The 144,179-nt window shown below is 40.7% G+C and overlaps 1 protein-coding gene across 2 annotated transcripts; it reads left to right on the top strand.

Annotated features, from left to right (window-relative positions):
* The first annotated feature begins 68,744 nt into the window (after nt 1-68,744).
* wars2 (tryptophanyl tRNA synthetase 2, mitochondrial) lies at nt 68,745-143,590 on the top strand. Of its 2 annotated transcripts, XM_043700960.2 has the most exons (6): nt 68,745-68,915; nt 127,577-127,828; nt 134,496-134,576; nt 138,792-138,877; nt 140,457-140,575; nt 141,334-143,590. In XM_043700960.2, the coding sequence occupies exons 1-6, from the start codon at nt 68,823-68,825 to the stop codon at nt 141,780-141,782; spliced, it is 1,080 nt and encodes a 359-aa protein (XP_043556895.2). In that variant the 5' UTR covers nt 68,745-68,822; the 3' UTR covers nt 141,783-143,590. The 2 variants fall into 2 exon arrangements, 1 of the variants encoding a protein (XP_043556895.2); XR_006313208.2 differs by lacking the exons at nt 127,577-127,828; nt 134,496-134,576; nt 138,792-138,877; nt 140,457-140,575; nt 141,334-143,590 and adding an exon at nt 73,913-75,623 and having other exon boundaries at nt 68,809-68,915.
* The last annotated feature ends 589 nt before the right edge of the window (nt 143,591-144,179 follow it).

Raw genomic sequence — 144,179 nt, 5'->3', positions numbered from 1 at the left:
TCCTTGAAGTCACTACATCTTTGCAGCAGGACAGCCAATTAGGAGGGCGCTTCAGGATATGCTTAAATTAGTTGATCAAAGGAAGTCTTCCTAATCAGAAAGTGAGAGTGAGCAGGTACTCTATATACACTGCCTGTAGCACAAATGTTTTCATGTTTTACAGATGTCATCACAAATTATTTTACTTCAGTATTCAGGTAATTGGAGTAAAATATTGCCTGGAAAGTTTGCCATTAGCATGTTTACATGTATTCAGCCTTCAAACAATATAAATGAGAACTGTATCAACATGGTCTGTGGATATAAATACCAAGTGATTTGTTAATATAAAGCTCTATGGTTCAAAACATGAAGATTTACTAATTACGTCGCCTTAGCGGTTTAGTTGAAGCATGTGAACCGAGTTCTTTTCCCCTATGTTCCAGATACCACGTCTTTAAAATGTAACTGGAGAGCTTTAAGATTGAGACTGGTTAATGTGCTTCCAAATATGAAATGACAGCTTTTGGCATTGGGCACGAGCTGTGGTATGATACAACGATGAAAAGAAACGGCAGGGATTTTCTCACATCAAAAAATTGGAATCGCCCTGCAGGGAGGGCCACACTTCCGTTACAATGAGGAAGAAAGGGGAGAATCAAACACAGACAAAAACGTCAAAGTTATAATGCAGTTACAACCAGAAAACCCACAAGATAGCTGAAATGGAGATAAAATTACACTCATTTAAAAGGATTGAAAGACTATTATAATCCAATTGCTTCCAAATTCCATATCTTAATGGAAATCCAACCGTTCTGAGCTAATTTTAATTCCAACATGGATTAAATTTACAATAAGTAAGTGTTGGCTGCAGCTGGATAGAAATGGATACAGAGTTACACCATCGATAATAATTACATAAATAGATTCCTCCAGTGTTCCCATAAAATATCTGTTCTGTCCCTTTGTCACATGTCGATGTTGGATTGTATCATTAATAGTTATTACGGTTCCATGGTAATCAATGCAATTTTTTGGCTTTTTTACTATGTTGCTTTTAATCAAATTACATTGCTGAGATTTGACTGAATTAACAATAATTCTAATGTTGATTTATATATTGTTTCAGTTGGTATCTATTGTAAAGGAAAAGTGATCAGTGAGTTGCATGGGACACTCCAGCCCCCATTAGAATATAATTCAGCGAGCCAAACTCAGACTAGATTTCTTATGCCAATGCTCACATTGAGTTGGAGAATAAATTGCCTTATCATCTTACTATTAGGGTGTTATTAAAACTTTAGTTCTGAAGTGTATTAATTTAGATGCTGGGGATCATAAGATGCACAGACACAGTTCCATATGCATCTTATGATCAACCAGCAATGTACTACTACAAAATAGGTTTGTTTTCTTTGACTATGCAACTCATGTATGACTGTAGCAGAGAAATCATGTAAAGGTCTGTGGCCAATTTCCTGGCTTTAGTCATCAGGCTTTCATCTGATGACAGACCACAATTCCTTCGTGATTCTCATCCATGAAAATGGGCAGTAGACTGAGGAACACTACAGTGAGAGCCATGTCTGAATCAGACCCCCAATAGAGCACATCATTGGAGTTTTAAAACAAATGTACTACTGCCCAGACAGTTCTGGAGGCACCCCACAAAACAGGTATGGCACATGGCCCTTGAAATCCCAGAGTGAGAGGATTATGAGAGCAGCATGAAAATGGCCAGGATATGGAAGTTGGACTGGATGTCTAAGGTATGTCAAAGCTGCCAGAACACTATAGCATTAGGCAATTGATGAGAGTTTAATTGAAGAATCCCTTCCTTTTCCAAAGCATCAGCAATCTCCCCTACCATCTCAGCCAGTCCTTACACTCATGATCAGAAAGTCATCAAATAGTGCACCTCCACAAAGGTGCGACATGTATGTTACCAGAATTATATTACTGTTTCTAAATTGTCGCTGGATCAACAATTAGGAACTCCCTTCCAGACACCCCTATGGGAGTATTTACATATTGAAGCAGTTCACAAAGGTGGTTAACTATCCCCTCCTCAAGGGCAGTTAAGAATGACCAACAAGTTCTAACTATCCCATAACGGCATTAAAATATGGAAACATTGAGGTCTATAGGAAAGCAAAGTTCACAACAACAAGATACTTCATCAATATTGATCTAAAAATTCATTATATGAGCATAACGAACTAGAAATAACCCTAGTGCAAATGCCTGGAGCCTGTTTCCCATGTTTATTCAGCTGCCCTGCTGCTGCATAGAAATGGTTTTGTCAATGGTTACAGCACAAGAAATAGAAAACTGCTAATCAGCTCCAAAAGACATTTGAGTTGGCCATGCTCATGATCTTGAAGACCAGTTGGTCTAAAGGTCTTGATTTTCAATTGTATTTTCTTGGGCTCACCTGGGTTAATCTGGCCAAGTAGCTGTCTAACACCAACAAGGGCACTGGTGAGAGGCTGGCATGGAAGCAGGCATGGTGTCGTTCTGCATGTAATATGTATTTTCCACTTTCATAGAGTCCAGACCCAAACTTGAATGGATCTGCACCTCACCACCCAGTTGCACTCTGTGTAACAGATTGTAGGAGTGGTTGCACACTCAAAAGCCCTATCCAAATTTGCATTGATATATTGAAAGCTAGAGAACCTGCTGGACCTCATATCCAAGGTGGCAGCAGCCTAATCTCCCACTGATGTTTACTGAATTGTCACCAGAGGTTATATCACTATGGACACCCTGCACTCCATAGCACCATTGCACTTCTCTCTCTCTGAGGTCTCTCTGACTGACCCTGGGATGGTCATCCAATTGGCTGAATTTCAGGATCTTGATGGTTACCAATTGTCCCAGGCCTGCAATCCCAGCAGTGCTGATAGTTTATAAGTTCATAAGACATGGTAACAGAATTAGGCCAATTGGCCCATTGATCATAGCTTCGCCATTTGATCGTAGCTAATATGCTTGTCACCACCATTCTCCTCCCTTCTCTCCATATTCCTTCAACCCATTACTGATTAAAAATCTGTCTAACTCCTCCTAACTCCCTGTCCCAGCATCCACCGCACTGATGCTCTTTGTGATGGTGATAGCACTGAATACTTATCCTGAAGGCTCCGAAGGGAGGCAGGTACATGTCTGAGTGAGATTTGATCCCAGTGGAACACTCAGAAATAGTTGCAGCAGGGTTGTCACTGGCTTTATGACTGGTGCACAGGGCTGCTAACATAGCAATTAAATTCACTCCATGCTGTCAGTCTCTGAGCTGGCGCTGGCAGATTAGTATCAAGAGATAAACAGGGAAACTAAATACGAGGAATAGGACTAGACAACAGGTACTGCAGGGACTGCTCCACCATTCAGTATGATGCCAGTGCCAGTGGTATTTGAAAGTTATGAGATAGTGAGAGAAATAATATGAGAGCAGAATCAGATGAAGAGTATTGCAGTCCCAGCTGAAAGAAGTGGAGTGAAATACATTGCAGTGATTTGAGGAGAGTGAAAGGAATTGAAGGAGAGAGATATTGTAGATGCAGGAGGTACAGATGATCCAGGGATCAATGGACTGTAAAGAAAAATAGGAATTGGACATTTTGCCATTGTAACTCTTGTCAGATCATTGAGCATCTTTCCGCACTACAACTAAACTCTGGCTGCAAAGCTTCTTGCATTAATCCAATCTGTCATTGGGCTTTAGCAGATCCCTGGAGACTGGATTATTAAAGATAAGGAGTTGCCCATTTAAGACAGAGGTGAAGAGAATTATTTTTCTCACATGGGGTCACGACTCTTTGAAACTCTTCCTCAAATGGCAATGGAAACAGTCTTTGAATATTTTCTTGATTGGTTCTTGATAGGAAATGATATGAAAGGTAGGTGGGAAAGTGGAGTAATCTGATCAGTCATGATTTGACTGAATGGCAGAGCAGGCTGGTGGAGCTGAGCGGTTTACTTCTAATCCTTTGTTAAATGTTTGTATGTTGACTGGAAAGAGAACGTCCCTTTTCCACAAGATTTACCAGCACAAAGTGGAGGTACTGTCCTACCTTAACACTGACTTTTATTTTCACTGTCCAATTGCAATTCTCTCAAATTTAGCTGAAGTGCATCTCCCTTTAAGAAGTACAGGCTGCCATTAAATTGTGTTAGTGATACCCTTTTTCTTCCTCTCTCCTTTAGGCAAACTGCCAATGAATAGTGCGTGGAGAGTTGGCTGCTTACCAATTTTAATCAACTAAGGCACAAGCACCAATTTTTGTCAATTGTAAAGACAATCAGCAACAGTGACACAAACTGCAAAACCCTTTGAACAAATTTATATGCTTGTTTATTCTTCAGAATGATGTATATTGAAAAAGCTCACTTCAAATCAGAGATTTGCCATCCTGGTTGAGGGATAGAGTCTGCAAGTTCTCACAAAAGCTGGTAGTCATTATCTAGTGGGAACATCTTCTCTTCATGTTCCCAAATTATTCAACACACTCAATGTGTGCATAGAACTTATTTTATGTGACTTACTTTAAAATTCCACAAGAGTGTTCCATAAAATAGCTCACCCTGTGCTAAGCCACAATTACTCACCACATTAGCCAGATCAGTTGGTTGACAGCTGTAAGAGACACCAAGCTCAGTACCCCCCAAAAGCCATGATTCTGGACCTTATCTACATCACAATTTCAGTGGCACAGGCACTTATAGACAGAAGAAGAAAAGAGAAGGAAGATGATTGTGCCATTAACACTTTTAACTTATAAGTGAAGTTTAAAGAACTTTGGTCTTTAAACAATGGTCAAAATAGCTATTTCTCAGCTGGAGAACAATAGACTGGGGGATTGCAGAGAGTGCATTTGGAATTAGAGGTAGCAAAAGGCAGCCAGAGGAAAACAGGAGCTGCATTGCAAACCTACCTATCAGATGGAGCTCAGCCTATTCAAACAGGGATAAGTCTCATTAAAAATAAGTTTCAGGTACGAAATGACTTGATGGGAGGGTGCTATGAGAGTTCTATACCACATAAAGGTGGTTACTAATGTGCAAAAGGATTGTCTATGTCATTGCCAATGATGAATGACGGGAAATGCTGTTTCAGAAGAAATTGAATTCAAAGGATTAGAATCCGACATTTGTTCTTGAAAGAGTGCCAAAGCCCTGATTTTAACCCACAACTGGAGAAGGCATATATGACCACAAATGACAGGTCACATGACTTTTTTCCATAGCACAAGAGGCCCAGGTAGGTTTAACCCCACATTTCATATAATAAGATTAGTAAACTGTTGTCCATATTGAATTGAACTCACCCATGGCACTCACAATTTCCAGTGTGATATGACTTTTCAACTGGAAAAAAGTTGTATTCCCTGGATACATTACTCATTGTTTAATTATTAAGGATCTTCTCAAAATATTGTTGAATTATAGGACTACACTATGTTTTTCAGATGCCTCTTGAAATCAGTGAGAATGAGAAGGAGTAGCCACTGTCAACAATTTGCACTAGCAACCCAAGGATAGAGTGAGACAGGCCTCAATAGAGATGTTGGAAAGGATCAAGATGACTTTATAAGTTCTGTCAGGGTCAACACAATCTCATCCCCTTGACAACTCCTCCGAAAGCTTGTTCTTCGAAATAAAGCTGTTGGACTGTAACCTGGTGTTGTCTGATTTTTAACTTGGTCTGATTACAGCATCCAGGATTTACCAGCCATGAGTATATCAAGCGCCTTAAAATAAAGAACGACTCGAAACCTTCTACCATCTTTGCTGAGGCCCCAAAGGAACTTGTTGTACAATTAGCGAAGTTAGTAAACTGTCTTGAAAAAGGGTAAGAAATTATTACATTTATTATTTGATGAGTTATCTTTATCACTTTTGACAGTCTTCATCTGCAGTGTGGTGTAGTAGCAGTTTCTGATTTTGGGTTTTCAGGAAACCATTACTTTAGATGTTGGCTAACAGGTTTAAATATTCTTTGATGCAAGTTGAAAGGAATGATGGAAAAGGTATTAAGGACTCTGCTTCAGCATGTTTATGAAAATATTTTGAGAAAATTTTCAATGCCTTTTTGCTTCCACGACATAAGACTTCTGAAGTGAGATTCTAAACAGAATTAGAAGTATGTGGTTCAAATTTAAATCATCTGTGCTCTTTAATATTTCAGTTTGGATTTTACTTCTAGACATCAGTCCATCCAAAAAGCTTGTATTTTCAGACTTAGTTGTAATGGCCACCTCACTTCCTTATGGGTAAGATGGCAACTAATTATGTAATAATGTCCAAGTTTGTGGAATATGTACCCTCTGAGTTCAAGCAGACATTCCAAATGCCTGAAGTATGGGTCTTTTATGATAAGAACTGAGTACGTATTTTAATTAACCCTCTTTAGGTGCTTACCCACCCCTTTTTTTGTAAAGGGAAAAGATAAAATTCCCAGCTGGCTTTATAAAATTATCATTGTATTATTACAGCAAGTGTCAGCCATGGCAAAGAAGCAAACTTCAGGTAGCAAATGTGCATCATTCATGTCAATCATGTCTGTACAGCTAACTTTCTCCACAATTCACCTTTTCTAATCCCGTTCTCCTGTTGATTCACCACAATCTTTAGTAATCTACATTTTAAGAAAAACTGGATAATTCCATTTCAGAAGAAGTTTCAGATCCAGATTTTCTCTTGATCGATTATGCGCCACTAAAATGAATGAAATAAAATAGTTTGGTTGACTGTCACAATTTTTCTCTGAAGAATGGCTACTTAATATTTTCTCTGAATACCAAACCAAGGCAAATGCTTCTTTAGCACCCTCCACAGTTGCTACAATATACATGACTACAAATAGCCTCGAGATGGATTATCCTGAGGCCTTGATCTTCATAGCCAATGACTTCAACCTGACCAGCCTCAAACATGTGATACCAAGATACCATAAATATATCTCCTGTCCCACCAAATGCTCAAACACCTTTGACCATTGTGACACAACCATCAAAGCCTGAACAAAGGAGTAGCTATGGGTACCCGCATGGGTCCCAGTAATGTCTGCCTCTTCATGGGGTATATGGAATGATCCTGGTTCCAGTCTTACACTGGCCCCCTCCATAACTCTTCTCTTGCCTTCAGTGCTACTTCATGCTCCCACCAGAGCCTTGAAAACTTCATTCATTTTGCCTCCAATTTCCATCCCTCTACAACTTTCGCATCATCCATTTCTGACACTTCCTTTTCTTTCCTTGACTTCTCCGTCTCCATTTTGGGGAATAAACTGTCCACTGCCATCCACTGCAAAGCCTCTCACTCCTACTGCTATCTTGACTACAGCTTGACACATCCCATGTCTGGCATGGACTGCATCCCATTCTCCCTGTTCCTTCTCCTACATCGCATCTGTTCAGATGATGTCACCATCCATGACAACACTGCTGACGTGGCTTACTTCTTCCATGACCATGGTTTCCCACCTACTGTGGTTGACAGAACCCTCAATCGCATCCGACCTTTCACCTGTGCTTCCATCCTTGCCCCTTCCCAACAGCATGTTTGGGTTCCCCTTGTGCTCACTTTTCATCCATTCAGCCTTCGCATTTAAAGGATCATTCTTCACCATTTCAGACAACTCCAGCAGAACGCCACCATTAAACACATCTTCTCACTCCCCCTGTCTGCATTTCACAGGGACCATTCTCTCTGGGACACCCTTCCACAACCATCAACATCACCTCCCATGCCCCATCCATGGTATCTTCCCATGTAACTACAGAAGGTACAACTCCTGCCCTATCACCTCCTCCTTGCTCACCATTGAAAAGCATAAACAGTCTTTCCAGGTGAAGCAGCATTTCACCTGTACCTCCTCAAATCTTGTGTATTGTATTCACTGCACCCAATATGGCCTACCTACATTGGAGAAATCAAACGCAGACGGGGTGACCACTTTGCAGAACACCACTGGTCTGTGCGCAAGCGTGACCCCAGCCTTCCCATAAACGGTCATTTTAACACAGCATCCTACTCGCCCACGTGTCTGTCCTTGGCATGCTGTGGTGTTCCAGCAAATCACAGCACAAACTGGAAGAACAACATCTCATTTTCAGACTAGGCACTTTACATCCTTCTGGACTTAATATTGAGGTCAACACTTTCAAATTGTCAACTTAGTTCCATTTCTTCCCTTTCTTTTAGCTTAATATCATGTCCTTCCCTCTCCCCATTACACTTCCTGTCCTTTCCAGTCTGGCGGGAGACACACTGTTGTTCTGCAATTCTCACATTCTGATCACTTAAACTGAACTATCAACATCTTGTTCAGCACCCTACATCCACAAGCCCCACCCTCACTCCTCCCAAACTATAGCTTAAAGGCTGTCTCCTCCACACTTCACTTCAGCTCTGATGAACAGTCATCTAGACTCAAAACATTAGCTTGCTCACTCTCTGTGGATGCTATCTAACCCACTGTGATCGCCAGCATTTGTTGTACTCATCAAAGATGCCTATTGTTCCATTCCCCCCCCATATTTTGGAAAATCAAGAGCTCAAGGCAATGCTCCTTCTCCTAGTTTACAAGCATAAACTGAAGCAGGAAGTCATACCGCGCTGGCCTGAAGTAATGGATGAGCTTCTACGCAACTGCTTGGAGTTGGGGGGTGGTTTGGTCCATATTTAAGAACTCAGCGGCCAACCTAAATAAGTTTGTTATCACCATCACAGACTTCATCAGTAAGTGTGTGAAGGATTGCGTGCCAAAGAAAGTAATCCGAGTGTTCCAAAAATCAAGTCCACTTCTGAGGCACTCAAGTTAGATGGCCCTGAGAAATCCAGGTATGATCTTTGCAAAGCCATTAGGGATGCCTAGAGACAGTAACAAACTAAGTTTGAGTCCCAGACTAACCACATGAACAGACTGTGACAAGGCTTACACAGTATAACAGGCTGCAATGCAAAGTTGAGTAGAATTGCTGACAGCATCCTTCTCTGATGCGCTCAATGCATTCTGTGCTCATTTGAAACAGAAGGTCAGTGAAATAATGTTACCTGCCCAACAGCCTCGGGTGCACCTGTACCCTCAGTCACCACCACAGATGTCAGAATGGCCATCTTGAGGGTGAATCCACAGAAAGTGACTGGTCCGGATGGAGACCCCCCTCTGTGCACTCAGATCCTGTGCAGACCAGCTAGTGGGAGTATTCACTGATATCTTTAAACTCTCCTTACTCCAATGTGAGGTTCCCATCTGCTTCAAGAAGACCACTGTTATCCCAGTGCCAAAGAAATATTGGGCAACATGCTTTAATGACTACCGCCCAGTGGTTCTAGCACCCATTATTATGAAGTGCTTCACAAGGTTAGTAATGGCACACATCAACTCCAGCCTCCCAGATTGCCTTGATCCACTGCAATTTGTCTACCATTGCAAAAGATCCATAGCTGATGCCATCTCCCTTGTCCTACACATCACACCATAATTCCAGCCAGCTCCTCTCCAAACCTCAAGGCATAGGATTCTGCTGCCCACTTTGCAGTTGGATTCACGACTTCCTGACCCGCAGACTGTAATTAGTAAGGGTGGATGACAACATTTCGTCCATGATAATCCTCAACACCAGTGCACCGCAAGGCTACGTACTCAGCCCCTTACTATACTCCCAATACACTCACATCTGTGTGGCCAAATTCAGCTCTCGAGCCATTTACAAGTTTGCTGACGACAACACCATAGTCAGTCAGATCTTAAACGATGATGAGACAGAGTACAGGTAGGAGCAAGAGAGCTTAGTGATATGGTGTAAAGACAACAATCTCTCCCTAGTGTCAGCAAAAAGGAACCAGTCATCGACTTCAGGAATTGGAATAGAGGACACATACCTGTCTGTATCTGTGATGCTGAGGTGGAGATGGTCAAGAGCTTCAAGTTCCTAGGAATAAATATCGCCAACAATCTGTCCTGATCTGTCCACATTGAAGGTAGGGTTAAGAAAGCACACCAATGCCTCTACTTCCTCAGGAGGCTAAGGAAATTTAGCATGTACAAAATGACTCTTACCAATAGTTATAGGTGCACCTTAGAAATCATCCTATCTGGATGCATCACAGCTTGATATGGCAGTTGATGTGCGTAAGACTGTAAGAAATAACAGTGTTGTGAACACATCCCAGTCCATCGTGCAGACCAGCCTTCCATCCATTGACTACATCTATACTTCATGTTGCCTCGGGAAAGCAGCCAACATAATCAAAGATCCCTCCCAACCCAGTTAAACTCTCTTCCAGCAGGCAGAAGACACAAATGTTTGAAAACATGTACCAACAGATTCAAGAGCAATTTCTTCCCAGCTCTAACTGGACTTATGAATGGACGCCTCTTATTTTATAGTTGAATTTTGTCTGCACCATCTCTGTAGCTGTAACACCATATTCTGCATTCAGTTCAATTACCCTTTTGTACTTACATAGGTATCATTTGCCTGTAGAACACACAAAACAATGCTTTTCACTGTATCTCGGTACATGTGACAATAATGAATCAAATCAAATCAAATCCAACACCTGTCAACACCACCACCACCACACCACTCAAAGAGGATTTTAATCCCCTTAATTTATGTTTGTTTAAAATCCAGTTCATAAGTTTTCTCTTAATGCCTTTTAAAAATTCATGTGTAACCTCACACTCTGAACATGTAGCATTGGTGGTATCCTTGAACACTACTCTGGAACATCTGCCTGGTGTCCAACCCCATACAGGTCTTCCTGCACTCTTCTCTAAGATACACACAGTATTAATTTGTGAGTTGGTCACTGCAGCTATTAAACCAAGTGATGGTGTACTCCAACATCATTTCTATTTGATTTTAGTCCACTTTTGGGCCAGATTGCAGTCAGATATCCAACAACAACATTGTGCTGAGTAGTGAATTGAAAGCTTTAGTTGCTTTGCAATCTGCAGCCTGTACATAAGAGATTGGCAGACTGTGTCAGTTGTGAGACCATACCAAGATTATGGAAGGCTACGACAACGGATGAATGGGCACCGCACAACAATCAACAGACAGGAGGGTTCCCTCCCAGTTGGGGAACACTTCAGTGGTCCAGGACATTCAGCCTCGGACCTTCGGGTGACCATCCTCCAAGGTGGACTTTGGGACAGGCAGCAGAGGAAAGTGGCCGAGCAGAGGCTGATAGCTAAGTTCGGTACCCATAGGGAGGGCCTCAACCGGGACCTTGGGTTCATGTCACATTACAGGTGGTCACCATTGCACTACACACACACACAGATATCCCTACACACACACACTCTCACATACACACGGACACAGGTACACACAGACGCGCACACAGACACTCACACAAACCCTTATAGACACACACTCCCACACTCACACATGCGCCCCCTCACAGACTTAAGACACTCTGCACTCACTGCACACACACACACTTTCTCACACTCACAACCCCTACCCCAGACAGACACACACACACACTTTCTCACACTCACAACCCCTACCCCAGACAGACACACGCACACAGACAGACAAAAACCCACATGCACACACATATTTTGTGGGATGAATTTGTACTTGCAGGGTTACGTTGTACTTTGCTCAAAAACTGCATACATCCATGGAGAACTCTGAGCTCAAAAACTGCATGAATTTATGTAAAACTCTGTTATCTCACTTTTTAGATTAGAATCAATCTAAACATCAGGTCATAGACAGAGAACACAGGGGGCCAACACGTTCAACACTCCGGACCACCTTTAAACCAGCAGAGTTTGGACCCGAACAGGAAAAACAGTACAGACTACAGATTCAAAAACACCAGCAACAGTTCTCCTTCAAGATCCTCCGCTCCACGCTTGCAGCAATGTGCTGGCACCTAACCTCTCTACAGTCTGCCCTGCCTCAGCTGAGGGCCACACTCTCTCAGAATTGCAAAGGACCACTCTGTACTACATCCTCAGGAGAATCCATACTCTCAACAAACAGTATTTCAATCCCATCTCAAACATCAAACACTGTAAGTACAACAAACCTTTATCCACCCACCTCCATAACCAGCGATCCTCAAACATTCCAGAAGATTCCGCTGGCCTCGGAACCTATTCCGCCATTAGCCATGCGGCTGACGCAGCTGCCACCCCCACGCTGATTGATGATGTCACTTCTGCCCCCATCATGGCCACTCCCACATCCACTTCCACCCCTCACAATTCCTCATGCATCACACGTGACATCACTTCCGCCCCTCACATCATCGCTGATGCCACATACTCAGTGACTTCCGCCACCCCTACTGCCGTGGTCACCACCACTTCCGCCCCCACCAGCGCCATTCACCTGCATTCTGCTGACATGCCCCTCACAGACCCCACTGTCACTATCCCCACCCCCCAGAATCCCGAGGGGAACACTATCCCTGCTCATGACTCCACCCCCATTCCCCACACCATCACACCCACTCCAGTTACAGGTTCCACCCCCACTCCCAGCTCTACACCCACACCAGATCCAGGCTCCCAGCCCTGCCGAGTTTTCACCATCCCCCCAGACCTCCCCCTCACTGAGGACAAATGATCAGTCCTCAGCAAAGGACTCACCTTCATCCCCCTCCGTCCACGCATCAATGAATTTAATACACGCTGTGACGTCGAACAATTCTTCCGTTGCCTCCGCCTCCGAGCTTACTTTCACAATCAGGACTCCCGCCCACCTTCCGAGGACCCTTTCGCCCACCTCCAACACACTGCATCCACCTGGACACCCCTCGCTGGCCTATTACCTGCCCTCGACCTCTTCATTTCCAACTGCCGCCGGGACATTAACCGCCTCAACCTGTCTACCTCCCTCCCCCACTCCAACCTCTCACCCTCACAACGGGCAGCCCTCCAATCCCTCTGCTCCAATCCCAACCTCACCATCAAGCCAGCAGATAAAGGGGCGCAGTGGTAGTCTGGCGCACTGACCTCTACACCGCTGAAGCCAAACATCAACTCCAGGACACCTCTTCCTACTGCCCCCTCGACCATGACCCCACCCCCCATCACCAAACCATCATCTCCCAGACCATACAGAACCTCATCACCTCAGGAGATCTCCCACCCACAGCTTCCAACCTCATAGTCCGGGAACCTCGCACTGCCCGGTTCTACCTCCTTCCCAAGATCCACAAGCCTGACGACCCTGGCTGACCCATTGTCTCAGCATGCTCCTGCCCCACTGAACTCATCTCTACCTACCTTGACACTGTCCTATCCCCCCTAGTCCAGGAACTCCCCACATACGTTCGAGACACCACCCACGCCCTCCACCTCCTCCAAGACTTCCGTTTCCCCGGCCGCCAACGCCTCATCTGCACCATGGATATCCAATCCCACTACACCTCCATCCGCCATGACCAGGGCCTCCAAATCCTTCATTTTTTCCTCTCCAGACGTCCCCAACAGTACCCTTCCATCGACACTCTCATTCGTTTGGCCGAACTGGTCCTCACCCTTAACAATTTCTCCTTTGAATCCTCCCACTTCCCCCAGACCAAAGGGGTAGCCATGGGCACACGTATGGGCTCCAACTATGCCTGTCTCTTTGTTGGCTACGTTGAACAGTCGATCTTCCGTAATTACACCGGCACCACTCCCCACCTCTTCCTCCGCTACACTGATGACTGCATTGGTGCCACCTCGTGCTCCCGCGAGGAGGTTGAGCAATCCATCAACTTCACCAACACATTCCACCCTGACCTTAAATTTACCTGGACCATCTCTGACACCTCCCTCCCCTTCCTGGACCTCTCCATCTCCATTAATGACGACCGACTTGACACTGACATTTTTTACAAACCCACCGACTCCCACAGCTACCTGGATTACACCTCTTCCCACTCTACCTCTTGCAAAAATGCCATCCCGTATTCACAATTCCTCCACCTCCGCAGGATCTGCTCCCAGGAGGACCAGTTCCACCACAGAACACACCGGATGGCCTCCTTCTTTAGAGACCGCAATTTCCCTTCCCACGTGGTTAAAGAGGCCCTCCAACGTATCTTGTCTACATCCCACACCTCCGCCCTCAGACCCCACCCCTCCAACCGTAACAAGGACAGAACGCCCTTGGTGCTCACCTTCCACCCTACCAACCTTCACATAAACCAAATCATCCACCGACATTTCCGCCACCTCCAAACAGACCCCACCACCAGGGATATATTTCCCTCCACACCCCTTTCCGCCTTCCGCAAAGACCGTTCCCTCCGTGACTACCTGGTCAGGTCCACGCCCCCCCTACAACCCACCCTCCCATCCTGGCACTTTCCCCTGCCACCGTAGGAACTGTAAAACCTGCGCCCACACCTCCTCCCTCACCTCTATCCAAGGCCCTAAAGGAGCCTTCCACATCCAAAGTTTTACTTGCACATCCACAAATATCATTTATTGTATCCGTTGCTCCCGATGCGGTCTCCTCTACATTGGGGAGACTGGACGCCTCCTAGCAGAGCGCTTAGGGAACATCTCCAGGACACTCGCACCAATCAACTACACCGTCCCGTGGCCCAACATTTCAACTCCCCCTCCCACTCTGCCGAGGACATGGAGGTCCTGGGCCTCCTTCATCGCCGCTCCCTCACCACCAGACGCCTGGAGGAAGAATGCCTCATCTTCCACCTCGGAACACTTCAACCCCAGGGCATCAATGTGGACTTCAACAGTTTCCTCATTTCCCCTTCCCCCACCTCACCCTAGTTCTAAACTTCCTGCTCAGCACTGTCCCCATGACTTGTCCGGACTTGTCCTACCTGCCTATCTCCTTTTCCACCTATCCACTCCACCCTCTCCTCCCTGACCTATCACCTTCATCCCCTCCCCCACTCACCTATTGTACTCTATGCTACTTTCTCCCCACCCCCACCCTCCTCTAGCTTATCTCTCCATGCTCCAGGCTCACTGCCTTTATTCCTGATGAAGGGCTTTTGCCCGAAACGTCGATTTCGAAGCTCCTTTGATGCTGCCTGAACTGCTGTGCTCTTCCAGCACCACTAATCCAGAATCTGGTTTCCAGCATCTGCAGTCATTGTTTTCACCTTCAACATATTGTCTAGCTATCACCATTGTTAACAGCTAACCCGAGAATGCAACTTTTAAAAAAAAAGGTTTTGTGAGTTACACATGAAAGAAGTGAAACTATCATTGTATTCTAACAGATGAAAGGCTTAACAGACAATCAATTTTTCAATGTATAATTTCAGTTACATCACACTGCAAATTTTTGCTATAAATTCTGTGTTACGATTGAGCCCTCCACTATCACCCGATGAAGGAGCATCGCTTCGAAAGCTAGTGTGCTTCCAATTAAACCTGTTGGACTATAACCTGCTGTTGTGTGATTTTTAAGATTATAGAAAGGAGTGAGTCTGTCCTTATGCTGTTAGACACTAACCTTTATTACCTATTTATCTTATACACATAAATAAGTAGGATGATAACATTCCTTTAACCCAGCAGGTTCAGTCCCAATTCCAAATGTCCCTCATTTGAATGGAGGATTTGAGTTATGAGGAGAGTCTGGATAGGCTGGGACGTTTTTCACTGGAGCATAGAAGCTTGAGAAGTGACTTTATAAAGGTTAATAAAATCATGAAGGGTATAGATAGGGTGAATGGCATGGGTCTTTTCCCGAGGGTGAAGGATTTCAAGACTGGGGGAGCATATTTTTACAGTGAGAGGTGAAAGATTTAGAAGGACTTGAGGGACAACATTTTTACAGAGCGTGGTTTGCATGTGGAATGAATTTCTAGAGAAAGTGGTGAATGTGGGTACAGTTACATTTAAAAGACATTTGGATTAGTACATAAATAAAGATTTGGAGGGATATGGATCAAGCACAAGCAGGGGAAATTGGTTCAATTTTGGATTACGGTTGGCATGGACTGGTTCGACTGGAGGATCTGTTTCTGTACTGAATGACTCTCTGACTCTATATCAGCAAATATCATTGATGACATATCCCATTGCAGACATAATGGGACTTACCCATTATTCTACACAACTAGTGATGTTTGCTAAGGACACAAAGCTAGGTGTGAATGTGAGAACAACACAAAGATGTTGCATGGAGATATAGACAGGTTAATTGAGTGGGCAACGAGGTGATCGATGGAGGATCATGTGAATAAGTGTCAAGATATTCTCATTTCTAGTAAGACATATTAGCAGATTGTATTTAATTTCTGAATGCTGATGTTCAGAGAGACTCATGTCCACATTCAGGTCAGCAAGCAGTTAACAAGGCAAATGGCATGTTGGCCTTAATTGTAAGATGATGAGAGTACTAGGAAGTGGAAGACTTATGATAATTGTATGTAGTTTGATGGGACCTGGAATACAGTGAATAATTTTGGTCTCCAGATTTAAGGAAGGATATGCTTGCTCTGGAGACAGTACAGTGAATGTTCACTCGGTTGGTGATAAAGTGGGATGTCCCAAATTAAGAAGCTAAGAAAATGAAGTCTATATTTTATGGAGTTTTGAAGAATGAGAGGTAATCTCATTGAAACATCTACAATTTGCTACACTACCAGAGGACATGGATGCTTTGGGGAGGATGCAGAGAAGCTTTACCAGGATATTGCCTGGTCTGGCAGGTTTTAATAATGAGGAGAGGTTGGATAAACTTGGATTATATTCAGTAGAAAGACGAAGATCGACGGGCAACCTAGGTCCACAAAATTAAGAGAAGCATAGATAGGATGATATAAATGATTTGGATGTGAATATAGGAGGTATGGTTAGTACTTTTGCTGATGACAACAAAATTGTAGGTGTGGTGGACAGCGAAGAAGGTTACCTCAGAGTACAACAGGACCTTGTTCACATGGGCAAATGGGCTGAGGAGTGGCAGATGGAGTTTAATTTAGATAAATGTAAGGTGGTAGGGCAGGACTTATACACTTAATGGCAAGGCCATTGGGTGTATTGCTGAACAATGAATCTATGGGCTGCAGGTTCATAGCTCCTTAAAAGTGGAGTCACAGGTAGACAGTCATGAAGAAAGCATTTGTTACACTTGCCTTTATTGGTCAGTGCATTGAGTAAAGGAGTTGGACCGTCATGTTGCAGCTGTACAGGATATTGGTTAAGTCACGTTTGGAATACTGTATGCAATTCTGGTTTCCTGCTATAGAAAGGATGTTGTGAAATTTGAAAAAAATCACAAAAGATTTACAAGGATGCTGCCAGAACTGGTGTGTTTGAGCTATAGGGTGAAGCTGAATAGGCTGGGGCTGTTTTCCCTGGAGCATCAGAGGCTGAGGGGTAACTTTATCGAGGTTTATAAAATTGTGAGCGGCATGGATAGGATGAATAGTCAAGGTCTTTTCTTCAACATAGGGAAGAGTAAACCTAGAGGCCATAGGTTTAAGGTGAGAGGGCGTAGAATTAAAAGGGACCGAATGGGCAACTATTTCATGTAGAGGGAGGTGCATGTATAGAATGAGCTGCCAGGGGAGGTAGTGCAAGCTGTACAATTATAACATTTAAAAGGCATTTGGATGGGTGTATGAACAGGAAGGGCTTGGTGGGATATAGGCTAAATGCTGGTAAATGGGGCTAGATTAATGTAGAATGTGTGGTCGGCATGGATAGGTTGGACCGAAGGATTTATTTCTATGCTGTACCTCTCCATGATTCCATGATAACCAGAGGCTTTTTCCCAGGGTGGAAAGGTCAACTACAAGAGGGCACTGGTTCATGTTGAGAGGGGGAAAGTTTAGGGGAGACGTGTGGGGAAATTGTTATACAGAAGGTAATAGGTGCCTGGAACACACTGCCAGTGGAGGTGGTCGAAACAGGCAACATTTAAGGCGTATCTTGACAGACACATGAACGGGAGGTGAACAGAGGATAGAAATTCCATGTGGGTAATATATATAGCGGGTCTAAATAAGGATTGACACAGGCTTGGTGAACCGAAAGGTGTGCATGTGTGCTGCATTGTACTGTATCATGTTGTATTGTATTATATCATCAGCGGTACATCAAACAGGCACAAGAGATTTGTCATCACACTGCCTTTTACCTTTTCCAGGAGCTCTACAATGTGTTCCCTTTACATTCCGCTCACACCTTCCAAAAGCCCTACTGGCTGAGTGATATAAATCAAAACCAAATAAGGGAAACAAATCTGAAAATGTATTTTCTACCCCCTCAGGTGATTGTCCAGGAAACCATGTTTGCTGTGATTAATAACTTAAATTCTGCCATGTTACTTTATAATGGACCTCCCAAACAAACCTACACTGACAGTACAACCTAATGCTTAGCAAGAGAGCAGTGGCATTTCTTTCGGGGAATTTGCCCTAACAGCTAGTATTCATTGAGTACTGCCACAGTCCTTCAAAGTCAAAGTCAGAGACCTGAACCTTCACCACATAAGGATTTCAGGCATCAAGGGAATTTCATTGTCCCAGCCAGTGATGAGCCATCAGTGGAATTACTCTGGGAAGTGGTCAGTTGGCAGGCCACTTCTGTATATTCATCATACAATTGTGGACAGCAGATAAAACAAGGAAGTAAGAGATCCAAAGCAAGATGAGTCAGCCCCATTGGGAGAGAAGAACTGCCGGAGAAGGAGGAGGATTATCCAAAAATGTGGGTGCTCACAAAAGGCTACAAACTCCAAAAATAAGGACCAAAACTAGAGAGTGTCTCAGAGCAGAGGACAAACCCTGCAACAGGATGATTGTGGCCACATTTTGATCTCTGGAGCCAGGACTGACTGGGAAATAGCGTCAAGGTGGTTTAGATGGTTCCTAGAGGCACCTGGAATTAGCACCCAATCCTTGGGCAGGTACTCAACAAAATGTTTTGCCAGTATGGGGCAGATCCCCCACAGTGTCAGGCGCTGACAACATTTTGACACCCTTAGCAGGAAATCCGAGGACCTTTGTTTGAAAGACTCATTGAAACAGCATGATCAGAGCCCTACTAGGCTCAAAGAGATTCAATCATGATCACAGGCATTCCCGTGGGCAGGTTCCTTCACCATTCTGAGACCCTTTGTTTTTCTGGCCCTTATCTTTGCTACCAGAATTTGGAACTGTTGGTGATGGCCTCCATTGAGAAGAACTCACTTGACTCCCTGTTCATCTCTGTCCCGGTGGGCCAGCAAGCTGGGCATTCTTGCTGACCAAGACCTTAGCCATCCAACCTCCACATTCTGGCTGCCTTAGATGGCAGGAGCTGAAAATGTGTTGCTGGAAAAGCGCAACAGGTCAGGCAACATGCAAGGAGCAGGACAATCGACGTTTCGGGCATGAGCCCTTCTTCAGGAATGAGGAAAGTGTGCCAAGCAGGCTAAGACAAAAGGTAGGGAGGAGGGACTTAGGGGGAGGGGCGTTGGAAATGCGATAGGTGGAAGGAGGTTAAGGTGAGGGTGATAAGGTGAGGGTGATAGGCCGGAGTGGGGGTGAGGGCAGAGAGGTCAGGAAGAAGATTGCAGGTTAGGAAGGTGGTGCTGAGTTCAAGGGTTGGGACTGAGACAAGGTGGGGGGAGGGGAAATGAGGAAACTGGAGAAATCTGAGTTCATCCCTTGTGGCTGGAGGGTTCCTAGGCGGAAGATGAGGCGTTTTTCGTCCAGCCATCATGTTGCTATGGTCTGGCAATGGAGGAGTCCAAGGACCTGCATGTCCTTGGTGGAGTGGGAGGGGGAGTTGAAGTGTTGAGCCACGCGTTGGTTGGGTTGGTTGGTCCGGGTGTCCCAGAGGTGTTCTCTGAAACGTTCCGCAAGTAGACGGCCTGTCTCCTCAATATAGAGGAGGCCACATCGAGTGCAGCGGATTCAGTAAATGATGTGTGTGGAGGTGCAGGTGAATTTGTGGCGGATATGGAAGGATCCCTTGGGGCCTTGGAGGGAAGTAAGGGGTGTGGGCTCAAGTTTTGCATTTCTTGTGGTTGCAGGGGAAGGTGCCGTGAGTGGAGGTTGGGTTGGTGGGGGGTGTGGACTTGACGAAGGAGTCACAGAGGGAGTGGTCTTTCCGGAACGCTGATAGGGGTGGGGAGGGAAATATATCCCTGGTGGTGGGGTCCATTTGGAGGTGGCGGAAATGACGACGGATGATACGATGTATATGGAGGTTGGTGGGGTGGTAGGTGAGGACCAGGTGGGTTCTGTCCTGGTGGAGATTGGAGGAGCGGGGCTCAAGGGCGGAGGAGCGGGAAGTGGAGGAGATGCAGTGGAGAGCATCATCGACCACGTCTGGGGTGAAATTGCGGTCTTTGAAGAAAGAGGCCATCTGGGTTGTTCGGTATTGGAACTGGTCCACCTGGGAGTAGATGCGGCGGAGACGAAGGAATTGGGAATATGGGATGGCGTTTTTACAGGGGGCAGGGTGGGAGGAGGTGTAGTCTAGGTAGCTGTGGGAGTCGGTCGGTTTATAGTAAATGTCCGTGTTGATTCGGTCGCCCGAGATAGAAATGGAGAGGTCTAGGAAGGGGATGGAGGAGTCTGAGACGGTCCAGGTAAATTTGAGGTCGGGGTGGAAGGTGTTAGTAAAGTGGATGAACTGTTCAACCTCCTCGTGGGAGCATGAGGCAGCGCCGATACAGTCATCGATGTAGCGGAGGAAAAGGTGGGAGGTGGTGCCAGTGTAGCTGCGGAATGCTGATGGCAATGCTGAGGCAGCCTGCAAATTGGCCATCTCCGAAAAGATCTGCCCTCCTAATGCGTGCCTTTCTTTTATTCTTTCATTGAATTGGGGCACCTGACAACATCAGTTGCCTATTATCTGGCATCGATTTCCCAACTGACTCGTCCTAATTTGAGCAAGGTCAGGACACAAAAATGGTTCTGCTACCCAAAATTTTGAAACTGTTGAAGATCTCACATCAATTCTCTGCACAAACTGGTCAGTAGCTTTACACATAAGTTTTCTTCTCCCGAGGACTTTAAGAATGCATGTCATCTGCTGCCTGCTCCAATTGACCAGTCATAAATCAAACTTTTGCAGACAGTTCAATAGCCAAGAAGACAAAGTCATGCACAACTAAAAGGATGAAAATGCAATTCAAGACTAGTACTGGAGCAAAAAGCAACAGTACATTTTTGAGGGTCATGGTGAGTCAAGCATTTTACTTGCATCAATTTTATTTGAAAAGATTTTTTGATGTTTCAGGAATAATCTAAGAAAACAGACGCTTGGTAATAATCTTGTTAAATCTTGAAATAAAATTTTATGAGTTTGTAATTCTAAATTTCTAAACAATATTTCAATAAAATGTGACAACTCTTTCAATCTGTTTTTGAATCTGGATATTTTGTGAATGGTTTGACTTCTTGTATTGCTTTGGTTCTTCAATGAATTTCAACTCATGATATCATATTGGACTCATCCATTCACCTATGTATTAGACAGGTTTTGGCATCTGTCAGCTGGTTGAAGACTGAGGAACGTATATAAAACTGATCGCCTAATAAGCCAAAGAGTCAGCCACATTACAGGGTTTGGCAGTGAAATGTGACCAGACCAGGTAAAAATGGCAGATTTCCTTCCTTAAAGGGTATTAGTGAACCAAGTGGGTTTTTACAATATTTGATGATAATTTAATGATTGATATCACTAAGGTTAGTTTAATAATTCCAGGTTTATTCATTGAATTCAATTTCTACTCCCTGCCATGGTGGCATTTAAACATGTTCCCAGGGCAGTAACTGTGATAAAGTTTTTGATAGGGGCCAGAGGACATCTAAAGTCCAGAATGTTCTACTGTGTAACAGTATGAAAAACCAAGTAGGATGATGAAGAAGAGATCTAATAAGAACATATTTATGTGTTGAGGGTGTCTAATTTGTGTAGATATCATTAGGTGCAATCTCCCACATACACACAGATGGATGGAAGGATTGAGGATCACAGCAACATGTTCTTATAGGCCTTGCTTAAGATGAATTCTCAGCTGCTTGGGTCTTCCTACAGGATATATTTGGTCATGCTGTTCTGTTAAACAGCTGTGTAAATTCACAGCTGCTGGAATGGGACAACTATCAGGTTCTCCATCCCAATCCCAGTTGAGAGTATTAAGTTCTTAAATGTGAAGCATTCACAGATTTACAAAGTGCCACAGTGTTTGGACTCAGAGGGTGATAGAAGCCAGAAACTTTAATCCTATTTCATGGCTCTGATTATTTGGCCAGATAAGTCAGAAAAAAACCCCACATGTGTGCAGTTCTTTAATTTTTTTTAACTGAAGAATACAAAGCTGTGCTGGAACTGATTGTGAAGTTTAATTTGATGCTGGGAAACAGAAATGGATTGAACTTAAATGAAATGCAAATGAAAAAAATTCCCTGAGTCTGGTGTCAGAGCCCAAGGGCGAGGAACATTACTTCAGTGTAAACTGATACCAGCCTCTCTAATGAAGACCACGTTGGAGGCTGATGTAAAGCCACAGAGCTTGGAGATGGAAGACAGAACAAAGGGGCTCTGAGCAGTTCACATGCATAACAACTAGGTGAAGTCAGTGCACCCCTGGCACATTTTCTGTTACAAATAATGATGCAACGTTTTGCTGAGTTTATTGACTATAAATCGACAGCAGCTGGAAGATCACCACATAATGTAAAGCATGCAAGAGGTGGGAGAAATCTGTCTGTTGATCGGCACCTCTCTGGCACCCCAGATTCTGTCTCCTGCTCAAGATCCAATGATGCCCTACTGAAAAGCACATACATGTGGCTGTTAGGTCACCAAGCTATCATGCTCTGCTGTGATTTGCCACAGTGGAATCGCCCCATATACTCATTGTGTATTCACAGATGAAGAATGATTTGGTACCTAAGAGCCAAGCTGTAACATGAGAGAAATGGGAGAAAAATGAGAGAGAGAGAGAAATTACCTCTATTCATGCAATAGTTACCATGACAACCATTTGCAATATCATTTGTTCATTAAAACTGATATATGTCATGGTGGAGATGTCGTTGGACTAATGATATAAAGGCCAGCAATAATAATTCAGAGAATCTAAGTTCACATCCCATGATCACAGTTTGCGAGTTTGAATTGAGTTTTAAAAATCTGGAAATAATAAGGCAATGTCAGTAAAAAGTGATCAACCAGCTGTTGGAGTGACTTAAAAAAGAAAAGTTGGCAACCTTACCTATTCTGCTGAATGTGACTCCCAACCCATCCCACACTTAATATGGATGACTGCCATCTGAAGTGGCCAGCCAGCCAATCAGTTGTATCAAACTACTTGCTGTAAGGACTGCAGCAATATAAGAAGAAATTCTGCAAACACCTTCTCTGGGAAGTTGGTGATGGACACTGAAAATTGACAATTGACAACGAAAGTTAATTCATCTGGAGTGATGGTGGAAGTGATCTTATTTTTAAAAAAAGCAAACCTGCTTCAACTTCAAGACTTCAAAAGTAACTTTGGGAGAACTTGGGGGAGGTCAGCAGCTAATAAGAAAGAATGTTAAAGTTGGAATGTGAAAACTCTAATGTATAAGTTATTACTTTAATGATTTAGATGCATTGTAGAGTTAACCAATGACAGAGCTACTAGAATAGCCCCACACTTAAACCATCCCTGACATATCAAGTATTTAATATCAAACAACATTGTTCATGGCTTGTTTCTTTAGACAGAAACCATCTGTGATAGGCTATGAACTCTGACACCTTACTTACAGGGAGGGAATTAAATAAGTAGTCCCTAAGTCCTCAAAGGTTGCGAACCAGAATGATGAACTTCGAAATACACCTGGAACTTAGTAAATACTTGTATAATAGGTTGGCTCCTTCACCTCTGGGAAATGGGTTCAAATCCATTTCATGAGAAAAATGAAACTTTCTTCATTCAGCTGCATTTTAAGCCTTCTGTCTGCAGTGAGACGATCACTTCCCAGTTTCTGTGGGTGTAGTACATGGAACAAAACTGCCCTCAAACCAAGCATCTTGCTCACAGAGACTGGACAATACATTGGTACAATCGATGCTGTGCTTTACAGTTTTGGTTTACAAATATGTTTTGAGGCCACATTACACAGTTTTTTAACTGCTGTGGAAGTTCACTGATGATTCCAAAAAGTCCACTATTCCAGAGAAGAAAAATATTACTATTAAGATGTTCTTTGTAAACTATTTTTTTCATAAAATAGGCCATTAGTTTTCTGCAATGACATGTTTTATAAAACAATAGACTTGTTGATGTAAAAGCAGCAGCATTTTCATTTTGGTGAGTTTAATTGCTAGTGAAAAACTGATGTCAAAATGCAAGTATATTTTTGACAACAGGCACAAAAACTGCATCTCAACTAAAGTTGGGGAGAGTGCGGAGTGGCATTGAAATGTCTATCAGCCATGATTGAATGGCAGAGTGGACTCGATGGGCCAAATGGCCTTCCTTCCACTCCTATGTCTTATGGTCGTAAGGTCCACAGACCTTCTTTATAAAGAACTCACACGTAAAGTTATTTCTCAGCCTTGCATGTCAATCTGACATTTGTGTTGTCCTCACAAAAATTGTCTGTTTTAAAACTTGCTCATCTGTGGGAGTTGTGAGAAAGTACAATTCTCAATATTTGTGAACTGAAACTTTCATTTTGGGATGCAATAATTGCCTTTTAATAATACTTGGTGACATATGTTAAAATGTACATAAATTGATAGTTTTCAAACTTGTTAGAGCTACTGCATGGATTAAGCATTGGGTAATATAATGAGTTAGGAGACAAATGTATGGTTGTAGCTCCACGAAGATCTATCATTGTCAAGTCCTTCAATTTGAGGATGATGTCTACTCGTGGTCACATGGCCGAAAGTCTTCAATGTGCCTGAACAGGCTGGTTCTCAACATACAGACCTTTGAGCATATCGGGCAGGGTGTTTCACAAGGCAGTGGGATGAGAAATACAGGATTTGCTTCCTTTTCTTCCTTCTCTGCCACCAGCCTGCTTCACCATCAGGAGAAGAATTTGCTATCTATCGTTAAAAATGACATTGGTCCTAAAGTTCCTTAGATTCTCAAAAGATTGAAACAGATTGGCTATTTTCCAATATAGCATATTTATCCAAGAAAGGAGGGGAACAAAAATCAGTAAAATCAAAAATCAGTTAGTCTAATATCAGTCATAGGGAAGTTGATAGAATCTATTATGATTGAAGTTATAATAGGAAACTTAGAAAATCAAACTGGAATGAGGCAGAGTCAATATAACTTGGTGAAAGGTAAATTGTGTTTAACTAGTTTATTAGATTTTTTTGAGGAAGAAACTTGCAAGGTTGATGAAGAGGAACCAATAGATATGATGTCCCTGTGTTTCCAAAAAGCATTTGAAAAGGTACAACAGAAAAGGTTGCTACACAAGATAAAAAAAAACACATGATGTAGGGGGTGACACTGGATAAAGGATTAGAATGCAAACAAGAAGCAGAGTAGCGATAAATGGACCTTTTTCAGGTTGACAGGCTGTAACTAATGATGTGCCATAGGGACTGGTATTGGAGCCTCAGCTATATTACAATCTATAACAATGATATAATAATATGCATGTAAGCGCAAATGTATGGTATCAAAACTTGCCGTTACCACCAAAGTAGGAAGGAAAGTAAGTTGTTAAGAGCAGTTAGAGCTCCTGCAAAGAGTGATATAAAAATATTGAGGGAGTGGGCAGACATCTTGCAGCTGAAGTAAAATGTGAACTTGTCCACTTTGTCAAGAATAGAAATGCAAAATGCTATTTAAATGGAGAGAGGTTGCAGAACTCTAAGGCACAGAGGAACCGGAGTATGCTACTAAATGAATTACAAAACATTAGTTTGCAGTTACAGCAAGTGATTAGGAAGGCAATGGAATGGTAGCATTTATTGTAAGGAGAATGGAATACAAAAGTCGAGAAATTTTACTGCAGCTCCAAAGGCACAGGTGAGATCTCACCTGGAGTCCTGCAGACAGTTTTGGTTTCCTTACTTGTGACAGGATGTAATTGCCTTAGAAGCAGTTCAGAGCAGGATACTTGATTTGTTGTTGAGAAAAGGTGATCTTATTGAGCATATAGATCCTCAGAGGACTTTATAGGATGGATACTGGGATGATATTTCGTCTTGTGGGGCAGACCAGAGCTAAGGGACACAGTTGAAGCATAAGAGATCTCCCTTTAAAGATAGAGTTAAGAAGAATTTTCTTTCACTCTTAGAGTAGTGTTAATTTGTGGAATTCACTTCCCAGAAAATGTGGAAGTTTTGCCATTGAATTTATTCAAGTCTAAGTAGAATAACGTTTTGGAAGATAAGGGAGTTAGGGCAATGGGAGACAAACAGAAAAGAGGAGTTGAGACCTGAATCGAATAGGCCATGATCATATCAAATGGCAGAGCAATATAGAAGGGCTATATGATCTGCTCCGATGCACGTACCTGTTGATTAATTTTCAACTTGTCAGGAATGTAACAAATGAATCACCAACATGTTTCTGATTTCATCATCTTAAACTGCAGACCATAGATTTTCAGACTGAGGTCTCTAAAGTCAACACGTTCCATTAAAATTTCGTCAGATGGGAACATGTTTTGTATATATTGCCTTTCTAGCCAAGTATTTCAATATACTAGTAAAAACATTGTGAAATGATATTCTATTTTACAACGCTATCTTTTAAAGATTAAGATAGAGGCTTCCAAGATTCCTGGGAGTTAATAAATATTTGCAGTTGTTTCCCAAGAATATATTCACGTTTGCTTCAGTTTCTTGATAACTATTTACATTTAATGGGGTTTTCTTCAAAGGTTTGTACTCCATTATAAAACAGCGCAAGCTAAACCATCAAATGTTGATGGTACTAATTGACTATTGCTTGATTTGTTTTCCAAAGAATAATGGGTATTTCTCAACTGGCACTGAAGATGACAGTTCCTGCTGACTATAGTTTTGACAATGTCCAAACAGTGTGCATCAACAAGGAATAATTTCCACCTATTTCAACATGAAATTTTTCTGTAAAAGTATTTAACATAGTAGGTAAAAAAACATTGAATACACATTACAAAGTACATTTCCTTTCTCCTCTGACCTCCTTATCATAAGAACTGGTTCACATTCTGCCCTATGCTTCTACTCAGGTTTGCTGAGAACAAAATATCACTCAGGCCTCTCTTGAGCTAGTATTGCCTCTCAAGGAGTAAATGATTGCTGAAATGATTGCTATCCCTTTATGTTAGAGCCATGAGCAGGTCATATAGTCCCTGTTCCAATTTTAAAGGACATGTAAAGGGAAGAAAATGATAAAGGATAGAAAGAGTGAAATGTATAGTCCGCACCTCTGACATCTTGTGACAAATGCCCTTAACAGTCTAACCCTGACACTAGCATAAAGTCAGGATTAATTTCAGCATTAACTAATCTTGACATTAGCAACAGAGTAAGAGGAAAGGAGTAAGGAGAGTAGCAATCAAATAAACCAGCTGCACTAATAGTCTTCGTGAGTGAAGTACTGCAAGACGTTTTGGCAGAATTTTATTTGCATCTGTAGCAGTCCAGTTGCCTGTTGTTGAACACATTACTGTCAGTACCTGTTAACGTTGCTGGCTACGAGCCATCAATTACACTTCTTTTTACTTAGGCCATTGCAATTGTCTTCTTCCAGAGCACAACAAGCTGACATAACAACCTGGCTGGTTTTTACCTGCCCAGGTATTACACTGGCTGCTTGGGAGCTGCTGGATTGAACGGAGGTGGGGGAGAGCGGATTAAGACTGTCATTGATATACGTTTAATTCAACCTTTATAAACCACTGGTTAGATCTCAGTTGAAACGTTGTGTTCAATTCTGCCACCACATAATTAGAAAGATGTCCAGGTCTTAGAAAGAGTGCAAGTGAGATTTATGTGAATGGTACTAGAACGAGGAGCTTTAGTTATATCCAGAAGCTGGTTCCTGAATTTCTCTGGGATGTGAGAAATCTCTGCCTTGGCTGAAATGATACTGCAGTTTGCAAGTCTTGATGTCTCACCTCCATCTCTGATGGATACTATGTTTGCTGATGGAGAACAAACTAGGTCATTTGAACTCAGTTCAAATAAAACTCACTTTTGCTGGAGCAAGTTTTGTTTCTCACAGTGTGTGATTTGCAATCATCAAGTATTGATGTAATAGTGCATAAAGGGTGAATAATGTCTGTGGCATGATCAAACTGTCAAGTTATTTAATTCCCTTTGCTCTTGAAATTTTGAACAACATACAACCTGCTGTGATTCTGAGTTGATACGAATAGTGTTTGCAATTTCAAAGGTCATTTGTTGTGATAGTGATTCTTAAGGTAGGGGGAGTGCAGCCAAAAGTCTTGGTACACATCAATACCAATGACATAGATAGGGAAAGGGAGGAGGACCTAGAAGAGAATATAGGGAGTTAGGTTGGAAGCTGGGAGGCAGGACGAGCAGAGTAGTAATCTCAGGTCCTTAATGAATACTTTGCTTCAGTATTCACTACTGAGAGGGACCTTGATGATTTTGAGGACAGCATGAAACAGACTGACATGCTAGAACAGGTTGATGTAAGGAAGGAGGATATGCTGAAAATTTTGAAATATATAAAGATAGACAAATACCCTGGGCCAGACAGAATATACCGTAGGTTACTACAGGAAGTGAGGAAAGAGATTGATGCACCTTTGGCAGTGATCTTTGCATCCTCACTCTCTATTGGTGTAGTGCCAGTTGATTGGAGGTTGGCAAATGTTATTCCCTTGTTCAAGGGATAATCCTGGGAATTATAGACTAGTCAGTCTTATGTCAGTGGTGGGCAAAGTATTGGAAAGGATTCTGAGAGACAGGAAAACCATAGTTTGATCAGAGATAGTCCGCATGGCTTTGTGAGGGGCAGGTCATGTCTCACAAGCCTTATTGACCTCTTTGAGGATGTGACAAAACACGTTGATGAAGGTAGAGCAGTGGATGTGGTGTAAAAGGATTTAGCAAGGCGTTTAATAAGGTTCCCCATGGTAGGCTCTTTCAGAAAGTAAGGAGGCATGGGATACCGGGAAATCTGGCTGTCTGGATACAGAATTGGGTGGCCCATAGAAGACAAAGTATTCAGCCTGGAGCTCAGTGACCAGTAGATGTTCCACAGGGATCAGTTCTGGAACCTCTGCTCTTTGTGACTTGGATGACGAAGTAGGAGGGTGGGTTAGTACATTTGCCGATGACATGAAAGTTGATGGAGTTGTGGATAGTGTGTAAGGCTGTTGTAGGTTGTAGCGAGGCATTGACAGGATGCAGAGCTGGACTGAGAAGTGGCAGATAGAGTTCAAACTGGAAAACTGTGAAGTGATTCACTTTGGAAGATTAGATTTGAATGCAGAATACAGGGTTAAAGGCAAGATTCTTGGCAGTGTGGAGGAACAGAGGGATTTTGGGGTCCATGTCCATATATTCCTCAAAGTTGCCACCCAAGTTGATAGGGTCATTAAGAGGACGTATGGTGTGTTGGCTTTCATTAGCAGGGGGATTGAGTTTAAGAGTTGAGAGGTTATGCTGCAGCTCCACAGAGCCCTGGTTAGACCACACTTGGAATATTGTGCTCAGTTCTGGTCACTTCATTATAGGAAAGATGTGGAAGCTTTAGAGACAGTGCAGAGGAGATTTACCAGGAGGCTGCCTGGACTGCAGGGTATGTCTTGTGAAGAAAGATTGACGGAGCTAGGGCTTTTCACATTGGAGTGAAGAAGGATGAGAGGTAATTTTATCAACGTGTACAAGATGATGAGAGGCACAAATAGAATGGATAGCCAGGGACTTTTTCCCACGATGGAAATGTCAATCACGAGGGGGCATAATTTTAAGGTAATTGGGGGAAGGTTTAGGGAAGATGTCAGAGGTCGGTTCTTTACACAGAGAGTGGTGGGGGCATGGAATGCACTGCTGGCAGTGGTAGTAGAATCAGAAACATTAGGGACATTTAAGTGACTCTTGGATAGGCATGGAAGATAGTACAATAAAGGATATGCAAGTTTGTCTGATCTTAGAGTAATCAAGGGCTGAAGGGCCTGTACTGTACTGTCCGTTTCTATGCTCTACATTCTATGTTGTCAAATGTCAGAGATGCAAATCCTGCCAAGTAAAAGCTGTTCACCAACCTGAAACCTGCAATTCTTACTCTCAGCAGTACCACTGACAATGCCATGTCTGCTGACTGATGACCGCCCCAAGAGGTCCAGGAATGAAGAGGATCCTTGTGGAAGGCAGGGGTAGAAAGAAAGGGCAAATAGTTTGATCTGACTAGCCCCCCTTCCTAATAGCCAGTCCCTCAATCAGGCCTTTGAATGAGTAAGACCCATTCACAATGCTGCTGGGATTCCTGCTGATGGCGGTGGTGTTGCTGCTGATGGTATATCTGCTGCTGTTGATATTACTGCTGTGCTGGTGCTGTTGGTATTACTGCGGCTGGTACTATTATTGCTGGTGTTGCTGCTGGTATAACTGCTGTTGCTCTTCCTGTTCTGCATCAAAGCTCAACGGGAGAGCTGCAGAAGCTGATCTGAAATGCTGACAAAGGCAAAGAAGGCTAACAAAGCACAATATTCCCCAATATCTGGGAACTCATAACATAGCAGTGAAAGCACACTCTCAGAATAATTCTTGGGACAAAAACCTTTCATAGGCAAGGAAGCAATTGTTATCATTTATTATTTTCCAAGGTATCAGTTTCAGAGCCTTTTCAATCCATGTGTTGCTCCCACCTTATTAACATCGATTCGTAGAGTTATACAGCATGGAAACAGCCTAACCTGTACACGCTGATCAGGTTTCCGAAACTGAACTAGTCCTAAATGCCTGGACTTCCCTCCTTAAGAGCAAGTGGATCAACCTGGTGTATATGGAGTGCAGCAGTTCACGAAGGCAGCTCACTTCCACCTTCTCAAAGGAGTAACTGGGGACAAGCAGTAAATGTTGGCCAGCGAGTGATGTCCATGTCCCATGAGTGAATGAAAAAACACATCACCTTCAGATGATGGAAGTTTGGTGGATCTCTGGGTTGAAAACTATTGACTTAGATTCTATCCCTGGCAGTCTGAGATATGGAAGGCTTTGAAACTGGAGGACCTTTTACTTCCTGGCATTTCTTTGCGAAGAATGTTTCTCCTGCTGAAACAGGTGATTGCTCCAATACAGTGAAACTGGATAAGAAGGCAGGCATTCATTGGATTGTTCAAGTCATCATCTTCTTCAGCCATTCTTGGGGACTTTCATGAAGAGATCTCAATGTCGAATAAATGCTTGCTGATGATTTTACCCTTTAGGGTATCCTGACTCAGCTATCGGTTGGTTTGCATGGTCATATAATAAAACAGTATGTGTTCAGCTTATCCAGAGTAATCACTACAGAGATTTGACTTATCAAGGGCAGCCTTCCATTAGTTTCCATTCGTGGAAACTCTTCTCAACATCCATCCGGTTTAGTCTCCTCAGAATCATGTCAATTTCAATAAAGTCACGCCTCATTCTTCTAAACCAGAATGAATAAAAGCTGTACATAATGAATCAACTCTTCCAACCAAGGAATCAGTTTAGTGAATCTGTTTTAACAGCCTCCTTTTTGTTTTAAATGTGACGAGCAAAACAGTACACAGTACTCCAGGTGAAGCCTCATTAACACCCTGGACAGTTCTGTATTTATTAAACTCCAACTTCCTCACAATAAAGGTCAAAGTTCAATATGCTTTCTTAATTATTTGCAGCACCTGCATGTAAACCTTTTATACTTCATGCACAAGAATACCCAAATCCCTCTATGTGGCATTTTTGGAGTCTCTATTCAGTTAAATAGTGATCTGTCTTTGGTTTGTTACTAATAATGTCACACACTTCTAAACTAAACTCAATGTGCCAAGTTTCTGCTCATTCACTCAACCAGCTAAACCCCTTTTCAGGTTCCTTATGTCCTCATCACATCAGGCCCTCCCACATAATTTTATATCATCAGCAAATTTGGATACATTACACTCTACCCCTTCCTTCAAGTCATGAATGCAAGTACAAAACAATTGAGACTCTAGGACTGATTGTTTTGACAATCTACAAGTTATGTCTTTCTGAATTGTAAAAGATCTATTAATCCTGACTCTCTGTCTTCTTTGTATTAACCAGTCCTTAATCCATATGAATACATTACCTCCAATCATGAGCTCCTATCTTGTGCAATAGCTTTTCATATGGCACCTTATTGTGCGCTTATGGAAATCCAGTTGTACATCTAATGATTCCCTTTGTCAACTCTGCTTGTCACATCCTCAAATAATTCTAGCAAATTTGTTAAACATGATTTCCCTTTCCCAGAACTATGTTATCTCTGTTTGGTTGTGCAAAGTTTTTTTCTAAATGTTATGTTATTTCTTCCTTTATAATTGATTTGTGCATTTATCCAATGGTATATGTTTAGCTAATTAGCCTGTAGTCTCCTGCTTTCAGCTTCCCTCTCCTCTAAAATTAGCAGTTTCTCAATCTGCTGGAATGAGTGAATTCTGGAATATTTCGACCATTACCTCCAACGACCATCTCTGCAGCCAGTTCTTTTTAAATCTTTCTATAAAGGCCATCAGGTCTTGATGACTAGTCTTTATTCCCATTAGTTTGTCAAATACTTGGTCTCTGGCCATAGCAACAGTTACAAGAACTTTCCTCTCAGATAACACTGTCTATCATCTCTGGGATGTCTGTAGTGTCATTCACCATGAAGACTGATGTAAAATATTGGCTTAAATAATCTACAGTGTCCCTGTTCCACATTATCAATTTCCCAATTGCATCATTCAATGGTCCTACACTTACTTAACCTGCCTCCCTTTTTTAAATAGGGAATAAGTTCCCTGTTTGCTGATTATGTTTACATTTCTTGTCAAAATTCTTTCCACAATCAATTTTCTCTCTCTTTATTACTTCTTTAGCTATCAATTGCTGATTCCTGAAAAAAACTGAATCCTCCGGCCTACTTCTGGTTTTTGCCACTTTGTATGTCTTAGTTTTTGATTGGATATTCTCCTTGACTGCCTCTGCTAACCATAGGTCTTCTCATCAAGGCCTTCTTTTTGGCAGAATAAATTTTTGCTGTGGGTTATGAAATATCTGCTCAAATCTCTGTCAATGCTCACCTTTCTCCATTTTCCCTGCCTGCTTTAGACAACTCTCTCTTCATACCTCTGTAATTGCCCTGAATTAAGTTGAAACCAAAGTTTCTGTCCCTTAAACTGAATTTGAAATTCCACCATATTGTGTTCTTTTATTAATCTTTTCTCCGCTCAGATTACAAATCTAAAAGAGCCTGTACTGCAACATATTGCCACATGATTCAATCCCTCACATGCGTTCAAAATTTGTCTTCCATGTTACTCTTGTCCGATTTGTACAGTCAATATGCAAATTAAGGTCACTCGTAACAATTGTGATGCGCCTCTTAAATGCCTCCATTACTTCCAGACTTACATTATGTTCTAGAGTGAGACAACTCTTCAGCGCCTTAAAGACAACTCCTATCTATTTCTTCTTTCTGTTGCTATTCCTTAATTCCAGTCAAACTGATTCCACATCATGATCCATTGCATCTATATCATGGCTCACCACATTGAAATCTTCCTTCATTAACATAGCTACTTACTTCATTTTCTTTTTCTGCCTATTTATCCAAAACATAAAATATGCTGAATATTTTATCCCAGTCCCGGTGACCTTGCATCCATATCTCTATAATAGCTATCATGTTTATTTATTTTCAATTGTGTTATCAACTCATCTATCTTGATACAAATGTTTTCAGATAAAGACCTTTAAGCTTTCACTTATTTCCATTATTATTACTGCCATTTCTAATTTCTGCTGCACACTATTGTGTATAATTTCAACTCCTTGCTGCCACACTTTCATTGTTGATTGCCTCTTCACAAGCTTTCACCTCTGCTCTCTTGCTTTTAAACTACTCTTCAATTGAACTTACTCCTCACTAATTGATTTAAAGTACTATCCACAAATCTAGTTACATGATTTGCCAAGAAATTGGTCCCAGCATGGTTAAATGTAGCCCTTTCCAATAACACAGCTCCCTCCTTCCCCTGTAGAAACATTGAAAATTGGAAGAGGAGTTGGCCATTAGGCCCTTTGAACTTGCTCGATCATTCAGTATGATCAAGGCTGATCCTCCTACTTAAGTGCCCACCTCCCATTTCTGCCTCGTACCCTCATCCTTTTAGCCCCAAGTGCTATATCCAGCTACATCTTGAAAACATTCTATGTTTCGCGTCAACTACTTTCTGTATCAGAGAATTCCCCAAACTCACCATTGTCGAGGCAAAGAAAATTTGCCTTGTTTCAGTTCTAAATGGCCTGTATTGGTCAAAGAGAACAAAGAAAATTTACAGCCCAGGAACAGGGTCTTCAGCACTCCAAGCCTGAGCTGATCCAAATCTACTGTATAAACCTGTCCCTCAATTCCTAATCCCTCTGCTCCCTACCTACTCATGAATCTGTCCAGACGCATCTTAAATGAATCTACTGTGCCTACCTCTACCATCTCTGCTGGCATTCCAGACACCCAACATCCTCTGTGTGAAGTACTTGCCACGTGTATCCCCCTTAAATTTTTCACCTCTCACCTTGAAAGCGTGACCTCTCGTTATGGAATCCTTCACCCTGGGAAAAAGCTTATCTCAATCCACCCTGTCTATACCCTTCATGATTTTGTAAACCTCAATCAGGTCGCCCCTCAATCTCCTTTTCTCTAATGAAAACAAACCTAACCTACTCAACCTCTCTTCATAGCTAGCACCTTCCATACCTGGCAACATCATCATAAACCTTCTCTGCACCCTCTCCAAAGCGTCCACATCCTTTTGGTAATGTGGCGATCGGAACTCTACACAGTATTCTAAATGTGGTCAAACCAATTTCCTGTACAATTTTAACATGACTCGCCAGCTCTTATACTCAATAACCCCATTCAATGAAGGCAAGCATACTATATGCCTTCTTGACCATTCTATCCACCTGTGCAACAACCTTCAGGATACAATGGACCTGCACTCCCAGATCTCTCTGCCCATCAATTCTTCCCAAGGCTCTTCTGTTCATTGTATAATTCGCTCTAGAATTAGACTTGCCTAAATACATCACCTCACTTTTGTCTAGATTGAACTCCATCTGCCACTTCTTCACCCAACTCTCCAGTCTATCTATATTATCCTGTCTTCTTTGACAGTCCTTTATGCTTTCTGCTACTCCACCAATTTTCGTGTCATCTGCAAACTTGCTAATCATACCAACAGTGCCCTCTTCCAGATCATTTATATATATCACAAACAACAGTGGCCCCAATACTGACCCCTGTGGAACATCCACTGGTCATCTTTCTCCATTTCAACAAACTCCCTTCAACTACTACTCCCTGTCTCCTGCTGCTCAACCAGTTCTTTATCCACCTAGCTAAAACACCCTGCACACCATGTGACTTCACTTTCTCTATTAGGTTACCATGGGGAACCTTATCAACACCTTACTAAAGTCCATGTATATGACATCAACAGCCCTTCCTTCATCTATCAACTTGGTCACTTCCTCAAAGAACTCTATTAAGTTGGTAAGGCACGATCTCCCAGGCACAAAACCATGTTGCCTATCACCGATAAGCCCATTCTTTTCTAAATATAAATAGATCCTATCCCTTAGTACCTTCTCCAGCAACTTTCCCACTACTGACATCAGGCTCAATGGTCTGTAGTTACCCGGAATATCCCTACTACCCTTCTTGTCCTCCGGCATCTCACCTGTGTTTAAAGATGAAACAAAGATATTTGTCAGGGTCCCAGCTATTTCCTCTCTCACCTCCCTCAGCAATCTGGGATAGATCCCATCTGGTCCTGGGAGTTTGTCCACCTTAATAACCTCTAGCTTGCCCAACTTATGTCAATGGTCATTGGGAACAACCTTACTGCATTTACCCTGTCTTGTCCTATTGGTTTCAATGAGATTCCTTGCTAAGCTCTAAGCTCCTGTGAAGATTGTCCAAACTGATTCAATCTCTCTTCAAATGTTAGTGATGCCATCCCAGGAGTCAGTACAGTAAAACTTGGTTGTACTCCCTCCAGAGCCAGAACATCCTTCCTCAGATAATGAGACCAAAACTGCATGGAATATTGCAGATGTGTCCTCATCATTTGCAGCAAGACATCCCTGCTCCTGTACTCAAATCTCCTCACTATGAAGGCCAACATACTATTTGCCTTCTTCACCATCTGTTGAATCTGTATGCTCACTTTCAGCTTCCTGTTTCTGCTACAAAAATGGATAACCTCACATTTGTCCACATTATACTTAATTGGCCATGTATTTGTTTACTCACTTAACTGGTTCATACATTGAAGCATCTCTGCTTCTTCCTCTCAATTCACTTTCCCACCCAACTTTGTGTCATTTGTAAACTTTGGAGATTTAACATTTAGTTCCTTAATCTAAAACATTAATATATAATGTGAATAGCTGGGGTCCAAACACTGATCCCTGCTTATGACAACAAAGTGGCTGGGTACTTAGATTCTGAGAATGATACAAGGAGGCTTCAAGAGGATTTGGACAGGGTATGCGAATAGGCTAGAACGTGACAGATGGAAAATAACAAGAAGAATATTTCTTAAACGATGAGAGATTCAGAAGTGCACGTGTCCAAAGTGACTTGGGTGTATTTGTTTATGGGTCACTAAAAACTATCATGAAGGTGCAAATTGCAATTAGGAATAGTAGGAATAGCCTTCTTTGCAATGAGATTTGAGTGCAGGAATAAAGATACCTGATACATATGTGCATAACATTTGAAATCTTGGTGAGACCTCACCTGAAGTATTGTATTAAGTTGAGGCCTAGGGTTGTTTGACGAGGATAGACTGAGGAAATTAAGTCTGTATTCTCTAGAGTTTTGAAAAATGAAAGCTGACCTCATTGAAATTCACAGGGTGGATGTAGTTTACATTTCTCCCGAGGCTGGCGAGTCCAAAGCAAGTGGTCATAATCTCAAGATAAGGATTTGGCCATTAAGACTGAGTGAGGAAGAAGTTCTTTATTCAAATGGTGGTGAATCTTGGAATTCTCTACCTGAAAGATCTGTGTAAGATCAATCATTGGATATGTTCAAGACAGAAATTGATAGATTTCTGAAGACTAATGACATCAACATCCATGGAGATAGTGCAGGAATGTAGCATTGAGGAAGATGATTATCCAGGATTGTATTGAATAGTGGATTGTGTTTAACTGGCTAAGTACTCTACTCCTGTTCTTATGTTCTCATATGCCTATTAATATGCACCACTTCTTTGTAGCATTCAAGGCATGGAATAAATTGTCTCTAACATGTATCTATGCACAACAAAGGTATCGATTATGTCGGCTCGAATGACGAAAATTGACTTTAGGTTGACGGAAATGATACAAAACTAACCAACAGGAAATTGTAAGCGAATCTGTTGTACAGCAACAGTAGAAGTATTGTGAAACACTGGCTGAACTTTGCCAATCTGTGAGAAATATGATTGACATCCATTGCAAAGTAGAAACTGAGTTACAGGACAGATTAAATATCATACTTTTAAAGCTCCAATCTAAATCAATCATTCTTTTATCAAATTGGAGGTATGAGCAAATATTCCCTTTAGACAAATTATCTAATTAAAACACCAAAGATTCTGCATAAGGTGATAATTGTTACTTTTCTAAATTATAGTTCATATTCTTTTATGATTATTTGATTAATAAAACTTTAGCAATACCTTCTGAAAATCCATGCAGTAATTTCTATTGATCCACCTCCATTTACCAACTCAATGATGCCATCAAAGAACTCCACTGGATCAAACAGAAATTTTATTTTCAAAAAATATTTTTAAATTTGGGTGACAAAATACATTCAGATGTATTAGAAAAGTATAAATCTGAAATAAGCTTGTTACTGTTAATCGCTTCTGTTCTGCCGCAACAATGAATGAACACATTTTTTAAAATAGGAGAAAGCCAACCTATGCTTTTTTTTAAAGAGATGTTGGTACACATCTCTGCTGCAGGTTGAACTTGAACCCAGGCTTGCTCATCCAGGGAGAGGGAAATTTGTGCTTAGTAAGACTACTGTTAGTCTCAAAAACATGCAACATTTCACTGCTGCATAATCAAATTGTCTATGCACACCTTGCACCTTGACATACCTTTGTTTATTATTTAAATTAAAGCGTCACCAGCAAGTAAGTACAGTGCTGAATGAATGGTAAGATTTCAATGCATTGTCCCAACCACAAGCAGAGATGTAATATAAGAAATGCTTCATTAATTAGAAATGGGGCATGATGCACTCTTTAGGTGCAACAGGATAATTGCAAAGCAAAATAAAGGGTATTTAAACTAGTTTGCAAAATAAAGTCTCTTCTCTAACTGTAAAAGTACCAACAAGGAAAATTATATTTATATACTGTTTTACATGATATGTCACAAGGCACTTGTGAGGCCTATTATAAAATAAAGTATGACACTAAGTCACATCAGAAGATATTAGTTCAGATGATCAAATGCTGAGTGAAAGCCGTAGGTTTTACGGAGTATCTTAAAGGAGAGTACAAGCTAGACGGGATGTGTGATGTAGGGAAGGTTTTTCAGAACTAAGGGCACAGGCAACTTAAAGGCAGACACTAACAGTGGAACAGTTTAAATTGCAGATGCTCAAGAGGTCAAAATTAGGGGACAACAGCTTATCTTGGAGCAGTCTGAGGCTGGAGGAGATTCCAGACATAGAAAGAATGAGGCCTTGGAGGGATTTGAAAACAAAGGCAATGATATTAAAATTACGATGTCACTTCATGGAAGCTAATACAAGTCAGCCAGCACAGGTCTGGTCGGTGAACAAGACTTATGCAAGTTATGACATTAGCAGCAGTTGAATGGCCTCAAGCTTACAGAGGATAGAATGTGCAAGACTAATCAGGAATGCATTGGAATGTTAGTCAGGTCTAGAGATCATGAAAGCATGATTGAAGGTTTCAGACCTGAGACAAGAGTAAAATGAGGTGATATTAGGTGACCAGTATTGGTATTAAAAACTTTGAAAAGGAGAATAAATTTTGACTGCATAATCTTTTTTTGAGAGAGGGGACTTAGATAACATACAAGTTATGAAAAATTGTTATTTTGATGTTGTTTGGTGCTCTTTCTAGAAATTGGGAAGGTCAAACATTCAATCAATGGTATTGCCTTTGATGCTAACAGCTATTACAACCAGTTAGTTGACTTTTTTTAAACTAACCCTTGTTTTTAAAATGTAGTTTTAACAAGTTCTGGGCATATCGTTCTCATAAAATCAGATTACAATCGGACAGTGAGACTTTCATAGAGTAAACTGAATTATTTCTTAAACTTGCTCAATTTATTAACTGTGTTCACTTCATTGAGTCTTTGGTATGGTTTAGCTTCAAACTTCCAACTCTGAAACTTTGAAATGTTCAATTTTATGATGTCACACTTCTAATAGTTGAAATATTACACATCAAGGAAACATGTTAAACTGGACAGATCACAAATCACATATTTAGAGCAGAAACAAATGTCTTCAGGATGGATTGGCTGCTATTCTCATTATCGTACAGTCACTCCTTCATAGAAAAGTGTTACTTCTGAGATTTCTTGTATCTCAAAAAATGTTTTGGTTTTATACATACAGTATATGTACACAAGTATTTATTTGTGATTATTAATGTTAGAAATGCATTTTTGTTAGAGGGAAAGAAAATGTTTGTAATTGAGCAGAAATATTTTAATAAACAAATAAAACAAAGAACTGTGGAAATCTGAAACAAAAACAAATTGCTGCAGAAACTCAGCAGATCTGGCAGCATCTGGAGAGCGAAAGCAGAGTCAATGTTTCGAGTGTAGTAACTCTTCTGTTTCAGAAATATTTTGATGGTCTGTCACAAACACCAAATATATTTTCAATAAGAAATGTCAGATTAATCTTCGTTCACCTCAATAGTAAACTTATGAGAACCAAGGTAAAGGCTAATGGAATTACATTTGTTCATTCTACCACATTAATGTGTTATAGCATGATGTATTTATTTTTAAAACTTCATAAGGCACAAAGTCATAGAGGCGAAAGGGAGGACTGCAGATGCTGGAGATCAGAGTCAAAATTAGAATGGTGCTGGAAAAGCACAGCAGGTCAGGCAGCATCCGAAGAGCAGGAAAATCGATGTTTCGGGCAAAAGCCCTTCCTGATGAAGGGCTTTTGCCCGAAACATCGATTTTCCTGCTCCTCAGGTGCTGCCTGACTGCTGTGCTTTGCCAGCACCACTCTAATTTTGACAGAGTTATAGAAATCTACTGCACTTCTTAGCCAATCAAATCTGTGCCAGTCGGAAATGAGCATTTAACTATTCTAATCCCATTTTCCAGCACTTGGCATTGCCAGTGTACATCTAAATAATTCTTAAATGTTTCAAAGGTTTTGCCTCTACCATCCTTACAGGTAGTGAGTTCCAGATTTCCACCACACTTTGGGTGAAAAAGTTTTTCCTAACATCCTCTCTCAATCTCCTGCCTGCCCCTTACCTTAAAGCTATGCCCATGGTTATTGATCTCTTCACCAAGGGGAAAAGTCTCTTCCTGCCTGCACTATCTATGCCCCATATAACTTTATACAACTCAATCATGACCCCCTCAGTCTCCTCTACTCCAAGACAAACAGCCGTAGTCTGTCCAATCTCTTTTCATAACTAAAACTTTTCATCCATGGAAACATCCTGGTAAACCTCCTCTATACCCTCTCTAGTTCAATCACAACCCTCCTATAATGTGAATTGCGCACCATACTCAGGCTGTGGCCTACATAATGTTACAGGATCAGAGTGATTTGTTGATGTGCTATAAGGGTGTGCAGCAGAAACTGCAATATGTTTTTAACCCACAATGGAATACTATTATAATAGTACTGCAGTTGCTGGAAATCTAAAACAAAAGCAGAAATTGCTGGAGAAACTCAGCAGGTCTGGCAGCATTTGTGGATAGAATGCAGAGTCAACGTTTCAAATCCAGTGAACTTAATTAGAATTGAATACTACACTTGGTTTCAAAGAGTTTGCGTAAGTGTGGAATTATTAACCTGCATTTTTGACCTGGCATCATTACAAGGTGGCTGAGAGGTCTATTTGTCATGATTGTCCACTTAATAGAAGTAAGATATGCAAGCAGTAGGGTGATGAGTTGGATTGGGGAACCTTATTAACAGCATTGGAATGTAACGTGGACCTTCAAACATTCAAGGAACAATAGTCGGCCACTCGGACCTTCAAGTCTGCTCCACCATTCAACAGGATCATGGTTGATCTGATTTTAGCCTCAACTGTGTATATCTGAAAAACCCTGATAATCATACCACCAGCGAATCTCTCAGTAATCTCACAGTGCCCTATATAACTGAAACATAACCTTGCTAATCTTTACAATCAATTCCCCTCACAATAAAACTTCATAATCTATTGATTTTCCTGGCTACTTGCTGTACCGTTTGTGATTCATGCACAAGAATACCAAGATGTTCCTGCATGTCAGAGATCTGCAACGTCTCATTTAGACAATATGCTTCTTTTTAGTCTTTCTGCCAAAATGGACAATTTCACATTTTTCCATTTTGTACTCCATTTGCTAGATCTTTGCCTACTCATCCAACCTACCTATATCCCTTTGTAGGCTCGTCCTGTCTGGTTCATGACTCATCTTCCTACCTATCTTTGTGTCATTAGCAAATTTACCAACCATCCTCCAGTCCCTTCATCCAAATCACTTATACAAGTTACAAAGAGTTGCTGCTCCAGTACCAAGCCCTGTAGCATACCACTCATGACATCTTGCCTGACTTTGTCTACATCTCTGTATATGTAAGGCAGAACTTCTTGTTACTTAATCTATCGAATAGAGTGCAAATGTTATTATTAAAAAAAATTGTTATTTCTCACAAGTATTGTCTGGAAGTACTTTGGAACAATCTGAGGCTATGAAGTGTGCTATATACATTTTAAGATCTTTATTAATAGTGCAAGTGACATCTACTGGCAGAACAGGAATTTGGCACACTCCTGTATCATTATTATGACAGCTGCTCAGCACACACAGTTTCAAACCCCTCGAAAGGTCAAGAATTTCCTTGGAGCTTCTCCTGCTTTGCGGCCATATCTTTCCCAGAAGAGTGGAAGAAATCCTATTTACATGTGTCCACAGGGCTTCCAGTGAACGTCCAATAAAGCTATGGCAGCAGAATAACAGTGCCCTCAGGAAGATTCATGGCTTTAGTTCTCTGCAATATTGACAGTATACTAATTTGCTGAATGTTGACTGAACCCAGCAATAACTAATTCATTCCTATAAATAAATTACTTACATCGATTACTTAAAGAAATTTTATACCTGAGAATATTATAGTGCCTACTTCCTAAAAAAAATCAAACCTTTTTAACCTATTCATACCCAGAAAAATATTATTACCTTTGAATATTTAAAGCTGTTACAGCCAAGATGAAAGGGTGCGCTAATTCTTTTCCAGTCACATCGCCATTGGTCATAGCAAATTTTAAATTTAACCAGAGTGGGAAAATTACGAATATAGGCTTTAGATTACATATAGTTCAGCATTTCATTATCTGAACCATTTCTTCTGTCAACAAAGAATAACTAGTTTGTAACAAATAAAACTTACTCAAACAGGCAAAGATTATTGACAAGTAAAAGGTTGAGCAAGGTAGATGACTTATATTTCAACATCCCGAACTTGCGGCAAATGTGGGTAATAAAACAAACAAATATTAAATATCCAACACAACACAGACCGCTTGCATTTTTCAGCAATCCATTTAGTCCCAGATGTTAGTGATGATGTAGGTCATTATTTCTGTGAAGTTTTTATGAAATTTAATGATTGTTCATTTTGAATAACCTAGTCTTGAACACCCTCATATCCCGATCTGTCATGGATATCTTCAATGATCGCTCACGTCCTGGTGGTCCACTTCCCTTTCCCAGGGTTACCATCTGCTGGATTCCTTGAAATTGCACTTACTCATAAGCACAACTCCAGCTTTTCACAAACATTGAACTTCACAAGCCACTACTCCCCCTGGATGATTCCCAACCCTAATATTGCTCAATTTCACAAAGCAAACACTTATTGTGGGTGTTAATCCCCTCTCTCAGCTACAGTGATCTATTAATTACGCATTAGCTTCTTTTGAACCCTGCACAGCTCCGACGACATCCTGAGCTCTCTGTGCACAGAGTAATTCAACTGCTCGAGGACTTCCCCGAGCCCCAACGCCAAAAGAACTTTAGCAGCATGGCTACCAACAGCCCTGCCTAGTATGGAATCTGCTTTACTCTCTCACACACATACACATTGACTTCCAGTCTCAAACTTTGAATATCTCTTCAGGGTTTCTGATCCACAGGGCGTCCCCAGTGGTGCAAACAGATTCCATTCATGAGTCCATTTGCAAGTCGGGTTCTACATAGATTGGAACACAATGTCGGCCAATATAAAGAAGCCGTTTGTAAGTACAGGAAATGTCCGTTTGTTGGGTCTTCAAAATTGCACGCAGTGTGAGACGGTGTTCTTCAGTACAAGTGTTCATAAATTGCAAGTTTGTAAATTAGGGACTCCTGTATTGAAAACCTCACAACAGGCTCCCTCTCTATTTCGAGACAGAACTGAATGTAATTAATGACTTGGATTAATCAAATGTAGCAAACTCTCAGGACTGTCTGTTCCTTAAATGTAACCGTGATTATAGAATGCTGGCTTAGAATTCCATACAATAATATAAAAAGGAATTAATCATACAATCCACACGCTTAGACCATGACGTCTCAAAACAAACACAAGCAGTAATAAGTTGCATCTAAAATGGTTGGCTGCTATTTTTATTGCAGGTCAGGCCTCAGAACACTTCAAACCCACGGCATTAATGTGGGCTTCATCAGTTTCCTCATGTCCCCTCCCCCACCTTCCCAGTTCCAACCTGCCAGCTCAGCACCATCCTCATGATCTGTTCTGCCTGCCAATCTTCCTTTCCACCTCTCCACCCTCTATCACCTTCATCCGCATATTGTACTCTTAGCTACCTTCTCCCTAGCCCAACCCCCCTCCCATTTATTTCTTCACCCCGGAGGCTCCCTGCCTCGTTCTCGATGAAGGGCTTTTGCCCAAAACGTCGATTTTTCTACTGCTCAAATGCTGCCTGACCTGCTGTGCTTTTCCAATACTATTCTAGTCTAGACTCTGATCTCCAGCATCTGCAGTCCTCACTTTCGCCCTGCTATTTTCATTATTATACTACCAAAACTTTACTACAATGTGCTATTCTATAAACCATAAATATTGAGAGTTAAGGAAAACTCAAGTCCCTTTTTAAAATGTTGAAATATTGAAATAAAATGTCATATTCAATAGATCCAAATATCAGGAGAATGCTGTGGTAAATATCAAAGCTAACAAAAGAGAAATCATGAAATGCAAATACCTTATAAAACTTTAAACAAGAAAAATTAGCAGGCATGTAGCATTAAAATGCCTTTCTGAATGTATGTAGTAATTATTATTTCAAGTTATTAATTTGAGTGCTTATGAATCTTCCAGTAAAGCTTGTTTGCCAATTAGAAACCAATTTTAAGCCATGCTTAAGGGTAAAAGGATAATAACTAAGGATTGAGGAACATAGGTAAGCTCCATAAATTTATGGATTTCTTTTAACTTTTGAGCCAAATCTCTGAGGTCCTCATTTCACCCACTCAAGTATGGTAAAGCAGGACTAATGGCTACAGAAATCTGACCCAGCCGAAGATATGGAAATGTAATTAATTTGTGTTCAAGGTGAGGGTAATATGGGTAAGGGCTGAATAGGCTTGGGCTGTTTTTCCTGGAGCATCGGAGGCTCAGAAGTGACCTTATGGAGGTTTATAGGATCATGAGGGGCATGGATAGGGTAAATACACAAAGTATTTTCCCTGAAGTGGGGGAGTCCAGAACTAGAGGGCATAGGTTCAGGATGAGGGGGAAAAAATTTAAAAGGGACCTAAGGGGCAACGTTTTCACGCAAAGGGTGGTGCGTGTATGAAATGAGCTGCCAGAGGAAGTGGTGGCGGCTGGTACAATTGCAGCATTTAAAAAACATCTGGATGGTCTATGAATAGGAAGAATTTAGAGGGATATGGGCCAAGTGCTGGCAAATGAGTATAGATTAGGATATGTGGTTGACATATACGAGTTGGACTGAAGGGTCTGTTTCTGTGCTGTATATCTCTATGATTCTATGACCACTTGTATTGTCCATCCCCAGAGATGATGCTGGTGAATCATCTGGATATCCTGGATCCCTGTGCTAATAGTATTCACAAAATGGCATAATGTGTGGAATTGCATTGTTTTGATTCAGCACCAATGTTCTGTAATGCATTTTTAGATTTTTTTAGATTAGATTACTTACAGTGTGGAAACAGGCCCTTCGGCCCAACAAGTCCACACCGCCCCACCGAAGCGCAACCCACCCATGCCCCTACATTTACCCCTTACCTAACACTACGGGCAATTTTGCATGGCCAATTCACCTGACCTGCACATGTTTGGACTGTGGGAGGAAACCGGAGCACCCGGAGGAAACCCACGCAGACACGGGGAGAACTTGCAAACTCCACACAGTCAGTCGCCTGAGGCGGGTATTGAACCCGGGTCTCTGGCGCTGTGAAGCAGCAGTGCTAACCACTGTGCCACCGTGCTGCATTGTTACCTGTTGTTTGTTAGACCAAATATGGATGTTATTCAGGTGCTGTTGAACCAGGCATGAGCTGCTCCATTCATAAAGAAACTTATGCCAAGAGTCATTTACCCATTAACCAAGTGTTCACTGATTTACGTTGGCACCCAATCAAACAAAGTCTTCAGTTTAAAATTCTAATCCCTGTCTTCAAATTGTTCAATGGCCTTGCGACTCTATTTCTGTAACCTCTGCTAGCCCTACAATCCTTTGAAAACTTTGTTGTTGTGGTGTAAAATTCCAAGCAGTGGAATGTGGTGAAACGGTTAAAAATTATGTCCCAATACATGTGTGAATCTAACCGGAATGGAGGTGTTGCTTAGTCCCGTGTGAATCTTATTACACACCTCCCCGTGTGAATCTTCTTATCTGTATGTAACCAGAATGGAATGTGTTTTTTAGCCTTGCTCTGCTGTTCACATGAATGTTTATATCTGGAAAAGAGTATATCAGCTGGAAAAGTCTCCAGTTCGGTGAGTCTGCTCCGGGGTTACGTTTAACCGCCGAGCGTGGGTTGTTGGCAACCGCTCTACGAGAACTGACGGCTCCCAGTTCCGGTAACATGTAGAGTGAGTATAAGCCAGACCCGTTGTGGCGACGCTGCGGGGAATAAAATGCCCATATTCTAGCAGACTCGCCTCTTGGTCGTTTGTTCTGTGTCAGACTACTCTCCTACGAACCTGACCTTGAGAATTTTTTAAAACAGTTGTCCATTTCTGTTCTTTTTATATCACTGAGTTCCTTGCTCATGCTTTTAGAGTGATAGAGTGACAGAGTCACACAACACAGAAACAGACCCTTCAGTCCAACCAGTCAGTGCTGACCATGTTCCCAAACTAAACTAGTCCCACCTGCTTGTGCTTGACCTTTATACCCCTAAACCTTTCCTATTCATCATGATTCAAGGTTCTCCTTAATATCCACCTCTTTGTCCAAACATTTGATCACCTATCTTTCATTCTGGATTAGTGGTGCTGGAAGAGCACAGCTGTTCAGGCAGCATCCGAGGAGCAGTAAAATCGACATTTCGGGCAAAAGCTGGAAGAGCACAGCAGTTCAGGCAGCATCCGAGGAGCCCGAAACGTCGATTTTACTGCTCCTCGGATATTGCCTGAATTGCTGTGCTCTTCCAGCACCATTAATCCAGAATATGGTTTCCAGCATCTGCAGTCATTGTTTTTACCTCGTTGATTTTAACCCTACTGCGAATCCTCTTGCAAGGATGCCTGCCTTGAAGAAGTTTTCCTCCTCTCTCTACAAGAATCTCAGGGAGTCCCTCTCCCACTGCAACTCCCAGGTCATTTCCTCTGCCCTGAAACTCTTCAAGGACAGGTTTTTACCCACCTGTCCTTCATGTCTCCTTTTGCAGATGGGTGTCAAATTCTGTTTGATAACAGTCATGTGAGGTGCCATGCAATCTTTCACTGCATTTATACAATATTAAGGTAAGTTAACGTTGTTCATTGTTAGATAACTTACGAATGGAGCTGAATCCAGTCAAATTATCCATGAATAGCCCTACTGCTCACCTTATGATGGAAGGAAAATGATTGAAGCAATGGAAGCTCATTGGGTCAAGGGTACTGCCTCAAGGATTTCTGGCAGCAATGCCATGGGGCTGTCAATGATTTGTCTTCATGACAACCATCTATCTTTTTGTCAGATATTATTCCTGTCAGTTGAGGACATTCCCTTTGGTCTGCATTCAGCTCAGCTTTACTGAAGTTCATTCATTCAATTTTCTATTAAATAAAATGCCTTGATGTTGAGGATGACCCATTTTATCCCACCTCCAACATTATTATTCTTATGACTTTTTGTACATCCATTCCAAATCAAGGCAGCATCCAGGCCTGGAGCCAAGTGATTCTGACAGAACCTAAATTGAATTGTGACAGGCAGATTATTCCTAAACTACTGGCTCTTTCTAGAGGCCAATACATGTAACTTGTGTTTTTTCACATAGATTTTGTTTAACCCTACAGTCACCCTCTATTGTGCATGTATTGTCTGGGGCTCTATTCTTTGTATATGCATAATCTTTAAAAGATCTACTTCTTCAAACATTTTATCTTTTCTTAATTCCTTGCAAGTCTTAGCATTCATTGTAATTTTACCACAATCTTTCATGTGTGATTGTACTGGAATTTTCACATCTTCCATGCATGTACATGCTCATTATTCAAAGCCAGGAAGGGAAACAAACTTAAGACTTTATGTTCCAGGATTCTCTCTGGCTGGTTTTAAACTGAAGTAGTGCACACATAAAGTCTTGCACCCTCCAGCCTTTGATCTCTCCTGACTTCATGGCGACTCTAATATCCAATGGAATTGCCTCCTGATGGGCATATGTCCTGCTGAAAATCTTGCGTATATACAGATGGCAGGATAATAAGGGGAAAAAAAAATGCTGTACCAGATATTACACAGTTTACACCAGAATTAAATCCACGATGTAGCTAAAGTTCGTTGAAAAGTGGAGTAAGTTAAATTCATGGCTTTAAATCAGGAACTGCTTGACAAGTTTTGAACATGAACATTATTTGCTTCAAATAGTCAGGCTGACAAAATGATTATAAGAAATGCTTGTGCTGACAGAGGGTTTTGCAAACTGTCCACTCGTACCTTCAGGAAGTGAACTCTTTCTCTCTGTTACCAAACTTCTGTCCACAAGACCTTGCCATTGGGTTTGCTAAATGATCATTCCCATTTATGCCTTTTTGAGGGAGGCAGAACAGGAGAAGGTGCAGATGGAAATGAGAGAGGTGTGTTGAATAAAGTCACATCAGTAGATACCCTTTCACCAGTTTCTGCAAACCACAATACTCCCTTGATACTTTTTCAAAGAAGTTTGCTTAAGGGAACAATAATTCATTAGATGGCCTGGAGGAATCTCTATGCTTACCACTGGTATTTCTGTGCACTTCTTACACCTATCCTGATGCTGCACAAAGGTGTTATGGAGAGACAGAGATTTTACAGATACTTGACAGAGCTGTGGTCCAATAAATCTCTTGGGAACAAGCTGGTCTTTAACGAAGGGAAGATGTTTTAGCAGTGCACATTACAACTTCGGCAATCTGCCTTGTGATCTGCTACAGGTTATGGAGCTGGCTATGAGTGTCACACAAGCTGTAATCTGAAGAAAAGACAGCATGATGAAGGCAGGTTTGAGCCACAGATATTGTGCTGTGTTTTGTCCCTGAGTTCTCAACAATGAACAGAGGGCAGACGCAATGGGATCAATCGCACATGGTAGTTTCTTAAAGATGGAGCCATAAAGGATCTGGGAACCAGTTAGTATTGACCCCAAGACTCAAATGCCAGTTCTCTTAGTTTATGCGCTGATTGGGCTAGCTAGTCAAAGGTCTTTCTGTCAAGAAAATCAAATTGAGACATTCATGGCATGATTACTAGTACCAGGATGTAGACATTGAGAGTAGAATTTGGAGCCCAGGTAATCTCCATAGCCTGTCTCTCAGGTACTATGAGCTAGCCTTCATCAGCTTTGTGCATTATATGCTCAACAAGCATTCACCTGTTGGATTAGAGCAAGAACCCAGAGACCTATGTTCAAAGGCAGCATGCCACAAAATGACACCTGTGAAGCCTCTGATCTCCAAGGTTAGACATTGTTTGCATATTTGCCTTTTTCACATAAGATAATTAATGAAGAAGTGCCACATAGGTGGATCAACTACAAAGATGGAATGGATGGCATTAGTTTGCCTTAGTTGCTCTGACGCAGTTGCAAAATTCCTTGCTGCAATGTAAAGGAGTTCTGGGGCTTGATAAGATGACAGTTAGTGCCAAAGCTTCATATGATGCATATCCCATTCACAGAGAGTTTCTGACATCAACCTGACATGACGTAATCATCCTCACCCTGTTCTCTTGCATTTAAAAAAAATCCAGGAAAGCCTCTCTTCTATTCATTGCTTTTCTTTAGGACCTTGCTGCCACCTCACCATTCAGGTTCGCTGCGTTCTTCAGTGCTCTTGAAACTCCTTTAATGATCAGTATGGGTTACATTTTGTTGCTGCACCAGATTTCTATATCCCTCTCCCTCAGCAGACCAGCTTGTGGCTCACTTCTTGCCTGGTTTTCTACCAGTATGATCAGCCCCACCCTGCCTCCTCTCAACATATCTGAGGTCAGGCAACTCACATGCCTTAATGCTTTTTAAATTAGCTGAACCCACAATGTAGAGCAGGATGAATACCACAACCTCATGGTGAACACATGTCCCATACTGCCTTGCCTTATACAATGTTGTTGTATCCCTGAAATATCAGGCCTTTAAATTTTATGAGCTCACATTCCTACCTAATCTGGCATTTTGTTTTTTTTTTAATTGGGACGGAGTTTTGTAGAATGTATAGGCCTCTCTGTCCCTTAAAATGAATGGATGGAAAATCCTATGCTCAACACCTCAATTCCCAAAACTCACATGTGATTTGTAAAGTTCATCTGTGATTGAATGCGTGCATTTTCATCCCGTTCACTCTATAATGAGCACTGAAGACAGAAAGTAGCGAGCAGCAATGTTGAAAACTGAAACTTACCATGGAGATAAGTGGAGCTCTTCTCCCCTTGCTGCCCAGTGATAGGAAATTAGGGAATAGTCACAGGAGCAAGGCTAGCGTCATGAAATAAGCTAAGACACTGTTAATACTATTCAAGAGGTTGTTTTAATAAAAATGTCAGACCTATGGTTTCTCTCCCACTTCCTATGGGGAAGTGATTGGCCTTCACCCAGCAATTGCTTGGGGTGGTACATTTAAATTCAACAGCTCACTCCATGGGAAACCCTGGGCACTGACCCACACTCCATCACTTTGTCATGCAGTGTGTTGAAACATTCTTGAGATAGACCCTCAAGCAAGACACTGCTTAGTACTGCAGCTTTTTATACAAACACTGCTGTATGCTCCATATTATTATGGGACATTTGAGAACTTATGGAACTATTTCTCAATCCACATTATTCTTTTTTTTTAAAGAATTGCAACCTTGACATTTTTACATTATGTCTGAAAACACTGCTGCAGAAAACCTCCAGAAATGCCACTATGACTAAATTCATTATGGAAAACCATTGCAATGTAGAAAACTCGTTCTAAGATTTAACCAGAACCCTTTTCAGAAACTATGGCAACCATTACTTAACTTTTATAATCACCTCACTGTAGCAAAGCTATTGCGCAATACAGTACTCATTTTATATAGTTGCTTTATTAGGTAATATATGGTTATATACTTATAGCAATTAGTTTGCTGGCTGTAATACAAATCTTTTTAATAACACCTATAATACAACTATATAAAAGCTACAACCTTCTTTTTAATCAATGCTTGGCTGTGAAGTACAATTTTCAAAGTTTCATATATTTATTTAACACATTGACGTGTCAGCATTGACTCAGCAGCAGCATCATTTGTGATTCTGAGTCAGAGAGTTGTGTGTCCCACTCTTGACACCTACACATACAATCCAATGTAGTACTTAAAAAATGCTGCTTTTTTGGAGCTATTAACTTTCTAGTTGCATGGTAAATTGAAAACGTCTGAATCATCAGGTGGGTATAAATGTTTCAATGACACTGCTTCAAGATTAATTGTGCATTTTCCCCAGCATCCTGATGGACATTCATCTCTCAACCAAGATTACTAAAACAGAATTTATAGACTTAGTGCTCTGTTTTTAGGATCTGTTGCTTTCAAATTGGTTCCAAGTTTCTGACAACTACTGTACACTTCATTGGCCCAAAAGCATTTAGGATATCTTGTGTCATGAAAGGAGCAAGTCGTGGTTTCTACTAAGTATTGGACATCAACTTTCCTGTTGTTGTCAATAATATAATTGAAAGCCACATTTTCAAGTATTGCATATCACACTCTTGACCTACTGTTACTTGCAATAAGATTCTACTACATGCTTTACCATGAGTTCAAACCTGTTTCACCTATTCCTCATGATTTTGTATTTATTGCTTTTGTTTAACTTAATTTATTCAGCTTGCGTGTGCCTGACTGATTTACTGTCATTTCAGAATTGATAAATGTCTGACTCAGTGCTGCTGACAGCAAGTATGTCTGCTGGCATCACAAATGTGAAATTTTGGTACACACTCTATATAATGTTTTAATTGGTTAAGTGAAGAGCTTGTAGTTCGAGTGTGCTGTTCAGGAGCACTTTGTGTCTTGTACAGCCTCCACCCAGGAAAACCTTTTTTGTCAAAACTAAACATATTAGCAACGCAGGTAAAACTGTACCCCAGAACTACACTCCCTCTAAATAATTTTTTTTCTGTGTGCACCTGTGAGATCCATGCTTGGCAGCAACTTCCGAAACTGCAAGTCAATGCTGGGATCCTGTCAGCACATTGATCACCATGCACAGATCCTCAGCCACTCACAACTGTGCAACTTAGAAGGAACATTGTGAGAGAGCCTTTCATACATTCTTCATTAACATCCAACATGAGATGTATGAAGGTTTTCATTTGTTTGGGTTCCATTATTGATGCCGCTCCACAATTTCTCATGTAGTGCAATATTGCAAAGGCTGACTATTGAAACCAATCTTTATTTAATTTCTTCAATTTTCTTGCTCAGTGGTTAGGATAACAATTATACTTCTGGGCAGTGATACATGAGCTTGAATGGCTGCAATTCCAGGATTGAGTAATTGGGAAAGATCAATTCACAATCCAGGATTTCAGCACAAAAGAAATTTAGGTTGACACTCTAGTGCAATAGTGAGGGAGTAGATGGGTTTCAGATTGGTTTCACAGGTCGTTGCAACATCGAGGGCCAAAGGGACTGTAGTGAGCTGTAATGTTCAATGTTCTATGTACCGCACTGTCAAAGGTGATAACCTTCAGATGAGATATTAATTAGTAGCCCATCTGCCATGTCAGATTGACATGAAAGATTCCATGGCCCTATTTCAAAGCAGGGCATCCACCCAATGCCCTGTCCAATATTTATTCCACAACTAACATCACTAAAACAGAATATCATGCTGTAAGTGGGACTCAGTGACTACAAATTGATTTTTAAAAATGAATAAACTGCACAAGCGGAAATCAGAAATAAAAACAGAAATTGCTGGAAAAGCTCAGTGGGTCTGGCAGCATCTGTGGAGAGAAATCAGAGTTACCGTTATATGTCCAATAACCCTTCTTCAGAAATTCAGACCCTTCTTCAGAACTAACCAAAACGTTAACACTGATTTCTCTCCAGAGATGCCACCAGATCTGCTGAGAATTTTCCAGCAATTTGTGTTTCTGTTTCACAAATTGGTTGTTGCATTTCTTACATTACAACAATGACAACAAGAGCTTAGATGGCTGCAAGGAAGTTTTGCCACCAATCAGAACAATGTGATTAAAACAACAGAAAGTGAGGACTGCAGATGCTGGAGATCAGAGTCAAGAGTGTGGTGCAGGAAAAGCACAGCAGGTCAGGCAGCATTCGAGGAGCAGGAGAATCAATGTTTCGGACATAAACCCTTCATCAGCCCTTTATCACATTTAGAATATTACAGACAGATAATAAAACAATGGTGGAGTGAAGGGAATTTCAACTTCAGTTCTTGTTCAGCAAAAATAAATCACTTAGTGACATTAGATATAACTACTGGCGTCAATTGAAAATCTGACTAATCTGGATTCCTGCGTGATTTTTCTTTTCCTGGTACTCACACGTTTGTGCATATATCAATGTGCCAACATGAGTACAGCTATCACATTGCGAAAAGAAATTATCGTATAAATCGTTTTGTAGAATGAAGGTCTATGTAAATGTCAGAATTACTATTATTTGTAACAAAATTAGATGTACAGTAACAGTATTCTCACACTTTTAATTCAGTATATTTTTCATTTATTGAACTTTGCACCATTTACAGAACTGCCTTGAGAGTTAACTGAGATTCCATTGTATCAGATCTGTAACAAAGGTTCTCACAAAGTGCTTCAAACCACTGATGATCTCCCAGGGTGGCTTTAGCCTTCCCCGTTCCAGCCAGATGTCTGTCAATCAGGCCCACCCTGTCAACCCAACTGCAAAGCTCAAACTTTTGACGTTGCCTGGCACAAGATGGTGTCGGGTCTGTTGTGCATTAAGTACATGCACAAGGGTATCAGATGCCTCTATTGGAGTGTCTGACGCTGTTGAATAGTTATGTTTGTGCAGGTGGTCGTTCCCCACCAGATTCTGAATAATTCAAATGGCGAAGAAAGCAAAGTTGAAAAACTATGCACCAAAGAAGGTCAGATTGGTGAGTGACATGTTTGTTCAGATACTAATCCTTTTATTCAGAATTAACCCTTTTAAAACCAAGTAACTTTTACAAATCTATCTCTCAAAGTCTTTATCAAATAACATAAGAAAATAAATAAAATTTAAAGTTTGTATAAATTAAAATGAATAAATTCAGTAAATTTTCTGCACCCATCACGATGGGCATAATGCATACAATAGAAGTGATTGAGTAGAATAAAATGATCAGTTTGTATTTTATGGGTTGAAATGATTGAGGTCTGCACAGCTGATTCAAACAAGGTGTATATTACATCTTGTGTCTTATTACTAGCTAATTCAAACAAGATGTGTATTGTACAGTGCCATACAAGATCATCTGTCTTAGTAATATCTTTCATGTCAGCTTCAAGCAGAGGCACACATGGAGGGCAGTGCACCATCCAATAGAGAGATACTCAAAAAGATCCAAATCGAGGATAACAATTTGATTTTGCTTTCTTTCCTTCTTTTCCCTCTCTTTCATATTGCAAGAAGAGGAATGTCAATAGATTCAGTTGCAGAATCTTCCCAAAGATGTATAAATTTATCATGAGCATGTGGTGTAATTCGAAAACATTGACCTGTAGTAGTGCTTTAATTCTGAAGCACTAATCTGTATTTGTGTGGTGATTTTGTTGTGCACAACAGTATCTTTGTAAATTCTTTTTTTTTGCTGTTTAGAATTTTCTCATGAAAACAGTGACTTGTATTGAGTGCAGTTTCACTGGTGCTAACATCTTGAGTACTTCATTCAAGTAGTCATTCTTCAATACGGGATATTGATAATAAACACTGCAATTACATCTGTGTTAAACCTGATCGTGCTCTCATCCAATGTTCACACATGTATACTTACTAGCAGAAAGAACCTGGTAATGAACAGAAATTGTGCCATACGTTACCCCTTTTTAGCCTAGGGATATTGTGGCCTTATGTAGGGCAGTACTATAAAGGTTGTGATGACTCCTTCACCCCCCTCCGTCCACGCATCAATTAAATTAATACATGCCGTGACGTCGAACACTTCTTCCGCCGCCTCCGAGCTTACTTTCACAATCAGGACTCCCACCCACCTTCCGAGGACCCCTTCGCCGACCTCCAACACACTGCATCCACCTGGACACTCCGCGCTGGCCTATTACCTGCCCTCGACCTCTTCATTTCCAACTGCCGCCGGGACATTAACCGCTTCAACCTGTCTACCCCCACTCCAACCTCTCACCCCCACAACGCGCAGCCCTCCAATCCCTCTGCTCCAATCCTGACCTCACCATCAAGCCAGCAGATAAAGGGGGCGCAGTGGCAGTCTGGCGCACTGACCTCTACATCACTGAAGCCAAACGCCAACTCGAGGACACCTCTTCCTACCGCCCCCTCGACCATGACCCCACCCCCCATCACCAAACCATCATCTCCCAGACCATACAGAACCTCATCACCTCAGGAAATCTCCCACCCACAGCTTCCAACCTCATAGTCCGGGAACCCCGCACTGCCCGATTCTACCTCCTTCCAAGATCCACAAGCCTGACCACCCTGGCCGACCCATTGTCTCAGAATTCTCCTGCCCAGTGAACTCATTTCTACCTACCTCGACACTGTCCTATCCCCCCTAGTCCAGGAACTCCCCACATACGTTCGAGACACCACCCACACCCTCCACCTCCTCCAAGACTTCTGTTTCCCGGCCCCCAACACCTCATCTTCACCATGGATATCCAATCCCTCTACACCTCCATCCGCCATGACCAGGGCCTCCAAGCCCTCCGTCTTTTCCCTCTCCCGACGTCCCCAACAGTACCCTTCCACCGACATTCTCATTCGTTTGGCCGAACTGGTCCTCACCCTTAACAATTTCTCCTTCGAATCCTCCCACTTCCTCCAGACCAAAGGGGTAGCCATGGGCACACGTATGGGCTCCAACTATGCCTGTCTCTTTGTTGGCTACGTTGAACAGTCGATCTTCCGTAATTACATCGGCACCACTCCCCACCTCTTCCTCCGCTACATTGATGACTGCTTTGACCTCGTGCTCCCGCAAGGAGGTTGAGCAATTCATCAACTTCACCAACACATTCCACCCTGACCTTAAATTCACCTGGACCATCTCTGACACCTCCCTCCCCTTCCTGGACCTCTCCATCTCCATTAATGATGACCAACTTGACACTGACATTTTTGACAAACCCACCGACTCCCACAGCTACCTGGATTACACCTCTTCCCACCCTACCTCTTGCAAAAATGCCATCCCGTATTCCCAATTCCTCCGTCTCCGCCATATCTGCTCCCAGGAGGACCAGTTCCACCACAGAACACACCAGATGGCCTCCTTCTTTAGAGACCGCAATTTCCCTTCCCACGTGGTTAAAGATGCCCTCCAACGCATCTCGTCCACATCCCTCACCTCCGCCCTCAGACCCCACCCCTCCAACCGTAACAAGGACAGAACGCCCCTGGTGCTCACCTTCCACCCTACCAACCTTCGCATAAACCAAATCATCCACCGACATTTCCGCCACCTCCAAAAAGACCCCACCACCAGGGATATATTTCCCTCCCCATCCCTTTCCGCCTTCCGCAAAGACCGTTCCGTCCGTGACTACCTGGTCAGGTCCATTCCCCCCCCCCCACCTCCCCACTACAACCCACCCTCCCATCCTGGCACCTTCCCCTGACACCGCAGGATTTGCAAAACCTGCGCCCACACCTCCTCCCTCACCTCCATCCAAGGCCCTAAAGGAGCCTTCCACATCCATCAAAGTTTTACCTGCACATCCACCAATATCACTTATTGTATCCGTTGCTCCCGATGCGGTCTCCTGTACATTGGGGAGACTGGACGCCTCTTAGCAGAGCGCTTTAGGGAACATCTCCGGGACACTCGCACCAATCAACCACACCGTCCTGTGGCCCAACATTTCAACTCCCCCTCCGACTCTGCTGAGGACATGGAGTCCTGGGCCTCCTTCACCGCCACTCCCTCACCACCAGACGCCTGGAGGAAGAACGCCTCATCTTCCGCCTCGGAACACTTCAACCCCAGGGCATCAATGTGGACTTCAACAGTTTCCTCATTTCCCCTTCCCCTACCTCACCCTAGTTGCAAACTTCCAGCTCAGCACTGTCCCCATGACTTGTCCTACCTCTCTATCTTCTTTTCCACCTATCCACTCCACCCTCTCCTCCCTGACCAATCACCTTCATCCCCTCCCCCACTCACCTATTGTACTCTATGCTACTTTCTCCCCATCCCCACCCTCCTCTAGCTTATCTCTCCACCCTTCAGAGCTCTGCCTTTATTCCTGATGAAGGGCTTTTGCCCGAAACGCCAATTTAACTGCTCCTTGGATGTTGCCTGAACTGCTGTGCTCTTCTAGCACCACTAATCCAGAATCTAGTTTCCAGCATCTGCAGTCATTGTTTTTACCTAGTTGATTTTAACCCTACTGCGAATCCTCTTGCAAGGATGACTAAAAGCTAACTCAGCATACTCTTTAAGCGTATCTGAACATTCTTGATTCCATTAGGCTTAGTTTGCACAGAAATTCTGAAAATCCAGTCAATTAACCCATTTCAAGATTTCTTTCTGACAAGGGCTGCTTCCCTAGAGCTTCGGAGGCTGAGGGATGACCTTATAGAGTTTTATAAAATCATGAGTGGCATGGATAGGGTAAATAGACAAGATCTTTTCCCTGGGAGGGGGAGTCCAAAGCTAGAGGGCATAGGTTTAGGGTGAGAGGGGAAAGATATAAAAGAGACCTAAGGGGCATGTTTTTCATACAGAGGGTGATGCATGTGTGGAATGGGCTGTCAGAGAAAGTGGTAGAGGCTAGTACAATTGCAACATTTAAAAGGCATCTGGATGGGTATATGAATAAGAAGGGGTTTGAAGGGATATGGGCCAGCTGCTGGCAGGTAGGACTCGATTGGGTTGGGTTATCTGGTCGGCATGGATGAGTTGGGCTGAAGAGCCTATTTCCATGCTGTACATCTCTACAACTGTATGAATCTAAATCTGGTAATATGCGTGGTGAGAGTTGATATTTCAGATTGACGATCTTGCATCAGATCTAGAAAAAGATCAAAATGTAACAGATTCCAAACAAGTGAAAGGGCAGAAAAATGAACAAAAAAGAGGATGCGTGATAAGGCAGAAGAAAGGAGACAATAATTGACAGAAGAGTTGATAGTGTTTGGTCAAAAGAAACTACAATTGAAACAGAAGAATTGTGTGGGAGATGTGAAAATGGCAGATTCTTCATAACCAGTTTAAAAGAATTCTTTTGAGAGTGGTCTGTCGTAGCTTACCTTTCTATATTCCACCCTTTCCTATGGAATTCATGATTTTCTTTGGCAGTTCTGCTCATCCAAAAGCACATTTATAAATAGGAACTCAAACATACAGGGAATAGAATCCAAGAACTATTATACAACATGTTGAAGTTTCAGATATCACTGGCAGCCTATTATTTGCAAAACAAGCATGGATCTTCTCAAATGTCTGCAGAATTACACAACTAACTTAATTACATGAAAAAATAAAGCTTCGACTTCATGTCTCTTTTCTCATGATGAAAAAATAATCATTTATATACAGGAACGGTTCATGCTACAGAGCATCTCTCTGGCGTGTTCTTACTACAATTCATTCTTTTGACTTCCAACACAAAGATATATTCCACATATTTAATCTTGCCCATAAAATCTTCCCATTTGTAGTCTAATTTGGCTTGATTACCAATCAGTATGGTTAACCAATTTATCTGTTCCAAAGTTGCCATTTGACAAAGTTCACCCTTCCGAGATCAGCTAAGATTTGTAGATTTTCAGTCCCTTTGTTTCTATTGGCGAGTTGAAGTCTCATGAAATTGCATTGCTACCCAGGTTTTCGCTCACATGGGTCATGTTATTAGCTTACTGTCATGTAGTTGCTGCATGCTTCTAGCAGGCACATCGTTAATCTAAATGAAGTGAACAGTTTAAATGGCAGCCATCTCAATTATACTGGGAATGTGCTGATAAATTGAATTGATAGATTGTACTGGGGTTAAAATCAATTCACAAGAGTTGTTACTAAGACATATATAAAACTTTGTTTTCGTTTTTTAATGGAAAATTAGCTAGGTCCACAACCCATCAGTTAACAGACAAATCCTTGTGAAGGTGGAAATAACTGAAATGGTTTGATGTGAGCAGGAACTATGACTCTGTAAATGTGAGTTAATAGTTGTTAATGACCTTAGAAAGTCTGCATTTTTTAAAAGGGCCAGGTACTATAAAGGGGCATAACACAACCAGCATAAATCACACTGAGTAGAGGAGAAATTTTATTTTGTTACTTCCTTTTTATATTCTCAGGACTATATATCATTCTGTGCCACATAAGGTGGGCAGGTGACCTACATCACAGGCATTTGTCAGTCCCATTCTGTGGGCAAGTTTCCAGATGTCTGGAATTTTACTGACAGTCTAAAGACACCCAAAAGTGTTATTGCTATGTAATTCAACATAGTCATTCACTTAATTAGAGTGGCCATTTTGTAATTGCAATTTCCAATTTTGGAAAGAAGTTAAGGAATCTCTTTCAAACTCTCAATGCTATTAATCAGGGAGGAATTCCAATTAAAGCATGGAGTTTCCACGCACTTAAGTGTGCTATAAATCTGTGTCCTATTTCCACCAACTCAGACTGGCATTAAAAGTACCACGTTGGTGGCAAACATAGAAAACACAGCTTTATATCAGCAAATACCGCAGATGTTGTAAATCCAAAATAAAACAGAAAATGCTAGAGAGATTTAGCAGGTCTGGCAGCACACTGTGGAGAGTCTGTCACATTTCAAGTCTGATATGATTCTTGTTCAGAACTCTTGAGTCCTAAAAAAAGTCATGTCAGACTAGAAAACAGTTATTGCAAAGGTTTGGTCTTAATGTCAAACTGTTAGATGAATAATGACAAGAGTGAAAGGAGTAGGCTTAAGGGCATATGTATAGAGAGAGAGAAGTAGTTGATGATAAGAGAAAGCAATCCGAAGTAAAAAGGGATCTGGGAATGCTAATCCAGGATTCACTGAAGATGAACTTGCAAGTTGAGTCTGTGATTAAGAAAGCGAATGTAATGTTGTCATTTATCTCAAGAGGGTTGGAATATAAAAGCAGCAATGTGCTTCTGACTTTATAAAGTTCTAGTTTGGCCCCATTTAGAATACTATGTCCAATTTTGGGCTCCACATGTTAGGAAGGACATACTGGCACTGGAGCATGTCCAGCGGAGATTCACACAGATTACAGATTAGATTACAGATTACATTACAGTGTGGAAACAGGCCCTTCGGCCCAACAAGTCCACACCGACCCGCCGAAGCGAACCCACCCATACCCCTACATTTACCCCTTACCTAACACTACGGGTAATTTAATATGGCCAATTCACCTGACCCTGCACATCTTTGGACTGTGGGAGGAAACTGGAGCACCCAGAGGAAACCCACGCAGACACGGGGAGAACGTGCAAACTCCACACAGTCAGTCGCCTGAGGCGGGAATTGAACCCGGATCTCTGGCGCTGTGAGGCAACAGTGCTAACCACTATGCCACCGTGCCGCCCAGATGATCTCTGGAATGGTAGGCCTAATATACGATGAATGGCTGGGATTGTATTCATTAGAGTTTAGAAGGCTGAGGGGAGATCTAATAGAAACTTACAAGATAATGCATAGCTTAGAAAGGGTGGGCGCCGAGAAATTGTTTCCGTTAGACGGGGAGTCTAGGACCCATGGGCACAGCCTTAGAATTAGAAGGGATTAAATAAGAACAGAAATGAGGAGGCATTTCTTCAGCCAGAGAGTGGTGGGCCTTTGGAATTCATTGCCACGGAGTGCAGTGGAGGCTGGGACGTTAAATGTCTTCAAGAGATTGATAAATTCTTTATCTCGCAAGAAATTCAGGGGTATGGGGAGAGTGTGGGTAAGTGGAGTTGAAATGCCCATCAGCCATGATTAAACGGCGGAGTGGACGTGATGGGTTGAATGGCCTTACTTCCACTCCTATGTCTGATGGTCTTATATCATTTAGAACCACCAGAATGACATTGGAACAAAGTGTCTAATCCACGTGGTCCACAGGGAACTATCATACTGACATCCATGTTATTCTGAAATGCTCCATTTGATTTATTTCAGAACTGAAATAAGGTTAGTATTTGGATGGGAAAATCACCTGGGATAATTGGCTGTGCTGGCTTTAAATCCTTCATTGCAGGTATCTTTGTGGATTTCTGCATAAACTGCCTATTATACTTCTTGCCTCAGTAAGTCCTGCGCTTCCCATTTTTGCTCACTGAAAGTTAAGTTTTCATTTTTAAATGGCTGCCTTTATTTTATTTGCAAGTTCATGGGATCTGACCATTGGCTAGGTCAGCATTTATTGCCCATCCCTAATGCCCCTCAGAAAGTTGAATTGAGTTGGTTTCATGAACAAGATGATGTGACCCATCAATAAATTTTTAACATCTTTCACATTATTTGCATTCAACATCTTTAATTTGTTTTTAAAACTAATCTTTTAGCAAAATGCAATCTTTTAGCTATCAGTGGATATCATTGGACTGAAAAGCAATCAGGTATTATAATATGATATCCCAAATGGCTATTAACTTACAACATTATCATTAATGGTATTAAATGCAATATCGTAGCATGTGTGCATTTGCGGTTTGTGTCACGGATTTTCCTTCATCACTGAAGAACTCAAACAAAATTTGACTAAGTTCCACACATCAATTAACAATGATATTGTGCCTTGGATTTTTCTTAGTCCCAACTGACACATAGCATACTGTGAAGACTATTTAACAGGCGGTGTGCACATCATGTAGTGGGGGCACATACATGGTCATTTTTCTGGTTCCCTGGTACATGTACCTTTTAAAACTTCATTTAGCTAAAGGTTCTACAATCTTCCATCCGCTCGCCAAGGTACATTTATCCAGTCAAACTTATTGTTAACCTCCCAGAAAGAAAAAATCAGCTTGGATCAGTGATTTTGCTTAATGTGCTTTAATGAGAAACCATTTGAGAGATAAGTTCATTATTGCATTTTTGCTTTCTGTGAATAAAATTTCAAGAATTACATGACCAATTTTAGTGGAGATTTTCAAAGGTTGGTATGCAATTTGGCTTTTGAGAATAAACTTGTGATCTAAAGTATTTTCATTATCTTACATCACAAAACCAATTAAAAAGATTATTTCATGACCTCAGTCGGCTTTGGTATTTTACTTATTTAATGAAGAATGGAATGACAAATCGTATTTTACAAATTAGGCAGCACAGATAGCCAAGTTCAGGGTGCTCAATTCATGTAAAAATAATGTAATGGGGGAGGTGTGATGGTTTGGGGTGGAGGACAGGGACTACCAGAGTGAGAGGAGTCATTCCCCACACGATTGAATTCCCACTGATCTCCACCCTCAGGATTGAGATTCCCTTCCTATCCCAAAAGAGTTCTTCCTTACTGGATTTCTGGGTTCCTCCCAATCTCTCTGCACCAATTTTACTCCACTCCTCCATTCAATCTCTTGACCACAATCTTCCAACTCTTGATTTCTCTCCCCCAATTTCTCTCTCCACTAAATCGACCCCTGATTTCTCTTCCCCAATTGCTCTCTCCCTTGATTTTTCGCAACTGATTTTTCTTTCCCAGAGCTGAAATCAGAAGTGACCTTACAGCTGTGACATTTGGGCATAAAGCTTAAACAGAAGAAAAAATGTTTTTTACTTGGAACTGCAGAGAATTGCTGAAAAGGAGAGGTTAATCACGTGGGATAAAGCATTTTTTCAGTGAAAGGAATCAGGGGTAAAGTGCTGGTAACAGAAATTTGGACATTATCAGAGAGGTTCCTCCTACAGGATTAACAGGAAGAGTGAAGAAACAGTGAGAGAGAGTGAAAGAAGCAAGCAGACTTTCTATACCAACTCCCATTTGTTACTCTAAGGAAGCATTCCATACTTTATCCACTGGGATAGTCGCCCTGGCCTGGAAAAGGCAACAATAGTGGGGAGTTAACAGGTCAGGAAGAAATATGAGGTAAAAACAGTGACTGCAGATGCTGGAAACCAGATTCTGGATTAGTGGTGCTGGAAGAGCACAGCAGTTCAAGCAGCATCCAAGGAACTTCGAAATCGACGTTTCGGGCAAAAGCCCTTCATCAAGAATGACACAGGAGACAGCAGGAAGAGGTCAGAAGGAGGAGTACAAGGAGGAGGTGTGATGTGGAGGTGATGTTGGACTGGGGTGGACCAAGTCAGAAGTCACACAACACCAGGTTATAATCAAAAAGGTTTATTTGAAATTACAAGCTTTCAGCGCGCAGCCCCTTCATCAGGTGAAGTGAAGAGGACACAGACACAGAAGGTAGTTACGACAAAAGAGGACAAATTCAAAGGCTGTCTCAGTGGTGGAGCAGGAGGAGCTTGAGATGGCAGAGTAAGAGAAGGAGGAGGTGGTCACAACAACAGAGAAGGTGGACAGCAGCAGAGACGGAAGATGGAGCAGTAGCAGAGCTGGTACAGGCGGATGAACAGGAAAATGGAGCAAGGATCAGGGAAGACCAGCAGCTCGAGGCACAACAGGAGCAGAAGAAAGTTGAGGTGACAGAGGAGTAGCAGAAGCAGGAGAAGATAGAGGCAGTGGTAAAACTGGATGAATTTAGAGATGAATTTAGACACGTGCACTCCCTCACAGACCTAAGATACTCTACACTCACTACACACATACATACACTCTCTCTCACATTCTCAACCCCCAACCCAGACAAACACACACACACATACAAACAGACACAAAAACCTACATGCACACATATATTTTGTGGGGTGAATTTGTACTTGCAGAGTTACACTGTACTTTGCTCAGAAACTGCATCAATTCATGTAAAACTCTGTTACCTCACTTTTTAGATTAGAATCAATCTAAACATCATGGCATTGACAGAGAACATAGGGGGCCAATACCTTCAACATATTGCCTAGCAAACACCAATTGTTACAGCTAACCTGAGAATGCAACTTTTGAAAAGGTTTTGTGATTTATACATGAAAGAAGTGAAATTATCATGGTATTCGAACAGATGAAAGACTCAACAGACAATCAAGGTATTTTTCAACATATAGTTTCAGTTACATCACACTGTAAACTTTTGCTATAAATTCTGTGCCTTACAACTGTGTCCTCCACAACCACCTGATGAAGGAGCGGCGCTCTGAAAGCTAGTATGCTTCCAATTAAACCTGTTGGACTATAACCTGGTGTTATGTGATTTTTAACTTTGTACACCCCAGTCCAACAGCAGCATCCCTAAATTAGGAAAATGTCAGAAGATAGGGTGGGGGGAGGGGATAGGAGTAAATGATAGGTGGAGATAGAGATCAAAAAGAGAGAACAGTTGGGCAGACAAACGAGTGGACAACAATCTGGCCAGGAGGGTGAATAACTGTTAATGGTGACTATTAGTGGCTTACAGTAGGTAGTGTGTATTGGCAGATATGTGATAGCAAGACTTGGTGTGTGGGGCAGGGCACTAGGACATGGGAGAGTTCAGGCCCTAAAGTTGTTGAACATGATATTGAGTTTGGAGGGAGCATGGTCCCCAAGCAGAAAATAACGTAAATGTTCTTCTAACTTGTGCTGAGGTTCATTGGAGCAAGATGGAGATTTTGGGTAGGAAACAGGGTGGTGTGGTAAAGCCCCAAGTTCAATTCCTGTTGAGTGCTAACACACCAGGATATTGATAACGTAGACACTGAATTTCAAAAGGAGGTGGTTATACTCATTTTTTTGTTGGAGATGGTCTTTATTGGCACTTGCCAAGAACAAATGTCACTTCCTAATTGTCAGATAAAGCTAGATATTCCTGCATATGAACATAGTCTGCTTTGGTACCCGAAGAGTGATGAATAGAGCTAGGACACTATGCTGAGGAGTTCCTACAGCAATATACTGGGACTGAAATAGACATTTGAGATACGGATGACTCCAACCAGTGGAGAAATTTCCCCTGATTTCCAGTAATGTCAGTTTTGCTGTTCTTCTTGATGCTATACTCAGTTAAATGCTGGCTTGATATCAAGGCTGAAAATGTGTTGCTGGAAAAGCGCAGCAGGTCAGGCAGCATCCAAGGAGCAGGAGAATCAACGTTTCGGGCATGAGCCCTTCTTCAGGAATGAGGAAAGTGTGCCAAGCAGTCTAAGATAAAAGGTAGGGAGGAGGGACTTGGGGGAGGGGCGTTGGAAATGTGATAGGTGGAAGGAGGTTAAGGTGAGGGTGATAAGGTGAGGGTGATAGGCCGGACTGGGGGTGGGGAGGCGGAGAGGTCAGGAAGAAGATTGCAGGTTAGGAAGGTGGTGCTGAGTTCGAGGGTTGGGACTGAGACAAGGTGGGGGGAGGAGAAATGAGTAAACTGGAGAAATCTGATTTCATCCCTTGTGGTTGGATGGTTCCTATGGAAGGATCCCTTGGGGCCTTGGAGGGAAGTAAGGGGGGAGGTGTGGGCGCAAGTTTTGCATTTCTTGCGGTTGCAGGGGAAGGTGCCGGGAGTGGAGGTTGGGTTGGTGGGGGGGTGTGGACCTGACGAGGGAGTCACGGAGGGAGTGGTCTTTTCGGAACGCTGATAGAGGGGAGGGAAATATATCCCTGGTGGTGGGGTCCATTTGGAGGTGGCAGAAATGACGACCGATGATACGATGTATATGGAGGTTGGTGGGGTGGTAGGTGAGGACCAGTGGGGTTCTGTCCTGGTGGCGGTTGGAGGGGCGGGGCTCAAGGGTGGAGGAGAGGGAAGTGGAGGAGATGCGGTGGAGAGCATCGTCGACCACGTATGGGGGGAAATTGCGGTTTTTGAAGAAAGAGGCCATCTGGGTTGTTCGGTATTGGAACTGGTCCTCCTGGGAGCAGATGCGGCAGAGACAAAGAAATTGGGAATATGGGGTGACGTTTTTACAGGGGGCAGGGTGGGAGAAGGTGTAGTCGAGGTAGCTGTGGGAGTCGGTTGGTTTATAGTAAATGTCCGTGTTGATTCAGTCGCCCGAGATAGAAATGGAGAGGTCTAGGAAGGGGAGGGAGGAGTCTGAGACGGTCCAGGTAAATTTGAGGTCGGGGTGGAAGGTGTTAGTAAAGTGGATGAACTGTTCAACCTCCTCGTGGGAGCATGAGGCAGCGCCGATACAGTCATCGATGTAGTGGAGGAAAAGGTGGGGGGTGGTGCCTCCAACGCAGCTACACTGGCACCTTCCATATCTGCCACAAATTCACCTGCACCTCCACACACATCATTTAATGCATCTGCTGCACCCAATGTGGCCTCCTCTATATTGGGGAGACAGGCTGCCTACTTGCGGAACGTTTCAGAGCTCACCTCTGGGACACCCGGACCAACCAACCCAACCACCGCGTGGCTCAACTCCACCAAGGACATGCAGGTCCTTGGACTCCACCATCGCCAGACCATAGCAACATGACGGCTGGAGGAAGAGTGCCTCATCTTCCACCTAGGAACCCTCCAACCACAAGGGAAGAACTCAGATTTCTCCAGTTTCCTCATTTCTCCTCCCCCCACTTTGTCTCAGTCCCAACCCTCGAACTCAGCACCACCTTCCTAACCTGCAATCTTCTTCTTGACCTCTCCGCCCCCCCTACCCCCAGTCCGGCCTATCACCCTCACCTTATCACCCTCGCCTTAACTTCCTTCCACCTATCGCATTTCCAACGCCCCTCTCCCAAGTCCCTCCTCCCTACCTTTTATCTTAGCCTGCTTGGCACACTTTCCTCATTCCTGAAGAAGGGCTCATGCCCGAAACGTTGATTCTCCTGCTCCTTGGATGCTGCCTGACCTGCTGCACTTTTCCAGCAACACATTGTCAGTTCTGATCTCCAGCATCTGCAGTCCTCACTTACTCCTTGATATCAAGGCTAGTCACTCTCCCCTTACCTGAGTTCAGCTGTTCACTCTATACTTGGACCAAAGCTGTGATAAGGGCAGATGAAGAGTTTCTCCAGCAGAAGCAAAACTGAGCATGTGTGAGCAGTTTGTTGCTTTGTCACTCCCACTTGATAGCATTGTCAATAAGCCCTTTCACAACCCTGCTTTTTATGGATGGGACAGCTCTGGGAAATTTGACCACATTATTGGGTAGATGCCAGTATTGTGATTATACTGAAACAACTTCACTAATGTCCTTCAACTTCTGGATTCACTTCAGTCTCATGATCCTTGTAATGTATTCATAAGTTATAGGCATGCACAATGTATAAAGATGTCATTAAATTTTGGATGTAGGTTTGCTTGCTGAGCTGGAAGGTTCATTTTCAGACATTTCGTCACCATACTAGGTAACATCTTCAGTGAGCCTCCAGGCGAAGCACTGCTGGTGATTCCTGCTTTCTATTTATATGTTTGGGTTTCCTTGGATTGGTGATGTCATTTCCTGTTCTTTTTCTCATCACTGAAGATGTTACCTAGTATGGTGATGAAATGTCTGAAAATGAACCTTCCAGCTCAGCAAGCAAACCTACATCCACAACCTCAACCCGCGCTACAAATCTCACAAAACTCGCTAATGTCATTAAATTCAGGAGCTAGAGCACTTGGTGTCTGACTCCTTTTTCGTAAGCTTCCCAGTACACAATAGATGATGGAATTAAGATACAAAAGTACAGGGGCTGTGATGACCTAAAAATCCATGATGAAGTACCCACCCAGTGATAAGGGTCGTAGCCTAATTCATCAAGATGTTGCCTGGGCTGCAGAGATTCAGCTATGAATAGAGACTAGTTGGTTGGAGATTTTCTTAGAGCAGAGGAGGCTGAAAGGGGATCTGATTAAGGTGTGCAAATTTATGAGGGGCATTCATAGAGTAAATCTGGAGAAACCTTTCCTTAGTCAAGGCAGTTTGGAGGAGACTTGAGAAATTTTGTTTCAGGGTTCTGGGTATTTGAAACTCATTGTAGTCAAACAGAAGGCTGGAAGAACACAGCAAGCTAAGCAGCATCAGAAGGTGGAGAAGTCAATGTTTTGAGTATTTACCCTTTTTCAGGACCATTACTTTGTCTATTTTGGATTCCAGCATCTGCAGGGATTTTTTTGTTTCTAATTTGGAACTCACTGTCTAAAAGTGTGGCAGAGGAGGGAACCCTGAAGATATTTAAGATCTACAATGAATGCTTGAAACACCGTAGCACACCAAGTGCTAGGAAACAGAATTCGAATAAATAGATGTTTGATGACTGGACATGATGGACTGAAGGTTTTTTTTCATGCTGTAAAGCTATATGACTCAATGACATTCAACTGGGGAGATAAAGACTACCCAGCACAGTAGGGATTGCTTTGATTCACTTGCATTTGTTTTGCAGTTAATGCAACCCCAGGAGTTAGAAACAGCTTACTTTTCACCAGATTTATGTCCCTGGCTTCATGCTGAATGCAACAGCATCGAAGGTTTAACCCTTTGTTAATTTGCTGGGGGAATGAGAAGTATACAACCCTTCAGCCAGACATTTATCAGACACTGACCCTGATTGTCCACCAAGGCAAAGGGGCTCCGCGGTGATGTCACACGACATCACTGCTGACCTTTAACCTGAAGATGGCGGCGCCCGTTGTAAAGAGGGTGATGAGGTTTCCAGTTTTTAAACTCGGGGTTGGATCTTTCCGCGTCGAATCTAGCCTGGCACCAAAGGTATTTGCGCCACCCGAAGCCTTTCATTGTGAATCTGCGGTGACATCCCCCAAACCTGCCCAGGCAGTGAGCCGGAGCAGCGCGGCCTGTGCTAATTGATAGCCGGGGAGTGTGAGGCTTTGCTGCATGGGCTGGCCCCCTGCTTTGGATCCGGGGGCTGTGACACCAACGTTACGGGTACCATGATCATTTTGCCGTTGCAAGATTATCTTGTCTCTGAAACAAAGTCAGAATAATTTCTGTTCTCCCTCTGGTCCCCAGCTGCAACCATACGGCTGGTCTAAGTATGTGTGAAGGGAATATAAATATATCTGGTTGGTAATCTATCACGCAGTGACACTTTGGGTGCAGGGAGGAAGTTGAATCGTTGCTTTTCTGGTCTCCTGAATCAATGTGTTGTGTAATTTAGATTTGCGAGTACTTCATTTTAATATTTAATTCAATTATGTGTACTGCTATTGTTGGCTGTACCTGGATTGTAAACTGATGGATTGTTAGGTGTGTAAGGTAAAAGCAGTGGTTGAATTGCTGCAATTATCATTTTAGATAATTATGGTGCTGCTAGAATTTGCAGCCCCAATAGTATGTCCTTTATAATTTTTTAAAAAATGAATAAATACCTACTTTTAATCAACATGTTCATATATATTATGTGGAGATGCATCTCCAGGGCAAATGGGACTTGAATCTTCCAGCACAGATAGGAAGGGAACTTTGTGGCTGTACTATTTTTGTGTACAAAGTTAAAAATCACATGACACCAGGTTACAGTCCAATAGGGTTATTTGGATGTACAACCTTTTGGGGCACTGCTCCTTTGTTAAGTAGCTAGCTGATGAAGGAGCAGTGCCCCAAAGGTTGTACTTTCAAATAACCCCGTTGGACTATACCTGGTGTTGTGTGATTTTTTTAAAAAACTTTTTCCACCCCAGTCCAACACCGGCACCTCCACATAATATTCTTGTGTAAGCAATTGATGCTGATGATTCTTTTCTTTTGAGTTTATTACATCCAGCTGAATTAGTATTACTTGTGAACCCAGGGAGCTTCATTCTGGCAGAAATTGCTGGCACAACTCAGGTCAGGCAGCATCTATCGAGAGAAAAATCCTTTCTGAAGAAGGCTCACTGAAATATTGACTGCTTTCTCTTCGCAGATGCTGGCAGACTTCCTGAGTTTCTCCAGCAATTTCTGTTTTTGTTTGTTTTCCAGCATCTGCAGTTCTTTGCCTTTTGTTTAGAGCTTCATTCTGACTATCAGTTGAACTGAATCTGCTAATTCAGCTTTATAATGGTGTCCAAGCCAGACAAATTCCCAGCCTATAATGTTTGGTTGCACCTCTCATCAGTCATAGAAGAAAAAAAGAAATCATTGTTCTTTATTTATTATAGAGTCCTAGAGATGTACAGCATGGAAACAGACCCTTCAGTCCAACTTGTCCATGCCGACCAGATATTCCAACCCAATTTAGTCTCGCCTGCCAGCACCCGGCCCATATCCCTCCAAACCCTTCCTATTCATATACCCATCCAAATCCCTCTTAAAAGTTGCAATTGTGCCAGCCTCCACCACATCCTCTGGCAGCTCATTCCATACACGTTCCACCCTCTGTGTGAAAAAGTTGCCCCGTAGGTCTCTTTTATATCTTTCCCCTCTCACCCTAAACCTATTCCCTCTAGTTCTGGACTCCCCAACCCCAAGGAAAAGACTTTGCCTATTTACCCTATCCATGTCCCTCATAATTTTGTAAACCTCTATAAGGTCACCTCTCAGCCTCCAACGCTCCAGGGAAAGCAGCTCCAGCCTGTTCAGCCTCTCACTGTAGCTCAAATGCTCCAACCCTGGCAACATCCTTGCAAAATCTTTTCTAAACCCTTTCAAGTTTCACAACATCTTTCCGATAGGAAGGAGACCAGAATTGCACGCAATATTCCAACAGTGGCTTTACCAATGTTCTGTACAGCCGCAACATGACCTCCCAACTCCTGTACTCGATACTCTGACCAATGCATACCAAACGCCTTCTTCACTATCCTATCTACCTGCGACTCCATTTTCAAAGAGCTGTGAACCTGTACTCCAAGGTCTCTTTGTTCAGCAACACTCCCTCGGACTTTACCATTAAGTGTATAAGTCCTGCTAAGATTTGTTTTCCCAAAATGCAGCACCTCTCACTTATCTGAATTAAACTCCATCGTCCACTTCTCAGCCCATTGGCCCATCTTGCCCAGATCCTGTTGTAACCTGAGGTAACCCTCTTCGCTGTCCACTACAGCTCCAATATTGGTGTCATCTGCAAACTTACTAACTGTACCTCTTATGCTCACATCCAAATCATTTATGTAAATGACAAAAAGTAGAGGACCCAGCGCTGATCCTTGTGGCACTCCACTGGTCACAGCCCTCCAGTCTGAAAAACAACTCTCCACCACCACCCTCTGTCTTCTATCTTTGAGCCAGTTCTGTATCCAAATCTCCCTGTATTCCGTGCGATCTAACCTTGCCAACCAGTCTCCCATGGGGAACCTTGTTCTTGTTTCTCTGTGGTAAGTCAAAATATACCCATATAAAACAACTCCTTGAAATTTAATAAATTCCATGTATACATACCCTTCTTTACCTGGGAGTGGAGTAAGAGGAAATGACATGAAAGATGAAATAAAATGATAACGAAAGAAAATAAAATGGACAGTTGCAAGTGATATTGGATGTTGAGTCATGGAGTGATCATTAGAAGTAGTGATGGAGCACTTAATTCAGAAGCATTGTGAGATTTTTAAAGATGGAGATGTAGGTGGTGAAATATAGGAAGGGAGTTACAGAATTTTAAAAAATGGCATTCATGTAGTGCTTCAATACAATATATGCTCTTCACTGCCAACAAAGTACTTTGATGTATAGTTAATGTTATAACATAAGAAATGTGCCAGCCAAGTTGCACACAGTGCACTCCCACAAATAGCTGTGTGATAACAACCAAATTATTTGCTTTTGTGATGTTGATTCAGGGATGCATGTTAGCCAAGATCCTAAGGATAACTCCATTGTTCTTCTTTGAAATAGTGCCTTGGGATCTTTTTACATCCATTTAAGAGGAAAGATGTTGTCTCAGTTTTAATATTTCATCTGAAAGATGACACATCTTAAGTAATGCAGTGGAATTCAGAATTTTGTGCTCAAATGCCAGAGTGGGACTAGAACACAGAATGTTGTCACTGAGACAAGCATGTTACCAGTTGAGTCATGACTGACATGTAAGAAAGAGGCTACCAATAAGAAGTGGGCGATTAATGTTGGTTAATTGCTGCAGTGTTATTATAAAGTAATATTTCAAAGACCACAATTGTATCAGCCTACCATTGTTGAGTTGAAGCAATTGTATTTTAGTTTCATTGGAATCAGGCCTTGGTTCATTATGGTATAAATATCGCAGCACTGTACAAGATATTCAATTACAGTTTTACTCATATCCAGCCTAGTCAGTGTATAGTATCACCCTTTCGTCCTAGAATTTGCTTGTTATTGACACCTTAATCAAACTCGCTTTTTCCCACTTTTTTTTCCCTGGGAAGAGCAAAACTTCAAGTTTCAATGGTTGAGTATCTCAGGGTTATTATTAAATTATGCATGTTTAACAAAGTAAAACACTGCAAGGCACTTTACAAGACCACCATCAAACAAAATTAGCACTAACCTACATAAAGAGGTTTTAGGGAAGATGACTAAAAGCTCGGTCAAATTTGTAGGTTTTGAGGAGTATCAAGATATGAGCAACAAAGCTCAGGATGAGCTGAATTTTAAAGAGACTGAACACAGAATTTTTTTTTAAATGTCCATCTGGGTCACATTTTACCAAGTGATGATGTCTGTGTTTATCAGAATATGAATTCTCTTTTAAGGCAAAATGGTTTGAAAATCATAACTTTTAAATTGTTAAAGATAATATAATTTATTTTCATGTTTGTTGCAAACCCACTGTCTTGTCGTCAGACTGTGGAATTAATTATCCTTAGATTATTCTACAATAATTTCAGCAATTGCAGTACTGTTAAGCCCATAAAATTTTAACAATCTGCTCTCAATCTCTGTAGAGTGATTGTTAAAAGTACACATGTTAACTTGGCTTAGTGAAAGCATTTGCACCTGAGTCAAACAACCTTGCATTCAGTCAAAAATCACACAACACCAGGTTATAGTCCAACAAGTTTAATTGGAAACACACTAGCTTTCGGAGCGTCGCTCCTTCATCAGGTGATAGTGGAGGACTCAATCCTAAAACAATCACCTGATGAAGGAGCGACGCTCCGAAAGCTCGTGTGCTTCCAATTAAACCTGGTGTTGTGATTTTTAACTTTGTACACCCCAATCCTTCCTGAAGAAGGGCTTATGCCCGAAACGTCGATTCTCCTGTTCCCTGGATGCTGCCTGACCTGCTGCGCTTTTCCAGCAACACATTTTCAGCCACCCCAATCCAACACCAGCATCTCCAAATCATGACTTGCATTCAGTTCCCACTGCAAAGCCTTCAGCAACACAATACTAAGAATATTTGCATTATTGGAGGTGAAATCTTTCAGCTTACATACAATAGCAAATCTATATGATCTTGTTCAGGTGGATATGGAAACTTCTATGGCACTGATCAAAGTAAGAAATATTTATATCTGAATCAACATCTCCAGATAAAAGACAAGATCTCTCTGAATCTTGAATGTGTTTTGAGTGCTATGTTTGTCTTCATAACAATGCTAGCATTTCAAAAGTAATTAATTGGAAATGGTTTGAAGGTTTTTTTCTTTTGTAATGTACAGCTAAGTGAGGCTACATAATTACATTTTGTCAAATATTTATGTAACCTTTAAAATGTACCAATTTTTAAGTGAAAGTTCTTAAAGGAATGCAATTTTTGGTCATTACCCCCAATGAAGGCTTGGCATTATTGTATTTTCAAGGCTGGATTGCTGAAACATGACAGTTATTTCCTTACTCTTTCTCAGTGCAGAAGACCAACATATGATGGGAATGAAGGATAAGGAAAAGAATGAGATATCAGTGGCTACATTTGGAAATACTTTATGGACGACTGTGTCAATCAGCAGGACAACCAGCACTATAGGCAAAGGATAACATTATTTAGAAGGTTCATATCTGGCACAAATTCACACTGTTCATAAAGTGTAAAGAGTGCTAATTGCTCATATTTATTCTCCATTAAAGGGACCAATCAAATATTCATAGACTTAAATCATATTCCTGACTTTTAGAAAGTGAAACTAATTGAATTCCTAAAAGCCTTTGTAGAGGCCTTATTGGGACCCCATATTTTGCACTGCGTACCAAAAAGAATGAAGTTACAACAGTGTAAATTTTGGGGAGGATTAATTGCACAATTTGCTGCAAACCTATCTCATTATCCATAAAATGTGAAAGAGTGCTGAATGGCTCATGTATTTTGCATTAAAGCAATCAAATAAAAAATCTCCATTATCTCCATAGGTCCAGCAATTTTTTCTTCCCTCCCCAGCACATATCCCCACCTGCAATCTCTGACTTTTTTTTCACTGTAATCTTGAACTCAATTTCTCGTCGAATATTTTCCTCTTAATGGTTGAGTTATTTGTTGTGTCCTCTTTGTCTTCTCTCTCCACCTCTCCACCCCAAATGAGGTTTTACAGTTATAATGTCATTAAATGCTAAAGGGAGAATAATCAAAGAATGAAAAGAGGAAGAGAATAAGGAAACATAGGACTAAAACTTGCAAAAGAGAATGAATGGGTTTGTGGCTTTGTTGGGCTGAGGGGCTGGGGACTGTGTGGGTATTTGGAAAGAAGCAGAATAAAAGAAAACAAGGCGAACCTAGCTAATTTTCTGAAGAGCGATGTTTGTCTTGCTAGAAGTGTGAAGCAATAGCAGCTCTGGTCTCATCCTCTTATTTGATTCAGGCTCTCCTCAATCACTGCTATTCGCATTCCAAGGTACAGTCACTTTACCCGTTCTTCCTCCCAACTTGCATATTAAATCAATTAATTGTGAATGCAATGGGATGTGAGATGTGGTTGTAACTTATTGCGGTCCCACAATTATTGAGGTTAAAAACATATTCTGGAGTGTTGCTTCATCTCTGACTGGGAAGATGTCTAAGGCTCAAAACACTTGAACTTCTTTCTTGTAAGTCCAAATGGAACTTGCCACAACTTCCTGGTTCTAAGCATTTTAAGTTTGATGTAAAGTCGGGTTTTACATGATTTGTTTTGATGTAGTGCAAAACAATGAGTATGGTCCTTAATTGGAAAACTTTATGGAATGGTTACCAATGTCTTAAATTTAAATTGCTGGCTTATTACTTTAGCTTAAATTCAAATTAGGTAGTTGACTACTTCAGACAGAGAAGTTGTTTGATTCCATATAAAGTAGATAGATATGGTTCCAACTTTAATGCAGATAATCAAAATCTGAAATAAAAAGGCAAAATGCTGAAAGTACTGAGATCGGCAGCATCTCTGGAGAAAAATATTCCATACTGTAGAGATTCTATGATTTTATGATTTCAGATCAATGAACCTGATGTTGTTGTATATTGGTCCCAGCTTTTGTCTTTGCAAGACTAGTTGAAAAAGTTGCAACAACAGATTGAATGAATGATAAAGCCATGTTCATTAAAGTTTCTTTATTTTGTATTCCGAGAAATAAAGTCATTTTTGTTCCTTATCTGTGATTGGAAGAATTTGGTTTCCTAAAAAGAAAATTGAAATATTTATTGCTTTCAAAAAATAACCAGCCATCTTAATGGGATATATTGTTCATGCTAATAATTGAATTGAATATGGATAACATTATTTTTAAACAATTGCACTTTGTACACAATGTATGTTCTAATTCCCAGCATGTCTTTGTTATTTCATATGATATGTTCTTTGAATATTAGATTCTATACTAGCTAAATGTTGTAATTGGAGCAGACCAGCTCTTACTTTGTATCGAAAGTATTTCAGCCATCTTCTCTCTGAATCTTTTGATATTAACTCTGTAATGCCTTTATTTTCTTTTACTGTCAAGTTTCTTTTTTATTATTATTTGTTGGCTTTCAGCTTTCTTTGTTGTCAACATAATTCCAAAGTAACTCCCCTGTCACTTCACCCTATCCCTTTCTTTCTGAGTACTATTTACATGAATGTTTTAATGACAGGATTTTTCAGATAAGAGCAGTTGCCGGTTGATTCTCCCCAACACCTTACCCAATGAATAAAAGATCAGCTGTAAAATTAACATGCTTTTCAACTTTGCTAGGCCTTGTAGTAATTTACGAGTAAATTCGACTTGAGATTGAAAGAATGTGTGTTTACTTGTCACATGCAACAATGCTAGTCACTTTAGCTTTCAGAAACCATGTGTGAAACAGATGTTTTTTTGAGGACACATTACAGTAGAACCACTGACTGGAGAGTACATCCCACAAAAAAGGAATCCCTTACAAGTTACCAGATGTAAAGCAGTGAGGATTTTCCTTATGAGTTGCAGAAATTATACATGCGCGATTTATAACTCTGATTAGACATTTTATAAGCCATCTTTTCTAATTGGAGCAGACTTTTTAAAAATTCTGTGAGCTGACAACATGTCAATGATAGAGTAGATGTATCCCAGCAGTTCTTCTGCATTACTGATCAAGCAAGGTTTTTAATGTGATCTTGTTTAGTTCCAGTTCATGAGAGATGAGAGTTCATGAGATCTTTCCTTCAATTGAATTACAAATTTCAGAAAAGTGCTGAAGTTTCAGATTGCTTTAGTATTAGTGATGCTTATGAAATTGTTTCCTTTTTCAGAGTGTACCATATATGCAATGTAAGAATTATTTAGGCCATGGAAAGATAATGGATATTTTATTAAAAATATATTTTCCTGAAGCAAATGGTGACTCCCTTTGTTTTTAGTAAACCACTGAACTTATTTAACAAAAAGAGTAATGGGACAGAATGCAAATATTAAAATGAGCTTGGACTTGGTTACCTGCGCGTGGCAATTGCAGTGAGAATTTGCAGGAATAGTCTGATGGATGGGATTATGGAATAACAAAATAATTTGTGTCCCAAATGTTAAACAGAAATGGGACATAAAAATGGGACAATGGCACAGGAGAGGAAATCATTCAAGGAGGTCATGTTGGGAGGGTGAAAAATGGAGACAACAGTGAATTACAATGAAATGGAGCACAAAGGAGAAGCTGTGGAGAAACTATGAATAAATGGTTCCAAAATACTAAATGTCAGATTAAGCAAGATAAAGAATCATAGTATGCTATGTTTGTAGTAATCACAAGACATTACTGGTAATGCTTTCCAGAACAGTCTCAATGGAATAAACAGATGAGACCAGATTAGTATGAATTAAACGTAGAGTTGAATGGTTACCTTGACATAAAAGGCCATGTCAGGAAATGTGAAGGAATTTAGAATAATGTTTTGAAGGAAGATGTAATGATATCTATTTTTCAAAACACAACTCCAGAGTTTAGGTTTGAAAATAGATCTAGAAGGAGTAATTGGATTGTTGTGACTGTGACAAGATGAGATTGAGCAAACATTATAGTTGGACTGCGGGAAGGAGATGCACTTTGCAAAGTCAGGAAGAGGGAGACAGTATACCTGTGAATGGAGTAGATGGAAATTTAGAAGCTGTCAAGCATGTGTCTTTTTTTTGGAGTTCATAAACTGCTTATGTTTATTGTCAGACATTTGGATTGAAGTTACAAGCGACAGATATCCAAGACATGGTTTGTGATGGAAAGAACAAGAGCAAAATACTGCAGATGTTGAAAGGCTGTAATTAAACCAAAAATGATACAAATATTCAGCAGGTCTGGTACTGTCTGTGGAGAAAGAAATTGCAGTAGTATTTGAAACATCGCTCCACAATTATTGCTGGACCTATATGTTAACAGCACTTTGTGTAGACTGTGTTTGCTGCCACCAAAATTGCTGGGGGCACACTTGCCCCCACATGAAGTTGCAGTGCCTGTGACATCACAGCCAGCAACACCACAGTTAGTGTTCTGCATCAAGGTATAAGCCCATGAGTAGCATTGAGCAAGTCAAAGATACTTTAACAATTGCAACAACAATAAAGTTGTTCTTTTTCAAACATTTTCCAAAGTACAGGTGCTTGATGTGACTCCACCAACCTAATATTTTAAAGATTGTAATTTTCACAGAATATTTAACCTCAAAGCACCAGTCAAAAATCCTAGGATCATGGGTTATTTTCTGCCCTAGTCTTTAACATTTGGTTGACCCCTGCTTACCACTTCACTCCTCCGCAACCCTCATTGTCTCCCTGCCATTCGCTGCCCCACTTCCTTGCTGTTTGCTCCACGTAATTGAAATAACAGAATGGCAAGTGGGAGGGTGACAATGAAGAATTCACACATGATGGCCTCTGAGGTAGCAAGCAAAGAGCCACATGAGCAAGTGGGTGTCAGCCTTTCAGTGGGTGTAAAATGAAGACATGGGTGGCACCAGTCTCCTGTTCCAGTCTAGCTGCAGGACATAGTGTTTCTATTTTGATTTTGTGATAAGGAAAAGAAGGTTTGGAAATGTTCTTGAAATTGTAAGAATTTTCAAGGAAAGTGAGCAGTTGTAAACTGATGTTTGAACCAGGGAGTGTACCATTGAAACAGAGGTTGGAAATTGCCTGTGTCATAGTGTGAAGACCATTGATGCGAATCTGACTAATTCGAAGTAAATTAATACAGGTATCAATGGTGATGGTATGTTGGACTAAACAGAGAAGAATGACCCTTTTTTTTTTACAATGAAAGTGGAGATGTTTTTGGTTGTTACAGTGTGGAGTGATGGTTGCAGCATCTAAGGCTAGCAAGTCAGAATGTATATTAACGATTTCATTGAGGAAACTGCACATAATATCACCAAGTTTGTGGATGACACAAAGCTGGGTGGGAGAGTATGCTGTGAAGTGGATGCAGCCAAGCTTTAGTGTGGACAAGTTAAGTAAGTGGGCAAACACATGGCAGATGCAGTATAATGTGGATAGTTGTGAAGTTATCCACTTTCATCCCACAGCTAGTTAGGCAGATTATCTAAATGGTAATAATGTGGGAAAGATAGAGATCTAACGAGACCTGGGTATCCTTTTATGATAATTGGTTGAAATAAGCAAACAGATACAGCACGTGATAAAGAAGGCAAATGGTATGTTGGCCTTCATAGCAAGAGGATTGGAGTGCAAGAACAGGGATGTCTTGCTGTAATTTATACAGAGCACTGGTAGGACTAAACCTGGAATATTATATGCAATTTTGGTTTCTCCACCTGAGGAAGGATTTTCTGGTTATTGAGGGAGGATAAAAAGCTTTACCAGACTGATTCCTGGATTGATGGGACTGACATATAGGGAGGGACTGGATCAGTTAGGACCATATTCTGTGGTGTTTAGAAGAATGAGGCAGATGTTATAGAAGCCTATAAAATCCTAATGGATTAGATAGGTCAGATGCAGAAAGGGTGTTCTCATTGACCAGGGAGTCCAGAACCAGGGATCACAGTCAAAGGATGAACATTAGTCCTTTTAGGACAGGGATAAGGAAGAATGCAGAGTTATAGGGATAGGGTTAAAGGGGTGAGTCTGGCGGGATGCTCTTGAAGGGTCAGTGTGGACTCAGTGGGCTGAATGGCCTGCTTCCACACTGTAGGAATTGAGCTTGTGGACATCAAAGACTCTCAAGAAAGACGGAAATATTTCTTCAGACTAAAGGGATCAAAAGATAAGGGTAAAAGCAGGAACATGGTACTGAGTTGGATGGTCAGCCTTGATCATATTAAATGACGGAGCAGGTCTGAAGGGCTACTCCTGCTACTATGCTTTATGTTTCTAGGTTAAAAAAAAAAGAAGTTTTCAAAGATTGGTTTTTGTTAAAAGCAGAAAGGTGGTAGATGGGTTGTGTGTAGAATGTTGGAGTTTGGCAATGCTTACGAATGGAGGTTGGGTCAGGCTGAGGAGCCCGAGCAGATAACGAGGCAAATTCATGGAACTCGAAGTCTGAAGGATAAACAGACATTGTACAAGTTTGAATGAAAGTAGAAGGGAGGAGATTTGGGTTAACAAAATGCTCAAGGTTTTGGTAATGATTCTTCAGAGATGAGATGGTCTCACTGATGTAGGTGAAATCTGGTAAAATCATCTGCTACCAAAATAGATTTTTAGGCAAATTGATTTAAATGTGGACTTCACCATATCTGGGACCTTGTGCTATTTATTGAGAGCACCTCATAGAACATAAAACATAGAAAAGTACAGCACAGAACAGGCCCTTCGGCCCACGATGTTGTGCCGAGGATTATTCCTAATCTAAACTAAAATAAAATAACCTAACCTACGCACCCCTCAATTCACTGCTGTCCATGTGCATGTCCAGCAGTTGCTTAAATGTCCCTAATGACTCTGCTTCCACCACCACCACTGGCAATGCACTCCATGCATTCACTACTCTCTTTGAGAAGAAACTACCTCTGACATCTCCTCTATACCTTCCTCCTAACAACTTAAAACTATTACCCCTCGTGCCAGTCAATCCTGCCCTGGGGAAAAGTCTCTGGCTATTGATTCTATCCATGTGTCTCATTGTATACCTCGATCAGGTCACCTTTCTTCCTCCTTCTCTCCAGAGAGAAAAGTCTGAGCTTAGTCAACCTCTCTTCGTAAGACAAGCCTTCCAGTCCAGGCAGCACCCTGGTACCCTGGTTCTTTGCACCCTCTCCAAAGCCTCTGTATCTTTCCTATAATAGGGTGACCAGAACTGGACACAATGTTCCAAGTGTGGTCTCACCAGGGTCTTGTAGAGCTGCAGCAAAACCTCATGGCTCTTAAACTCGATTCCCCCTGTTAATGAAAGCTAAAACACCATATGCTTTCTTAACAACCCTATCCACTTGGGTGGCAACTTTGAGGGATCTATGTACTTGTACGTCTAGACCCCTCTGTTCCACACTGCCAAGAATCCTGTCTTTAATCCTATATTCAGCATTCAAGTTCAACCTTCTAAAGTGCATCATTTCACATTTATCCAAGTTGAACTGCATCTGTCATTTCTCAGCCCAGCTCTGCATCCTGTCTATGTCATGCTGCAGCCTGCAATAGCCCTTGATACTATCGACGGCACCTCCAACCTTTGTGTCATCGGCAAATTTACTAACCCACCCCTCAACCTCTTCATACAAGTCATTTATAAAAACTACAAAGCGTAGAGGCCCAAGAATAGAGCCCTGCGGGACACCAGTTACCACTGACCTCCAGGGAGAATATTTTCCATCTATAATCACACTCTGCCTTCTGTCAGCCAACCAATTCTGAATCCAGACAGCCAGATTTCCCTGTATCTCATACCTCCTAACTTTCTGAATGAGCCTATTATGGGGAACCTTATCAAATGCCTTGCTGAAGACCATATACACCACCTTCATCAACCTGTCATTATCACCACCTCAAAGAACTCCATAAGATTTGTGAGGCATGACCTGCCCCTCACAAAGCCACGCTGACATTCTCAATGAATATAGATAGTGGTGAAAGGGAGAGTGTGTTGGTCAGCTGTTGATACAAGATTCACTGTAGCCTAGAAATTAAAGAACTCTTATGTAGTAATATAAATGGAATAGAGTAGGAGGCATTATACGCTAAACCAGGTGCTGTTTTATGTTTTGACCATACATGCACAGTTTTTATTCCGAAAGTAACATGCATTATTAAAGTACTCATATCCCAAGACATGCAGAAACATTTTATTGCCATTGTATATAATTTCTAAGGGCCAATACAGTAGCACGTTACTGAACTGGTTAGAAATGGTTGAAATTTATAACTTACAATACATGTCTGTTTTCCCTCCCTTGTTCTTCTCTGCAGACTAATATACTACATCTACATTTTTTGTACAGTTTCTTTTCTTCAAAGCTGATATTTCCCGCTGAAGAAGTTTTAAATCACAAGGTAAAACAGGATCAAACCATGAACTGCAGTTCCATGTAATATTAAAAATGCCAGGTGGACTGTCCCAAGGGTCCTGGCAAAATAATGGAATGAAAGCCTTGTAAAATATATAAAATGAGCAATATGGTCTTATTTAGAGGCATACTGTAAAGTTTTAAGTGCAGTAAGTGTGCCACTTTATCCTTCACAAATCCAAAATTCAGTTTGAAAGGGAAAAATATGCTCTCGTCTAAAATTTTAAAATAATTTCTAATAAATGAGTAACTACTGATTCAAAAATAAGAATGGAAATGATGTGGTTGTGTAATGGTAGCTTTGAACACTTAAGATATAGATTACAATAGGAAGTCTCTAATAGATTAATGCAAAGATCTTTTCTGTCTGCTCAAAACCTGGGTTCAGAATCACAAAATACTAAGTTATTTGTTTCAATTAAATGTAATCTATTCTCTGGCACTGGATTGTTATGTGATTTTCTTTCCACTCCATAATTAAGGTGGTTTCAGTGACTGCTTCCAGCACATTAGAAGTATGTATTAGGTGAAATACATGATCTTTCCTTAAACAGATTCCTCAAAGCTTCTTATTGACCATGTGTTGGCAAGTTCCATAATAATTTGCTTTGATTGCAAACTGTTTATTACACTTAACAAAACTTTTGAATTTGAAATTTATTGAATGTCTTGTTAACTCAGCTGAACCAACAGTGCAGCAAGCAGAAAATAAATAAATAGAAAGATTGTTATAAATTGGCTTTATAGTTTTTTTTCTTTTAACTTGAATTCAAGTAAAAACATGCAAGCTACTAAGTGTTTCCTCATTTCCAAAATGATGCAGGATGTTATCAGAAAAACAGTGAATTATTTGGAGGGACAAAGTAAATACATTATAAGTCAATAATTGGCCCAGAATTTGATGGAGTGTGTCAACTCATAACCTGCCTTGTTCGAGGTTTGCGTAAAGATTTGTCACTCGGTCGCCAGTTCCTGTGATAGTGGGTATGTTTGCTGAGCTGTGAAGTTGATTTACAGACGTTTCGTCCCCTGCCTCGGTGACATCTTCAGTGCTTTGGAGCCTCCTGTGAAGCGCTGCTATACTGTCTCTTCTTCAAATGATTTGGCTCTGTTCCTGCTGCTTCCGCTTGCCAGCTCCGGTTGTTTGTTGTAGTGGCCGGTATATTGGATCTCGGTCAATGTGTTTGTTGATGGAGACCGTGGATGAGTGTCATGCTTTTAGAAATTCTCTGGCTGTCCTCTGTGTAGCTTGTTCTATGATAGTTGTGTTGTCCCAGTCGAATTTGTGGTCCTTGCAATCTGTGTGTGTGAATACTAGGTACAGCTGGTTGTGGTGTTTAGTTGGTGTTCATGGATCCAGATTGCTGGTTATCTGCCTGTTTTTCCTATATTGTATTTCCTGCAGTCTTTGCATGGAATTTTGTAAATTACGTAAGCCTTGCAGATGATGGGTATATAGGGTCTTTTATCCTGGTGAGTTGTTGTCTGTGCGTGACTGTCGGTTTATGGGCTGTCATGAATCCCAGTGATCGGAGAAGTCTGGCCGTTAGTTCTGAGACAAAGTCTATGCCAAGAACGATACCCCCGCAACTTCATCCACAAATGTCTAACAGACAAACAACGTGACGATCACATGACCAGCGTGACTGTCCCAGATGAGAAGGACCACAAACTTCAACGAGGACAAGACAACGGTCATAGGACAAGCTATACATAGGACAGCCAGAGAATTTCTGGAAGCATGGCACTCGTCAACAACCAAGTAGACCTAAACGCAATAAACCGACCACTGCAATGAGCAACTGGAAGCAGCAGGAACGGAACCAAATAAGTTCCAGAAGTAACAGTACAGCAGCACTTCACAGGAGGCTTCAAAGTACTGAGGATGTCACCCAGACGGGACAAAACATCTGCAAATCCAACTTCTCAGCTCGGCAAACATACCCACAACCGCAGCATGCCTTGTTAGACTTTACCTCCCTTCAACTTCAGCTAAAATCTTTTGCCTTTAGGATTGCTGGAAGTGGGAAGTAATAATTGCCTGTTGTGAAACTGCGAGGAATTCAAGGCATCTAGGACTTTGGCAAACAATCGGACTCACAATATTCTTAAGCAATTTAAAGAACAAAGAGGAAAGGCAGTGAAGGAATCCCATGACCTAGGAATTAAATTGAATTAAGAAAGAGAAACCCCGGAAACATGAAAATTTGAATTGAGGAAAACTAAAAATAAAATTTAGCGAAGTATTATTTTTAAAAAAAGAACCTATGAGAACAAAATTTTCTGATCATAGGAATAAGTATCAGTAATTTCAATTCCTTTCCTGCTCTGGAGAAATCAATTGGCTTTGCAGGAACATCATTAAATGGACTTTTAACGATGCTACCTATCCTAACTGTGTATATTCATTAGGAAATAGCAGCATTATCTTGAAATTCACGGTCTTTTGCTCCTATTTTCACAAGCCTGGTGGTTAAAATCTTGTAACAAATTGTGGCAGTTTGGACCTCCTGAAGTGTATCAACTTGCGAATTGTTTATAGCCAGAGTAATATAGATGTTAAACTCATCTTTATTTTCCAAACAATTTCTGGGCCACTAAGTGGGGCAGAACAGTGGCTCAGTGGTGAGCACTGCTGCCTTGCAGCGCCAGGGACCCGGGTTCGATTCTAGCTTCAGGTGACTGTCTGTGTGGAGTTTGCACATTCTCCCCGTGGCTGTGTGGGTTTCTTCCAGGTGCTCCAGTTTCCTCCCACAGTCCAAAAAGATGTGCAGATTAGATTAATTGGGTCAAATTGGGAAACTGGCACAAACAACATAGAATTTTAAGCACAAATTGGGTCAGGTGAATTGGCCATGCTAAATTGCCCATAGTGATAGGTGTATTAGTAGGGAGTAGGTGAATGGGTCTGGGTGGGTTACTCTTTGGAGGGTTGGTGTGGACTTTTTGGGCCGAAGGGCCTGTTTCTGCACTGTAGGGAATCTAAGCTATCTAAACTCTAAAGTGCTATAACAGTTCATCAAATAGAATACCAAAAGGGATTATATGTATTGGTAGCATCATTTTCAATTCCACTCCATTGCCTGAAGATGCAATCTTTTTCAGTGCTGTCATACCATAGGAAGCATGGAGTTAAAAGTGGAGCTGTACTTACAACAAGTGTGTGATTCAGATGGAACCAATATAGAAAGTGTAGAGATTGTTGTTTCTGAGTTTCACTTTCATTTGAAATTCAATCTTGGGAGCTTAGTGTACCCGGTTTAACCATAAAATTAGGCTTGAATGTCCATGTACATCTCGCTTACAACATGTGGGGGTGGGGGGGGGGGGGGGGGGTGGCAGTTGTCACACGGCAGGTATTTCCTTAAGATATCGAGTTATATCTACCATTTCAAATCTCCTTTTATTATTTTCACATGCATTTTGCCGTACTGGAAAATTTTAAGTGCTCCGTTTTAATTATTACTTTTAAAACATGTTTTACATGTAATGTTTATATTGTCCGCTCTCTTCGGGATACCAAAACTTGTTCAAGGCCATGTGCCATAATGAAGAAGCTACAAAATTTAATTACTGTTGCATCTGCGCTACTGACTACACAATCCAACAACTCAGGAACAATGTCAATCCTATAAAATGTGTTCCTTGCTACTGAGAGTGCCCTAGAATGATCTGCAAGGCAGCAAGGGCCATTAGTCAGTTTACTGGGCAGTAATAAGATTAGATTAGATTCCCAACAGTATGGAAACAGGTCCTTTGGCCCAATAAGTCCACACCGACCCTCCGAAGAGTAACCCACCCAGACTTATTTCCCTATAGCACCTAACACTATGGGAAATTTAGCATGGCCAATTCATCTAATCTGCACATCGCTTTGGAATGTGGGAGGAAACCGGAGCACCTGGAGGGAACCCACGCAGACACTGGGAGAATGTGCAAACTCCACACAGTCGCCCGAGGCCGAAATCGAATCCGGGTCCTTGGCACTGTGAGGTAGCAGTGCTAACCACTGAGCCATCATGCTGCCCAATGGGTTTGGCATGGAATAATGCAGGCTGGAGCAACAATATATTTTAAAGTCCAATATTGCACTGGTTTCTCAAAGGATTATTGTTTACAAGAATTATGTTGGATAACATTGTTCCAGGCAGCAGAGAGGCGCTGGAATAGGAGGGCTCAGTGAGCTGTAGTACTCTCAGCTGACAAGGGATGGGCCTCCAGTCCGAAAAACAACCCTCCACCACTACTCTCTGTCTCTACCCTCAAGCCAATTTTGTATCCACTTGGCAAGCTCTCCCTGAATCCCATGTGATCTAATTTTACAAATTAGCCTACCATGCGGAACCTTGTTTAAGGCTTTACTAAAGCCCATGTTGACAATATCTACTATTCAGCCCTCATCAACATTTTTGGTTACATCCTCAAAAAAACTCAAATCCAGTTTGTGAGACATGATGTCCCATGCACAAAGCTTTGCTGACTATCCTTAATCAGTCCTTTTCCCTCCAAATACGTATAAATCCTATCTCTCAGAATCCCCTTCAACAACTTATCTACCATTGACACCCGATTCATTGGTCTAGAGTTCCCAGGCTTCTCCTACAGCCTTCCTTAAATAAAGGGATAAGATTAGCCACCCTCCATTCCTTGGCACCTCACCAGTGGCCATAGATGACACAAATATATTTTCTAGGAGTCCTGCACTTTCTTCCCTGACTCTCCACAATATCCTGGTTCAGGTCCCAGAGATTTATCCACCTTTGTTTTTTAAGACCTCAGCACCTTCTGTATTGTTGACTGTTTTGAAGACATCAATATATATTTCCCCAAGTGCCCTAGCCTCCATGTCATTTTCCACAATAAAAACCAGCCTAAAATATTCATTTAGTATATCTCCCACCTCCTATGGTTCCACACATAGACAACTTTGTTGATCTTTTAAGGGGCCTATTCTTTCCCTAGTTGCTCTTTTGCTCTTAATTTACTTTATAGAATCTCTTTGGATTATCCTTAACCTTATCTGCTAAAACTATCTCATATCTCTTTTTGCCCTCCTTATTTCCCTCTTAAGAAAGATCCTACACCCTTTATACTCTTCAAGAGATTCACTTGATCCCAGCTGTCCATTCCTAATTTATGCTGGCTCCTTATTTTGACCAGAGCCTGAATGTCTTTGTTTATCCAGTTAAAAATCACACAACCCCAGGTTACAGTCCAACAAGTTTATTTGGAAGCACTAGCTTTCAGAGCGCTGCCCCTTCAGGTGATTGTGAAGCAAGATCATAAGACACAGAATTTATAAAACAAGGTTACAGTGTCATGCAAGTAAAATGATATATTTAACAAACCTAGAGTCTTGTTAAGTCTTTCACCTTTTGGGATGCGTTACAGGTTTTGGTTTATTAATATGTAAATCCTAGAACTTCTTTTGAGTCACATTCTCAAGATAACTTAAGACTTTATTTTAAAGAAAAAGGTGGCATCTCAGCTCAGACAATGAATTAAAGGTGTGGGATCAGAGTCTGTCTGTATCCCAATCTTGAGTCAGACTGGTTCTGTTTCCAAAGTGGAATTTACAAAATATTATATGGATTGACTGCATTGTCTGCCTGCAGATTGTGCATTTTTTGAGCAAAATAGAATGTATCTGCATATATAATTCTGCACATACAAGTTCACCCCATTGACTTGTATTTGTGTGTGTGTGTGTGTGTGTGTTGTGATTGAGTGCACATGAGAATGTGTATTTGCATGAGTGCAAGCTTGGTAAAGTGTGTGTTTGATTGTGATTGGGTATAAGCCTATAAGAGGGTGCATGCATGCGTGGGTGAGAGTGTGGGGGTGTATGTATGAGAGAGAAAACCGAAACCTGTAACCCATTCTAAAAGCTGAAAGCCTTAACAACAATCTAGGTTTGTTAAATCTATAATTTTACTTACATGGCATAGTAATCAGAGAATGAGTATGTGTATTTGCATGAGTGCAAGCTTGGTAAAGTGTGTGTTTGATTGTGATTGGGTATAAGCCTATAAGAGGGTGCATGCATGCGTGAGTGTGGGGGTGTATGTATGAGAGAGAAAACCGAAACCTGTAACCCATTCTAAAAGCTGAAAGCTTTAACAACAATCTAGGTTTGTTAAATCTATAATTTTACTTACATGGCATAGTAATCTTGTTTTATGGTCCTGCTTCGCAACCACCTGATGAAGGAGCAGCGCTCTGAAAGCTAGTGCTTCCAAATAAACCTGTTGAACTATAACCTGGTGTTGTTTAACTTTGCTGAAAATGTGTTGCTGGAAAAGCGCAGCAGGTCAGGCAGCATCCAAGGAGCAGGAGAATTGACATTTCAGGCATGAGCTCTTCTTCAGGAATCAGGCTCATGCCTGAAACGTCGATTCTCCTGCTCCTTGGATGCTGCCTGACCTGCTGCGCTTTTCCAGCAACACATTTTCAGCTCTGATCTCCAGCATCTGCAGTCCCCACTTTCTCCTGTTGTTTAACTTTGTCCACCTCAATCCAACACCAGCTCCTCCACATCATTTGTTCATCCATCGTTGCCTACACTTTTCAGTCTTACCTTTGACTCGAGCAGGAACATAATGCCTCACTTTTGAAAGCCTCCAACTTGCCAGTCATCTCCTTACCTGTGACCAGTGGTGTTCTGCAGGGATCTACACTAGGTTTGTACGTTTGCAGATGACACCAAAATTTGTGGTATAGTCAACAATGAAGGTGATTATCTAAGGTTACAAAGAGATCTTAATTAATTGGGTCAATAGGCTGAAGAGTGGCAGATGGAGTTTAATTTGGATAAATGGATGTTGTATTTTGGTAAAACTAACGAGTGCAGGACTTCTACACTTAATTGCAAGGCGCTGGGTAATTTTGTCAAATACAGAGACCCAGAGGTTCAGGTACATAGTTCTTTGAAAGTTATATCACAGGTAGACAGGGTGGTTAAGAAGGTATTCAGCATGTTTGCCTTCATGTCTCAGACCATTAAGTATAGGAATTGGGATGTCATGTTGAGGTTATACAAGACATTGGTAAGGCCATTTTTGGAGCACTGTGTTTAGTTCTGGTCGTTCTGCTATAGGATGTTACTAAATTGGAGAAGGGTTAGAAAAGATTTCCCAGGATGTTGCTGGGACTGGAGGGTTTGAGTTTTAAAGAGAGGCTGGATAGGCTGGGCCTTTATTCACTGTAGTGTAGGAGGTTGAGTGCTGACCTTGTAAAGATTTATAAAATCATGAGAGGCACAGATAAGGTGATGAGCTAACGTCTTTTCCCTAGGGTTGTGGAGTTCAAAATTAGGTGGCATATTTTTAAGGAGAGAAGAGAAAGATTTAAAAGGGACCTGAGGAGCAACTTTTTCACACAGAGGTGGTTCATATGTAGAATGAACTGCCAGAGGAAGTGGTAGATGCAGGCACCGTTACAACATTTATAAGACATTTGGGCAGGTACACGAATAGGAAAGGTTTAGAGGGATATGAGCCAAATGCAGGCAAGTGGAACTAGTTTCGTTTGGGAAACTTGGTTGGAATGGATGAGTTGGACCGAAGGGTCTGTTTCTGTGCTGTAAAACTGTATGACTCTATTTTTAAAATACACGCTTAATTGCAATAAATTAATTTTAGGGTTTTTTCAGGACATCCATAGCTACTTCAGTGGCACAAAGCCTTCAGGAGAGAAGACAGCAATTAAAATAATATTACGAAAATAACGGGGTGCCTAAAACCTTTAATTATGTGCAAATGCTGCACGCAGGCAAGGTTGGATGCATGGAAAAACAAGGCAATCCAAAAGCTGTTGTCAGAATCATGCTGTTCTGCCATTAACTTTGTAAAAATATGCACTAAACTCACCGCAGTATGGAGGTATGTCTGTTTTAGCCTAATTTTTCTTAATGACATGATAAATATTAGTGCCGACATTGAAATAAACTGTTACAAGTATAGAATCACACTTCTTCAAGCTTTAATTATTGTAAGAAATTTTTAAAAATGTCGGACATTAAATTTAAAAAATTGTCCCCTTCCCCTTTCTCTCCGTACCTGACTTGATATTGAATTCACCCACTCTATTTTACACTTGCCTTTCATATTGTTAATTTCAATCTGTTTAAGGAGATGTGCAGTTGCTTGCCTTGTTTGCCCAGCTCCCAGTTTCTCTCACCGTGACTGCAGCCACTATCATATGGCTATCGCCCCATCTGAAAAGCTGATATGTCAGAATTGAACAGGCCTTCACACTTTCCAACTGCTAACATTCAGCTCTTTGGGTGGCAAATGAATCTGACTTATACAGAAGATGTTTGAAATCAGTTAATTTGGTCTTTGTGCATGACTGATGTGGCAGCAAGTTTGCTAATGGAATTTTGGTTGCTTTGTATGCGATTTTTACTCTCCTTGGCACAAATTTTACAGTTTTTTCCCAATAGTCAAAGATCTGGGAAAATTAAACTCATCAAAGCTCAAACATTTTGTTATTTAAACTGTTCCAAAAGTAGTGTCAAACTGTGACAGGATTGTACAGTAAATAGTCATAGAGTCATAGAGCTGTACAGCATGGAAACAGACTCTTTGATCCAACTTGTCCATGCCGACTAGATATCCCAACCTAATTTAGTCCCGTTTGCCAACATTTAGGCCATATCCCTCTAAACCCTTCCTATTCATATACCCATCCAGATGCCTTTTAAATGGTGTAACTGTACTATCCTCCACCACTTCCTTGGCTGCTCATTCCATTAGCACACTACCCTCTGTGTTTAAAAAGTTGCCCTTAGGACCCTTTTAAATATTTCCCTCTCACATTAAACCTATGCTGTCAACTTTTGGACTCCCCACCCTGTGGAAAAGACCTAATCACCCTATCCATGCCCTTCATGATTTTATAAATCTCTTGAAGGTCACCCCTCAGCCTCCAATGCTCCAGGGAAAACAGACCCAGCCTATTCAGCCTCCCCTTACAGCTTAAATTTTCCAACCCTGGCAACATTCTTGTAAATCTTTTCTGTACCCTTTCAAGTTTCACAACATCCTTTCTATTGCAGGGAATCCAGAATTACACACAGTATTCCAAAAATGGCCTAATCAATGTCCTGTACAGCTGCATCATGACCTCCCAACTCCTGTATTCAATGCGCTGACCAATAATATGGTTTAATTACTTCTACAACTGATCTATGTTACAACCTGGATAACTTATGCTGTAATGAGTTTAATTTGAGGCTTCCAATCAACTTTGTCAACTATCAACTTTGATATTCCCTCCAATTTCTATCATATTTCTTATGGATTTATGTAATAATCCATAAGTAATCTAAGGGTTGGAGTGCTGCAACACCTATATTTTAATATTATACTTTCATTGATGAGCAATTGAATGGACTAGCTTGGATGCTAATGAGGTATCTTAGAGAACCCTGTTATGTTCAAAAGCACGCTGGTGAAGTGTTAAACAGAGGTCCTGTTTGCTCTTTAAAGGAGATGTTAAAAACTCCTGCAGTACTATTTGAAGCACATCAGTGATCACTACATAACTAAAAATAATTTATTGTCTGTCAAGAACTTTGCGTTATCCTGGTGCCACAAAACACATTACATATGTTTTCTTTATTTACAAAGATGTTCAAGTAAGTGTTCAGTTTCTATAATTTTCTTTTTGAGTCAGAGTGTTTGCAGTGATCCTTATTGATATGCAAAGATACAGCAATTGTTATTGTGAAGTTCGTTTGTGTGTGTTGTGTGTGTGTGTGTGTGTGTGTGTATATGTGGTATGAAAAGAGAAATGTTGGCCTAAAAACCAGGAAAATTCCCTATGTTACATAAAAACCCTCGATCAGAAAAAGCAATCCAACAACAGATGTTGCACCCAATAATGTAGGCACCTTAGGTTTGGAGAGTAAAAAACTAATCCATGTATATAAACAGATCCTATAGATATGGTTCTTCTAGGGATCAAAGGATATGGGGGAGAAAGCAGGAACATGGTACTAAGTTGAATGATCAGCCGTGATCATATGGAATGATGCTCAAAGAGCCAACCTGCCTATTCCTGCTCCTATGTTCTCTGTTTCTAGTTGAAGTAAAAATATACTTGTGATCATATGCTGAGTCGTTCCATTTGTGGGTCTGGACTGATTGTACTATAATTCAAATTAAGGCTGCAATATAGTGATAATGACCACTTGAACCAGTGCAATAGATGTAGCAGCCAGAACAGAGATAATAATTCTGTCAGCATTTCCAGCATCACCAAAACAAGATCTTGTATTTGGAAGTACTTTTGCACAAAACCAATATGTCAGGAAGTGACAACCTTATAATATGTTAAGAGCACCTGGTGTCAAATACTGATTGTTAGAAATCGTCTCAAAATGGTAGATTTAAGATGATAAGATTAGAATATTTTGCAGGAAATCTCACACATCATTGAAGTGTGGTATATGAGCACATCTGTAATTTTATTTTCTCTATTGAAAACATTAAAGTAAATAGACTAACAAAAGTTGTTCATCTTTTATGTACCTTAAACAGATGGAAGGAGCCAGTTTTACTAAAGCAGGAAGTTTACTTACTCCTGGCACTAATTATGCAATAGTTAAATTTAGGCTCATAAGCAGCCTTGATGAAAAAGTATGAGACAGTTCCAGATGTTTTATGTGATTTATTGTATGCAATACTCCCAATGTACCTTTATCACCCTTTGATTTTTGTAATGTGTATGTCATATTTCTGCTTTCTTTTCCTCCCCTTGATGACAGTCAGTTGTGTAGCCATGACACTAAAGAGTTTGATTGATATGTGGTCTTGTGGTATGATCCCACACAATTTCCAGACTTGACAAAAGTAGATTAACAAAAGTGTTCTTCTAAACAGGCTGTCTTCAGTAAGAATATACAAAGAGCAGAGATTAGAAAACTGACAGTGCCAGCACTGTACAGCACCTGTATCAGTATCTAGTACAAAATGTTGGGTGAATATTTTGCTGGGAGACTTTATCACAAAGATTTCCCCCAAACTGCCCGCTTATTTTTAAGATTCCAGATGATGATAAATATGCGCATTTCCAACACTTTCTTTTTATTTGAGGTGGTGTACAAGCCAGTAATCCTCCAATCCTGTCTTTTAGCATTCTTCCTCACAACAAATTGGAAGTTTCAAAGTTGGTTTTGCCTTTGTTATTCTGGGTTAACAAATGTCGCCTTGTATTTCTCTGAAGGTTAATGCATTCCAGTGACTGTGCCAGATGAGGCATGTGACTCCAGAAATTTATGGAGTGCTAACTCAAATCACAGGTCCCTTGGTATTTATAAAAATGAATGATTTCATTTAAAAAGCAACATTGCTAATTGTGAATCAGTCTGCTTGTCGTAATGTAATTGGGGGTTTCTTCAGTGCACAATGCAGAGTTTTAAGTCATTGTCAGAAATAAGAGAAATTGCAGGTAATGACGGTGTTATTCAGGATTTATTACAGAAAAGTAACCATGAGCCTCTTAAACCTCATTAGGAGCTGGTTTGCGAAGATATTGGGGAAAGTTGTTCTTGCTGGCAGCAGGGTTCCTGGAGTGTTGCCAAACATACACACAGCAGCAGTTCATTATCAACGACAATGACAAACTCCAATTTGTGACTGTTGTTCCAATCTATGGTATGAATCACATCTCTGGTTAAGGGTGCCGATTAATTGAAACCTTTACACATAGTAAAATCTCTTTCCAGGCAATTTGGATCAGTGTAAGGTTTTTTGTTTGGGTTGATTATCATCCCGTTGATGTCAGTGTTCTACTTGAATGCAAGGCTCTGTGCAGATGTAAGATTAATATTTAGTCACCAGGTGTTATTCCTTTTTATTGGTGGGTTAAATGGTTTCAATGAACCCTAAGAGTCAAGTTCAGTTCTGAAATTCACAATAGCAAACCCTAGTATTCCTGACTAATTATTAGCGATAAAAGGAAAACTTTTAATATTGAAAATCTGAAGTAAAAGTAAAACATTATATGCTAAAAAGACAGAGGGTTATGGATGCTCTATTGTTGACTATATTAAAAGGTTGAGCTAGATGTCATCTATTTCTGCAAAGCAAGGAATATGGGGAATGGGTGGTAAAGCAGAGCTGAGGCAGATGATCAGCCATATTGATCACATTGAATGGTCCGGCAGGTATGGGGGGCATTTGGTCTGTCCTCTTGGTGGTCTTAAAAGATCACAGAATTCTGAATTCCACGAAATGCAATTTGTGCTTAAAATTCTATGTTATTTGTGCCAGTTTGTGATCGCTAGGGAGCTGTGCTGAAGAAAACCCAGAGTAATTGAGAAGAGTTTCTAGACCTGTGCACTTAATTTTGATAATATCCAAAGTGCTTAGCACAAAATGGAGGGGGTGAGAAATATGGGCAGAAGTAGTTAGCCTGGGTTTTAAAAAAGCTTTTAAAGATGGGAGAATTGTTTTTTTCTTAAGAAAAAGAGACTTTGCTGCCAATGAAGGATGAGGCGGGGAAGGAATTTTAAGATGGGAAGATGTAGTTAAAAGTACAATGTGGCAGTTAATCTTCATACAAGGTCCCAAGTACTAATGAGGCACAGTGGAGAAAGATCACTGTCTGAGGTCTTCCTGTGCATGTTAAATGGGTGTTCACTCAGTTATTGGACCCTCCTAGTCCTTCAAATGCACGTAAATATGTGGTTCAAGTAAGAGATGCCTTTGGTTTGCCTGGAATGGAGTCAAACTCCAATGTTTGTGTGTTTCCTTGACATACTACTGTATAGAACTGAACTGTGTTTGTGTCTCAATATATAAGATTTTTTTATGAATAAAGTATATTTTGAAATAAAAAAAGGTCCCAGATACCATTCATAAAAAAATCTTATATATTGAGACACAAACACAGTTCAGTTCTATACAGTAGTATGTCAAGGAAACACACAAACATTGGAGTTTGACTCCATTCCAGGCAAACCAAAGGCATCTCTTACTTGAACCACATATTTACGTGCATTTGAAGGACTAGGAGGGTCCAATAACTGAGTGAACACCCATTTAACATGCACAGGAAGACCTCAGACAGTGATCTTTCTCCACTGTGCCTCATTAGTACTTGGGACCTTGTATGAAGATTAACTGCCACATTGTACTTTTAACTACATCTTCCCATCTTAAAATTCCTTCCCCGCCTCATCCTTCATTGGCAGCAAAGTCTCTTTTTCTTAAGAAAAAAACAATTCTCCCATCTTTAAAAGCTTTTTTAAAACCCAGGCTAACTACTTCTGCCCATATTTCTCACCCCCTCCATTTTGTGCTAAGCACTTTGGATATTATCAAAATTAAGTGCACAGGTCTAGAAACTCTTCTCAATTACTCTGGGTTTTCTTCAGCACAGCTCCCTAGCGATCACAAACTGGCACAAATAACATAGAATTTTAAGCACAAATTGCATTTCGTGGAATTCAGAATTCTGTGATCTTTTAAGACCACCAAGAGGACAGACCAAATGCCCCCCATACCTGCCGGACCATTCAATGTGATCAATATGGCTGATCATCTGCCTCAGCTCTGCTTTACCACCCATTCCCCATATTCCTTGCTTTGCAGAAATAGATGACATCTAGCTCAACCTTTTAATATAGTCAACAATAGAGCATCCATAACCCTCTGGGACAGTAATGACAAAGATCCACACATATCTGAATGAAGACATTTCTCCTTATTTCTAAATCAGCCTAAATCATCTGTGTTCTAGATTCTCCTGCTAGGAAAAACAACCTCTTTGTCAAGCCTTCAGGCCTCTCAGAATCTGCTACGTCTCAATGAGATGACCTCATTCTTCTAAATTGCAGAGTATATAGGCCCAATTTAATCAACCTTTCATCATAGGACAATCCTTGTCCTAAGGAACAGACAAGTGTACCTTTGTTATACTGCTTCCTATACAAACATATGCTTCCTCCGATATGGAGATCATAACTTTGCACAGTATTCCAGGGTGTTTTTCTCCAAAACCTTATGTAATTGTAGCAAAACTTCTTTATGCTTGTATTCCAAACCCTTTGCAATAAAGGCCAAAATGCTATTTGCCTTTGTAACTACTTGTCCTTGCACAAGTTTATTGAACATAAATACTTAACAGTTTAGTATATTTTATTTTTAAAAATCTCTTTTTCTATCCTGATTACCAAAGTGAATAACGTCACTCTTCTTTCGTTAAACTCCATCTGCACCTTGCTGCCTACTCAACTAACCTGTCTGTATTTCTTTGCAGTTTCATTACGCTCCCTAATTGCTGCAATCCCAATTAAAGTTGTATGACCAGCATATTTGAATACATTGCTCTTAAGCTCTTTGTCAAAGTCATTCATATAGATGGTAAATTGTTGATGTCCCAATACAGATGTTTACAACACTCCACTAGCTACTACCTGTTTAATATTACATTCCATGACACTGCAATCCTGTTGCTATAAAGTCTTTGTCTTATGATTCTACTCCACAATCACCTGATGAAGAAGCAGCGCTTCGAAAGCTAGTGATTCCAAATAAAGTTGTTAGACTGTAACCTGGTGTTGTGTGATTTTTAACTTTGTCCACCCCAGTCCAACACCACCTCCAAATCAACTATTCTTGGTTTCCGGATCGTTAACCAAATCTTTACCCTGTTAATATAATGTCCTCAACTCTATGAACCTTAATTTTGCACATAAAAGTATTACCATAACAAATGCTTTTTGTAAATCAAAGTATCTTTAATGAAGTGATGCAAAGTGTCATCAAAAGTGCTATCAAGCAGCATTTTCTTAGCAATGGCCTGCTCATTGATGTCCAGTTTAGGTTCTTCAAGGTTCACTCATCCAGCTTTAATCAAATATGGACAAAAGACCTGAATTCCAAAGGTGAGATGAAAGTGACAGCCCTTGAAATCAAGGCTTGTTTGATCAAATGTGATATTAAGGAGCACAAGTGAAATTGGATGAAATAGGAATCAGGGAAAACTCTCCACTGGTCAGCATCATACCTGGCACATAAGGAGATGGTTATGATTGTTGGAGGTCAGTCATCTCAGCTCCAGGGCATCTCTGCAGGAGTTCCTCAGGATAGTATCCTAGGCCCAACTACCTTCAGCTGTTTCATCAATGACCATCCCTCTATCATCAACTCAGAAGGGGGGATATTCATCAATGATTGCATAATGTTCCACACCATTCACAACTCCTCAGACCCTGAAGCAGTCCAAATGTTCAAATGCATCAAGACCTGGACAATATCCAGGCTTAACATGTAGTATTCATGCCTCAAATGTGAAGCAATGACCATCTCCAATAAGGGATAATCTATCCATCGTCCCTCAGTATTGAATGGCATTACAATTATTGTAGAATCATTGAATCCATACAGTGTAGAAATGGGCCATTCAGTCCATCGAGTCTGTTCCGACCCTCTGAAGAGCATCCCATCCAGACTCAGACCCCACCCTATCCCCGTAACCCCACAATTCCCATGACTAACCCACCTAACCTTCACATTCCTGGACATTATGGACAATTTTACTATGGCCAAACCACCTGCACATCTTTGGACTGTGGGCGGAAACTAGAACACCTGGAGGAAACTCGTGCAGACACAGGGAGATCGTGCAAACTCCACACAGGCAGTCACTTAAGACTGGAATCAAACCCGGGTCCTTGGTGCTGTGAGGCAGCGGTGCTAACCACTGAGCCGCCATGCCGTCCGTAATGTTATATGCTTGCTATCAATATCTTGGTGGTTACCATTGATCAGTAATTGAACTAGACTAGTCATATGAATATAGTGGCTAAAGAGCAGGTCAAAGGCTAAGGATATTGCAGCAAGCAACTCAGCTTCTGACTCCCGAAAGCCTATCCACCATCTACAAGGAACAAGTCAGGAGTCTCATGAAATATTGAATGAATACAACTCCAACAAAACTCATGAAGCTTTACACTATTCAGAACAAAGCAGTCTGCTTGACTGGCACCACATCCACAAACATTCAATCACCACCGTTGCTCAATAACAGCAGTGTATACTATCTACAATATGCACTGCAGAATTTCAGTAAGGCTCCTTTGTCAGCATCTCCAAACCCATAACCACTTCCATCTGGAAGGAAAAGGGCAGCAAGTCATGGGAACACCACCTCCTGCAAGTTCCCCTTCAAGCCACTCACCATCCTGACTTGGAAAATATCACTGGGTTACTGGGTTAAAAGTCCTGTCATTCCTTGCCTAATGTCATGTTGGGGTATCTATACCAAATGGCCTGCAGCAGTTTAAGAAGGCAGCTCAAGGGCAACCAGGGTGGGCATCCCACTATGAGAAAACAATAAGAACTATAATACTAATTCCCCTTTTAACTAGACTCCTATTTAAATCTAAATAACAAATACATTTGTCAAGCATGATTCTTTTTGTAAAATCATGTCATTACTCTCTAATGATTTGATTTTATAAATACATTATTAAGACTGCAAAACAAGTTACAGCATTTTCCCCGACTGACATCAGGCTAACTGGCTTGCAGTTCACTATTTTATAATTTAATTGAAAGGTTTAACTTTTGATAAGTAACTGGCTACTGTAACCCAAAATGGCTAGAAAATCCTTTTGCATGTGAATTAATGTCATTTTCAGAGTGATAGACAATGTCTATGTGGACTTCAGTAAAGCCTGAATGACAATGTTCTGCACGGTAGACTGGTTAGTAAGGTTAGATCACATCCGATCCAGGGGAGCTAGCCAATTAGATACAAAATTGGCTTGAAGGTAGGAAACACAGGGTGGTGAATGAAGGATGTTTTTCGAACTGAAGACGTGACCAGTGGTGTGCCACAAGTATCAGTGCTGGATCCACTATTTTTGTTTGTTTGTATGTGTGTGTGTAAATGATTTACACCTGAATATAGGACATACAGTTCGTAAGTTTGCAGATTATACCAAAATAGATGGTTTAGTGAACGGTGAAGAAGATCTCTCAGAATACAACAGGACCTTGATCAGATAGGCTAGCAGCCTGAGGACTAGCTGATACAGTTTAATTTTACATAAATGTGAGGCATTGCATTTTGGTAAGGCAAACCAATGCGATACTTATACGTAAATAGTAGGGCTCTGGGGAACGTTGCCAAGCAAAGAGACCTAGGGGTGCAAATGCAGAGTTCTTTGAAAGTGGAGTCACAGGTAGACAGGATGGTATGGAATGAGCTGCCAGAGGAAGTGGTGGAGGCAAGTACAATTACAACATTTAAAGGGTATCTGTATGGGTCTATGAATAGAAAAGGTTTAGAGGGAGAGGGGTCAAATGTTGACAAATGGGACTTGGTCAGATTGAAATGTCTGGTCAGCTCAGACATTGCTAACGTTGATCTTGCCTAAAGCATGCCTTGTGCAATGTAACTTGTATGCCTCTGTCTTTACCTTTTTGATCTGTACAGCCTTGCTAACTGATCTGCCTGTACCAATCGTAAACAAAGCTTTTCACTGTACTTCGGTATAGGTGACAATAAATTAATCAAATTAAATGAGTTGGACTAAAGGGCCTGTTTCTATGCTGTCTGACACTATGACTCTATAATATGTTTATTCATTGTTATGGACCAGGCAGACCCCTCAAAACATTTCAAGAAAGTAGCCTGGACCCTAACTTTGCTAGTTGTGTTAAGCAGATTTAAGGTGGATATTCCAGGAGTGATGCAGCTAGCCCAACCATTTAGTTTTAAACAAAACAGGACTTATTTGCAAGATAACCAAATGAAACACAAACAAACGAAAACAGAATATAGTATAACGGAACTCATCCACAAACTCAACAGATTATGCCAACTTAATGATGCTGTATCAAATACTTGCAACAATCCCCATAAACACCCCTTTGCAAAAAAAGGAAAAATCCAACACTGGTTCTTACAGGAAAGATGTCAGAGAGAGGGAGGATCAGCATGGACCTGCTTCTTTGGGTCCAGCAGCTTCACAACTGACTGACTGCTTTCAGTGAATAGCCAGACTGCTAAAACCAAACCAAACCAGAGATAAGCTGAGCTGGGAGAACTGACCGCACCCCTTTCATTCTACAAGTGCATTTTATTTATATTTGAAAACATTCTCAAGTAGTTTAGTTTAGATTCCCTACAACATGGAAACAGGCCCTTCGGCCTAACCAGTCCACACCGACCCTCCGAAGAGTAACCCACCCAGACCCATTTCCTTCTGGCTAATGCACCTAACACTACGGGCAATTTAGCATGGCCAATTCACTTGACCGGCACATCTTTGGACTGTAGGAGGAAGCCGGAGCACCCGGAGAAAACCAGTTAAACCCAGACGTTTTTAAATTGCTATTTTTTACAACCTCCCTGGAAAACAAAAGCCAAGGACAGCACAATCCTGTTAAAGGAGCAGCTTTGTTGCACTTATAATTGGGGGATCAACACTATGGTTTAAAGAGCTTACTTTTATTGATAAATCTTATTTCATGTGTATTAATCAAACTTTGCCAAATTGTCACTCTTAAGTACAGGAAAGAATATTTCTCAAGGAGAAGTTTTTCAAATGAATAACACTATTTTAATACCATACAGTTACAGTCATTCAATGCAGATTTTACATTTGGTAATGTGTAATTTTTTTTCAGGTACACACTCTGTTTTTCACTTTGCTAAATGGGCACAATGTATGCCTGGAATTGCTGGTTGCTCTCAAAATGGAAATTTTACCCCCTAGAATGTAGGTAAAGTTCATGCTTTACATAGGAAAAAAAGGCATACTGTAGAAAGGTTTTGTTCTTGCAGATTTGGAACATTGCGGAAAAGGGAGATCAAAGATGAGCATTTGTGGGGTTATTTAGACTTTATGCCAATAGCATCATTTGACGTCCACTTTTTTTCGATAAAATTTGTATGAAAAAAAGGATTTTAGTTTTATGGAATAAATTTGTAACAGCTGACTTTTTTAAATTGAGTTCTCAATTCAACATTGTAAGACAATAAGATTAACATTATTGGAAAGCAATTTTCACTTTCCAGTGTTGTACGGAATTAAGGATCAGCATATTTTGGAGTGAATTAGCATGACATTCCTTCAGTCCAGTAGACCTTTCCGATTCATTCTGGGTAAAAGCTGCCCTGAATCCAAATTCAGGTTTCATTTATGCTGTAATTGGAGGATGTGATGTAATGTGTGTGATTTATATGTACTTTGCTATCATTTAATATAATCTAATTTAAATAAAGAATCTGGATCTAGTTGCATATGGATTTTTATGTGTGCATACAAGGATGTTTAATGATTAACTTGTCTATATTTGTGGAACCATGCTTTTTTTATGAGAGGGGAGTCTCTAGTGATGATTGGAATTTGTTTTGCATTGGGAGAGTTTTATGAGTGAATATTGAGGAGCATTAACCTGTTCAGGGGAAACACCCGAGCTTGAAAAGCTTTTGGTTTTAATTTACAAAGTCCTGGTTCAAGTTAGATGTATGAAACTGTCTCTTCTAGATAAAGGAGTTAGTTCAGAAAAGTTAACAAATAGGTTACCTCAGTGTCAGGTTTTAATTGAAAATTCCAGACCAGAAGTGTTTGGTTAGAATCTGGAAGGGTTATTTGAATCTCAGGAAGTATTAGTTGTGTGACTAATCAAGGAAGAGACTAGTAAACTCTCAAAACGGGCCTTCAAGGTAACAGTCACTTCAAACCTATAGATGTTAGAGAACACAAAATCTCTCTAGTGTTTGAGTGCTGGAATGTGGTGGTTTCAGGCTAGATTGGATTGTATTTTTTCTGTGTTTTGAAATCTTTCAAATTGTGTTGTGTGCAAATAGTTTGATTGATTCTATTTTAGCTTTTGTGTAATAAACAGTTAAAATTAGATCTGCAGCATTGTGTGCTTGTATTTCAGTGAAAGGCCACTGTGGTAAATAAAAAGAGAAACAAATAAATGATCTATCAAGCCAGATTTCAGTCTTGGATCTGACTTTGTTCAGTAATAATATCAGCTGGAAATAGATAGACTGGAATTAGGCTTGGCATAAGCAAAGTTTTATATGAAAACAGTTTATCTCAGTCGGTCCATAAATTGCCATTTGGAATGTGCTTTTCCTGATTTGTACATTTTCACAGTGTACCTCATAATTTTGAGCGCAGTACACTCTACAGGTGTTATATGAAGGAAATTTTATACAAGTTGAAATCTGTAAATATTTTCCAGTTCTGTTCGGGTCAAGACTAAACAGGCAATTTAAGTGTTAATACTTTCTATGGTAGAACCCCATGGTGTGTAGTTCCCCCAAACACTCTAGCTCTTACAAGAGGTCTCTGTGTTTGTTCCGCCCTTCTCAGTGGGAACTTTGAAGGAAAGCATCAATCTTACCTGTCTTGACTCTGGGCTGCAAATTTAATGAACAGATCCTTTCTTTTGCCACACGAGCATTACTCAAACCAACAGCTTGTTTGTGAAGCACAAAATATTATGGCATTTAACTTAATGTGGTTCATGACAATGACACTGCTCACCATTTACGAGGATTTTCCTCCAATAAATTTACTAAGCTGTGATTCTGCCATGTAGTACAGTTTTAAAAGTCATGTAAGTGCCTCTTTGCATTGGGTGAATAACGTTTATTGAATTTGAGGAGTTTCCTGAAGCTCATTTGTGAGTCACAATAGCATGTGCATGGTTCCTGCATCCAGTTCTGTTGGAGACTGTTCAGCTTTCAGACAAGTGAGTACCTGTCTGAAGGGCAAAAAAGTTAAGCATGTTCCAATTGTTTGCTATAAGGGTGTAAATGGAATGTTCTGGGATGGAATTTGATACTTGAATATCAAAAATATATCACCTATAGCATTACATATGGAATAAAGATCTAGTCCTGTCTTGAGATGATAAATTTATATTCAAAAGTAGGCAAAGACTGTTATGTGGATTTAATTCCGTCACCTTTTCAGGTTATGCTTGCTGTTTTTATTTTAGTTTTTGTTAGTTAATTTCCCGTGGTATTTTACACAGAAATTGAAGAAGAAAATGGAGAAAGTTGGGGAAATTCTGAATCTGGGTTTGGGGTTTGTGAGTTAAGGGAAAGCGAGTTGCAAGAATAACTGAGAACACATTGAGCTGTACAAGTATATTGGTCTCCACTATCACTAAATTGATGAAAAAATAAAACGGGTTTATAAGTACATTTCACAATCTTATGACTTCCCAAAGCATTTTTCAGTTTTTTTTTTTAAGTGTGGTGATTAATGTAATAAATCTGACAACCAATTTTTTCACAGCAAGCTCCCACATGCAAAAATGTGATGATGCCCATTAAATTGATTGCTAAAGGTTCATCTAATAATTATGCTGGCTGCAAAAGCTTCTTCAAACAATCTTCCTTTTGTATCTTTTAATCATTTCAATATTATTGGATGCAAACATAAAGGTCATCTTGAACATATGCGCAGACCTTGGATTAAACATTCGTTTTCATATCCGGAACGATGTGTCCCAATAGAACCTTTTCAATTTTATCCTGCTTGCAATTGCTTGGTCAGCTTGAATCTAACAGTGCATAATCTATCACTAATCCCACCTATTCTTGATTCGGATCTATAACCTGCCTCTGCTGTTGCCGGCATCATGCCTGTCAATGACACAAGTCACCTCTGGCACTGCTTTTCTGGCACTCAGCTCACCAGTCTCCTGAGTTCCAGTTGCAACTCAGTGTAATAAATATTTCACCAGTTTCAGCTCCTGAGTTATATACACTTAAAGAAACTTGCTTTTGAATCATATCATATCAAGGAAGGTTTGCTGGTTATAAATTTTCTGATTTCATTTTTTAGATGATGTGCTGTTTTACTTTGCCTTCAACTGAAAAAGTGGAGCAATGCAGGCAAAGCATGCACAACTGGCAGAATAAAGGCTGTCATTAAGCTGTCACTTCCATTTGATGAAACCCCTTTATTCCTCTTTCTCTGGGCTGATTTCAATATGTCTTCAACCAACCAACTGGGTGTTAACTCATTTATTAATTATTTTACTGATTGATAAACCTCAACCTTATTTCATGCATCACTTTTAACTTAGGAGCATAAACCTATTTGTTTCACTCCTTAACTGAATTTGTGATTTGTATTTTAAATCAAAAGATTGAAACCTTTCTTCATTTGCTACAGTGGACAGTAGAGTGCACTGAACACTGAGTACAAGGAGTACACAGAAGCCAAAATTACTTTTAGCCAAGATCATTGGACATCGGTGATTTGTACTTTGCATCTTCTACAAGAAAGCACCCATTCATCATCTCCATGATCTCTAAGATGGTGTTGTTGCCTCCCCTCAGCAGAATACCCAGACCAGAGGCACATGAATTGTTTCTTCCTGATCTCGTTGATGGCCTATAGAACCATCAGCACGGCCACTGCTTTGAATACTGGCCTTTGCTTCCTGAAATAAGCTGCAGTGAGCACTTTGTTCATAATTTAGTTGCTGCTGACACTCATCAGTCCTATCACAAACTGTTCATTCTGTTTTCTTAAGACTGACCTTTTTTTAAAATTTAAAAGTATACTTTATTCATGAAAAGCTATTTATATCTATATATTCGGATCTGTACATAGCATATCAAGGAAACAAACATTAGAGTCAGTCTCTATCCAACAAACAAACCAAAGACATTTCTTTCTTGTGCAAGATTCACAATTGAGGTACCAGCTAGGTCCAATAACTGAATAGACCTCCATCTAACTTTGGCAGAAAAGAACTGGTCTTTCCCCACTGCGCCTTGGTGGCAGCTGCCCCAAGTTTTAGTGAGTTCCTCAGCACATAGTCCTGGACCTTAGAATCTGCAACATTCCTTGGGGATCAACTCCTTGCTCTGGAAGACTAACAATTTCAGGCAGAGTAAATAACATCTTTCACTGAATTGATGGTCCTCCAGCCACAGTCTGTATTTGTCTCAGTATGCATCCCAGGGGACAGACCATAGAGCACAGAGTCCTGTGTCACGGAGCTGCTTTCTGAAGCCTGGCACTTTAGATCAGCAAGCAACCAATATTCCCTGAGCTTGTCTCTAATCTATTCCTGGTGCCCTTTCCTCAAACTTAAGGGGGTTTGTGTGCCATGCTGTTGCTATCATTTACTGAAGACATTGTGCATAGTAGATCCAAGGTCTTTTTTTGTTACACATGATGAGGATAGATCATGGCTGATTAACAAAATTGTAAGATCAATGAAACAATTTATCCAGATTAATGTAGCAGCAGCATCACACCAACACACTGGATTGTTACAATCAGGTAAAGAGGAGTGACCAACTCCTGTTGGTTGTCTCAACAAATATTTTGATTTTTTTTTGGCAAACAGCTATCACACTTCAGTTCAGTTGCATTTGAAGGAATAAGACTTCCTTGAGAGAAAGCAGATATATATTGCATATCACCTGAGAAGAAAAAATTGAAGGGTAATATCAAACACAGACACTATGCCGAAAGAGAATTTGGGGTTTGTGTGAAAGTAAAGGCAATTCCATTTTAAAGTTCTTGCAGTACTTGAAGTATTAGATTTTAAACCTGAGGCCAATTGTTCTATTGTTTACTCGCATCCAGTGGCAATGAATAAGCTTGAATTCTCAGTGAATGATGATTGTTCAAGTTTCTTTTGCACTACACACTGATGAGAGAGACAGGTTGAAAGAGAGAGAGAGAATCTTCCAGTTCTTTCTGACAACTCCATTTTAATTTGGCTCTGTTTTTCTGCCCCAAGCAGCTGATGATTAAAGGTTAACTTGTATATTCCTGAGTCTGCTCATTACTTTTCCAAGCTGGCTATCTGGCAGGTCAGTTTTCCATCTCTACTAAATGGAATTATTATCACACGTGTGTGAATTAGAGATTGCAAATTTATTGCCACTGACTGAATTGGCAGGTTTTTGGATGAAATGGTAATTTCAGTGCAGACAGGTTTTCCGTCTCTGACACTGGTTTCACAAAGTTTGCCTCGGTCCCTTTATCACAACAGCCATTTTAGGTCATTGTGTCCTTTTCAGAACTCGCTTTAGTCTATGAGGATCTTGGGTATTCACTGACATTCCTGAGGAAGGGCTTATGCCTGAAACATTGATTTTCCTGCTCCTTGGATGCTGTCTGACCTGCTGTGCTTTTCCAGCACCACATTCTCGACTCTTGGGTATTAACGTCAGATAATGTACGCCTAGGATTGATATTTTAACAGGCTGTAGTATTACAATGCATTGCTTCTCAGGTTTGGCTCTGCCAAGTGAGGAGCGCTCATACCTGAGTCAGAAGGTTACATGTTCACATCCCACTTCAGAGACTTGGACACAAAACCTAGACTGATATTCCAGATTAGTACCAAGAGAGGCTGCATTGTTGGGGCTGTCATCTTTCAAATTGGTGCCTCTCCCCTGTTTATGTTTAAAGTGGATAGGAAAGATTCCATGGCATTACTCTGAAGAAGAGCAGAGCAGTTCTTCCCAGTATTCTAATTTTATTTCTTCAATAATAAATTGGTTGTTAGTAGAGCACTTTTTGAGTGACAGCCTGCTGCGCACACATTGTTGTTATGTTTTCTCCAGCACAGCAGTGACCTATTTAGCTGTAAAGTGCTTTGGGATGACCTGAGATTGTGATAGGCACCAAATAAATGCAAGTCTTTCTTTAATTCAGCAACTGAGCCAATGATTGTGAAACTCCTCTATTCCCAGAAGAAGAATACGATTCAATATGAGGAATGTAATTCACTCTTTTAGCCAAACTTTTTGTCAGTCTTTCCAATACGTAATTCTTTTGGTTTGGCGTTTTCTTTATTCCTTATGCCTGTATGTAATCTTAATGTGATGTTGTCTAGCACAGCAAGTGCTTAATAAATACATCTTGTTAATTATCACTCGCTGGTGAGAACTCAGCAGCATTATAGCTATATTCTGTGAACCAATATCAATATTTAGTTTTAAATTCTGACATTTTAAATCTTAAAGCAGGTGGTTTATGCACTTGTCACAGAAAGGCAGTAGAAGTATAAATCATCTCAATGGCAACAATCAGCTATGCAAATGAAATGAATAAGATTTTCCAGCAATATGTGCTTTTATCTTTTGCTGGACTCAGGAGGTGCAGCTTGTTCAAACATTCTTCAACAGAATCAGTGTCTGGCCTCGTTAATCAGCTGCCTATAACAATGCCCAAAACATCGATTCTTCTGCTCCTCAGATGCTACCTGGTCTGCTGTGTTTTTCCAGCACCACATTTTTCAACGCTGGTACTCCAGCATCTGCAGCCCTCACTTTCTCCTATAACAATGGTTTGACGGGTCTTCAACAAATGGTGAGACCTGCAGACAGCAATGCTCTAGAGCAAGGAGCAGCACAGAATTTGATGCATTGAAGAATTGAACTGGTCCTTGACAGCCCATTTATACCTGTGAGGGCAACCTCTTCGTAAAGCCTGACTGCTTCACTAGATAGAAGAAACAATAATTGCATTCACAATCGCTTATTTATCAAAGAACCTCTGTTCTTCGATTTCTTAATGTCCATATTTATTTACCATTAGAATTTGAAAAGGGCAAGGTTTTCTCTGCTTAGAAGTCCACACCTGAACTTTTAATAAATGACATTGTTGTTGAAACTAAGAGCCTAGTGGAATATACTTTCTATTACTATTTTGACCTTATAACATGTGTAGGCTCCAACAGAGTTATCCGTTTTGATGTATGCAAGTTTTATTTAATGTTGAACAAATTCGCTATTGAAGCTCACTGTTAAATTGTTGGCTGTGAATTATTAGTAATAGCTCAGACATGGATTACGAACAAAGTCTGAGTATGCATCCTATGATACTGAAGGTTTTAACCATGTCATCATTAACTGACTAGTTATGGTTGTTCTACTGCTGTCATCCTGGCTGTCTAATGCATGAATATTGCTGAAGCAGTTACATTTCAGTTTTAAGAACTAATCCTACCACATTAATTTCAAGTTTGAATTGACTCCAGTTTGGTCCCATTGATCTTCTGAATGGAGGTACCTGTTCTGTAAGAAAAAGTGGACAGGAAAAGACGTAAGAAAAAGCTTTTTCTTTTCATTTTGATCTTCAATTGGTAGAATTTGGTGTTTTTTTGGAATTGCAGGACAAAGTAAGTTTTTAGAACATTCAAGGAAAATTAAGAGATGCAACAAGTCTGCAAATAATTTTATGCTTTAAGAAAAGTGTTACATTTATATAGCTCCTTTCGCGACTACCAAAATGTGCTTGACATCTAAAGAGGTCGTTCTTGTAGTTTAGTCACTCTGGTGTTGCATAAGGCAGTTAAGACCTGAAGAAGTTAATGGCATCAACAAGATATGCTGCACTCATATAGAGGATTCCATCCTGAAGGAGCTAACCAGTGTGTTGCGTGTGCATGCGCCTGAGTAGCTAGCAGTACTGTGTACCTTTTCTTAAGTTAGGATTGCTAGTCTCATGAGACAATCATGTATCTCGAATATCATGTACATATCTATGTACTGCATAATAAACCTTTACTATTTATCAAGATTGAACCCATCCTCTGTGTAAACATTCATCTATACATGGTATCAGCATCGTAGACTAAGAAGAAGAGTTGGTGGTAGTGAACCTGTTCAAGGCACCTCAGTTACTAGTTCCAGTATAGACAATAGCAAAATATAGTGTGGTAGCAGCATGTGGAAACCACCCATGCATACATTCTGAAGAGCAGTGTGGATTTCAACCAGGCAGCATTAGGCTGAAGAAATCTTTATTTCTACAAAAGCCACAGCCATGAGAAGAAATAAATGGTCTACGAATGCTGCAGCTGGCAGCTAAAAGGAGAAAAGGACACTCCTGCAGGAAATGATTAAAACACCAGTGTAACTTAACACATTACAGTCAACAAATTGAAGCCAGCAGAAGGGTTTATTAAAAATCAGTGATGAGGAAAATAAGACAAATTTTGACTGTACAATCAAATATTTTCTTAGAGCTGTAATAATAATGCCATTCTTTTTCAATCAAAACTGGTAAGGATATCACAGAAGAAACAGAAAGAGGCATGTTGGCCTTATTATTAAAAATAATTGAGAAGAAGGGGAAGAAACAGACTGTAATAATGGTCTTTCATCCTCTTTGGAGGTGCAGAGGGAGTGCAATATTTCTTAATTGTAAGACGGATTCAATCAATAAGCACATCGACCTGGACCCAATATACCAACCATTGCAGCGGACAGCTGGAACTGACAACCGAAAGCGGCAGAGACAAACCACTATAAATGTCGGAGGAAAGATCATAGAAGCGCTTCCCAGGAGGCTCCCAAGCACTGAGGATGTCACCTAGACAGGGGACAAAATGTCTGCAACACAAATTCCCAGCTCGGCAAGCAGAACCACAACAACGAGCACCCGAGCTACAAATCTTCTCCCAAACTTTGAACATTTTAATGGTCTCTGAATGATTGACAATAATGTTGTGGCTCAAATAGAAGGATAATTCTGAAACATAGAAGTTTTCCAACTTTGCTAGAAATTAAAGAAAAATTCTGAAGAAGAAAATAAGGTAAAGGTTAAAAATCTTCATAAAATCAAGAACACTTCTTAATGATAAAGCTTTATTTGTAACTCATCTTTATTATCTAATACATAAACAGAAATTGCTGGAAAAGCTCAGCAGGTCTGGCAGCATCCGTGGAGAGAAATTAGAGTTAACGTTTTGGGGTCCAGTGACCCATTATCCATAATTAAACTAAATTATTGCCTCATTTAAAAACTTGCTAAATGTGACAACCTTTAATGCAATTAAGTGTGATTGTACAGTTTAGAACAATAAACAGCAAAATGCGCTCCATTTACAAAAAAATTAGAAAATTCCTACAACAGCTTTCAAGTAAAACATTTAAATAAGAGAAAGAACAGTAAAATAAAAGTAGAAATTAAGGAAGATATTATACCTCAAAGGAGACTTAAAATCTCATACTTCAGATGGAAATAAACTGAACTTTATGGGGGGGAAATATCGATGTGATACAAAATTGCTTCAGGATTGCAGGAGGAGACCAGAACAAGTAGACACATTTCTTTATTCAGTGTGTTCAATAACAGACTTGTAGAATGACAAAATATAAGGGAAAAGACAGTTGTCACAGACAATATTATAAGAGTAATTTGATAATTACTTTAAGTATCAATCATATAATGGAGAGAGCAAGATTTATAAGGATAAAAGCAGAGTACTGTAGTTGCTGGAGATCCGAAATAATGCAAAGTACTGGAGAAACTCAGTAGGTCTGGAGCAACCTAGTTCTGAAGAAGAATTATATCAGACCTAAAAAGTTAACTTTGTTCCTCTTTCCACAGATGCTACCAAACTTGCTGAGTTTCTCCACTACCTTGTGTTTTAATTTTACTAGAAGTGTTTAGCTTCCAGGAGAACCTGTTGATAAATGTTATTAATGATCTTTGCAAATTATCAGAATTTTGTGACTGATGATTTACAACCTGAACTAATTCAAGATAGAATTGCTGTTCAATTTCTGATCCATTTCAAATAGGCTTTAATCAAAATGTGATCTTGCATTGGAAAGAGTTATCCAGATACTGCTAGATGCTGAAATCCCAAAACATCACAGGAGAATGATAGGGGCAAAAGGTCAACCTAGCTCAAAAAGCCAGGTTGACGTTTTGTCAACTTTTGAAGATGCTGGAACACCAAAGCATCACATGAGATCAATACAAAATGTATTTGCGCTCTTTTATGCTAGAATTCAGTATTCAAATCTGGTCTTTACAAAATCAAAAAACAGGAACAAAGTTTAACCTCATCATGTCAATGCATCTTCTATAAGAAAGTGAGGCATTCCAAGAGAATATGCAGAAGCCAAAAAACACCTTTTGAATAAGTGAGCTAATGATGCTTGCTGGTTAAAAAGTGGTTTACCACCTTACAGCAAGCATCTTTGAAAAGAAACCCAGAATACCAAGATATACCTTCACTGTGACTCCTATCATTATATAATGATGTGTCACTTTTGGAAGATGTGAATCCACCTTTCCTAGCTGTAACTATTGACTCAACTGAACCAGACATGATGCAGCTCATAAGCAAACAGTCACCCAACTAATTACCAAGGTGACACTGAATGATATTGTATTATCAAAAATGATCCATTAGTTGATAAGAATGAAATTGTAACCTTCTGGTTGAGAGCTGCATGATGCATCATTCAAAATGAACTATATTGGTGTCCCGCAGCTCTTCACAATTGAGAGACCAAATGATACTACTGGTGTCCATAGGTTTATCAGATGATTCGATAATCTTCAATTATAAATGCATCTTCAGAACCTGATCATCAGACATCCTTAGTGTCCCAAAAACCAAGAGTTGGTAATAGATATTTGTGTACAGGTGATTCAATTGTATAAAAGAAGCAGTATGAAAACAGTTCATTCAGGTTAACTGTCTGTGAATAAACCTGATAAAATAACAGCATTATCCAAGCAAATACATGCAAGAATAGAATCATATGTTCCTGTAATGTGAAAAGTAAAAGATTATAGTTGTTTCTGAAGGAAATATTCTCTGAAAGGATTTGCAGAAACTAAAGATCCTCTAAGGAGGGCAAATGTTCAACAGTGACATCAATAAAGTCAGATACATGGAGCTGTCTTAAATTGAACATTTATATAAAATATGTACAGAAAGAAGCTGTGGAGTAGGGCAACATTGTGCAAGGCAGTTAAAACCTGAAAGAGATAAATGACATAATTGAAACAAGCTCTGACCATCAGGATATAAAGGACTGATCAATGTGTTTTGTACACGTGCCAGTAGCTTGCAGCAGTGTGTTCTTAGTCTCTTGTGAGACTACTTGTTCACATGTAATCTAAATAGCTATGGAGGACTATGAAATAAACCTCGTCGGTTTTTTGAGCTATACCCTCCTTTTGCTGAAGACTTCAAGCGGGTATCCTTCATAACATGTTCTAAGAAATTTAAACTAATACCAGTACAAAGGATTTGGTGGTGGTGAATCTGCCTAAAGCATTTCAGATGATTGCAGTAAATACATCAACAGCATATAAGTGTGATGATCAGCCAAGATCCTATTGAATGCGGAGCAGACACTAATGCCCTCCTTTTGCTCCTAGTGTCTATGTTTGTATATACCATGGTAGCAATATGTGGAACCACTATGGCTCATAATGTATAGCACATGGTAGCTCAGTTAGTCAGGGTAAATCATAATTTTTAATAAACTGGCCTATAGCTTCACTAAACAATGTGTGCAGAGAAAATCGTGATTTTAAGCACCGAGTAGCTGAGATGTTTAGATCCATAAACTTTTATCTTAAGCTGTGCTGTGTATGCAGAGCTCAGCATAGCAGAACATGTGACCTAGGCCAAAGATTAAGTAAATAGAATTAGATGCAAACCACAATTAAGGTTGTTCTATTATAACCTGTTTCGTCAACGCGAATTCACTGAAACATGATTAACGAACTGGGGACGCTATTTCTAAAGCGCAATCTTTTAAAATGTGTGTTGGCTGTAATGGGGTTATATCACCAACACTTTTAAGTGCTGGTTCTAAATCACGATTTTTCTGTCGCACAGGGTTGCACAAGAACACAACCATTGTGCTATAGGAGAACTGACTGTAGCTATTTTAAATATATTATAAATAAGATTGAGCCCATACCAAACTCTCAAACAGCTGAACTGACAATGGTAAACTCTGTATTCAGATATCCTTACACCATTGAGCTTAAGTCCACTGTGGCATGTAGATGAGTAGATGTGCAAGCTAATAGAGAACAGTTAGTTTTGAGTAATTTAGAGCAGAACAATCAGAAAGGCTGGTACGTCTGCAATGCAAAAATGTCCTTACAAGAGTGGGCTCAAGACTTTGCGAGTTACTGCCTGTGAGGTGAAATGTGTTCTGATGTCCACTGGAAAGTTGCATTGATGCAAATTAGGTAACCAGATGACCATCCTGACAATTAACATAGCAGGTGTAATATCCATCTCTTGAATCTTTCTTTTAACCTCCAAAAAAAATGAGTTGATATAGCCTTTGAGTCCCAAGGAAAGCGAAGATGATGTCACGGCTCTCAAGTTATCAGCTATACAGGAAGAACAGACTGAGGAACTCGATTTCTAGTTTCAAGCCAAGTCAGAAGATGGGCAATCTGCCAGAATGCGTATCCAGTCCTGTATTGTAGGCCAGAGTGTGGCAAATAATCCATCTAGTTGGAATGAATTACTGGAGTCATAGAGATATACAGCACAGAAACAGACCCTTCGGTCCAACACATCCATATATCCTATGGTCAGATATCCTATAGAAGTCAAGTCCTATCTGCTAGCATTTGGCCCATATCCTTCTAAACCCTTCCTATTCATATACCCATCCAGATGCCTTTTAAATGTTGGATTGTACCAGCCTCCACCAGCTCCTCTGGCAGCTCATTCCATGCACGCACCACCCTCGGTGTGAAAATATTGCCCCTTGGGTCCCTTTTATTTCTTTCCCCACTCATCTTAAATCTATGCCCTCTAGTTCTGGATTCCCCCCACTCTGAGGAAATTGCCTATTTATCCTATTCATGCCCCTCGATTTTATAACCTCAATAAGGTCACCTCTCAGCTTCCAAAGCTCGATGCTCCAGGGAAAATAACCCCAGCCTATTCAGCCTGTCCCTATAGCCCAAACCCACCAATCCTGACAACATCCTCGTAAATCTTTTCTGAACTCTTTCAAGTTTCACAACATCCTTCCTATAGCAGGGAAACCAGAGTTGCACAAAATATTCCAAAAGTGGCTGAAATAATGGCCTAACAGTCATAACATGAGCTCCCAACTCCAATACTCAATGCACTAACCAATGAAGGCAAGCATACCAAATGCCTCCTTCACTATCCTATCTATCTGCGACTTCACTTTCAAGGAACTATGAGCCTGCACTCCAATGTCTCTTTGTTCAGCAACACTTCCCAGGATGTGAAAGTGTAATAGCCTAAGAGAAGCTAATACATCTCCTGTACTATCCATGGAATAAATTATTGGAAGCTTGAGAAATAGTAAGCACTTGACATTGTTTGATCTGACCAGAAATAATGAAGATATAACCTGCCCATGTAAATAAACTTCATCCCTTGCTTTTGGCATTCTGTGAGGTGAACAACACTTTGCACAATCTCGACCCTGAACTGAGTTTCTGATCTCTTATTTTCCAAAAATATATTTAATATTTACAAGATTTGTAGAAAATATTACAAAATTTACAATGAAGTTAATTGTTTCCATATAGCATATTCTACTTAATATTATTATAATACTCTTACTATTTACAAATTGCATTTTACATGATGTGTGCAGCCAGAGGACATTAACATTTTAAACTGGAACTTATGAAAGTAAAATAAAACGTTTACCTAAAAATCATGTTACACTTTGAGGTGTCTCAATAAGATTTTGGTACTCTTGTTTCAGAATGTACGTTCTTGGTAAGACACACAGCCTAATGGGTTCTCCAGGTTCCAGCTCATTGGTGTACTATGTCTGAAAGGCCTTAGGCAGCAACCTTTCCTTATTGAGCCTCTGTGTAGGTGCCGCAACTATTAGTGTGTCCCTCAGCATGTATTCCTGGACCTTGGGCTGTGCACGTCTGCAGCACCAGTCAAGAACAACTCTCTGCACTGAAAGACTAGGTTTTGGGCAGACCAAAAAGCATCTTTTATCTAGATTCTTGTTTTGGTGTACATTCTTAGAAACAGCCCAAAGTGGATAAAGACTTGCATCACAGCACTGTTTATTGTGAACCTCAATGAAAATCTCTGATTCTGTCTCCCGATGTCTGGAGATGTTTTTTTGTAAATGTCCTTTCCATGAGAAGGTGGACAACAGTTTCTCCCCAACCATAACCACCTCGCAAGCAATGTGTTGGAAGGATCTGATGAGTATGTTCTTTCACACCATCACCCAAGCCACGTCTTGGTGCTTCTTTGTCAATTCATGAGATTATCAAGTGACTCTGGCAGTGTGCTCATGGAACCAACTGTCATGATCCACCATATTCTTTCCCTGCCAGACTTCATGGATATTACCTGCTGACTTCCAAAGTCAGTTCAAACCATTATGGATGTTAATCAGTCTATGCATCTAAGCAGTGATGTCACTCACGTACAGTGAGACTTTGATCTGAGTGCCTTTATTATCTTGGATAGTCGCCACTGTTAACCTTCACATCATTCCTGATGGATTTGGCATTTTGACTTTGATTTAATTTATTGTAGTCACATATGCCTAAATACAGTGAAAAGCTTTGTTTTGCGAGCAGTACGGTCAGATCATAGCAAACAAGAGCATACAGATCATAGGGTGCTTACACAGAGCCATGCTCCAAGGTTATGGCTGCACAAGAGGTGCACAAAGTAAGGTCACCATTAGCAAGACATAGAAACAGGAGAGAGGAAGGAGGGAAGTTCTGCCTGAGTCCAGGTTTGATCAGAAAGTTGTCTCATTTCCACACATTGCTTGAATCTGCACAGTTTTCTGATGTTTATGCAGAACAATTGTATTCAATTGCAGATTCTCTTTCTGAGCACCATTTTGGAGAGCATATTTCCATTATGTAGATGTGCAGTGCTCTGTCACAGGCCTTCTTCTGATCTAGGTTGATGAAGCTGTTATTCAACCCCTGAATGGCATATTGGCCCTGCATTGCCTGTTACAGTGCAGGTCTGTTCAGGGTGAATCACCAACCACAGACCATACCTGAATCGTCTGGCAGTAAGATGGGTCACCAATTTCTAGTTTCCTCCCTCTTACCCTTTCTGGTTGTAGATGAGGATAATGCTACATTTCCTGGTTAGAAGTAAGTCAGAAGCATATCGGAACACATTGAGAAGGTCTTGGCCTAAAGGGATTAATACAACTCAACTGGTAAGTTTTCACTTCTGGGAGTTTTACACAAAGACCTTAATCAGCTCATCCAGAGTTATGTTTAGACTCTCCCCTGTGTGAGGTGTCCATGATGAAGGGCAGGAATGACTGGGAGGCAGGCTTGGTTTTAACAATCCAGTATAAAATGATTTTGAACTTCAAAAAGACCAAACTCTAATGACTTTATGAGGCATTTTCTTCCTTCAGACTGCTGATCACAGAGTTTCTGTCTTATTGTGACAGAGGGAATGTGAGCATGTTTCATCCTGCTTTACAGAATGGACACTGGACTATCAGGTGATCTTCAAAGTCTCCAATGCATAGAGTGAACCTTGCTGGCCCATTCCCACCTGAGGATCCTCCTTAACATCAGTCCCAAAAGAGTGCAGCCACAGCTTTTTCTGAACATCTTTAGAGGATGAAGAACGTCTTGATGTTCATCTTAATGGCTTCCCACCTGAATCCTGGAAATTCAAAGAGGGTTTGTAGTGTGCTCCAACCTTTGAAAGCCCTTTTGAGTTCCTCAATGTTTTCTGGAGTCAGAAGATTTCTGTTCAATTTCCAGGACCACTGCCATCCCTCTGATCTTCCTGTAGGTAACAGTCAACCAACAGGGACTCTGATCAGAGAAGAACATTGGGTTGATGTTGGTGAATGTAACTAAATATAAGGGTCATAAATAGGAAGTCTGTGTAATAGACTTAGATCCATCTGGCTTCACCTAGGTGCATCTGGACTGCATTTGCCAGGGTGCTGAAGACACCACAAGGCTTAGCACCTTTTGTCAATCCATAAGGAGTCTGGACATGGTGTGTAGTCTGCTGTCATTCCTGCTGGATCGTCCCAGAATCAAGCTAATTGCTGAAAGATGTCTAGCTGCTTTGAGCTGAACTATACACATTAATGAACTGGAGTGGAGAGTTTTTAAACAAAACGTTAGCTGCAAGGAGGTACTCACCCACCACTCCCACGGTGAAGTTGCATTCCCACAACAGAATACCGAGGCCGGAGGAACATGACTCAATTTCTCCTGAACAGATCCGTGGCCGATGAGATCACCAGTGTGACCATAGTCTGTAGGAGCTGAGGGGATCCCATACATCCCTGCAGAAACAGCAGATTGATGTTAACCTTGGTCCGGTAACCCAAAGTTGAAGCACACTGTGTAGTTGTTCTAATGCTATGTAGAATAGGAATCGTTTGCATTAACATACACAGGTTTTTGTTGCTTACCATTGCCTTTTGTCTTTTACAGTTTTAATCCTTGGGTCCTCTCCTGTATCCCCGTAGTGATCACAAATTATCTCACTTGCTATGAGTGAAGGAAATTGTCCTGATTTGTTTTTTGTCTAAAAGCAGCACTCCTTGTCATTCATATTAGCAGGGAGTGGCCTCTGGTTGCCCGTGGGGGAGGTGGTTTTGTCCTTTTCTGACCTCCTCCTCTTTCAGGGACTTCATCACCAACTGCATTTTCCAAAGTTGTCCCTCTGCTTGAGGAGTGTGAAGGCTCAGCTGTTTGCTGCTTCAATTGTTTCCTTCCTTTGCTACCCTCCCACCCCTTACTCTCCAAGTTCTTCTTTGACACCTCCTACTTGGTGGGAGGACAGTAGCAGGACTCCTAGTCACACTGGTCCTCTGCCCTTATCCCATTCCACCCCCTTTTGTTACAATAGCCACCTTTATCCCTACAATTCTCTGAGATTGCTGTTTTGCTCCATTTCTGACCTCAGGCAATGTTGTTCTAAATTGTGACTCTTAATTGATAATTCAGAAGATATTTTATAAGCAAACCAACTACCTTGTATCTCTTGTAAACCAATGGAAACATCCAGCAAAAGGCAACTGGAAAACAACATCCTGACTAATGTAAGCATCACATCAGCAACATGAATCGGTTTTATTGGTTGCATCGTTGTGGTTTATTGTGTCAACTGCTCAAACTCTAAACTCTGGTATTCCCTCCCTAATCCTCTCTGCATGACAAGCTCTCCTTCAAGATGCTTCTGAAAGCCTACCTTTTTTTAACCAAGCTATTGATCATCTCCCCCATTATCCTCCCATTATCATAGGTCACTATGGTACTGCCACTGCTCCCAGAATTGTTACAAAAATTAAAGATGACAAAATATTTTAAAATGTTGCCTATTCAACCTAATTTCCAAATCCATTTGATAGAAAGCAAGATTAGCATGATTTACTATAAGTAATTAGGCATTCACTCCAGGTAAACAGTTATAAAAAATCAGCATGTAATACGACAAATTAAAATTCTGATCCTGTTTAAACACATATATGCTTGCATGCAAGCAAAAGTAGGTTATGGATGTAGGAAAACTGGGAAGGCAGTTCAATGGTTCCTATTCACATGTTGCTGAGATGATTCTTATTTTTACGCTAGTCAGAATATTGCTTTTCAGTCATCTTTCTCTGGAAATTTACCAATTAAATGTCACAACTTAAAACAACTGATAAAGGAAAGAAACTGGTTTTCTTCAAGTTTAGAGTGGGTTTTAACTGCAGAGAAGTGAGAGAGCTCCTCAGTTGTTGGTAATCAGATCATTTCTCTCTGTATCTTGTTACCTGTCCCAAGCTGTTCAGTTGCCTGAGGACCAATCACAGGATTGTTGACCTGAGAAAAGGCTTTTTGCCATCGATAAGTGGCCTCTAGTCGTGGACCAATCCACTTTTGTGATGCCATCTAGCTGCACCAGTACACAGCCTATTAGTTCCTGTTCATCTACCACTCAAACTTCAATTACAACTTGTTCAAACAGTTGTTTACACAATACTTGCCATATATATCAACTTAATAGATTTTTGCAGCAATCCTTTAAATCATTCGTTTTAAAGCAGTTCTTTCTCATTTCAGTCCACAACTTTAAAAAGCACAAAATGAAAGACATGGCCTTTAAATTATTTGACCCTGTTTGATAATGCTCCTATGAAACATCTTGATATGTTTTACAAGATTAAAGGTTGACTATACGTGCAAGTTGTTTTGATCAGCAGGGGTCACTTTGATGTCATGACTTTTAGAATGAGAAATGCAGAAACTATATTCCCAAGAGCATTGTTTCAAAATGCTTGGTAATTTCACTGCACTTCTCTTGTCACTTAGTAGAAACATAGCTTTAACTTCTGTCACCCTCTTGCATTTTAAGACAGAATAAACAGTGCACTTATAAAAGTGAATATTGAAATTAAATGTGTAGGTCAAGCAGTGAATTACATAATTGATTTTCAACTTTATGCATAAGAAATTTATTTTACTGCTTCTAAATTTATACCTCCCCCAAACTAAACACACTCTCACTCCATGGCAAAATGCTGCTGCTTAAGCAGACCACCTCTGCTTTTGTACCTGTATTGTCAGTGAATGCAAGAGTAAAGTGTTAATCAGTCAGTTGGGTGTTTTAACCTTTCGTTCTTGGATGTGAAGATGTACCTCATCTCAACTTGGTACCTCTCCAGTGACTTAGTGAAGACCAGTGTCTCACCCTGGAGGGAACTGAGACCATAGTTTTTGTCTCAGCACGGGAGAGCACTAGGCATTAGATGGGCAATATTTTATTCTAGAGCTGAAAATGTGTTGCTGGAAAAGCGCAGCAGGTCAGTCAGCATCCAAGGAGCAGGAGAATCGATGTTTCGGGCATGAGCCCTTCTTCAGGAAGAAGGGCTCATGCCCGAAACATCGATTCTCCTGCTCCTTGGATGCTGACTGACCTGCTGCGCTTTTCCAGCAACACATTTTCAGCTCTGATCTCCAGCATCTGCAGTCCTCACTTTCTCCTAGAATATTTTACTCTACCAGTCATAACAACAAGTTTTCTTCTGTGGTTTACATTTTCCAGTCATGTTACTGTAAGAAAAAGGCACATTGAAAAATTGCAGAAGTCAGTGTATTTGTCACATCAAGTTTAAACATTTTTATTAATCCAGTGTTGAGCAAATTCTGTTACATTAAGGAAGTAGTTCGACTATTGGATTTTTTTTATTGAAAGCTGGCATTGAAACTGTGGTGTACAGTCAAATTTCTTCATTAATTCAGTGATGGATTGGCAAATGGTTGTTTGTGGAGGTATATTATTAAAGTTTGAACTTTACTGACTACAGGAAACCACTTTGGGGGCCAGTGAGATGCCTTGTTGTAAGAAGAGAATTGTGGTAGAGTTTGTTATAATTATATTTGACTGTATCTGAAACAAAAGGAACTGTGTTTCAGTTATATGCTGAACAAACTTTCTTCAGCCCTGGTTCAGCATTTGCCCTTTACTGTTTTAACACGGGCCTCTTTTTGTATGCCTCTTCCCTCTGCTTCCTGATTGGTGTATAGCAGGCTTATCCAACCATAGTGGGGGAGGCATATTTCAATTTTTCTCTTATTTGGAATCCAGAGAGAACATTTCAGAAAGATAAAGTTTTGTACTACGGTAAACATTGTCTTCTGAAAATAAAATTCCAAAGTAATAAATCAAAAATGCAATTAAATTAATAACAAATACATTTGGTCATTAATCAGTGCCAAGCAGCAGAGCTGTCTAGTAAACCTTTTTTTTTGCCTTTTCAGTTGAGAAATAAAACGAAACAGACTAAGCCCTGAGTCCTGATCACCAGCTGGGGATGGGACTGGGGCCAAGCTAAGTTGTTGGGTTTAACCTCTGGTGGTGCACGCTCCAGCCTGGTGTTGGCAGATTTTGTATCCTAGTGGGGTTCAGGAGCAGGTTGCCTGAAAAGCTGTATAGTCCTCTTCTACCAGCTGATACTTCTTTGGCAGGGAGCATGAGAAGGGGTAGTCTGTATGTGTACGTAAGTGCATCTGGCTCCCAGACTGATTTACGCTCTAACTTCCACTCACTCGTACTCACATGCAGACATTCACACACAACACAATCACTCACTCATACACTCCCTCTCCCTTCCTTCCTTTCTTTCTCTCTCTCTCTCACACATAAAATCACCACCTCTCACACAGAAATAATCCCTTTCCACAGAAGCTTATACATACATATACAAACATTCTCACTCACTTTTTCTCAAGCACACAATCGAATATACACGGTCACACTCTCTCATACATGAAATCACTACTAACACACAGACACACACGCACGTATACAAAGTAGACAATCACACAGAATCACTCTTTCTCATGAGCACATAATCCCTCTGTCATTCAAGCTCTCAGCCTCAACTTGCCTTTGCAGGCACAATTAGTCTAGTTCAGTTATTGGTTTGGATATTGATGGTGTGGAATTCAATGGTGGTCATGCCATTGATGTCAAGAGGAGATGGTTAAATTCACAGTAGTTTTGGCACAGCTGTTGCTTGGAATTTATGTGGAGAAAATAATTTTCCTTAATGTTCTCCAAGTCTTACTGCAAAGGAGTTATGAACAGTGCTGAACATTGCATAACTATCAGTAAATATGATGGAGGAAAGGGGCTTCTTGTCAAATGCCTTTAGGAAATAAAAGTATAATATTTCTACAGGCTCCCCTTTACCTACAACCTATGTTCCTCCATCAAAGAATGATGATAAATTGGTCAAAGGTGACTTCCCTAGATTCACTGGATCTGATTCTTGAGTAATTTCACTTTTCTGCTAGCTTAAAATAACCTTAAGGTATGACAGGATAGCTTGCTGTGTGAAATGACCATTTTTTGGCAACACAAGAGGTTCAGCTGAAGACATTGATGGGAGGGTGGAAGCAGAGTAGAAGGGCACGAATGATATGTGATCTGATAATTTCTGGAACAGACATGTGTTTGCCACTCTGGGATATTACGTTGTCCCTCCCAATGTCACAGAGTAGATGCAAGTCATTCTCTTGGGAGAGGGTGAAGAGCCAGAGGTTGTGGTCCAAATTGGAACCAACAGAATAAGTTTTTAAAAAAAAGGATGAGGCCCCAAATGTAGAATATAGGGAACAATGAAGAAACTCAAAATACCTTTAAAGCTCACGTTTACTCCCAATGCCACGCACAAGTATGTTTAGAAATAGGAAGGCAGAGTAAACAAACATGTGGCTGGAAGAAATGGTGCAAGAGGGAGTGTTTTTAGTTTCTGAGACATTGGAAGCAGCTGTATGACAGGTGGGAGGCTTTTGCCCGAAACGTCAATTTTACTGCTCCTCGGATGCTACCTGAACTGCTGTGCTCTTCCAGCACCACTAATCCAAAATCTGGTTTCCAGCATCTGCAGTCATTGTTTTTACCTATGACAGGTGGGGCCTATAGAAGGAGGACGGGTTGCACCTTAGCAGAAATGAGACTCGCATCATTACCAGGAAATTTTCTAGTGCTGTTAAGGGAGTAGAAATCTGAGAGGGAATTCTAATGAAATAAAAACAAAGCTGGTTGTGATAGGTGGAAAATCTGTAAATTAAAATGTAAAGCAACAGAAACAAGTCCACAAATCAACCAGGACCAAAATTACAGAGTAGTGTTAAAAAGGCAAAAATAAAAGCAATATCTCTTAATACAACAAGGTAGGTGAATTGGTGACTGCTAGTAGAAGTAATAGGGTATGATTTATTGTCATTGTGGAAATGTGGTTACTTTGTGACCAAGACTGGGGGCTAAATATTAAAGGATGCCCAATACTTATGGGGGGGATTGAGTTATAGAGTCATTCAGCATGGAAACAGACCCTTCCATCCAACTCAGCCATGCCTACCGGGTTTCCCAAATGAAACTAAACCCATTTACCTGCATTTGGCCCATATCCCTCTAAACCTTTCCTATTCATGTACCTGTCCAACTGTCTTCACTATCTTTCACAGTCATTCCATATATGCACCACCGTCCTTCCCCTCTCACCTTAAACCTATGTTCTCTAGTATATAAGAACAAAAGGATAGTTAAGGAAAAAGTGGAATCTATCAGATATGAAGAAAGGAACATCTGTGAAGATGCAGAGGATATTTTGTCTCTGTATACACAAAGGAAAGGGATTATATGGATATCATAATTGAAGAGGGCCATTGTGAAAGATTGGACAGGATAATCATAATGAGAGAGGAAGTATTAGAAGAATTGGAATCCTTGAAAGCAGGTAAGTTGCCAGGGCTGGGTGGATTGTTCCCTCTGATGTTGAATGTGGTCAGAGATAAAATAGCAGACGTTCTGAGGATTACTTTCCAACCTTCACTAGACACAGATGAGATGCCAGAGACTGTAGGAATGCAAATGTGTTTAAAAAGGGTGCAAAGAAATGGCAAACAATTAGATTTTTAAAAAAAACTTTGGATACTGGAAACCTACAACAAAATCAGGAATTGCGAGAAAAACTCAGCAGGCCTACCAGCATTTGTAGAGAGAAAGCAGAGTTAACATTCCAGGACCATTGAATCTTCTTCAAACAGGCTTTCAACAATGGTCACTCGACCCAAAATATTAACTCTGCCTTCTCTCCACAGATGCTGCCAGACCTGCAGAGGTTTTATAGCAAGTTTGGATTTTGTATCCAAACATTTTTTGGCCAGTTAGTCTTACTTCAGTGATGGGCAAATTATTAAAATCAATCCTGAGAGATTGAATAAACTGTCACTTAGAAAGGTATGGAGTAATCAGTAGTAGTCAGCATGGCTTTGTTAAGGGAAGATCATGCCTTACAAACTTGATTTGTATTTGTTGGGAAAGTGACAAGGAGGATCGATAAGTGTAGTGCAGTAGATGTTGTCTACATGGATCAGGTATAGTTACATAATAATTACATAGTAAGGCATTTGACAAGTCCAAAAAATAAAAGCCCAGGGTAATGTGTTGAATTGGATCCGAAGTTGGCTTTGTAACAGGAAACAGAGGGTAATGTTTAATGGCTGCCCTTGTGAATGGCAAGCTGTTCCACAGGGATCCCTGCTGATTGTTTTTGACATTAACTATTTGGACTTGAACCTTGGGGGTACAATTGGGAAATTTGCAAATAACACAAAAATTCACCATGTAGAGAGTAGCTGCAAGGGGTTGCAGGAGTGGGCAGGAAAGTGGCAGATGGAGTTCAACTCTGATAAATATGAGGTAATGCATTTAGGGAGGTCAAACAGTGAAAGGAAGTATACCATAAACTGGGATATACTGAGAAGGGTAAGAGATCTTGGTGTACGAGTGCACAGTTCCCTAAAGCAGCAGTACAGGTAGGTACGGTTGTAAAGAAGGAATATGGAATGCTCTCCTTCATTGGCAGCAGAATAGACTACAAAAGCAGTGATGTAATGATGAAACTATAAACAACATTGATGAGGCCACAACTGGAGTATTGTGTGCAGTTTCAGTCATCACATTACAGGAAGGAAGTAATTGCTCTGGAGAGAGTTCAGAGATGATTCACTAGAATGTTGCCAGGGCTGGACAATTGTAGCCACAAGGACAGACTGGAGAGGTTGGGGTTATTTTCCTTAGATGAGAGAAAGCTGAAAGTGATGTAATTGAGGCGTACAAAATTGTACAAGGTGGAGATAGAGTAGACAGGTGGCACCGGTTTCCCTTGTCAGAGAGTTCAAAAACCAGGGGTCATAGATTCAAACTACGTGGCAGAACGATTAGAGGGGACAAGAAGAAAAACATTTTTTTTTTGCAGAGGGTCTGAAATTCACCTCCTGAATTAGTAGTGGAGGCAGACATCCTAAATTCTTTTTAAAAGGTATGTGGATGCGCACTTTAAGTACTGTAAGCTATCGGGCTATGGGCTGTGTGCAGGAGGATGGAATGAGAAAAGGCATCTGGGAGTATTTGTGATAGCATAGACAAGATGGGCCAAATGGCTCCCTTCTGTGCTATACTGTTTCTATGGCTCTATAGTTGTGCACTTTTGTAACAGATTCAATTATATTGCTTGTTAAAGAACGGGTACCCTAGTCAGTATATATTCTGCAATCATGAACAGACTATTTAGACATTATTATGTGCTACTTGTGGGAATTGGTGTGCAGATATTGACTGTCATGTTTCCTTGATTGCAACAATGTAATTGGGTAGGAATATTTGAGGGTAACACACTTTGGGTACTCATGAAAAGCATTCTATAAATGCGAGTGGTCACTTTGAAATTTTAATACCCAAATTTTGCTGTATTCAGGGAAAAATAACCTTTCATTTTTCACGTCCAAGACATTTTCAGCAGAGATTTCACATTTTTAGATGTTTAATCCAGTGTCCCTCTCTACAGGATGTCTGTGGTGAGGAGAAGTAGCGGTGAAACAATCAGATTAAAGAGTCCTGAAAATAGCGGTACTGATATACTTGACTGGTTTTAGGATGCACAACCAAAGCTATTAGTATAATTCTAATAGCATGAGTGACCTACAAACTGCCATGAAACAGGAAATAAAATATCAATAACTTTAATGTTACTATAGTTTTTTAAGTTAGTCTTAAGTTAACGACACCCGGCAATAGCTGCATCAGTGAGGTGGACCCAGAACAGACTCTTGGTGGTAGCAGAGTCAAGTTTGGGCCAGTGTGGACCTGGTGGAGTTAGTAGCGGCTGTATTGGCAATGCCCAACAATGACTAATAGTGACAACAGCGTCGGTGAAGGCAAGATGGTGCTGGAGAGTGGTGATTCTATTCCAGCAACAAGGGAACTCTTGGCTGGCCACTCCAGGCCCATGACTGAGCACTTGACAAGAAGAACTGTAAAACTGAACTTTATTTCATTTTTTTCTGCCTTTATATTCTCTGTTTTAGTTTTATTTTGTGTTTTAAGATGATGCTGGAGAGTGACAACACTATGCAACATTTATCACTATATTTTGTACCAAATACACATGGCAATAAATAAGTCAAATCTTCTGCATGCAAAGAGCTCAGTTAGCTTACTTTTGTCTTGTTGTGATTCTGGAATGCCAAAAACACATTGGTGAGCCCCATTATTAGTTATTTGGTGTGAGGTGGAAAGGCTGCACAGTGTTACAATTAATATTACAGGAATTTTATTGCACTGGAACACTGGAATACTTAATTTGATTCAAATTTTTAAAATATACCATATAAAACAAGAAGCAAGTGGCTGTGACAGGTGTAAATCTTAATGTTCCTGCCCCATTTCATTTCCCTCAGACATCAGACCATCATTCAGTAATTAGCCTTCGCCAGGATGTAGAATCGCTGCAGCTATTCAATTTAATGAAATGCAAAATGATTTTATATTTATCTTGTGACTTGTTGATCTGAAGGCTAATCACTAAAATCTAGAAAGGGAAACTTATGTACTTTGGAATGAGAAATTTCACATTTTGCTCTTTGACTCATGTGACACTCAGATCTTACCAACTAAACTGCCTTAAAATTTTAATAAATGCATTCCCTGATGATAACTAGAATTCCAGATGTGCTTTTTCTCAAGACAATCTAAATTATATTTATAAATGGTCCCATTTCGATGAGGTGTGGAAAAGCCTTAACATTTTACACGGTTCTGTTAAAGTACCATGGAATTAGCGTCCCACTGCACCCCTTCCCCGCCTCATGTTTATAAGTATTCACAACAAGCATTGCACTGAGAAATCCCAACAGTGACAGCCAAGCTTCAAATCAAAACTTCGGCCCCCTCCCTGCAGCAAATATTTCCAAATGGTGAGTTGAGCTAATCACACAAGTTTCTCCCTCCTTCATCTTAATCAAGATTATTTTTTTAAAAAGGATTCTTTTGAGAGCCAATCCATACTTTCAGCTTTTGAGACATGCAGTTTGATCTGGAATGGGACTATACATGTCAATTTCCAAATGCCTGTTCTATTTTTATTATATTAAACCTCAGAATTCCAGGAGTAAGTTGCACATTCAGGCAAGTTTTTGTCATCGCCTATGCGTCTTGGGGAATGAGGAACTTTTGACCCTATACTATTCGACAGATCTTTTATTTTGGCATTGGTACAAGGCATGGAATTGTTTCTTCTTGAATGCAGAGTTCTGGATTTAAAACTAAAACCTACAGCCCATGAAATTTGGGATCTGCGCATTTAAATTAGCTAACTGAAGTAACTCCACAGAGGCCGGTATCCCGTCACCAAGTCACCCTTGACTTACACGTGCAAAGTACTTGACTCTGGTCTGGCTTCCTCAGAGCCAGCTCTCAGAGTGAACAGAACCTCCTTTTTTTAATTGTATTAAACAATATACAGTTTACAAAACAATTAACATTAACGGCTGTAACACTCGTATTTATTTCTGTCAGCCAGAGCTTCCTGATTGGGGCTGTTAACCCGGTCCAATTAGGGAACACATATTCTATGAGGTCTACCTGGCTGATCTTGTTACAATCACAACACTAACCTCTGGTAATATAATTGAACCTGGGCCCCCAAACCAACATTGCAGCTCCTCATGGTACTCTTTGATCCTAACTGGGGAATAGGTAGTCAGTGAGGGCTAGACTGGACTTGGATGACATGGATGTACCTTGTAGTTAACCTGAAAATGCTCCAACACCCACGCATGAAAAATGGTCAAGCTGGTGACTTCTGAAAGGTAGCTGTGAAACTATTTTCCAGTGTGACTTAATGCTTTTGGATGGAGGAAGGGTGAATTGTGAAAATAAATGTGTGATGTAAAAATTACCAATGTGTGGATTACTGTACAAGTTTGTTCACTGTGCTGATATAATCCAACCAATCTGGGGCTAATCGGTATACAACTGACTGTTTAGTAACTTGTACATTATAAAGGAACATAATATTTACTTTTCGATGCAGGTCGCTAACCGAGTCTTCTCTGGAATCCAGCCGACTGGGGTCCCTCACCTAGGAAACTATCTTGGAGCAATAGAGAGCTGGGTGAAGCTGCAGGATGAATACAGCTCCATTCTATACAGTATTGTGGACCTGCACTCCATCACTGTTCCTCAAGACTCTGGCAAACTCAGGCAAAACATTCTCGAAATGACAGCCAGTCTCCTGGCATGTGGTATTAACCCTGAGCAATCAGTCCTATTTCAACAATCCAAGGTCAGTTCCAACTAACTTTCTAAATCCTTTTATTTCCCACTCCCCCTTAACTTTGGCAGAACTGTGGACCTCCTGAAGATTATTGAACATTTTGCATTCCACATGTACAAATAACATATTCATCCAAAGAAAATACTTGACTTAACTGCGCTGTAAGATCCAAACAAACTCTGCAGCACTGAACCAGCTTTTTGCAGTTGGACACACAGGTGGTTGTTACAATGTGTCTTGAATTGTGAAAGTAACTTCATGCCATTAATTGGATGCTTTTGTAAGGATTGCCACAAAGTTTGTGGCTGATTCTTTCTTTTTCTGCTTCAGAACATTTTATTGCTTAATCTGTTTTCTTCGACTTCTGAAACGTGCTCACTCTGGTTTGATTGAGGCTTTATGCTGTGAATTTGGATCCTCAGCTTTCTCGTAAGGGATCGTTTCAAAGTATTGAAATAGTATTTATTACATTACAAAACTTTGGGAGCTTTTATGGTAAAGGTGAATTGTACTTTTTTCCTATCTGGTTCATGTTATGAGTTTTGGTTCATTCTTGTGTTATTCAGAAAATTCACTCACTGTATATTATTTTAGTAGAGAACCACAGTTCTCCTCTTCTGAAAATATTGGACTCGACCATCTGAAATATATACTGTATTGGTTTCTGAAACAATTTTTTTTATTATATACCTCTTAAACATTTCTGCTGAGCTCTGCTGCTTATTTTCCTGATTAATCGTTGATGTAGTCTGGCCATTTCTGGCAAAGCCAGCAATTATTGCCCATCCTTAATTGTCCTTGAAAATGTGATAGTGAGCCTCCTTTTGAATACCCTCCTGTTATTCCTGTTGTGAAAGGACACCACAGAACTGTTAAGGAAGGAGTTCCAAGATTTTGACCCAATGGTAGTGAAGAAATGGGAATATATTTCCAAGTCAGAGAGATTTGATTTGGAGTTTGAGTTTCCATTTGTCGACTGTTCTTCATTTTTTAATTGGTAAAGGTTACAGGTTTTAGGAGATTCTTGCAGAGAAGCCTTAATGAGTTGTTGTGGTGCATAGTGTAGAGGGCATACATTGTTGCCATAGTGTACTAGTAATGGAAGGCAATGAATGTGGTGAATTGGGTGTCAAACAAACAGGGGACTGCTCTGCTGTGGACAGTGTCAAGCTCCTTGTGCATTATTTCAGCTGCATTGAGAAGGACAAGTGGAAAGGGCTCTGTCACACTCCTGATTTGTACGTTGTAGATGTTGAATGAGCTTTAGGGAGGTAGAATGTGAGTCACTTGTTACAAAATATCCAGTCACATACTGATGCAGTAAGATTTCTGGTCAATGGTGATCATCTCCCAGAATGATGGTGGTAATACCTTTGAATGCCAAGGGAAGATGGTTAGAATACCCCTACTTGGAGGTAATCCTTACCTCCTTACATCATGCTTATGGCATGAATGTTATTTGCTACTTGTGAGGCCAAGTATGAATATTGAGTGTGTGGTGCTGGAAAAGTACAGCAGGTCAGGCAGCATCCGAGGAGCAGGAGAATCGACGTTTCGGGCTTAAGCCCTTCATCAGGAGTGAAGTTTGTGGGTCAGGGCTGAGAGATAAATGTGAGGGGTATGGGGCTGGGGGGAGGTAGCTGGGACAGCAGTAGGTGGATGAAGGTGAGGGAGAAGGTGATAGGTCAGAAGGGGCAGTGATGGACCGGTCCGGAGGGGGGTGCCGAGTTGGAGGCTTGGGACTGGGACAATGTTGGGGGAGGTGAAATGAGGAAGTTGTTGAAATCCACATTTATCCTGTGTGGTTGCAGGGTCCCAAGGCAGAATATGAGGCGTTCCTCCTCCAGGCGTCAGGTGGTAAGGGTTTGGCGGTGGAGGAGGCCTAGGATTTGCATGTCCTGGATGGAATGGGAGGGGTAATTGAAGTGTTCAGCCACAGGGTGGGTGTGGGTGTCCCAGAGATGTTCTCTAAAGCGATCTGCAAGAAGGTGTCCTGGCTTCCCGATGTAGAGGAGACCACACCGGGTGCAACGGATGCAGTAGATGACATTGGGAGAGGTACAGGTGAATTTCAGACGGATGTGGAAGGATCCTTTGGGGCGCTGGATAGAGGTGAGGGGAGTGGTGTGAGTGCAGGTTTTGCACTTCCTGCGGGGGTGGTAGGGAAAGGTGCCAAGAGGGGGGTGTGGGCTGGGAATGGGGGGGGGAGGTGGACCTGACGAGGGAGTTGCGGATAGAATGGTCTTTTCGGAACGCTGATAGGGATGGGGAGGGAAATATATCTCTGCTGGTGGGATCTGTTTGGAGTTGGCGGAAGTGGTGGAGGATGATGCGTTGTATGCGGCGGTTGTTGGGTTGGAAGGTGAGGACAGGGGAGGTTCTGTCCTTGTTGTGTTGGGAGGGGTAGAGTTCAAGGATGGTGGTGTGTGAAGTAGAGGTGATGCGCTGGAGGGCATCGTCAACCATGTGTAAGAAGGAGGCCATCTGGGACTTTCTAAGGTGGAATTGATAATCCTGGAAACAGATGCAGCAGAAACTAAGGAATTGGGAATAAGGGATGGCATTTTTACAGGTTACCTCCTGTAATCTAGACTACACCTCCTCCCACCCTACCTCCTGTAACTAGACCACACCTCCTCTCACCCTACCTCCAGGTTATTGGTGAGTATGTGCCACTTGGTGACACTGTTGATGATCTCTTGCATCACTTTGACAAGAGAAATGTAAAGTTGAGAGTAGAATTACAGGGCAGTAATTGGCTAGTTTGGATCTGTCCTACTTGTTTGTGATCAGGATAATTTTCCACTTTATTGGTTAGATGGCAGTGTTGTAACTGTACTGGAACAGCATGACTAGAGGCATTCAGGAACCGGTGTCATCAGTACTAGAGCTGCAACTTAATTAGTGCCTGTAGCCTTCATTAATTGTACCAATTGAGGTTAAGTACATACAGTCTGAGAACAGTGTTTGGGTGGTTATGTGAGCACACACAAAGAGACACTTAGCTTCACAAGAGTAGAGTGGTGTCAGGAGATGTATACCGATGATATTTCATTCTGTGAATAAATGTTTACCAAGTGAAGACTGGCTTTGTTTTCTTTTCCTTTACTGACTGACTATTCAGAGTATAACAGCCTTTGCTGTATATGTTGCATGTAGCCATTTTTAAAATGTTGAAGTGAGTCAAACTGATAGAAAATTAACTTCTGTGATTTTGGATCTCAGGAGGCCAATGTGCGTTATCCGTCCTGCTGAAGATAGTTGCAAACACTTCAGCCTTGACTCTTGAACTCATATGCTGGATTTGGATGTCATGGAGTGTCCAACTAATTGTTTAATTATCCACCAACATTCATGTCTAGATTTGACAAGACTCCAAAACTTTGGTTTTGTTTATTGGTCACAAGATTTCTTAGCTCTGCCCTTAGCCTTTTCCTTGTACTGTTTACCATATCCATATTCCTACATGGTAACTTCATCAGGTTGGCATTTCATTGTCATAATGCCTGGCACTGCTTCTGGTATGCTGTTCCAAACTCCTAATTAAACCAGGGCTGGTCCCTTGGTTATTGCTAATGATAGAGTGAGGGATCTGTCAAACCACAAGGTTTTTAACTGTGGCGCCTCACAGTTCTGTTGCTGCTAATTGCCCGCAGTCCCTCATGAATGTCCAGTTTTAAGCTGCTAGACCAGTTCTGATTCTCTCATTTAACACTGTGTTAGTTTATACAAATGATGGAGGGGTGGCCTTCACATTGTAATGGAACTTTGTCTCCACATGTGTTATACAGTTGTCTCTGACACTAATGCCATCATGGACGGAGGTAGATTATGATGATGGGGTTGAGTAAGTTTCTCCCTTGTGTTAGTTCTCTCAAGCCGATATGTTACCAGGTATCTCCTTCAAGAGTCAGCCTTAAGTAGTGCTGCTTAGTCACTTATGGTTACTGAATAAGAAATCCCTTATTCAAAGGGCAGCAGTGCGTTTTGATGGTTAGCACTACTGCCTGACAGTGCTAAGGACCCAGGTTCGATTCCAGCCTTGGGTGACTGTCTGTGTGGAGTTTGCACATTCTCCCCATGTCTGCGTGGGTTTCCTCCGGATGCTCTGCTTTCCTCCCACAGTCCAAAGATGTGCAGGTTAGGCGAATTGCCCATTCTAAATTGCCCATAATGTTAGGTGCATTAGTCAGAGGGGAACGGGTCTGGGTGGGTTACTCGTTGAAGGTCAGTGTGGACTTCTGGGGCGAATGGCCAGTTTCCACACTGTAAGGAATCTAAATCTAATCTAAACGACTGTCTATGTGAACTTTGCACATCTCCCTCTGTCTCCATGGTTTTTCACCAGGTGCTCTGGTTTCCTCCCACAGTCCAAAGATGTGCAGGATGGGTGAATTGGCCAAGCTAAATTTCCCTGTGGTGTCCAGGGATATGTTGGTCATGTGGATTGGCCATGATAAATGTGGGGCTACAGGGATAGGGTGGGGGTTGGGGCTGGTTGGGATGCACTTCAGAAGGGTTGGTGCAGATATGATGGGCTGAATGGCCTCTGCACTGTACTGATTCTGTGAAAATATGCTCTAGCTGAAACAACCCTGCTACTTGCCTCCTGCTCATGGTATGCTTACTTAGCAACAGAATCTAACTCCTATTTGATTTGAGGGTTAATTTATATCATTAGCATGGGGGAGCAGGATCCAGGATTTTATTAAAAGATTTAGATGGGGGTAAAAACTGAGGAGGTAGATGATTTAGAATTTTCCAGATGGATTTCAAGAGGAGAATACCTTAGAGTCATAATTGTTGTTGCCTTTTGCACAATGTTAGATAGCTGTGTAAAAACTGACTCAGAAGCCTGGTGGTTGTTCAATGAAGACTGGCAGCTATTCTGAGTAGGTGGAAGAAATGCCGTTTTCACCCCTCAGAGCTAAGGCTACAAAGGCAACCAGTTGATCTGTTAGTCATATGGATTGCACAGAAGTTGCTGATATTAAACACTCCTTCCAAAAAAAATAGCATTTCTATCAAAGTGAAGTGGATACTACATGTAAAGTCTGTGAAATCAAAGTTGCAGTACTGTTCTAGTAAATGTAGAGTCTGCAGGATGATGTACACAAGTTGCTTCAATTACCAAGAACTTGACAGGTGGAATGCAATATGGCAAATTGTTAAGTTATCCATTTGTGTAGGAGAAAATTAAATTGCAGAATATTTTTGATTAGTGATGGAATCAAGAAATGTTTGCATTCCGAGTGGCTTGTGTGTCCTTGTATGTACGTGAATCTTAAAAACTTTGGTCTGATTCGTCCATGCCGACCAAATATTCTAAATTAATCCAGTTCCATTTGCCAGCAATTGGCCCATGTCCCTCTAAATCCATCTGATTCATATACTGTATCCATCCAGATACCTTTTAAGTCCAGTAATTGTACCAGCCTCCTCCACTTCCTATGGCAGCTCATTCCATACACACCACCCGCTGTATGACGAAGTTGCTCCTTAAGTCCCTTTTAAATCTTTCCTCTCACACCTTAAACCTATGCCTTCTAGTTTTGGATTCCCTCATGCCAGGGAAAAGACCTTATCTATTTACCCTATCCAGGCCCCTCATGATTTTCTAAACCCCTATAAGGTCACCTTTCAGCCTCTTGAGGTTCCAGGGAAAACAGCCTCAACCCATTCTTCCTCTCCCTATAGCTCAAACCCGTCAGTCCTGTCAACATCCTTTTAAATCTTTTATGAGCCATTTCAGGTTTTACAACATCCTTCCTTTAGCAGGGAGATCAGAACAGAATGCAATATTCCAAAAGGGGCTTATCCAATGTCCTGTACAGCCACAAGATGACCTCCCAACTCCTATACTCAATGCACTGACCAATAAAAGCAAGCATATCATATACCTTCTTCACAATCTTGTCTACCTGTAATTGTAATTAGAGTTAAAAAAAATTATCGTAGGATTACATTTTTTCAGGATACTGGTGAGGCCACACCTGGAATGCATTATTTTCTCTTGGTCATCTTATAACATATTATATTACAGGGAGTGCAACAGAGATTCACGAGACTGATTCCTGGGATGAGGGCTTGTCCTAACAGCAGAAATTAAGTACATGAGGTCTGTGTTTACCTAACATTTAGAAGATTAAAAGGTGATCTAATCGAAACACACAAACTTCTTAAAGAGTGATACGGAAGCGATGCCCCCAAACTGTTTACGAGAGCTGGAGAATCACGACCATGGTTTCAGAATAAGGGGTGGCCATTTAGGACTAAGAAAACAAGAAATCTCTTCACTCAAGTGATTGTGAGTCTTCTGAATTCTCTCCCTCCACTGTTGAAAGTGTTCAAGACACGAGTCGATAGATTTGGAAAACCAAGGGAATCGAGGATCATCAGACTAGATTGTTGAATGTAAAATTAAAAAAGGCTAACCTTGGTCTTATTTGAACATTGAACAGCCTTGAAAGGCCAAGCCAAATGATCTAATTATGTTATTATTATTTATTATAAACATACAATTTAATTGAAATGCCATCAGGCAGACTTCGCTGTCTCTGTAACCAGTCTGTAACAGCAGTATGTGAATAATGTCTCTTCATAAAAGATTCAAATGACCTAATATCTGGTAGCCTCCTAATCCATCAACCTGATTACATATATTACTCTCTTACAGGTCTCTGAACACACAGAATTAGCTTGGATTCTGAGTTGTCTGACGAGTATGCCAAGGTTACGTCATTTACCTCAATGGAAGGTATTCTCTTCTTTGTTGAATAAGTAAAGTCTGTATGAACTCTTTATTCCAAAGCTGCTGTTTTTCTGAGGTGGTATTGGTAAGGTTGTTGGAAAATCTCAAGTGCAACTGGAATGGGCATCAACTGTTGGCCTTCCTAATGGCACTCCTATCCAAAGAACAAAAAGCATACAGATTGTAGCTGCAAATGTCTTTCCTGTGTAGATTAAAGAGTTTGAAAATAATTTAAATATTTCACACTTAGTAACTCATAATCAAAAGCTTAACAATCAGCAAATGTTTAACAAGTGGGATTCATACTATAATTACAGGACAGATGTTTCCGTACAGTCACTTGGTGGCACAAAACTTTGTTACACCTCACTAGGGTAGGCCCTGGAACTCAAGCCTCACCATTCCCAGTAACAGTACTCAGAATTCCCCAATTTATGTGGCTTTTCATCCCAGGTTGACAGAAGCACAGACCAGCACAGCCGATCAGGCAGCATCTGAGGAGCAGGAGAGTTGACATTTTGAGCCTAAGCTCTTCATCAGGAATCATCAGCTCTTCCTGATGAAGAGCTTATGTTTGAAACATCGACTCTCCTGTTCCTCGAATGCTGCCTGACCAACTATGTTTTTTCAACACCACACGTTTTTTACTCTGATCTCCAGCGTCTGTAGTCTTCACTTTCTCCTAGAAGTATGGACCAGGCTTCTTTACTTAACAAGGATGACTATTTATTACAAATGCAGAGGAACCTCGACTATCCAGCATTCGATTATCCGAATATCGAATTATCCGGCAAAATCGCAAGGACCCGATGCTTGGCTAAACTGTTATCCGGCATTCGATTATCTGGAATTCGATTAACTGAATGAAATACTCCCCGCCCATGTCCTTCGGATAATTGAGGTTCCTCTGTAAATGGATTCTAACTGCAGGCCAACAATTATGAGTCATCAGTGTACAATTTTACTAATTAAGATTCTAACCCTGTTAAAAACTCCCATCTACATGTACATGCAGACAGACAAAGACGAGGAAAAGATCATGTGTTTATTGATCGAGGGAAAGACTGGAATGGCAGTTCTCAATGGTCCTTGTTCACAGCATTTGCTGAGATGAGCCTTGATCAGAATGCTACTTCCTGATCTTCCTTCTCCAGGTAGTTTTACTTGTTTGCAGGAGGCACCAGGTGACTAGGTCTCACTTTCAAGGTCTAGGATTTGGACTTGGCCTTATCAATTAAAAGCCACAGCCTACAGTAACTGAAATGGGCAAATAGATTGACTATCTTCAGGCTTTTTTTAATTGCAGGGCACAGACAACTCCTTGTCCTCCAGAGGTCCAATAATTTCTGCCAAAGCATTCACACCTCAAAACTACCCGGAAACCAAGCTCATGATTATTGGCAGGCATAAGGGTTTTGTCATTGGTCTGTGGACTGGTGACCAGTGATCAGTCAGTGACTTGTTGCTGACAAAAGCTTCATTCTAACACACCCCTTGGCTCCATCTTATCTGTGAACTAATCTTCAATTACTGCTTGAACAAGCAGCTATGTTAACAATACTTACATTGAGTGTTGGTTACTTGCTTTTAAAAAGTGCAACAATCCTTGGTTTTTGAAATGGTTCTATTCCCATTTCAGTCCACAATCAAAAGTTCAGGAAAATAAAAAGATACGATGTCAAGGAAAAGATTTTTTTTTAGATATTAAAAGCATTGAGGAGTATGTAGAGAAAGGAGAGAATGATGATGAGTCATATTGAACAACGAAGCAGACTCAAAACGGCAAATGGTCTTCTGTTGCTTCTGTGTTTCCAAAGCATTTCATGTTGCATTCTTCAAAACAAATACAGAATGCTAAATTTCAACCAAGCTCATCTATTTTATATCAGTGGGGGAGAAAATGGTGCTGAGTGGTTGGCAAATCGTCTCTGCCCAACAGGTTGCCATGGAGAAAGTAATGGTGAACTTTGCTCTCACAGCTAATTCACAAAATGGGCAAAGCTTCAAGGTGTATGATTTTATGTCATTGATTTGGATGCAGTAGAAAAATAGGTTAAAACAATGACTTCAGATGCTGGAAACCAGATTCTGAATTAGAGTAGTGCTGGAAAAGCACAGCAGTCAGATGGTGCCTGAACTGCTGTGCTTTTCCAGCACCACTCTAATCCAGAATGAAGGAGAAAAATGTTTGGTAGCTGTGTTGATAAAATGCCACCATGATTGGAAAGAAAGTAACAAAAACAGAAATTGCAGGAAAAGCTCAGCAAGGCTGAGTTAACGTTTCTGGTCCAGTGACCCTTCTTCAGACTTTTCTGAGGAAGGGTCACCAGACTCGAAACGTTAACTCTGATTTCTCTTCACAGATGCTGCCAGACCTGCTGAACATTTCCAGCAACTTCTGTGCTTGTTTCTGATTTACAGCATCTGCTATTCATTCAGTTTTTGAGGTAAAAAAGTAGTTTGTGAAGAGATAATATTAAGTCTCCAAGGAGATATAGAAATGTTAAGTGAGTTGGCGCAAATGTGGCAGCTGGAATACAATGTAGAAAAATATGAACTTGTCCACTTTACCAGAAAGAATAGAAAAGCAACATGTTATTTAAATGGAAAGTGATTGTAGAATTCTGAGCTAATGAGAGATCTGGTTGTCCTGGTATATGAAATACAAAATTAGAAGGTAAGAACAGCAGAAGATTAGGAATGTAACTGGAAGATTGTCATTATATTCCAAGGGAATTGGAATTGAAGAATACTAATTTTACTAAAATTGAATAGGGTGTTGATGAGACAACAGCTGGAATGCTCCAAGCAGTTTTGGTGTCCATATTTGGGAAGGGATAGAAATGCCTTCACTCATCCATTACTTGGGATAATGGGTGTTATTTTATGAGAGAATTATGGAGAATCGGGATTTATCCATAGCATTTGAAAAAGTAAGAAGTGATTCTAATGGGACAAGAATTCTTTGGAACACTTAATAAAGTAGATGCTGAGAGAATGATCCCATTATGGGAAACACTAGAACTAGAGGATGTAGTTTAACATTAACAAATCTTGCAGTTACAAATCTTGCAAAAGGAATATGTTCAAACCTTGCACTTCTTTGAATTTATTTTGGGCTTTCAAGAAGCTTATTTTTCTTGCTGTAGTACAGGAAAAAAGTTATCGAGGTAAAAACAATGACTGCAGATGCTGGAAACCAGATTCTGGATTAGTGGTGCTGGAAGAGCACAGCAGTTCAGGCAGCATCCAAGGAGCTTCGAAATCGACGTTTCGGGCAAAAGTCCTTCATCAGGAATAAAGGCAGTGAGCCTGGAGCATGGAGAGATAAGCTAGAGGAGGCATAGCTCCTCTAGCTTATCTCTCCACGCTCCAGCTCACTGCCTTTATTCCTGATGAAGGGCTTTTGCCCGAAACGTCGATTTCAAAGCTCCTTGGATGCTGCCTGAACTGCTGTGCTCTTCCAGCACCACTAATCCAGGAAAAAAGTTAAACAGATCCTGAATTGCTGTAATTTATTTTCATCCCTTAGCTCTACAAAGGTTAAACTTGAGTTAATACAGTGTACAATATACAGTTAATCTTAAGGTATCGGCTTGGTTATGTGGTAAAACATACACCCCAGACTCCCAAAGTCCTGAGCCTATTCTCAGACTTCATAGTTTAAGTCAATACTATTTTGTAGCAGTGAGAATGCCTTGCTGTCTGGTGTGAGATTCCTCAGATGAAATGTTAAACTAAGGTTCTGATTGCCTATTCAAGTGAATGTAAAAGATCCCTCAGCACTATTTGGAGAGAAATAGTGAATTTAGCTTGTGTCCTACCCACCACTGCTCCCTCAACTAAAATAGATGTCCCTGCTAGTTACAAGACCTTGCAGTGCAACACTCAGTGTTTCCCCGGGTAACCATAACTAGTCATCAAAAGTAGTTAATTGAATATAAGGCATTTAGGATATACTGAGGCTGAAAAGAATGCTCCCAAATTATTCTTGCTTTCTTCTTGCCCATAATAGTGAACTATTAGGCATTGCATTTGCTTTTTATTAGAAGAGTAAAGGGTTGCTTTCAAACATCCCTGTATGCAAGACTCTAATTGTCTGAACAAAATCTGCTTTGAGAGTCCAACCATAATAAAACAACTATTAGAAACAACCCAATTTACATTAAAAAGAAATTCCTGAATCCTTGAAAAGATTAGTTATTTTATGATATTTTGCAGATGAAAAGCTCTGGTCAGAAGGAAGAGGGCAGTTTGGGACTGTTCGCTTACCCAGTTCTGCAGTCCGCAGATATTCTGTTATACAAGTAAGAGATACTTTAACTAGCATACAAATAATTGTAAATAGACATGGGGATTTACTAGTCAAACTCTTCATGAACACCTGTGTGTAAATTTCTATATCTCTGGCCATTTTTCTTTACTCTAATGATGCAACAATGTACAGGAATCAACATTCAACAAGCTTGTTAAATACTTGGATATTCTTCGGGCTCTTGACTTGTTCTACTGAAATTCAGAAATGTGTTCCACGTTCAATCTAGTTGCTTCCTTTTATCAGTTATAACATGTATTCTAATCTGGCCAAGCACATTTAACTAGCTTTGATTGCATTGCTTAGACTGTCTTTTTTGCTAGTACTGATTTATCTGATGTTCTAGATTTGGGTGGTCTGTTTATCAACTTTGGACAGTGATTTAGTTCTTCCAGTTTAAGCATCTGTCATTAGCTGTAAGTACGTCTGTGTGCTGACTAAATCCATTAGTTTCCCAAGGTCAAGTATGATTTTGACAAATATTACAGCTTCCTATCTCTGAATAATTAAAAGACAGGAAACACTAGCTTTTGTATAGCATCTTTTTGTAAGCACAGGATGTCCCAAAACAATTTCCAGTCAATGAAGTACTTTGGAACTAGGGTCACTGTTGTGATGTGGAGAGTTCAACATGCAATTTATAGATACCAGACATGGACAAGCAGCAAAGTGATAATGATCAGACCATCTCATTCTGTGATTAAGGGATAAGCATTGACCAGGACACTGGGATGAACCCCCTGCTGCTCAGCAAAATAGTGCCATGGGATCTGTGGCATTCCCTTGAGCTTAGTGGTCTGCAATGTTGGTTCTAACAAGACAGTGTCTCATTTATACTTCCTAAATTGAATTCCAATTAACCTGCCCAGGTGAGACCTCTGTGTATCTGCATACTGAGAGATTCTTCCTCAAAGCTAGGCAATTAAATGTTGAGGGAATTTAGACAGCAATGTCTCTGGTCTGCAAATATTTCAGTTAATTTAATATAGCTTTAAAAACGTAGACTCGGGGACCTAGGGAAAATCAATGGGCATTTCATAAACCAGATTTCCTTCCACATTGAAATTGCAATTAATTTGGTGTCAAGTTGACCTGGTGTGAGACCACTTTCAGCGGAAATTTGGGACAAGTTAATAATCAAAATTATTCTGGAATTTTATCCTATTGATGTACTCCACCATGGCATGAGTGATCTTGGGGGCTGTTTGCAGGAGTAAAATTAGACTTCTGCCTGGAGGGGTCATGAAGTCAGCAGAGGATGTGCACTGCCAGGCAGAAGCTACCGGTGAGAGCTTCAACTAGTTCGAAGTGCGGATCATATTTCAATGTCTCCGGTGACCTTTAGGTATAAAGTGACCACCCCCCTGAAGCTCGTCATTGGTTGGGGGTGCAAGAATTCTGAAGGCGCCTGATTTCCAATTAAGAGACTTCTCTACAGAGATGCTGTGTGACAGGCAGGCATTGTGTATCATAGAATGACCAAATTGCTTGCTATTAGACCTCTCCTTGAAATGTTACCTGTATTGTTCTTTAGGAAAGATCTCAATAAGATTCTTCTTATATCCGATAAGGTCAACCCATGTACCTGTTGGAGAGGATCAGATACAACATCTGGAGTTGACACAGGATGTCGCCCGAATTTTCAACAACCATTATGGCCATCTCTTTCCTATACCAAAAGCTATTCTAAGTGAGTACACCAGCAACTGGTCATGTTATTACAGTTTATTTTGTTTAATGCATGCCTAAAGTGTTTCACAGGATTATTCAGACGGCAAAGTGGAAAAAAGAACTAAAAGAGATGATTTTTTAAAAATGGATTTTGAGAAGTAATTAATTGATATAAAGGTTGCTAGACAGAAAGTTTCAGAAGGAGAGTTTGTGCATAATGGCTGGAGATTTTAGGAATGAATGCTGAACATAGTGGAAGAAATGCTGAAGATAGCAGAGATGGCATTTCAAAATGAGAGCAAAGTCAGTGAGCAGCAACATAAGTCATTGAAAGAGATGGCAAATAATGTTGGACTTTGTGCAGGATAAGATAAGGTCAGCACTGCAAAAAGCAAACTTTAAGGTTATGAAGGTTTTGAGAGCAATTGGATTGAAGAAGAGATGTAAATGACCATGCTAAAAATGATGAGGGAGTCTATATTAATGACAGGCCAGATGTGACACTGTAGTTTTTGTTCAGGGTAGTACAAGCCACTGAAATTTCACACTGATTCAGTTCAAGAAAGCAATCAGGAAGAGGGAGAAAATCAAAGCCCGGGACTCGAAGTTACTGATGGGAAGTGAAGAGAATTGGTTCTATCAGGTCAGTGTTGAAGTGGAACAAGTTCAGGCCCAACATCTATTTAACTGAATTTGCACAGCGAAAGATTGCAAACTCAATATTGCTTTATATTTGAATATTACTTTACTTTTCCATTATTCCCCCTTTCTTTGCAGGTGAAACTAAAAAAATTAAATCATTGAGGAACCCTACTGCAAAGATGTCAAAGTCAGACACTCAAACGTTAGCAACTGTGAGTATCACAGATTCACCAGAGGATATACTACTGAAGTTTCGCAAAGCAGTAACAGACTTCACCTCTGAAGTGACGTATGATCCAGAGACACGCCCAGGAGTATCAAATCTGGTAACAGTGCATGCAGCAGTGACTGGACTGACTGTTGAGGAAGTAGTGCATCAAAGCAAAGGATTGGACACTGCATGCTACAAGTATGTGGTGGCTGAGACAGTCATTGAAAAATTTGCACCAATAAAGAATGAAATTGAGAGACTTAAAGCTGAGAAAGGTTTCCTGGAGCAAGTCTTAAACTGTGGAGCTGAAAAGGCAAAAGAATTAGCAGGCCCCATCTACCATGAAATCCGGAAACTGGTTGGTTTTAGTTAACTCTGTATCAATAATAAACTGTAGTTACTGGTTTACCTTAGCATTTTGATAAAATCTGTTTGAATTGAAACCCTGTGGAAGAGTTAATCATGACGTACATAAAGGGTAGTCAGTGATTATTTATGACATATGCATATTAAGATCTGCGCAAGTTATTACTAAATTTAGAAAAGTCTGTTAATGATAGCTGGTATAATTCTGAGATCATAATTTATTTGTAAATCCTATGAAAATAAGGGGCTTGCCCAAAAGCATATTAATTGGGAGTGAAAATTAGATTTTTTAACATGGCTTGTCAAAGCCAAACTAGATCCAAGCCAGTTCCCAAAGAAAATGAAATGTGTATAACCATTAAATAATTACAAGCATACTGCATTATAAGAAACAGAGGCAAGTTTGGCCACTCACCCATCGAGCTTACTGTGCCATTTGGTACGATCGTGACTGAATATCAATTTCTATTCCCTATGAATCCTTCGCCCATAAATTCCTTTGTCCTCAGATTTGTTTGGTATCCAAAATTCTACTACTATGGTCAATCTATAATTCTTTGTCTTAATTATGCTTAACAATTTAGCATCCATACCCTTGACTTTGAGACACGGAATTCCAAAGATAACATTTTTACTGGCTTTTTATTTTGAGATTGTGACCACAAATTTGAGTCTCTCCAGCCAGGAAACACCTCAACATCTACCCTCTCAAACCCTCTAAGGATTGTATATGTTTCGATGAGATTGCTTCTCACTCTTCTGAACTCTCGAGAACATAGGCCCACTCCACTCAATCTTTCCTCATAGAACAGCCCTTTCATCTCGAGAATCAACCTCGTGAATCTTAACTACACCCATTCTAAGTCATCTGTAACCTTCTTTGAACAAGAAGACTAAAACAGTATGTAGTGTTCCAGTTGTAATTTCTCCAAAGCTTTATGTGTTACAACAAGATTTATTTGGTGTTACACAGCAGCCTCCTTTTAATAAAGGCTAACATGCAGTGCAACTTATAATTGGTTCATGTTACATTGATGCATTTTTGTGATTTATTTGCAAGGATCCCAAATCTCTGAGTGCCAACAATCATCTTTTTCATTCCTCCTGTCATAGTGGATAATTACAGACTTCCCTGCACTCTGCATTTTTTCTCCCCAGTTGCATTAGAACTGATGTTCCAGTGAAAAATACAATGGCCTAACAAACTGTGTCTACTATTTCCTGGGTTGGGGAGGAAAAGTTTCGTTTTTTTTAACCTAGGTTGGATTTGCTCCTAGATTCCAAGAGGATAAAGGTTTTACCACCAAGTTGGTTAAATAATGTCTCTGAACCTCTTGCGTAAGAGAATGCAACTTGTGATTAATTTGCCTGTATTTCCTTGGTTTATACTGTGACATTGGGAGGTGACGTGGATTTGAGCCTTGGCATGGAGAAAGGGAAACTTTGAGGAACCTACCCTGGAATACTCCTCTATACTTCCTGCCTGCCAACTTAAACCCACAGAGGACTAGGAATAAATTGCCTGCTCTCAGATGGAAATGGAGATGAACCTAAAATAAGTGGAAAATCATAATGAAAGTTTAACATTTCTCTAAGACCAATTCCACTTTGTCAGCAAAATGAATAATTATTGTTGCTAAATGTGCGCAGTTTCATTAAAAATCAGAAGTATTTGCAATGAAAACAGTAAAATCCAAACACTTACAATGTATTATTAACATGCTTATGCTTTAAATACTGTATTAAGTCCAATACTGGCCTAATTTCTCTATTGATTAAAATGAAAGCATGAGGAGTTCAACATTGCTTGTGACTGTGTTTTCATAAATAGTCCAAAGAGCCTAATCAAACTGGAGTTAGTAAACAAAAAGACTTGTTATAAATTAGGTATGTTGTGTTAGAAAAAGCAAACTGTCATGCAGTGGAATTAAAAATGCATTTTATTCTTCAGTGATCTTCTCAGCAGAAGGCTCTGACTTGTGCTGTAATACTATTCATGGGGCGCTATACTGCCATATCTTTATAGATGAACCTAGAATATTAATTTAGCCTTCCCTTGAGGGAGGAGGAGGATTAAATCAGGCTAGTTCAATGCTGTCCTCATCTGAAGTCCTGCAATTAAAAAAAAGTCAACATCAGGTAAAACTAACTGATTATTTCATTTCCCCCACCCCCCACCAACTTACATTCTCCTCATGATTGCTGGATGTTAGGGCCAATTGCACTATCCATACAGCTGAGCTCAGCATGGAGCTGAGCTTAAAGCTGTTATTTTTCTGGTTTCTGACCATTGTTTCTTTGCTCTGCAGTATATTTAATGACTGAAGTATTGAACTCAATTGATCTATTCCTGGCAAAAAGTGGAGTACTCAGCAGTTTATGTAATTAAAAAACAGTAAAATTA

This window comes from Chiloscyllium plagiosum, unplaced genomic scaffold, assembly GCF_037043375.1.
Source record: "Chiloscyllium plagiosum isolate Xiang-an unplaced genomic scaffold, Cpla_swu_hap1 HiC_scaffold_12, whole genome shotgun sequence".
Taxonomy (NCBI): domain Eukaryota; kingdom Metazoa; phylum Chordata; class Chondrichthyes; order Orectolobiformes; family Hemiscylliidae; genus Chiloscyllium; species Chiloscyllium plagiosum.
The sequence above is the reverse complement of the archived record's forward strand: the minus strand, read 5'-3'. Positions and strand labels throughout refer to the sequence as shown.

Coding starts and splice junctions, on each gene's coding strand:
- wars2 (XM_043700960.2), top strand. CDS start 68,823: ATGGCGGCGCCCGTTGTAAAGAGGGTGATGAGGTTTCCAGTTTTTAAA. Junction 127,829..134,495: donor TCCTATTTCAACAATCCAAG/GTCAGTTCCAAC, acceptor ACTCTCTTACAG/GTCTCTGAACACACAGAATT. Junction 140,576..141,333: donor TATACCAAAAGCTATTCTAA/GTGAGTACACCA, acceptor CTTTCTTTGCAG/GTGAAACTAAAAAAATTAAA.